A 144179-nucleotide genomic window follows, 5' to 3' on the forward strand; every position below is an offset into this window, starting at 1 on the left:
ATCCTTGTGCACTTTTTGCACTTGGGTGCAGAAACTCACAGCACATTGAATTTGCCTTTCATTTCCCTGTCTATAGGATACCAGTTCCATGTAGAAAAGCCATTATGCTCCGTGAAATGAATCAGAGAAACAGTTTTTTTTTGTGAAACTGTCCATGCTTTCTAAAGGATCAGAAAAAGGAGTTGGATCTCAAAGCTACTGCCTATGACTCTGCTCATCTGGGCATTACCATCATGCCAATGAGGCTTCGAATGACAATGACCGACATGTGTATAAATAATAAAAGACCCAAAACACAAATGGTATTCCCCATTCATGAGGGAGAAAAGCTCACAAGAGCAAAGTTCAGCAAAAAAATAAGTCAGAGGTAGAACGAAGCCACGTCAGCAAGTAGGAAATTATCCAAGGTTACCAAAGTTTGCAGCTTTGATTCTGTCAGCTCTAATGTCCCGAGAGTATTTTGTAAATACACATTAAAGACTTTATGTATAGATTATAATGGAAGAGTTTGAGAGAGACTGTACCTCAACCCTGCTGTGTCTGGATAAGCATGTTCTAAAGGTTTTTGACCACAACAAGAACAGCACAGCAACTAAAAGTACTGTACTTAATCTGAACTGACCTAGATAGTTACAGGTGCATCTCACAAAATTAGAATATCAAAAAGTTAATTTCAGTTCTTCAAAACAGAAAGCCAGACCATGGACCATGTAGGTCTGAAACATGTGGCCTGGGAGCGCAGTGGATATTTGTTTTCTGCCTTTTTCCATTTTTCTGCTGTTGTGTTCAACCATTTTTTGTGCCTTTTACACTATTGGATCAATAAAGTAATTATTTTAAATAGATGCGAGTGTCAGCTATTGTTCGGATTTTTGATTTTGAATCGGTGTTTGCCTTATTTCACCGATTACAGGGGAGCTGAAACGTTTGGATTCTGACTAATAAAAATATAAAGATTTGTGATAACAGAGCACTGAGAATTTTTCAGTGAAATAAAGCTGCTACAGTAAAATTCAGTCTTACCCCGTAGCAGATGTCCATGCAAAATGGTCCTACCAATGCATGAACTGGCTGTTGGTCTCCTGACCTTAGGTCGGGAGTCTGGCGGCCAGTCCATGCATTGCAGTCTGTGCTCGGCCTATGTTGCACGGGTGTCTGCATGAGCCTTTCTACTCAATGCTGCTTAGATACAGTCAGTCTAACACTTTAAAAAGAACCATCCTAAAAATCTGATATTTTGTTAGCGTCCAGGTACACATAAAATTAATGATCCATCATAGGACCAAAGAATCTTCCAGTGGAGACAGGTTAAACACAATGAGGCCAAAGGTCCAGAAGAGAACAGGCTAACTATCAATTACTGGTCTGTCCTAAGAGTCTGATGTACGAAGTGCCATACCCGGCTATAGATCAATAATATGTAAAAGATCAGATTTGACAATTCTCCTGGATCATCGAGGAGGCTCCTAGACCTCGCAAACTCTCGAAAGAGATGTCAAAGTCCTAGAGTTCCAAAAAGCACCTAAAACCTCAGGTAAAGCAGCACTTTAAGATTGTTTCTTGTGCATGACACCATGATATTCCGGAGCTGGAAACCTAACAGGACATCCAGCAGGTGGGAATCTGGGCAAGGAGGGTCTGCAGGCACGTAAAAGGTGTTTGAGCGTTAAAAGTTCCACCGGCCTTGTGCAAATATTCACGTCCCGGAAGACAGTTTTTCAAAGTTAGCCATCATGGTAAAGAAACACACACACACTGTTAGGCGGTTTTAATTTTTTTTTTAACAAAGTAAATACATTTTTTTTCCTTTTTACTTAAATGAATAAATTACAAAAAAAAGTGAAGTGCGTATTTTTCTTAAGAAAAAGTAACATATCCCCTGAAATAAAATATACATGTAACTATCAGCTCTATCCATGTCCTTAAAATAGGAAGTTAGCGCTTATAATTAAATTAAAATAAGTTTGTAATTTTATTAAAAAAAAAATGAAAAAAAAAAAAAAAAAAGCTCCCATTCTGGAGATCCTGACCTTAATTCACAAGTAAAGTCTGCACATGTCATCCAGTGTTGGTTACACAAAACAACATCGACCAGAGAATCCATTTTCTGCCCAGAAACATATAAAACGCCTTTGCGAGCGCTGTCTGTCCTTTGCTTGTCTTCTCAGATCTTGTGATCGTTTGGCTTCCGTCTTAATGCACTTAGTGGGTCCTCGGTGTACAGTCAGCTCGAAGCGGCTCTGTGCTATGCGGCACGTTGCCTTCATCCTCATCTCCCCGAATGCTCTGCAGCACGGATATTATTGTACTCTGTCACCTTTTTGTTTGGCAATCAGAAGCTGCTGAAGGTGTCACTCCAAAAATCAGATTACACCGGAATATTACTGAATATGCAAAAAAGGTAACAAGTCCTGGAGGCAGTATATGTAGAAAAAAAAATAGGGGTGGTTATCCATAGAGCTGGCTCATGTATTACGGGAGTGACTTCCTGAGGTTCGGGGAGGTGGGCTGGAATGTATCAAGGCTGTGGTTAAGTCTTCGCTTAAGGCCATTTCTTTGGAATCGAGGAGGTGAAATTCTGCACAGAAGAGAAGAAGGTGCAGGTACAGGGTGTTAAGATGAGGTTGAAGTTCAAGATTCACCACCGTTCTGAAATGACAGGTGTAGATGTGGCCCAAGAGGTGGAAAAGGAGTCGGAAAGTCTTCTGGATCGCTGGTCTGAAGGTCTTTGGAAATTCTTTGCCTGAAGTAAAATAAGAAATGACCATTTAATCAAAAACAAATACAAAAATATATCAAAGCAGCTAAAGAGAAAAAAAAAGTATCAACGAGAGCAGAGGGGTTATGGATGCAGTATAGTCCCTCGCGAATGGGGCAAATTGAATTAGGCTCCCAGAAACTAATTTTTGAACCTGATGAGTGGAATCAGCTGATGACTTACATAGTCGGTGAAAACCGATTAGCGGGATCTGGTCCATTGGTCATTACTGTAATCTGTGGCCGTCGGATGGAAACCCCAAGAACTGCCTCTTTCTTGAAGGCATCTGTGGCTTTTTTGATTAGCTTCACCGACATGACATCATATGTGTGTGACGCCGCAATGTTGATGTTGCGCCAGGTCAGCTAATCAATCGAACAGCCAGTTATCAAGGTTCCCATCCAGCAACCACATATTACAAATGTGGCCAATGGACCGGGATTCATGTATCAATTGGCATCAACTCCACTGCCAACAGCTTCAAAGCTTGGCAGCCCAAGCCTTGGAACCAACACGCAAAAAGTGAAAAATGTTTAAAAACTCCATGAAAAAGTAGGAATTTTGTCGTCTTTCCAAAGAGGGTAGCGCATTAGATGGTTAGTAGACAATTGCAATCAGGAGAAAGAGTGATCTGCCATGTTGAATATCAACATGGCCAATTCTTTGTTCTCTGGCAGAACTTCTCACCCAGGGGAGTATAAGACTTGTACTCAGACTGGTTGAGTATGTGTGGCTTATTTCGGTAAGGATATGGATACATGTTTATGGGAAGATGGCCATCAGCTGAATGCCCATTTGGCCAACACCATCAAGGAATATGTTCAGAAGGCAAAAAATCCGGCCACATTTTAGCGTCAGTATCTCGATTGCAAATCACGCAAAGTTCAAGCAAACCAGACTCGGATCAGCATAAAATTCCAACTGTCTGGAGCGGTGACAGAAGGGAATATATTGCAGATTGGTCACAAATTTTGCAATTGCAGAAGGTGAAAATCCTACAAAAATGGTCATGCGATTACCAAAATCGCATTGAAGATAAATTTACATGAAGTTTTTATTTATTTTTTAATCTCAGCTGCCAAGCTTTAGTCTTACTATGCGGAAAAATCATAGAAGACATTTTACGGATTTGATTCATTATTGCATTTGCATCTTTATCTAATTTTCGCCTTATTCTTTTAGTTTACACTTCCTTTAAATTTTATATGTACTTTCATTTTTTTCTCCCAGGTCCATCATTGTTGTTGAAGTTTGGCGTTTCCGAATGTTTTTGGCCGATTCAACAGATCGGGACTTTTTTTTTTTTTTTAAAAGAAAGTCGAGAAATTTTTGCGCAAAGGAACTTCCGTTCCCTCCCAGAATGACTTTATTCATGTCGGCATTTTTTGTGCAAATTCTGCGACATTTTAGCACATTTGCACTAAAAAAAAGTTGCAAAATAGGTTAAAGACAAAAATAAAGAGCTTTTTTTGAAAATGTGGAGCAAAAAAACTTCAATGAAAACCACAAGGCAAAAAAAAAAAAAAAAAGCAACTGATGAACTGGGGCTTACATTTACACGTTATAAATAAGGTAAAAAGTATTTTTGGCTCTGGAGGTCTGCAAATATCCATGGAGTTCTGTGTAATACTTTGTCCCTCCTGTGGTGGTGCTGTTGGGAAGCTTTTCTCCAGCTGCTATGCTCCTCTTAGAATCCAGTTAGAGGACCACCTTATGGTAAACCGATTTTGGGGGAACTGTCACAGAAGGATTGTCAGACACCAACAACCCCTTTAATGTAAAACCTTCCTATTTTATACCACATGCTAGGCATATTATATTCAGCATGACTGCCAGTAAGTGAATCAGGGGAATTCATTATAGTCACTAGAAAAAATGTGCCCGAGGCTGCTTTTATGTAGTATTACCCCTATAATCAGTTCTTCAAGGATGCACTCTGTATTCGACATGACATTAAACAGAATAGTCTTGTGCTTGCAGCAGAGCGAAAGAAACCCTGAAGCGGAAGACGCATTACTCACTGTGCTTAGTAGGAACCAAGTCTTCATCTGTCAGGATTTTCTGAATGATGCTGGCAGCATAGTCTGCATATTGCGGGCCCGAGCATTTTCTCTTGCGCCCCTTCTCATCCGTCCACTGGATCTGCCTGGAGACACAACCATGGAAAACATAAAAACTCTTGGCCAAGACACTAAAATTTAACACTAATCATGCCAGCAAAATATTGTGTCTGTTTAAAGGGGTTATACCCATATTTGAAGATGGATATGGTCGGATAGGGCTTGTAAGAACAAGCACTTTTGCAATTTATTGCTTATTAAAATTTTCAGCTGTTCTTGAGATATTAACACTTTTGGTTACAGTTCGTGCTTACAAAATAGCAGCGGTGGTTGGTTTCCTAGGCAACGTGCTTAAAAGTGTTAATATCTCAAGAACGAATGAAAATTTTCTCAAGCAGTAAATTGCAAACGGGCTTGTTTTTACAAGTACTATCTGACCATATCCATCTTCAAAGATGAGGAAAAAATCCTTTAAGTGTCACTTGCTATAAATATACATATTTTTTTCATCTGGTGTAAATGCCACTGTTCTCTTGAATCCAAAGTTTTGGATTTGCTCCTGCGCTTCTCCATTCCTGTGATTTTTCCCATTCTTGTTAGACAAGGGGGTGGGGTTTTCTAGAAGACGCCAACAAAAAAGTAGGCTTCTTCTTGAGGGCCTTGCCTACCTGGGTAAAGAGATTAGATTTATATACAGGGAAGAGGTGGCCATATCTCAGGAATGGAGAGGTGCAGGAACAAAAGAAAAATGTCGTCAGATTCAGGAGAACGGCGGCATTTACACCAGGTTAAAAAAAAAAAAAAAATAGTAAGTGGAGAATTTTTTTAGTTTTCATTATAACGTGAATTCTAAAACAGGTATTTAAAGTGTAACTGCACGCTCTAAAAAGGTTTCACAATCTTCAAGAGACATTTCCAATGTTTTGATCGGCGGAGGTCCAAATGCTGAGACTACTGAACGCAAAAAAAAAAAAAAAAAAAAGTGGCAGAAGTGTTCTTTAAAGGGCTGCTCCGCTCCAAGATCCAGAACTATGAATTGAGCTGCAAAAAAATTATAAAGGGTCTATGCCATTCCATTTAAAGAGATAAGGGAGCCTCATTCTGAAAAGTGATTACCCCATTATTCTAGTAGGTATCACCTATTCTGTGGATGGGGTACAAGAAGATGAGCCGAGACAGTCAGCGGTTCCCGATGTACTTTGGAGCCGGAACTATCGGGATTGTCGCCACTGTTGCTGGGGGAAGGTTCTTCTGGGAGGGGAGGACCTTGGCACTGGACAGCAGGGGGCGTGGGGGGGGAGAGAAAAAAGGACTGAGCGAGGGAACTCGACAGGAGAACAAGGAGAAGGTTGACTCCCTCCCCACTGCTCCGACTGCTAACTCCGCGTCATCCATCCCCCAGCATCCTGACTTGCAAACTGACTGTGTCCCTATTGAGCTATCTTCGGACCCTTCCTTTCTGGATGGCTCAGTCCCACACACACTGGCAGATAAGCTGACTTGCTCCGTTCCTAGAGACTACTTCAGAGGATCACACGCTGCCGCGGCCTGCGAGCGTGCACATGGTTCGTGTTTAGCGCCATTCCAGAGGAATCTACATAAAGGACTGTTTCTACGTTCCAGTGCACCCAAGCCAAGCGGGAGCGGATACATCGGCACAGTCGGGAGACCGTGCTTTTCTTTCCTCCGTAACAGAGCCAGAGACATTGTCCACGATCTGCGACGTCGGCGGGAGATATATTTCAGCCTTTCCCCAACAAGAACTGTGAGCGATAAGTTACCTTTTTCCATACACCTTTTTCTCAAGTATTGTGTTTGTGTGCAAACTCCGTTGTTACCGTTACTGATCTTGTCCCCCTGCGTGGAGTATTCCCTGTCTAACAACCTGTTCTAGTAAATCCTATTAACCCCTTTCTCTGCCTCCAGCTCTTCACTGCATCCAACGAATCTTATCCTCTTACATTGGGGAGAGCAGTGCCAATGACCACACATTCTGGAGCCACCAGAAGGAAAATTTAAGCATTAAATCATAGCATTTGAACTAAATGTGCCATTTGTGCAGTCCTGGGTACTCCAATGAGGGCAGCACTCTTTTTCTAACTAATTGCTGGAAATCTCAAATAAGGGACTTCTACTGAGCATTTAGGAATTTGTAAGCCAGACAACCCCTTTAAATTCTCTCACATCCCCCCCCCAGGTGGTATGTAGCACTTTATTATGTAGTAAAACTTTTCTGATCCATGTGAGTTTCAAAGCAGCTTGGAGATTTTTGTTGGGGTGTAAATGTTTAGTGTTTTATAAGTATACAGTCGACAGAGCCAATGGATGAAAACCATAAACAGAAGCTGGAATTTTGCCTTCTTTCATCACATCCGTGAAGATTCCTGAGAAAACAAATCCTTATACGGCCCAAGAAGCACGTTCACCCTGGCAAGTGATCAATCGTCTATTGTAACTTATTATGCTCTACAATGAACTTGGAGCAGAAGGGAGCACACAGGGGCGCAAGAGGTAAGGGGGCCACTACCATGAAGGCCATCCAGAGAAGCCCAAAGAATCACTCTATACTGCTCGAGACTCCTTCCTTAAAAAAAAAAAAACACAACAAAAAAAACCAAAAAACAAAAACTGATGACCCCCCCACCTTCTATAAATGTCCAACCATAGACCATATGGGCGACTTCTTGTTGGTCGTTCGCCATAAGGATACAACTGTGATCAGTGCCTCCAACTTATATGCTGATCTAATGGGAGCCTAAAAATCTTTAAGAGCCAGCGGTTGTTCTGCCCTTTCCCATTGCGTTATACTGCAGCCTATAAGAACAACGAATCAGGCATGTTAAAAATCTAACGCGCCTGATGTCCAGTGACTGCTGACATTAAACCACTGCTGATCGGCTACTGGCACTTAAATCATCATTTTATGAGCAAAGGTCATCATTATCGGCAGCACATCACCTATTAGGCCATCTAAACAGACCGGAAAAAAGCTTGATTATATTTTTTTTAGCCAGCTTGAAAAAAAAAAAAAAAAATGATGCGCTGCTGAGAACAAAGTTTTCTTTTTCAAGCCGGCTAAAAAAAAAAATAAAGTCAAGCTTTTTACCAGTCAGTTTTGATGGCCTAATAGTCAGGAACAAGCTTTCCTAAGAAAACGAGTGTTCTCCAATTGTCGTCCCGTCTAAAAGTCCTTCTCCCAACATGTGCCACGAGACAGGACATCGCCAAAAACACTTCTCATCTAGAAGAAATTGGCAGGTTCGGCCTACGCACTTCTATTTAATAGTCGTTCATAAAGAGTAACATAGAAATCTGATTTTAGGGGCTTCATCGCCTCCCCTCAGATTTTGCAGCACCTGCACGTTATAAGTGCAAGTTACCAGTGTCAAAATGGAGGCTTCTAATACTACCCTTCTGAAGACATGGAAAAGACACCACAAGGATAGCCTTGTCAGCTTCCTCGGCTGTAGAAAGATTTTTACAAGCCACGTGACAGATTGAATTTCTTTGGCATTAAATGAGCATTTTTGCCTTCCGCCCTTGTGGTCAACTACAGGCGGCAGCGCCTGACATTTTTAGAAACAATAATCTTACATCCAAGCTGGTAATAAGATGGATATTTATAGGAACAGACGAGAAAGCAGCAGTTTCCTGCTCGGAGTCTCTTCAACTAAGACAGAGGTTTTGAGAAGGGATATGGTTTTCCGGGGTCCAAAAATTATCCCTTTTAGCAGTAGTGGGATGAGGTATGAAGAAAAGTGTTCCGAAAGGGTCAAGGAAAACCATTCCAAAATGGGAGTTTAAAAGATCATTTTTTTGCTTTAGATATATTATATTCCATTTTTTTGGTAAACTGGCAGCCATGTTAGATTGTGGTCAATAAAAAGTGTCTAAAAACAGTACTGCATCTCCTCGTTATTAGACATTTGTGTGAGCAATAATGTTGAGCGAATGTGCTCAGATAAAGTGTTATCTGAGCATGCCAATGTGCTGACCGAGTGTCTTCGCCATGCTCAAAAAATATGTTCGAGTCCCCGCAACTGCATGTTTCACGGCTGTTCGACAACTGCAACACATGCAGGGATTACCAATTTGTTAGGCAATAACAAAGAGGCCTCATATAGAGATTTAAAAAAAAAAAAAAGCGTCGGGTTCTTTTTAGGGCTTGTTCAGACAAGCACATATTCCGTCCATTTGCACCACGGAAAACACATGGATCCATTATAGCCAGCGCATATGGCCGATTTTCCATATGGATAGGCTTCTGCCGCCATAGGCAATATGGACCAGCACACAGCCAGTCACATCTGCAATTTGCGGGTATTACTAGCCCGATTTTCCACCTAGTCGGACTAGGTAAACTCATTCTATGATGTTGGGACTGGAATCCAGACATTGTTTACCCCGTCAGGTCAGGTTAATTGCCTCTCGCTGTCACCGGTAGACCACCCGTGCGGCACAAAGTATAATTGTCAAATTAATTGTGCTCATTTAGCTGCGGTTGTATCAGGCACAGATAAAAGCTGAAACAAGAAGCTGGTGCGTGCCAGAGACCACTTCAACTCCTGGTGTAGAGGGAAGCAGGTGCATGGGGAGCTAATTATATGTCCCTCAGGACCATGTCAGCTGCTTCTGTGTGTACACGCTACATGGCAACTTCATATCAACAAGGCGGTGTTTGCATGCCTCGTACACAGACAAGTGCAATATTGGATCTCCGAAACGTAAACCCCTTGGGAAAACAAGTGTGAGATCTGCTGAAAAAATTGTTGCAATGGCCTACGGTCATGTAGTCTAGTCTTATGCAAGATTGTGTGGGGCCAAGTCCCAATCACCTCCGGTCATCCCAATTTGACACTAGGTTTTTTTTTTGTTTTTTTTTTAAAGGGGGGGTGTTTACTATTCAACCCAAAATCCTATTTAAAAAAAAAAATCCAGGAAAACTACATTTCTCTGAAAAATCCACATTACTTTTTTATGAGGATTATTTTATCTTATTTTTGGCCGCTGGAAGAGGTTTTATAAGTTAATCATTGAGGGGGGGGGGGGAGGGGGGAAGGGAATGTAAGTCTGACTTTTCGCAAATGGATCACTATTGTATCTCATCCGCACTGTCAAATGAAAAGTCTGATTAAAAAAAAAAAAACACACACAACACTATTGGAAAAGAAAAACAAAAACTAAAAAAAGAAAAATAAAAAAAATAAGTGATTTCCACTTGACAAACTACAGTAGTTATTTCAGAACTCGAAAAAAGCATCATGTGAGCATAGCCTAAGGCTATGTGCACACGTAGTTTGGAGAGCTGCGGATTTGTCCCCGCGGATTTGTAAAAATGAGCAGGTAAATCCGTAGGTCAAAAGTCCTGCGGTTTACCCATGCGGTTTCACACCTGATAATGGAGAAGGTGTGAAACCGCAGCGGATTCCGCACATAAGAATTGACATGCTGTGAATTGTAACCCGCAGCAAATCCGCAGCATGTGCACTGTGTTTTTGGTTTTACCATTGGAAACAATGGTACTGTACAACGGAGCAGAAACTGCTGCGGACGCGCAGGGCCAGAAACGCTGCGGATACGCAACAGAATCCGCAGCGTGTGCACATGGCCTAAAGGTTCTCTACCTAATTTTTTTTCTGACAAAAAATGCTTATGCTTTATTCCCAATTGAATATAATGTTACCACTTCAGTTGAAGATTTTGACAAATCTGAAATAGGTCGACTCTTGAGCCCACCATACACATGATATGGCTGTCAGCCGAACAATGCTTAAGCCGATCATTCATCTGACATCCAGCTTTTTCCTTCCAAGGACCAGGAGCATTCATTACTTGTGGAGGAAAGGAGATACCAGCAACTATATATGAAAGGATTCTTTACAGTTAGAGCAGTCAGACTGCGAAACGTCCGACCGCAAGCGATACTAATGGCAGGTACTATGTCCACGTTAAAAAAAAAAAAAAAAGTGCTGAATGCTTTTCCTAAAAGAAATTACATTGTATTATAGCAATGGAGAACTGGTAAGGAAGGGTGAACTTGCTGGACAGGCGGCTTTTTTCAACATAACAACATGGACTGGATGCAGTCATGACCGATGAACCTACTACTTCATATATTTTATAGCAAATATAGGATTCCATGACTTGACTACTCCCCTCAGTTATCTGAGAAAATTCATCCAATTAGGCTCATCAAGTTTTCTCAGATGTGCAGATAAATAAAAAAAATAAAATTAAAAAAAGATAATAGGTAAGCTGCAATACTAGACAAAAGTGGTATCCAGGGTTGCCAATTTACGGACACATTGTAAAACCATGATACAATAGTCATGATTGTAAGTGTTCCACGTCTACTGCCTGTAATCCCGATTATGGAGCCATCAGCTGCATTCACAGGAGGATAAGTGCAGTCCTGAAAAGGTTTCAGCAACTTTTTTTTTTTTCTTTTTTTCACACACACACACACACACACACACACACACACACACACACACACACGTGGGTGAAAGCCGACTGTCCAAGACTACCTGGATGGGTGGCATCTCTGGCGGCAAGGTTGGTGCGCCAGTGTTGTCCCTCCACATCAGAAGTGCACAAAACCACCAGTACTGTATAATAACATGTGATAGGTAAAAATGGAGAAGAAAAACAAGTCAAAACTACAAAAACAAAGAAGTAAAAATTAAAGAGGACAAGAACCCAGTGTAAAAATCGGTGTAGGAAACGACTTGTGCACTTCTCTTGGAGAATGGAAAGTTAGATCTAGGTCTTTTCTCGTAAACGCCCTCATCAGTCCACCTTTACCTTTCATTTCACAGCGTCTGAGTTATGTTTGCTTCTCAGCGCACTGAATTCCATTAGCGGGCTTGTCCTCATTACAAAACTTCCTGTTACGAACACGTCGCCATGACCAATGTTTGATCAGACAAAAAAAAAAAAAAAACCGGAGTCATTAAACCTACCGCCATCTGATCGGCCTCGCGAATGTTTGCGAGCTCTTATGGCCAGGACCCTAGTCCTTAGGTGTTGTTTTTGCACTTGTGGAGTGCTCCTACATTATGGGGTGGTGCACTTTAAAACATAAAAAAAAAGAAAAAGTTTTGACAGACAAGATAGTTTGTCGCCATCACGAGGGCGAGGAAGCCAACGTACTGACAAGTATAAGAATGCAGCCCAGCAGGATACACAACCCTCCTGACAACCAGGACCTCTCAAGCAGAAGCAGACTTTGTAAATTAGGAGTCGGGGTTCATTTCTAGGTGGGGATTTTAGTCCCTTTAAAAAGGTTTTCATCCCGGGTCTTCCAAACAGAAAGATCAGAAACGTAATAAAAGTAGCAGCAAAGTGAAGGAGATATGAACCGACCTTATCCACAGGCTGCAAAACTTTTCCACTCAGAATATGCGAAAGGGAGCAGAGCCAGATTATTATTTTGCATCAATACGAGTGATATTTTTCGGATTCCAAAACCTCTGAATAGAGAGAGTAGGTGGACACAACTGTTTCCTCTGCATCCAAGAAAAACGTCTTGATGACACAGACATCAGTTCTTCTTGAAGGGGAACAAAAAAAAAAAAAAAAAAAAAGTTTCTCCACCTTCTCCATTCTGTGAAAAATCATACTGCACTCTGATGTCATCCGAGTGCAGTCACGCTGTTTTTCACAGACCGAAAAACCTGCACTGTAGATTTTGATCCGACACCCAGATCAAATTCAAGGCCATCTAGGATTTTATCTACTCAACCCAAGAAAAAAAAAAAAAATATATATATTATATATATATATATATATATATATACACACATATACATACATATATATACATATATATATATATATATATATATATATATATATATATATATATATATATATATATACACACATATATATACACACACATATATATATATAAATATACATACACACATGCATACATACACACAAATACGAGTGCATCTCACAAAATTAGAACTCATTAAAAAGTTAATTTCAGTTTTTCACTACAAAAAGTGAAACTCATACAGTGGAGTCATTAAAAACAAAAGTGATCTATTTCAAGTGTTTATTTCTGCTAATGTTGATGATTATGGCTTACAGCCAATGAAAATCCAAAAGTCATTATCTCAGTAAATTAGAAAACTTCTTAACACCAGCTTGAAAAATGATCGTAAAATCCGAAATGTTGGCCTACTGAAATGTATGTTCAGCAAATGCTCTCAAGACTTGGTCGGGGCTCCTTTTGCATCAGTTAGGCTATGTGCCCACGTAGCATTTTAAAACGCTCACTAAAAACCGGACTCCTTCCCAGAAATCGTGCGTTTTTTCCGCGCGATTTCACCGCGATTATGATCGCGATTTTGCCGCGATTTTCGTGTGCGATATTCAAGCACTTTCCAAGCGATGCTTCAAAAGTGATTGACAGGTTGGTCACACTCGTCAAACATAGTATTTGACAAGTGTGACCAGCTTTTTACTATTGAGGCTGCCTATGCGGCATCAATAGTAAAAGATAGAATGTTAAAATGCTAAAAAAAAAAAAAAAAAATAAAATAAAAATTGGGGTATATTTACCTTCCGGCGTCCCGCGCTGCATTCCCGGCCTCAGCGTTCCCAGTAATGCCTTGCGAGACCTGTGATGACGTAGTCTCGCGTTGCTATAGCGATCTCGCGAGACCGCTAGAGTCACGCGAGACCAACGTCATCACAGGACCTTGCCGCAAGGCATTACTGGGAACGCTGAGGCCGGGAATGCAGCGCGGGACGCCGGAAGGTAAATATACCCCGATTTTTTATTTTTTATTCTTTTTTATACAGGGGTATGGTACCCAGGGCCTGGAGGACAGTCTCCTCTCCTCCACACCGTGGGTACCAACCGCACATAAGACGCTTAACTTCGCTCATGGTGGGCATAGCCACATGCGGGAAGTAAGCGATTCTCATGCATTCCTATGGGTGCGGAATCGTGGTAATTCTTTGCGATTCTGCACAAAAGAATGAGCATGCTGCGATTTTTTCCGTGATGCGATTCTGCCGCGGAAAAAAGCGCAGCATTAGCACAGCATGTGCGGAATGCCATAGGAATGCATGGGGGGCGTTCTGTACACGATTTTTAAACGTTTTCGCGCCAAAAACGCTTAAAAATCGCTACATGGGCACACAGCCTTAATGCATCAATGTGGCATGGCATGGCGGCGATCAGCCTGTGGCTCTGTTGAGGTGCTATGGAAGCCCAGGATGCTCAGTGATTGTTTCAGAAGCCATGTCATTTGCTGGTGTAGGTCCACTGTGTTTTATCAAGACCAAAGTCAGTGCAGCCGTCTACCAGGAAATTTTAGAGCACTACATGCTTCCCTCTGCTGACAAGCTTATTGGAGATGGAAATTTCAATCTCTAGCACTGGCAGTAAGCCATAATAATCAACATTAACAGAAATAAACACGTGAAATAGATCACTCTGTTTGAAATGACTCTGTAGAATCAAGGTCTAAGGGGCACAACCTTTAGCCAAAATAACTGCGACCAACCGCTTCCGGTAACCATCAATGAGTTTCTTACAATGCTCTGCTGGAATTTTAGACCATTCTTCTTTGGCAAACTGCTCCAGGTCCCTGATATCTGAAGGGTGCCTTCTCCAAACTGCCATTTTTAGATCTCTCCACAGGTGTTCTATGGGATTCAGGTCTGGACTCATTGATGGCCACCTTAGAAGTCTCCAGTGCTTTCTCTCAAACCATTTTTTAGTGCTTTTTGAAGTGTGTTTTGGGTCATTGTCCTGCTGGAAGACCCAGCTTTCTCACACTGGGCCCTACATTATGCTGCAAAATTTGTTGGTAGTCTTCAGACTTCATAATGCCATGCACACGGTCAAGCAGTTCAGTGGGAGAGGCAGCAAAGCAACCCCAAAACATCAGGGAACCTCCGCCATGTTTGACTGTAGGGACCGTGTTCTTTTCTTTGAATGCCTTTTTTTTTTCTCCTGTAAACTATGTTGATGCCTTTGCCCAAAAAGCTCTACTTTTGTCTCATCTGACCAGAGAACATTCTTCCAAAACATTTTAGGCTTTTTCAGGTAAGTTTTGGAAAACTCCAGCCTGGCTTTTTTATGTCTCGGGGTAAGAAGTGGGGTCTTCCTGGGTCTCCTACCTTACAGTCCCTTTTCATTCAGATGCCGACGGATAGTACGGGTTGACACTGTTGTACCCTCGGACTGCAGGGCAGCTTGAACTTGTTTGGATGTTAGTCGAGGTTCTTTATCCAACATCCGCACAATCTTGCGTTGAAATCTCTTGTCAATTTTTCTTTTCCGTCCACATCTAGGGAGGTTAGCCACAGTGCCATGGGCTTTAAACTTCTTGATGACACTGCGCACGGTAGACACAGGAACATTCAGGTCTTTGGAGATGGACTTGTAGCCTTGAGATTGCTCATGCTTCCTCACAATTTGGTTTCTCAAGTCCTCAGACAGTTCTTTGGTCTTCTTTCTTTTCTCCATGCTCAATGTGGTACACACAAGGACACATGACAGAGGTTGAGTCAACTTTAATCCATGTCAACTGGCTGCAAGTGTGATTTAGTTATTGCCAACACCTGTTAGGTGCCACAGGTAAGTTACAGGTGCTGTTAATTACACAAATTAGAGAAGCATCACATGATTTTTTGAACAGTGCCAGTACTTTTGTCCACCCTCTTTTTTATGTTTGCTGTGGAATTATATCCAATTTGGCTTTAGGACAATTCTTTGTGTGTTTTTTCATTTAAGACAAATTAAATGAAGATAATAATACCAAAGAATTTGTGTTTGGAATCATTTTCAGGAAGAAACTGAGCATTATCTGACAGAATTGCAGGGGTGTCAATACTTTTGGCCACAACTGTAAAATATATATATATATATATATATATATATATATATATATATATATATATATATATATATATATATATATACACACACACACACACATATTATTAATACTAAAATACGACATAAGACATGTGCATAGCCACATAAAATATCATGGCCAAGAGCGTCATTGGTAAAAACTAATGCAATTTTTCAACTCATCTGAGTCCTAAGGATTTTTCATTTCAGCAACGCATCGTCCAAGTTGGTCATCCCTGAAAACCAGACATGGCACTTGTCTGATATAAATCGGTCGTGTGCCCTTAATGGAAATATATAAGCAGGATTTTGATATGTAATCTAAGAGCAGCATGATGTAGGGGCAGAGACCCTGATTCCAGTGAGTTCTAGTCCTCTAGTGAATCTCCTGCTGAGAAAACACTGATTGTATTGAAACTACAGCACATAGTCCAGTGAGAAATCCCTGGAATCAGGATCCCTGCCCCTACATTATTCTGTTCTCAGATTAAAATGGAAAAAAAACCTTCTGAGATTCCCTTTAAGCAGTAGTTTGGCAGCAACTAGTGATGGCCCTTTAGAGCTTAGTGAACACAACACATGCAATAAGCCATTGGTCATTACAGACAGCATTAGTTTTAGCTTTTAAGCTTACATAGGGGATTTTGAGCTTCAGTTTTATACTTCGCCCGATGGAGGAACGTTCCGCACCGAAGGACAAGACTGGACTCCAATCAAGCACAATGAATAAATTGGTGGTGCTAGTTGGAATCCACTTCAGTTCGGAAACGGACCATCAGCGACACAAGTTTAGCAAGCAGTTTTTGTTAATGTGCGCGCTCTGCTACATGGACATTCCAGCACTCGCTTATAGTTCGTCAGGTCTTATTATTTGTAAATGTGATTTACTGGGTTCAAATGAGATATAAATTCACGGTAAATGTGAATGCGTCGACGGTTTCATGACCTGCCATTTGGCTATGATGTTTATATTGGTCCAATAAACAGTAGAACTGTCCAGAGAGAATCCAGTTAAATTTAGCACACAGACATTTTATGATGTTTTCACTCCCCCCATTAAACCGGGCTCCAGGCCAAGAGGAGAAGGAATTTTCATCCTTGAAAAGGTGCAGCCGGATTCCTCGTGTGCAGAAGAGGCTATGCAGGCCTATACTTGTACATATTTGGGCTCAGAATGCTTTATGTCTTCTGCAGAATTTTGCTCTTTTAGGGGAGGAGGGAAATGGTAGGGGCCATTACTAGAGAATTTTACGAGGATTCTGCATCTCTTTCATGGCATTTATGTAGAAAGGACATCGGTATGGTTCTCAACACTGCAGGACAAAAAAAATTCTTCAATAACAGTCATGACCGAAGACCCAAAGAGTCAAATTGTGGAAAAGACTGTGTGGCTAAAAGGGTTGTGTTCATTCTCTTCTTTAGAGGGACATCAAAACTAGACCACTCATGTGCCCAAAATTCAGGACAAACCTGGATTGAGCTGGAACTTCTGTAAAACCTAGAGATCATCTTGTAGAACCTTCAGATCAGGTCTACAAGTGACCGTTCATCTTACAAAGCCATCTGTACACATTCATACAAAGTAGATGGACAGCCAAAATCGGCAAGTTTGACTGGCATTAATCTATTATATATGGCCAACTTAAAGGGAGTGTCTTCATAAAATGACTGCTGAAACTATCTAAAGATGCTTGGTGCAACATGGCGTGGCTAAACAGTTCAGTGCACCTTGTCATCTGGTTTTTCCATCCTTCTCCATCCTCAAATGGCTACTGAAAAGCCAAGGCTGTCAATCATGGAAAAGGATGACAGACGGATGGATGGAAAACTAGTAGATGGGAAGGTTCACTCAACTATGTGGAGACTGCAAGGGTGCGCCGAGCATGTTGACTCCGTTTGAATAGTGGTTTTGTGCTAACCTCCAAGTTTTATCTGGTTAAGGTGCCAAGTAATAAAATACTTGAGGTTCATTTGGACCAAAACATAGACTTATGACTAGTGCATGGTATGTGGAGGTGAAGTACGACCAGAATTTTTTTTTTTTTCTAAGTCAGGCACCGCCTCTCAGACTCTTCACTATATTAGCACATTAGATCCCCATTGAAGGGCTCCCTTAAGGGTAGAACGCGAAAAAGTGCCTTTTCTTATACAACGGAATATAGGTTTGATGAGACTGTCCAAAAATAGAAATGAAAAACATGATTGCTTTCTTGCAATAACAGTACCAACCTACCCTCTGGACAGGACAGGGTGACCTCTGGAAGAAAGTGACCATGCTTTTTTAATCTTGTACAACTCCACGTTGGCTATAGATGCAAATTTTAAACATGGCTAATGTCACACTGGTAATTGTAAGCTACCCCCCCCCACAATTAATACTCCCCTTGTAAACACAGAATACTTTTCTTTTGGAGCAACAGATGAAGTGTTCATGCAACCTTGGGCACAAGTTAATAATTTACCGATCATGAGGCCAATAGTGTGCCAACTAGCAGGAGAAAGGCTACTGGAAAAATACTCACAGCCTCGGGAGGTCCATTGTGTGACTACAGTAGACCTCATTTCAGACACCATTGTTTTAGACCGTTACATACGACCATTAATTTATCTACTGCAGGTCAAGGATGTTTCCATGGGCACGCAATCACTGCATAAAGATTTTCCAACTCTTGCATCGAGGAGGTCTATCATAAATCTACATTCAAAAAAAGGATTCTTTTTATACAAAGCTAATAAACATGGAGTACTTACGTTGACCAAGCCTTCATTGTTGGACAAGATGATACGGTGCAGAATTCTGATAAAGACCCGTATATGAGACTGACATGGTTGTAGAAGGCAGAGGCTGAGGAATAAGAAAATGTCAGAATAAATAAACTAGCATAAATTATGAGTTACTACACTATTTCTATTAACGTGTTTTATAACCTTGTAACTTACGGCTAATAGGTCTCATTTTTGTCATTCGTCGCTATAATTTAGAGATTCAAAATGGATCCGATTTCCCCAACCAGATAGGTCATATAACATAATAGAACATCCTACGGGGTGGGGGGGGCACTATTTGGGACCCCTTAGATGGCAAATAGTGGTTCCTTTTTTGGCAGACTTTAAGCCTTCTCTTTACACAGCCTCCCATTTATTTAAACAATCCTTTGAGTATCTAGACTTGAATTCAGACGTCCGGGAAATAAGGTTCGAGTATGGACTGTCCGCAGGTGTCCAGACTCATACTCAACAGCCTCATCATTGGCATAAATGAGGAGACCTGTCCTCAGTCCTGAAGTCATAGTCTGTACTTGGACCATGATAGATTGCTAAAACCCAAATGCCAAACTGAAGTATCAATCAAAAATTGGGATTTTAGTTGGGAACATACATCCATTCCCCATGAAATTCCAAAGAATCTGGATCATGTGCAGCTTTCAGCAACAAAAAACATTGAATTTAGTCTCCCAATTTCTGGTAGAAAAAGTCCCCCCAAGCACATCCAAGGAGTTAATGTTGTGTTCCAGGCAGGCGCCATCTATATTTAACAGGGAAGTCTCATATATACCATAACTCTTTATTATGTCTAACCTCCGAGACATACAAATAGAAATGAAAACAGAGCCAGTGCTCCCAGCAGCGAAAGAAAAACTCCAAGGAGCTGGGAGAAGAGAGTTTGTGGTCAAGGATCTGGATGAGAAATTGGAAGTCAGACTCCATAATCCTACTTCAAACTTCACCATCAAATGAGCAACAGATGGGAATTAGCAGCCCTCATCCATGAAACAACTTTGATGCGGAGAAGCCCTGACAAGAGTGGCTGAATTCATAGGATGCAGTTCAATGCAGTTTGTTTAAATAAAAGGTGGCCAATTAGGGCAATGTCATCTCAGTTTGTGCTCCCTTTCCACTGGCAGAAGGCATAGGGATGGTTCTGTCAAGATTTAGATCATGTTCACAGCCTAAACCTTAATAGATCTGACCAGACCAATATAGAGTTCTTGCCTGATCCTTCTGGTGGGTCTACTTTACTTGCCTTTTCATGAACCTCCTATACTGAAGCCAGTGTCTACCCAGGAAATTATAATAAAATTTGAAGCAGAACTGATGATTTCTACAGAAGAAGTGGGGACATCCATTGGCAGAGGGCGATGAATGCCATAAACCCATAGCGTTAACTCATTGAAGTTTCAGAAGACTAAATTAAACCAGTCCAGCCTCAAATTCAATTCATATGGTAAAAACTGTGCTGGTTTGAGAAGCCACATATCCGAATCATTTGGAAAGATGAGCTGGTCCAACTGCAATGGTCATCTAGTCTTCATTGTTGGCTGCTCAGATCTGTGACCTTAATGATGCATGAAGCACTGTCCTGATCCAGAAGACGGTGGAAAGTGGGACACGAATTATAGATATTCTGCAGATGCCAAATGGTTGGAAAACAAGCCTTTGGAGCCTACTAGTCACTGAAGATTGGAAATAGGCTATTGATGCATTGGTATGTTTGTTCCATTGATGTCTGTTTTCAAAGTAAATTAAGTACACAGTATTGTGTCCACCTTGATTTATTGAGAAAATCTGACAAGATAGTGATTGGATCCTTCAACTTGTTAAAAATTGGTCAGTCTGAGGTTACGGAAAGAGAAGAGACAGTAGACCAAACTGTTCATGGGAATTATGGAAAATGAATCCACATAAGGCTGGATTCGCACATCTGTGTGTTGAAGTTTTATCATAGACCGGCCCTAGGTCTCCTGACCAAAACTACGTGTATATGAGGCTTTTAAGTTCGGTACAGAAGACCTGCGGCTTGTCTGATGTAGAAATCTAAAGAACTAGTATAATGTGTGGTGAATAAAGTAACCAATATTGACAGGTTCAGTCAAAAGTCTAATCTGAGAGTTAAGGATCTCCTATTACGGACCACCGATCCTCTTTGTTCACCTGGAGATAAGCTGCCACCAGACATGTCTGGCAGCCACTCTCTCATAGGAAAAACAAGACCTCAGCCGAACGAGTGCTGCTGTGTAAGGGAGAGCAGGCCGGCCCAACCAGCTTTTATCCAACAGCCATCCAATGTGTAATTCCCATGAACTAGTAACAACAGAAGCATTTATTCTACTACTCTTCTACCATCACCGCCCACACTGGATTTTGAAATGGTGGACACAGGGCATCAGACAGGACATTATACACTTCAGCTGGCCATATACAATTGCTCAAGGACAACTGCTCTTTCAGCCGTCATCCATCTCTCCCAACTTCACCATAAACATAAATATTAGTCTTTGGCTTGAGGAGCACAGAGAAAGCTGCTGCCAAATGACCCTGGCGGTGGCTTATCTACTAAAGAACCAAAACGGTCAGGGGTTGAAATATAAAGTGCCCAAGTCAGACCCTTAAGACATATGACATCGGTTTGGGGAGTCCTCATGTACTTGACTGTTAAACGATTCTTCGGCCAACGCTAGTCTAATGTGAACGGGGGCCTTCACCCTGGTGCCCGATGCAGCTAACAGAGACTGGATATTAGAAAAGATAAGCCGTTGCTAGAGGTGCTGGCAAGCTGATTATTTCCCCATCCCCTTTTACAGTACATGTACAGTAAAATTAATGTATGGAGGATTAGAGGAATCACAGTTTGATTGACAGCTATTGAATGGGTATGGTCACCCTAATAATTAACTAAGTCGGTGGTCCAGCATTATCTCGTAGCAACAGTCAGACAGCTGGTAATAGTTCCACTACAGAACATGGCCGCTGTTACATACTTGCTCTATTACTGAGCGATTATTATGTAAATTGTAATAGTCATCCACATACCACAATGAGGAAAACACAGATGTTTCACCCCGCATGATAAACACGACGTGCTCATCACCCAAGCCAAATACGGAAAGGCAAAACACAATGTAAGGTACATGCGGGACAGGTATGGGAGACATGTTGTCACAATTTGCTTCAAATCATGGCCAAAGGATTTTTACAGCCACAAATCAGTAAACAGGTATGAATTGCAAGACAAGTATGTAACAAAAGATCATGGTCATGGATGTTATAAGTTTTACTAGACTATCATTGTGGCCACCACAGTTTAGAAACAAGAAGGCAGGTTTTTGATATACTACTAGGCCTCACTGATAAACCAGCCACCCTTGTTAATAGCAACCAATCACTGAGCAGCTTTCATCTAGCCAGAGCACTTTGAGAAATGTAAGCTGAGCTCTGATTGGTTACTATGGATAGTGTGTCTTTAAACGGTTCTTTTATTAACTCTGCCATTTTGCGGTTCAATTTTTTTTTGTGATTTTCATTTGCAGTGAGTGACTATATATTAATATAGTATACATCAGCTGCTATATAAATTAGACTAAAATATAAAATGTACAGTAATGATCCGCTACAGTATATGTGCACAATGTTAATGCACCCACTGGGTTTCATAACCTGCCTATGTAAGGGTGGGTGAAAGTCGGAAGGCCGGCTGCCCCATACACATTAGATGGTCACCCTATCGCACCGAAATTGGTGGATTTGGAAGATTTCTCTCATGTCTATAAGGCATTAAAAACACTAAAATAACATTACTTTGACTTGTATAGAATGACAAACGTAGCACTGCTACATCAACACTTTTTTTTTTTTTTTTAATCCAGGTAGACTACAGGGATATCTTACCATTACTGGCCAGCCATTCGTCGACATTGAGTCCTTTCGGTAAAGCCACAAGCATTAAGATATCAGCGTCTAGTATTCGAGCCCCTGTATATCGTGGCTCCAGGTAGAGCTTCTCGTTTTCTGCTGCAGCCTTCTTTTTTATTTTATTGCTGGTGAAAAAAAAAAAAAGAGAAAAATGGATTTTATGCAACTTCCCACAAACATCAACTATTGTCAAAAGACATGAAAACTTTAAGACACCGACATAAGCATACTAGACTAACGTTGACCGGACCCGCCAATATCGACAGGTTCAGCTGTCAGTCTAAAATGTATGGGAACCCCGTGACATTGTTGGGTGACATGTCAGATTTTGGACTACAGATCCTTTTGTTCTCTAAAGATAAGCCACCACCGTAGATGTCGGTTAGCGACTCTCTCCTAGAGATCACAGGGGTGCAGGCCAACCTGCGCAGGCCAACTCCTCCCCTGTGTATGGAAGCCTCAGAGTAGATAACTGCCAGCCGAACCATAGCTCGTCCAACAGCCGAAGGAAGCGTACAAGAGGGCTTCACATCTGTTGGACATGCTCAGGTTATCAACATAGAAACAGACAAGGCCTTATCAAGTTAAGAACAAAGAATCAGGCTGATATCCAACGTGGCCAATCCTTCATTAACCCATATCATCTGTCATGGGGGTCACACGGCCACCATACACATAAGATAGTTGGCTGATCCTGCCAAGATCTCCGTTTAAGGGCACCTTTACTATCAAGATGGCCAACAACGCTCTAACACTCAGAGATGTTCTTGTCCATAACAGGTGCAGAGCCACAATACTAAGCGCTATCCACGGACGTGTTGGTTCCGTTTCTATCCGCAGTTAATTTTAAGCAGGTCTAATTACCCCACTAACATCACACTTTGTAGAGTTGTTAAAAAAAAAAAAAAAAAAGTCAGCTATTTGGTACCCTCGGTCTATGGAAAGATCCAAGTGACAAACTAGTCTGTTATTTGGCCATATTGGATCTGGTTGCACTTTTTAAAATCCTGAAGATTTTTTTGGGGGGAGAAGTGGGGGAAGGGGTAATCCTCTGATAAAAACAAGCCTATGATACATATTAAATTAATCAATGCAATATCTGAACATCTTCGACACGATTCAGAAGGAAGTCACCTGTCTTTTGCCTGGTGTGAACACCGGGCCGGCTCCGCTTCATTTTTATGATAATGGCGGGAAATGACGCGATACAGCTATAACTAGGACAAGAAAGTCAGGCAGCATTTTGGGAGTGCAGCTATTCCAAGCCTCACCCTAATTTACCACCGTACTTCTCAAGCTATACAGCCTTACTTGCACTTCTCTCCCTCTAATTAGGCAGAAAGCTCTCATAAGGACTGGGTGGACCTTCCAGGAAAATCTCCTAATAAATAAAACATTATGTGAGGTTTGTTGTGATTAAAGAGGCTCTGAAACGTTTAAAGAGCATTTCCCCTTGAAAGCATCACACCACTTTGCCTCCAGTCAAATACACTCTTTATTGACAATCATGTGGCCACTACGAAAAGCCAATATAAGTGGTACAGAGGCCATTGTTACTTGATTCTAGTGATCAGTGAGTTTCCCCAATGTCGGTTAAGTCCTGTTAACGTTGGCTCAACCCACTGACCGACAAGTTCAGCAGAAAGTCTCATGTGTATGGGACCCCCCAACAAATGATTGTTGGCAAATATTAGGATCCGGCATATTCGATTTCGGACAGTCAATCCTTTTGTTCTCTAGAGATAAGCCCCCGGCAGAAGTGTCTGGAAGCGGCTCTCAGAACACAAGAGCGCTCAGCTGAATGAGCAATTTTCTGCATGGAAGAGTGGGGCAAAATAGCGGCCATCTGAACAACCATCTAAAGGGTACGGGGAATCTTTAGACTATAGAAAAACAAAAAAGAGAATTTTATAAAAGAATCTTTGGCAAAAATCATCAGATGTTTGATGTTCCACAGCCCTGAATGAGAATTGGCTCTACCATGAAAAACGGTCAGTGGCTAAACTGCAAATTGCCTTGTTTAGCAAAATAGAATATTCTGAAAAATACAGCAGTTTGCAGTAAAATTGCACCCAAATAACTGCTGGGTAAGTCTATCCATCTATCCCAAAACTGCCATAAATAATTTTTAATATGGTGCAAACCACCATGGTTACTTACCGGTAGCCGGTTTTTCCGGAACCCATGACAGCACCACATGAGAGAGAGGGATCCGCCCCGCCAGGACAGGAACCTACTGAGACATAAGGGGCGGCACCTCTCCCCCGCTTCAGTTGGGTTACAGAGCATTGAGAGGACTTCCCGGTTAGTTACATGTTTATCCAACACCACAACACTCAAAACACCCTACTAATTGTGCACACCATACAGTGAAAAAGGGGGGGAATGTACGGGTGCTGTCATGGGTTCCGGAAAAACCGGCTACCGGTAAGTAACCATGGTGGTTTTCCCTTCACCCATGACAGCACCACATGAGAGATTTTTGGAGACTTCGAAACACCTTAGGGAGGGACCACCGCTTGCAGCACCCTTCTACCAAAGGTTAAGTCAGCAGAGGAGGATAGATTTAATCTATAGTGCTTAAAGAAGGTTGAAGGTGAGGCCCAGGTAGCGGCCTTACAAATTTGTTCGATTGATACCTCTGCCTTTTCAGCCCAGGAGGTCGCCACGGCTCTGGTGGAATGAGCCTTGATGCCGTCAGGAATCGGGATACCACTAGCTGAATAGGCTACACTAATGGCTTCCCTGATCCATCTAGCAATAGTCCCTTTTGAAACCCCATAGCCTTTCCTGGCACCCTGAAAAGCTACGAATAGGGACTGTGACCTCCTCCACTGGCTAGTGGCAGATATATATTCTACAAGAGCTCTTTTAACATCCAGACTATGGAATTTTTCCTCCCCCAGATTTTTTGGATTTTCGCAAAAGGATGGAAGAACAATTTCCTGACCCCGATGGAAATCTGACACTACCTTGGGCAGATAACTGGGGTCTGTTCTTAACACTACCCTATCCTGAAAGACTTGCGTATAAGGAGGATTTACTGAGAGAGCCTGTAAGTCGCTTATCCTGCGGGCTGATGTGAGGGCTACTAACAGGATCGTTTTTAGGGTCAAAAACTTTAGGGGTAGCTGATGTAATGGCTCATACGGTTCTTTTGTAAGGGCTTCTAACACCAGGTTTAAATCCCAGGGGGCTATTCTAGGTATTGGAATAGGTCTAGCTCTATGGCAGGATTTAATAAATCTGGCTATCCACCTATCTGATGCCAGTTTGCAATTGTAGAGCGCCCCTAGTGCCGACACCTGAACCTTAAGTGTGTTTACTGCTAACCCCATCTGCAACCCAGATTGTAAGAACTCTAGGATGTCACTAATCGGAGGTTCTTTCCCTAACGGCTTACCCAAGAACTGTAGGAACTTATCCCATGTTCTGCCGTAGATGTTAGTAGTCACCGGTTTCCTGCTTTTTTGCAGAGTGGCCACCAGCCCAGGGGAGAACCCCCTATCTATTAAAAGCGACCTTTCAAATTCCACGCCGTCAGATGGAATCCTTTGACCTGAGCGTGTAATATTGGACCCTGAACTAGTAGGTCCGGGATTTCTGGCAGAACCCAAGGATCGGAGAGGGACATCTTCCGTAGCAGCGCGAACCAGGGCCTTTTTGGCCAAAATGGAGCTATTAGAATCACCCTGGCTTGATCGTTTCTGATTTTTCTTACCACAGTCGGGATCAGAGCTACTGGGGGGAACGCGCAAGCCAGTCTGAAGTTCCACTGGATGTGCAATGAGTCCACTGCCCATGGGTTTTCCCTTGGGTTTAGAGAGCAGAACCTTTCTGTTTGCCTGTTGTGCTTGTTTGCAAAGAGGTCTATCACCGGTTCCCCCCAAAGCTGAATTAACTTTTGAAAAATGGATCGGTTTAGTGCCCATTCTCCTTGCCTCAGGGTATTGCGACTCAGGAAATCTGCCTCTATGTTTTCTGCCCCTTTTATGTGTAGGGCTGTCACGGAGTGTAGGTGATCCTCTGCCCTGCTCAGAATGTTTGCTGCTGCTTCCATTAAGGAGTGTGATCTTGTCCCTCCTTGGTGGTTGATGTATGCCACTGCTACCTTGTTGTCTGACATGATGCGTACATCTTGACCCTGGAGTAGCGGAATGAAGTGGTTTAGGGCCTTGCCCACTGCCCACAGTTCTCTCAGGTTGGAGGATGCCTTCCTTTCTTGAGGTGTCCAGGAACCCTGACCTATGAGGCCCCTTAGGTGTGCCCCCCACCCCGAGGAGCTTGCATCTGTTAAAATTATATCTGTCGCCTGTCTGTCCCATGGTATTCCTAAGGTCAGATTTGTCTCGTTCAACCACCAGTTGAGAGAGTCTCTGGTTTTTAAGGAAAGCTCCAGCTTTCCTTCCAAACGCCCTCTTAGCGATCTTTGTGCTCTTAGTATCTCGCTCTGGAGTTGCCGGGTGTGAAACTGAGCCCACCTGACCGCCGGAATACAGGATGTTAGGGTACCTAGCAGGGACATTGCTTTTCTTAATGTCATACATGGTTGGTTTCGGCCCGCCAAGGCCAGATTTTGCACCTTCTCTATCTTGGACTCTGGGAGCAGACACTCTTGCCTTTCTGAGTCCAGTATAAATCCTAGGAAGGTCTGTTTCTTTAGGGGTTGTAATTTTGACTTTTTGAAATTGACTATCCACCCTAACTCTTGCAAGGTGTTGATCACCTGAGTCAGCTGTGCTGTACAGTGGTCCTCTGAACTGCCCACTATAAGAAAATCGTCCAGGTATGGTATTATGACCGTATCGTGAATCCGGAGAAAGGCTGTCACTTCCGCTATGACCTTGGTGAAGACCCTCGGGGCTATGGATATGCCAAACGGAAGAGCCCTGAACTGAAAGTGCCTTAGTGTGCCCTGAATATAAAGCGCTACCCTCAGGTATTTCTGGTAATCTGGATGGATAGGGATGTGGTAATACGCATCCTTTAAATCGACTACGGCCATGAAGCAATCTTGATGTAGCAGCTTCACTGCCGTAGTTACTGATTCCATCTTGAAGGTCGGGTTCTTTATCCATAGATTGAGGCGTCTGAGATTTATGATTGTCCTGAATGACTGATCCGGTTTTTTTATTAGGAAAAGGGGCGAATAAAACCCCTTTCCTTCCTGTAAGCGTGGCACCTCGGACAGTACCCGCTTGTCTATCAGGCTCAGGATTTCTGTTTCTAAGGCCAGTTGTTCTTCGGTCATCTTCCTGATAGGTGTGATGACGACCACGGATTTTGGCTGACGAATAAAGGGGATTTTCAGGCCTTCTTTTAGGATGCTCAGAATCCAGGTGTTGGAGGAGATCTTTTCCCAGGCCTGGAAAAAGAGTGCCAATCTCGCTCCTACTGGAATACTGGCGTCACTGTGGTGACTTTTTGGAGGTGGAGGTGCCTCCACCAAACATAAACCCTGATTCTTTCTTCTTTTTATCCTCCCATCTTCTCCTGTCAGCGGGAGGACGTCCTCTATTGAATCTTCCCCTCCGAAAGGGCTGTCTCCTCTGATCCATAGGGAATCTGGGGAAGCCTTTTTTCTTATCGCCTGCTTTCTCCAGAATATCGTCCAAGTTTTTGCCGAACAGGAATCGGCCATCGCAGGGGAGAGAGCACAATTTGGCCTTGGACTGAAGGTCACCCGGACAGCCTTTAAGCCATAACGCGCGTCTAGCAGCATTTGATAGTGACGCTGCTCTGGCTGTTAATCGCATAGAGTCCGCCGAGGTATCTGCCAGAAAAGCCGCTGCCCCGTGCAAGAGATACATGTCTGATAAGATCTTCTCTCTTGGGACCCTTGACGCCAGCTTCTCTTCTAACTGCTGCAGCCAGATCATGAGGGAGCGTGCCGTGCAGGTGCCCGCTATCGCCGGCTTAAGACCTCCTGCTGTTGCTTCCCATGCGTGCCTCAAATATGAGTCCGCTTTTTTGTCTAGCGGGTCTCTAAGAACCCCTGCGTCTTCCAAGGGCAGGGCCGACCTTTTGGAAGACCTGGACACCGCTGCATCTATTTTTGGGACTTTGTCCCATATTTCCGTATCCTTGTATTCAAAGGGGTATCGCCTCTTAGAAGCGGATGGAAGGGCCCCCGATTTTTCAGGCTTTTTCCACTCCTTCTCAATAAGCGCCTGGATTTTCGCGTTTACTGGAAAGGTTCGTTTTTTCCTCTCCTGAAGCCCCCCAAACATGACGTCCTCTAGGGTTTTGGCCGCCCTTTCTTCCTGTAGGCCCATTGTGGTTCTAATGGCCTTTAGGAGGGCATCTGTATCTTCTACAGGGAAACATGGCTTACCCCCTGTGTCACTATCTGAGGAGTCTGAGGAGGATGATTTTTCCGCCTGAGATGATACTGATGCGGAATCTGAGGGGGAACTAGGGAAATCCTTCCTGCTTTTTTTCCCTTTTTTCAATAAGGACTTAATTGAGCCTTCCATTTCTGACCTGAGGGCAGATATTAGATTGGCTGCGAAACTAGGCGCTTCCTCCGCCATAGTTCGCTGAATGCACGAAGCACAGAGATCTTTTTGCCAGTCTCTTGCTAGGGGAGATTTACATATAGCACAATCCCTATTGTTCTTCTTGCTTCCTGCTTTTCTGGGCCTTTCCTACAGGGTGAAGCATACAATAGAAAAACCCCCTATTAATATACTGCTGACATTCACGAAGATCACTCACCACCCGTAATCAAGGGTACCGGATTTGGAGGCTGCGTCGGAGCACCTGACCCGCGCTCTTTGGACCTTGAGGAGTGCCCCGACCTGCGGCTGGGGCGACTGCTGCTTGAATGGCTTCCATGCTTTCTGCCAGAGGGCTGTGAGGGAGGCAGGGACGCTGAACGTTCCTGCTCGGACTCCATCTTGCACCGCCGATCTACCGCTGTCTTCCCCTTTTAATTTGCATGCCTCCGCCTGGTGAGCGTCTTCCTCCCCTCCCCCCTGCGACCGCCGGCCCAGCGCTTCAGAAAGCCGGCCGGCGTTGCACCCGGCGCCATTACACCGTCGCCTTCTGCTGACGTCAGCCGGCGCACCCAGCATTCCAAGCGCCGCTGACGTCAGCGGCCGGAAGACGCCAGCGTCTCTCCCCTGCCACGGGGATCGAGATGCGGCGTGCGCGAGGGGAGGGCGGCGCGGTGGGGGCTTCCCGGAGCCACCGGGATCCCATCCACGCCCGCACGAACCCGGAGCCCCAGGGACCCCGGGGACTGCGCTTCCAGGACCCGACGGCCGGCGCTACAGGTACGCTACCTGTTCTTCCCGCGCCGGGACGGGCCTGGGTCTTCTTTCTCTTCGCCCATGACAGGCACCGCCACAGTGGGATTCCTTCCAGGACAGGAACCCAACTGAAGCGGGGGAGAGGTGCCGCCCCTTATGTCTCAGTAGGTTCCTGTCCTGGCGGGGCGGATCCCTCTCTCTCATGTGGTGCTGTCATGGGTGAAGGGAAAATAAAGGTGTCTGGGTGGGAGAAGCTCATCTTTCTTAAAAACAAAAATTGGATATGCAAATTCCAACTGGTGGAGTCACCATCCGTCAGGGGATAGTGGTCAGGACAGATACGCATCACATGGTCGTCTGGTCCCACAAACTCTCATTTAATACTTATAGGTGCCTTAAATGTATGAGCAACGACAAAGATCGAACAGGATGTTCACCAGTATGACCTCGATTATTTTACAGATAAGCGTAACAAGATCAGCCTGACAGTCACTCATCCCTTTTCAGATTTAGCTGAGTGGAACTGGAATGTTAATGGACGGGATAGGGGTCCGAGCTGCAAATCCAAACAAACCTAATGTCTATAGCCAGCCTTACACCCTACAATGTTTATACAAGAGTTATGTAAACCCCTTCTGCCACTCTCGTTTAGCTCAGCATTCCCTGTCTCAGCATTGTCCTAAGGACAGCGTCGACAAATAAACCCATCCTGCTTATATAAGGACTAGTGATCATATCTGCAGCCGGCAGTCATAGGTATGAAGCCATGACACATGACGGAGCTATTGCCATCTATTCTAACATCACAACATTGTTTTCAATGCTGAAATTTAATATATATTATTGTGGCGCCCCTGAGGCTCAGTCGCCACAGAGGTACTGCACCTCCTCCTGAGGTGTGGTGCCTCACCATCCAGGTAAGTTGGAGGCTCCTGACCATGCTCCAACACCTGCATTCCACACAACACGGTAGTTCAGCAAAGTCACATTGCGGCTCCCTGCTTGGAGTGTAGCAGAGCACCTTTGGTGGCTCGCTGCTTGGAACACGAAATGTGCTGGGAGGCGGGTGGAGTTAGAATACATAAAAGAGCGGGAAGGGTTAGGATTTTAGAGTCAGAGTCAGTCGGGGAGCCACTCAGAAAGAAGATCCCTGGGAGAGGGATGGAGGAAGGAGGTGCTGCACCAGATCTCAGTGACCTGGGTCTGCTGGCACGGGAAAGGAAAGAAGGAGAAAGACATTGAACTGAAACCTGATCTTCCATGAGAAGGAGAGAGATTAGTATGGAACGAAGGAGTAAAAGGGAACAGAGGACGTGGGTTAGAAGAGAACCCTGCCTAGAAGTTCTAAGCGCAAGGCCGAGGCCCGGTCCCCGAGGTTGTATGGATGCTAATGGTCCTGCAGCAGACACCGGTGGAGTAGTGGGCTGTAAATGCACTACTCCCATCTAAGACTTGGGGGCACAACAGCAACCTTGATAGTGAGCCGGGACTCAGGAGTAAGGAGTCCCCGAAGCAGGCTACAGCTGTCTGCCGTACAAGTAGAGTTCTTGGGAACATCTGTCAGGAGGCACTCCAGTGTAACTCAGTACTGGGAATACTTCACACTTAAAGGCGCTATAAGAGGAGACGTTCAGAAAGGTACATGTTGGCGGAGCGTTGGAAGGGAGCATTCCATCTGGCCTGGAGGTTGATTGAGTCTCTGACCCGGAGGACACAGCACGGAGGCGGGCACCTGTGTGTACTACAGACTGAGTAAAGCTTTGGAACCACAAGCCCTGGTGTCCTCCATTGATTCTTGCGGCAACACACCCAGCACCGCTACATCTGGGTACCAGCTTCTACACCGCTTGTGCCTCTCCTCTACCCATACATCTACACTGCCCTGGGGCTACAGCTTCACCTGTGGGGAGCTTCACCATCTTGGCTGCAACACACCACCAGCCCCAGAGGATCTGCACGCAGCGTCGGCTCAACATCTCACTTGCCCAACACCACAGGTGGCATCATGGACTATTCCATTAACTACATTCCACCATTCAAACTTCCCCTGTTAATTGGGTGCCCAGGGCCACGGACCAGGTCACCGCTGCTGTGACACATCCTGCCGACACCAGCCCGGTACCCCACAGCCCTGGGAGGGCGACCCATTATCATAAAAATCATTTCTGAATTTCTTTAATAGAAAACCAAAAGACAGTGCTCAAATGTGTTTCACAAGAAATGGTGAAGCAAAAACAAATATTCAACTCCAGCACCGGTGCCGCATCTCCCAGGGCACACGTGACCTTGTTACGCCACATTAGACCTGCAACAGATCAGCAGCAGATATTGGGATGCTGCGATCTTGCTTGTTCAAATGAAGCAAGTGCACAGAAGCTCAATAGTGGCTCCAGGTCTCATGTGGCATAACAAGGTCATGTGTGCCCTGGGAGACGAGTATATGTTTTTATTTCACAAATTGGGCTACTTCACTTAAAAAAAGGAGTTGTCTGGAAAGTGGACAACCCCTTTAAGGGGCTATAAGAATACTGGATCTTCTTCTCCACAGTAAATTAAACTATTTTTTATGCACATACCAGTATAATACATCGAAGGACTGTTTTGATCCCCATGCTCTGTAACTAGTCACACTCTTTTTTAGTGCGTGATTTGTCTTCATCAGAATTCTGCCAGCAATAAAAAGGTGCTGGAATTGCCCTTCCCTAATTTTCATCATATGCTGCACCTGGCATTGTCCCATGGCTTGCTTGTCATTAACAGAAAGCTTGTCTCTCAATTATGAATGTATTCAGTTTGACAGACAGGAGAGCGGGAGCCCAGGGGCAGACAGGAGAGCGGGAGCCCAGGGGCAGACAGGAGAGCGGGAGCCCAGGGGCAGACAGGAGAGCGGGAGCCCAGGGGCAGACAGGAGAGCGGGAGCCCAGGGGCAGACAGGAGAGCGGGAGCCCAGGGGCAGACAGGAGAGCGGGAGCCCAGGGGCAGACAGGAGAGCGGGAGCCCAGGGGCAGACAGGAGAGCGGGAGCCCAGGGGCAGACAGGAGAGCGGGAGCCCAGGGGCAGACAGGAGAGCGGGAGCCCAGGGGCAGACAGGAGAGCGGGAGCCCAGGGGCAATGGCCAGCCCCCTCTTCTTGTAGGAGTTTCTGCTGCTAGAAATGGATTACTCTTTACAAAAAGCAGCAAACAGAGTTAGGCTAGATGAAGGCAACTAGTAGCTAGACATTTTTGGGGGAAGAATCCATTTTCAGTAAGGAAAGTACATTGCAATTTTGTTAGCCACCTCAATGGCCACCAGGTGAATCATGGTTAAAGGGATTTTCTTGCGCCTCTACTTCTACATCAGAGGGCGAGAGGCGATGATGATGTGCTGATAGGTACTTGTCAGGATTCATGCACAGCCAACAAGAATCAGCAAATATTGCGCAAACATCATGGCAGGCACCAGTTAATGCAAAGGTCATCAGTATCTCTTACCTTCCAAGGCAAATAATTAGCAGTGCCAGAGGATCCCTTTAACACAGAAATCATTCTAAGGGAGCATTTGTCTGACTAATTGGAGGATGTAATGGAATTTTGCAGGAGGAAGCTGCGGCCATACACGGTATTATATGACCCAAATCATAAGGCTGGACGATCATGCGCAATGTCATAGCGAGGGTTTTTTTTTTTTTTTTTTTTAGAACAGGAGATGTACTTTGCAATGGCTTTAGGAAACAGATGATCCTGAGTTTATCTGCATGTTGTAATTAGTGAACCCAAAGCAGAAGTTTTGAACCCCCCTTTCCACTTTGCAAAATTAACATAGACATATCGTCAAACCCAACATGGCATTTGGCCATCACGATCGCAAAAAAAAAAAATAAAATAAATTTTTGTAATGGCGTTATCATACATAGCCCGTTTTGTAGTTTTGACAAAACGTCCTCAGAAAAATACTTACTGCTTCCCCAGTAGTTTTCCAACTGCTTGAAATACCATTGTGCCGGTAAGTTTCAGTGTAGACAGAGCACAGCTGCTTCCCACCTTCAGTCTCAAGACCTGGGGATAAATACGAAAAACTGTCAAAAGGTTAAATATATGGGATGTAAAAATGTGCACACGAGACAAAAGAGCAGTGTAATGCAAATGACCTGCCTGAAACCGCACTCCCCCAAAACTTCCAGGGCTGCAATTAATGTGCAGATCAACCAGAAAACAATAGTGTAGCTCATTAACGTCAGAGAGACACCAGGTGGCTGCGAGGGATCGGCATTACCAGGATTTGTTTACAAAAAAAAAAATATAATAATAATAATAATAATATTCAAAAGAAAATGTAAATAAAAGAAAAAAAATTTATAACAAAATCTACAAATCCTTAAAACCAAAAATTAGGCAAAAACAGCATTTTGCTACACCTTTGGTATGAAAATATGAAAATACAAAATGGAGTTGTACTTTGTGAATAATGAAGAGGATGCGATGCACGTTCAGTCCGCTGATAAGTAGGGGGATGGGGGCGGTGGAGGTCAGATTTCCATCGACCTTAAAGGGTTATTCCCACCACTCCCAATAAGATGTGGAATACCTGGCTGATTGTTGAACAGGAGCGACCTCCACGCCATTCACTGTCTATAGGACTGATGGAAATAGCAGTATGCCGTCACATAGACAATGTTTAGAGTGGGGGTTGCGGATGTGCACCTCCGCACCCTTCAGGCTGGAGAAGCAGAGCCCAGTTCTCAGGGATCAGCAAGTTATCCCCTATCCTACCTTTTATAGACTAAGTTGCTGATCCCTTCGAATTGATCTCTGCAGCTCCAGCCTGAAGGGTGCGGAGGTGCACAAGCGCAAGCTCGCTCCATACATTGTCTACGTGACAGCCATGCAAAGCATTTGGCTATTTCCGTCAGTCTTATAGACAATGAATGCAGATTTCCCAAGCGCACCTCCGCACCCTTCAAGATAGAGATGCAGAGAAAATGATGTTTTCAGGTACGCATTTGTCCAGCCCACAGAGATCAGCAAGTTATCCCCTATCCTACAGATATCCCTTTATAGGCTAATCCCCCTCCCCCCCCAAAAAAAAAAAAAGATAAGCTTGGATACATTATGGTTCAAAAAAATCCAAACTAAAAACAATTTAATAATCCCACTTTAGCTTCCATGCCCATTGCATTATATCATATTCCAGCCCTAATAAGGCAAAACTTTTATTTCCATCGCTTGGATAAAAATAAAAAAAAAAATCCTATTCCAAATAAATATTATATAAATAGAGACTTGGTGGAGAGACTCGTCCCAGACAGAAAAAAATCCCCGGCATTAATTCTCATCCGGACTGCCGACAGCTCCCGCGGCCCAGTAATGTATTCTATAGTCATCATCACTGTACAAATACATGAATTATCCATATTTTCCACCATATCACAGCCGCCTGTCAGGCCGGCGAGGCTCACACGTTTCCTGGGTCTATATTTAGCTGAACATTGACCACTAACATGCAAAGCATTGCTGCTGTACAAATAGACGCTGCATTCATATAAAAGGAATGTAAAAAAACCTCCCTCATTATTGACAATCGGCAATATCAGAAGTGTTTCTTTCCTTGAGAGATGGGTGCGGCGCGCAACAGACGGTACATTAAAAAAATCCTTTAGGGGACTGGATAAGTGACAAACGATCAGATTCTCTGGATAAGGCCACGTTCACACGGTCAGTATTTTACATAAGTATTTGTAAGCCAAAATCAGGAGAAGACAATCAGAGGAGAAGTATAATAGAAACACGTCACCACTTCTGGATTTATCACCCGCTCCTGGTTTTGGCTTACAAATACTGATGTAAAATACTGAGCGTGTGAACGTGGCCTTACTGGAATTCTCACTGCTATGATTAGCTGGTAAAATTACAAATTAAAAAAAAAAAAAGTGTTGGACAATCAATTTATGGATTAAGATCAGTTTTTAGATATATTTTGGAAAACATCGGCCATTAGACTGGGCTTCAGTGTCTCCAATTGCACATTAAGGCCCTGTGCAGACCTGACATGCAACTAACTGAAGTGAAATAATGAGCTGTAGCCCGGACATATGGCAATACGTATATGTGAAATCAAACCTCAGCACATGAGGCTCCAGGCCTGGCTTCGGCACTAAGGCATGAGGCTAGCGTCAGCCCAGAGGCCTAAGCCATCAACACAACATTTCACCCACACCCGCTAAAGAACAGGGGGAGCTGGTAATGCCGAGAACCCACCATGGAGGGAAACTGCGTCACACCAGGAACGCTGCATGACTGCCGATGATGCACAGGTTGGCTGTGGGACCCCTCTCAGAGAGGTTTCGACCACAGACCACTTGACAGGGGGAAAGGAAGACCGAGACCCCCCCAATCCCTCTAAGTCCATACTGGTACAGCGACTACTGGCTGAGGGACCACCATTCAGAGAGGTGTCATCCACCATGGAATTCTTGATCCCCCTGAGTCCGCAAAACGTCCATAGGCTATCTTCACTCTAGGAGCAACCTCTCACACAACCATCCCCCGTATGCACAGGAAAAAAGTGGGAGGGGCCTTTAACCTCTCTGCGATCCTGTCTCGCTATAGATCAAGGACGGACTACCTCCTCCATGGTGCTGTCCGGAGGGACGGACTGGAAAAGAAGGCGTGAACACCTTGTATAGGGGCATAGTCTGTAGAAAAAGGGGGCTGGTTTGGGGAAAAATTATTAGCAGCAAGTTTCAAGTGCTGATAACACCTCTCTGAAAGGATTGGGTAAAAATATATTTAAAATACTCCAATTTAAAATAAATAAAAAGTAGTAACATGAAATTCTTTTACAATTTTGGGGATACAGCTCCTATGCAGATTTATGCATCTCCATGGTTATAGACTACAGAGAAACACTGTGCAGTCCCGACCACGCATTCTTCTTAAATGCTTATCCAATAAAAAAATATAAGACCCCCCCCCCAAACACATAAATCTAATGTTACTCATACCCGCCAATAGTCTAATGTGTACGGGAGCTCTGGAGAAAGGCTTGTCGGTGAAGTTAAGGATCCGACATGTTTGAGTTTGGACTGCTGATTCTTTTGTTCTCCCTGAGATAAGTTTTTGCCAGAGGTATGGAAGCGATGAGACCGCTGCCGGCTGAACTGTCAAATGTGTACATGAAAAAGAATCAGGCAAATTAAAAAAGAAAAAGAAAATTGATATTTTTAATCAAGACTATTGGCTAAGGAGTTTCATTATGTGTTATAGATGAAAGAAAATTAATCGCTTAGTCCAAGTTAGATCTTATGCATATAGTCCAAAGTTAAAGGCCACCAAGTAAATGGTGGACTTAGGCTATGTGCACACGATTTGTGTTTGACGCAGCGTTTTTCCTGCCAAGAGATGCAGAAACCTTGCAGAAATTTCTGCAAGCAAATGATTGACATCTGGCATGTAAGGAGACAAACTACGGCAAAAAACTAGGAGCATCCTGGAACCGATGGCTCACGTCCTGGTTAGGACGACTGAACTCCGCACAGTGGGTGGTCTCCTCCTTAGCCATGTTTCTATGGTTGTTACTTGGACAGACCAAACAACTTCTAGTTCTGTTTAAACCATGACCAGTTCAAAGTCTGAATTATAAAAACCACAGACTGATTTTACAAGAGGTTCTGCAGCAGCAGCACTTTCTCCTTCATCTCATCCCCCTTTTAAGTCATAAGCTGGCAGTCACCAACTACACATTACCATCCCACAGAATCAAGACAAGGAGACTTCCAAGATCCGTGTAATGGAAAATGAGGATATAAGGTTTCCTGTTCTTTTATTACCGGCGGCTTAAAAATAGTCCGGCAGCAGCGTAGCCCAGAATGGAGGAGTGTGCATTTACATTCGTGTCAATTATTAATAAAGAGCAATCAAAGACATGATTGCACAAGTGAAGCGTCGGCAGAACGTAGAGGTAGGCGAGAAATCAATAGACGCTAAGAGGGTGGTTATTGGTCATCAAAAAAAAAAAAATCATTGGAATAAGAGGCTTGGTCAAGAAAAGAATGAAAATAATTATCAATGGAAAAAGAAAGAATTCTGGTTTCATTGATCTTTGTTTTCCATGATACATACGGATCCTGGTACACTGATGACCTCATTGGCCAAAGCACCACCAGGGTTAAAGATATATATTCATTCTATCATTAACCGTGGTGGTGCTTTGGCCAATGAGGTCATCAATGTGCCAGGATCCGTATGTATCATGGAATACAAAGATCAATGAAACCAGAATTCTTACATTCTATTGATCTTAAAGGAAATCTTGAATAGTGTGAACATTATCCTGAGAAATGGCCTGCTGCTGGTGTAGTAACCTTCCAAGGACAGTCTCCCTCCCCCACAGCATCCTGTTCACACCTCTCACCCATTACCTTCACCTTCAGCAAAGCTGATCTCCCATGATAAGCACGGCACCTTTTTTACCTTGATACACAAATATTCTATTGTTATTCTTCAGATTTACTTTCCATAAATGGTTTATATGTTAATATTCTGAGTGAGAGTAGCCTTTTAAGAAATGCAAATTATAAGGAAGCAAGTCACGAGAGTCTGACCATTTAGTTTTGGTTAGGTCTACTTAAAGAGGGTGCCTTGCATACACTTCAAGGTAGGTGAGGACATCGTTGGTTATACCTCTTGGTAGAGTCCCCAAACCTTGTGAACTAGAGGGTAAAAAGTGAAGTTTAACCTGGAAACTACTTTTCCCTTGTGACCATTGCATGTGTTGGAGAGTGGTGTTGGTGGAGGAGTCCTGGGGTAATATGTGCATTTTCAATTTTTGTATTTTTTTTCCTTTGGGGTGGGGGGGAGGGGTGAGTACTATGGAGGACTAGCCCAGACGAAATGGACGGGTTGACTCTCAGGATCTGCACTGCTCAACCTCATGATAGCCGGTAATATGTTCATATGAAGGTGAGAGGGGGATGGTCTACTGAGCCTGAACTAACGACAGAACCACAACCAAATTGGTGGGTTCCTCAAGACCGATCACTTATTGATGGCTTATAGAGAAGCTTAATTTCTTTATTCTGCCCAACGGAACCACCATTGGAGTCCTTTGATAGGTCAAAATATGACTCAGATTCATATAGACAGTACAAGATGAAGACGCCACATCCTGACCCTGATTGTGACAGAGCTTGAGTTCTGGTCACACAACTATTAGCAGGTTTCCATGACAAGCTGTAATGATGACATCCATATTGGGTCTCTGCTTCCTTTTCTCCAGGCACGCAACAATCAAATTGATGCTCATTACAAATCGAGACCATTGAAGGAGATACTTCCTATCAATTTGTAGCACAGTAGTACTAACTTGTTTTGTTATTTTTTAGAATATCTAAGTAATAGGTCAGATATCAAGAAGCTAGACCCAGCAATTTTGCTGGCATATTCATATCCATTAGCTATCTTCCCCAACTGCAAAATGCTTAAGCTCTCTGAAAGCCACTTTGCTGAGGAGCAAATTTGAGATTTTTTTTTTTTTAATTAAGTACAGATTTACATAAACCCCAGGACACTTTAAATGACACATAAGATTTTACATCCTGAAGCTCCTACCACCAAAGGCTACTGCATTTCTTGGCATTTTTTTCCTATTCTCCTTGGCTGCCAACCACAAGTTTAGACTTCAGACATCTTAATGTCACAAAAGGTGGAAAAAAACCCAGTCGGAACACAAATGGAAAGTATCCAGTCTCCTGGAGATGAAGGTCTGTGATACCTTATCTCAGAAGCCTCAGTAGACCGGTGTAGGGTAGCCAACGGAACATTGTTTCCCAGATCTAATGTCCATCCTACAATTTCAAGTTCAAGTCAAGAAATAACCTTCAAATGTAAAAAGTACATGGGAGTGGAGAAAAAACATGTCACTGAGGAAAAGAGTGAAGGAGAAGAGTTCATCGGAAAGTAGGAAAAATTGCAAACGACCCAGAAACAACGGGGCTTCCTTTGAGCTGCTGCGTAAATTATCTGTATAATCAGAAGAAACTAAATATCTGCAAAGTGATTTATGTCAAGATGTCCAACCATGGGATATTGGAATTATCTTCAGCCCTAAAATCTGCATGGCTAGAGTTGCTGTTTAAATACAGCAGTGGATAAGTGGCGCTCAGATACATAGGGTACCACTCATCTCCAGGATTAACGTTGGTTAGTCTCCATTCTCTCAGGCTATTGATAGTAGACAATGAGGCAGACCCCACAGAAACCAAATTTATTCGAGTAATTCCACCAGAAACAGTGCAGTGATTATGAGTTGCACCAATAGTGCATGCTGGGACTTGTAGTGTTGGAAAAAGCTAGAGAACGGCAGACTCAAACCACGTTTGCTCAAAAAAAGCCCAAGAAAAATAGCACCAAACATATGATCCTGAATCCTGATGTCATGGGACATCCATGCATCACATGAATAGGGCTCCAAAGCGTGCCATCTAAATCCGCTGTCTAGGGAACTGCCAGAGAACTAAGAGCTTGACTTTAAGGCCAAATACTCACATCCATATTCAGATCAGAAGGAAACTGTCTCATATATGCCAATAAGGCTGCTGAGTTTGGATCTGGAGGCCGGTCCGTGCATTGTAATCCGTACTCAGACCAGTGTAATGGAGAGAGGGGAGAGAAAAAAAAAAGAAAAAAAAAAAAAAGGGATTGGGCATGTTAAAGCGCACGATGCCCTATCCTTCTTTGCTCCAATATCTTCCGTTGATAGAGAGAGTGAAGGCAAAAATCAGAAACATTAAAAGGTTGGCCAGTCTCATAGAAGTCAGGTTTGGCCAACATTTATATAATGTGTATGGTCACCGATCGGCGATAAATGAGGCAATGTATTGTATTTACAGACACACCCAATGAGAAGTACAGGTATACCTCTATCCACGGGCGTAGCTTGAAGCTCAAGGACCTCAATGCAAAAGCTCCAATTGGGCGCCCGATTATTGCAAGTATTAAAAAGTATTGGACATTTCATAGAGACCAAGGGGAGTTTTTGGACCCTTAGGGTACGTTTCCACGTACCGTAATCGCAGCGCTTTGGACGGAGCGGAAAACCCGCTCCGCCCAAAGCCCCGCCCCCTTCTGTCCACGCGATGATTTCAAATGTGGTCATTGAAAACATCCGGAATCGCCGCAGGTTAGCCATAGAGTAGGCTGTTTACCTTGCGGAGACTGAGCGTCTCCACAAGGTAAACAGACATGCTGTGGTCTGGAAAGACGCGCCACATATCCGGTTTAGCAGGCGTGTCACTCGCGTAATCAGACGCATAGTGAAGACGGGATTTCATAAAATCCCCTCCACTATGCTGTAACATCTGGCCGGATTAAACGCTGCGGCTGTACGCAGCGTTCAATCCGCAGCTAATCCGCCACGTGGAAACTCACCCTAAGGCTCCAGAACCCCGATGCGATGGCAACACCTGCACCTAATGTAGTTACGCCCCTGCCACTATCCTTACAGGCAAAGTTTATGATAATATCCAACCAGCATGATGACGTAAGAGCCGAACTATACAGGCCATTTCTGATCAAGTATATCGATAATGTACAGAGCTGATGTGCTCCACCATGTACATTGCTTAGTTCCAGTAATTTTCAGCGGAGGGGGATGCTAGGTGCCGGACCCCAACTGATCCTGGACACCCCCTTAAAACAGTAGCACTATAGTAATATTACATAGGCTGCAAATATGAAAAGTTGAGAGAAATTTCCTCTAATGTTTTGACGTGAAAGTAATGGGAAAGTCAAATTACCTGTGAGCGAGCCATTTACCGTTTTATGACTTTACCTTACACGGAAACCACAGATAACATTCTCCATTCCAACGTAATTTCGTTCCTGCTGGTATCTAACCATTGAGGAAGCGTCCGCAATTAAAATTACATAATTTAGTCTACATCACGCCAAACAATAGGCCCATTCTCAAGGCTAAAAAGGTGGCAATATACCTTTGATAGTTGACGTTCAAACAATAATTTACCGTAGTTCCCTAAGCCTAGTTTCACATTTGCGTCTTTGTGCGCAGTGCATCGTGCGCAAGTAGAAACGCATGCAAAAACGCGCATGCGTTTTAGCAAGCGTTAGCATTTATGCGCATGCGTTCTCTAGGTGTCACATTTCACAGGAGGAAAATCCTTGAAAAATCCTTGAAACAGACTCCACCAAACAATGTTTCTTTGTGTAGGGGGGTGGTTTAAACTAGTGTCTAGACATGTTTACTCTTAAAACGTATGCGTACGCAAACGCAGGCGTACGCATGTCCATGCGCATGCCTGCGTTCCCATAGACTGTAATGCGTTATTTTGACGCATTCCGTGAGCGGTTTTTTTACGCCTTTGGGCGGACCCAAAGATACAACATGTTCCGTCCGGCGCGGCTAGACGCACACCTGGAAAAACGCATGGGCCCGAAAACGCGAATGCATGCAAACGCAAGACCATGCGTACGCCATGTTAAACATAGGGACACATGCGCATGGATGCGCTGCGCACAAAAACGCTAATGTGAAACCAGCCTAACCCACTTTTTACATGTACATTCAATTTGGCCAAGTGCCACACAAATCTAATAGTGGTCTCTCTTTAGAATACAAAGGATCAGTTATGTTGACTTAACATGCCTCATCCTTTTGCTTTCCGACATCTGCTGACCATCATACTACCCTGTTTCCCCGAAAGTAGGACCCCCCCGAAAGTAAGACAGGGTGGGGGTTACGGGGGGGTCCTTCAATGTAAGGCCTCCCCCGAATGTAAGGCAGGGTTGGGGGCCGCTGTGAAGTGTAAGGCCCTTACCTTTGGGCCGCCGCTGTCCCCCATTGGGTCCCCAGGCTCCAGAGGTGTCCTCAGGTGCAGCTGGGCGGGTCCAGCGCTCATGGGGTTAACTCGCCGTGTTAACCCCGCAATCCGCCCAGCTCAACAGCTCATTGGCCTCCCCTGTTCCCCACGTCACCGCCGGCCCCCGGCTCGAGCACTGATTTGTCCAGCAGCTTGGGCTGTAATTGGCCGCCCCAGCCCCACGTCACCGCTGTTTCCCTGCTGATTGGCACAGCGTTCCCTGCAGCACAGGCCTTCCGCACCCACAGCCGCACCGCAGAGGAAAACGTCCAGCATTTAAAAACCAAGTAGGGAAACATGTACTGTATAGGGTATGGGGCTGTGTGCAGTGGGATACGGCACTGTTATGGGGTGTGGGGCTGTGTGCAGTGGGATACGGCACTGTTATGGGGTGTGGGGCTGTGTGCAGTGGGATACGGCACTGTTATGGGGTATAACAGCATGTTAATAAATGTTAATTTATTGGTTAAAAAGAAATTGTCATTTGTTTTCGGCTAATGTAAGACCTCCCCCGAAAGTAAGACAGGGTGGGACTTTTTGGGGTAAAATTAATGTAAGACAGGGTCTTACTTTCGGGGAAACACGGTAGTTAAATGGCAACATTAGATCGCGACATAACCGACACAGGATCACAAAAGCTGGGTGCTAAAACCATATCACAGACGGGAAAGCGGCCATCGTGCAGCTTTCTAAGGCTGGCCTAATGCTAAATTCTCAAAATGGTCAATCTTTGGCAACAATGAATCCTTCATTTTGCAGATTTGGAAATCTTAGACAGGGATGAGCGAAACCGTGGAAGTTCGGGTTAGAGATAAGTTTAGTCCAGAGTTCGGTTTGGGTACCAAAACCCTATAGACATCAATGGGGACCCGAAGCTCTCTCTCAAAACAGACATTCGGGAGAAGTCCGTGTTCGGAGTTCAGCACCAAACACTAACTGTCCGGTACGAACCTCGAACTGTAGAAGCTCATCTCTAATCCTAGACTGATGCTGGGGAAAAAAAAATGGGAAAACATGGGTTTTCTTTTCATACCCGCCTATGAAAGATGGATCCGTTTTTCTGGATTATGAAACAAGCACCTTATTTAATTACACTATATTACTGTAGAAAGAAAACTACGGTACTTCTGTAGGATCACTGACTAAATAGAGCATGTATCCAACTACGCACAGCCTATCCCCTTTATTATTGCAGTCCATATGGCGGATAGGCTCGAGTCCAAATCTTTTAACTGGGAACATAATGTCCACTACGTGGCGGTCCTAGGGTATAAAATTATAACCTTATGAACAATTATTAACAAGGCCATACTCCATGCTGCAGCCCATCGAACACAACGTATGCTACGTCTTTGCGTTTAATGTGCCATATGGTATTATGGCTTTCAAAGGCTTCAGCATTATAAACAGATTTACAAACACCATTCCAAATACTTTACACACTGGCATCATATTGGACGCACATGGATGGCCCGAAACCCGTAGAGCAGCCACGTGATACAAATATGGCTTTCATGATAAGGCCGTATTTTTTTCGGATTAATAAAAGGTTTAATTGCAGGAGACTCCCAGCATATGAGCGAGGTGGCAGATGTTCTCCGCGTGCACAAACCTGCGGAGGGCTGGATGGAATGTCAATCAGGAAGCAGGACCTCCTGTTCCAACCTGCCTCAAAGCCACCAGGTGAGACGGGGCCAGCTGATGGGCAAACGATCCGACCACGTACACAAATACGTTCATCCTAGAATCCCGCTTGTAAGACCTATACGGTGAAGGTCATCACTTGTATTTGTTTATCGTTTTTAGAATGTTGCAACATTTGAAACTTTTTCAAAAATAAAAACAGTTGGAACTTTTCAAATAAGTAAATAAAACTGTTACAATTTTTTCACAAACTTTTTCCTCGACTACAGGAGGGTCCGCACACAATAAATACATAATTCGACTCATCAATACAGGTAACGTACTTTTGCCTGATACTAATAGTACAGACTTTAACATGCTGTAGAAGCTATGGAAAAATTCACTTTTTTTAATAATACAATGTTACAGATTGGGTTTACGCTATACAATAAAGAGTATCACCTCCCATCATTCATATAGATAAAACGTATCAGCAGGGCCCAGAAGTCTTGGCTACAGTGTAGGGATTGCTCCAAGTAACTACTCACCCTTGTTCTCCTGCGGTTCCTGGGGAGTCCAGGTGCCCAGAGCTCCTGCTGAGGAAGTAGTCCTTCTATGTCCAGTCCCAGCTAGTAAGGCACTGCCTCAGTCAACAACTTCTAAAGCTTTTTGAAAACACAGTGGCAGACAAAAGAGGGAGAACCTGCCTAACCAGAGTCTGTTCCAGCCCAGTCTCCACATGCTCTCCTCCCCCTTCCCATGCACAGAGCCCTGCCCCAACCTGCCTGCTCATTCTGGGCTTCTTCACTGCAGCCAGCCTATTGCAGCCCCATAGGGCGGTACTATTCTATGGCAACCAGGGAAGCATTATGTCACCTTCCAGCGACTACTAGGCTTGTGCAGATGTCCCTATAACTGGTTTCGACGGATAGGATTTGTGCCCATGTTATTCTGATTTTTTTTAACTCCTATTAAAAAAAAAAAAATCGCAGCATGCACGATTTGCCTCTAAGGCCGGAGTCACACTAGCGATTAAATCGGACGAATGCAATGCGATAAAAAATCGCATTGCATTCGTCCCAATGTTATTCTATGGTGCTGCTCCCATCATGCGTTTTTTTATCGCATCCGTTCCTCGGAACGAGACAATCACAGCATGCTGCGATTGTCACCGATTTTCGGATCGGATTCGCCAATGCAAGTCTATGGATGCGAGAGACAGAGAGAGAGAGATTTTTCCTCCGCCAGAAAGGATTTCAGGGTTAATTTTGTCCCTGACTTCCTTTCTTCGGGCATGCGCACTGGAAAATGCGGATCCAACAACCAAAAAAACGTTGCAAGGTCCGTCCAGGCATGCCGGCGGACGCAAAATATGTGGCGGATCCTCACAAAAACGGATCCAACGGATGGCCATCCGTGAAGATCCACCAGTAATGCAACTCAATGGGGATAAAAACGGATCCGCCCAAAAAAATGGCGGATCCGTTTTTTTCAAAACCTGGTGGATTTTGACTGATGGTCAAAAACGGAAGTGTGAAAGAGGCCTTAGATGCGAATAAAATCGGTTCATCGCTGGAAAATGGGATGACAGACGGATCCCTGGACAAGAAATCTTTGTGCGATTTCGTACCGTTAAAATCGGACCGATATTTTAATCGTTGTGTGTGACTCCAGTCTGAGAATCGGATTCGGATCCAACTCCGCTGGTCCGTGGAAAAAAATTGGACTACGCTCGGATAACATCCGAAGTGGAGAAACTTTTTTTTCTCTCCACCGCCGAGAAAATTGGATCAAACTCTGATTAACGTAATCAGACCAATTTTCTCGGATGGCGAGAAAACAGTCGTCTGCACCGACCTAACCTGATACTGAGAAATAATCAATAGAATACACTATATAGGATATAACAGTTATTCTTGCAGTGTCCCTATAGGGCAGATATATCATTAGGGGGTCCACTTCTGCCTTCGAAGCAGGTGGAATTGTGCACTATGATTCTTGCACAGGGGCTATCTCCGCCACTGATCCATATTACTCTTTTTTTTTATTCACAAATTTTCAGTAATAAATATTTCTTTTCAGAAAGAAAGTGTGTATCACTAGAATATACCAGGCCTTTACGCTTTCAGACCCCCACCAATAAGAATAAAATGGAATCTCTGCATCCCCTTGTAATTTCTTACAACAGAGCCCCCGGCCAACCTGCCATGCAGGAAATTGCAGCCGTCCCAAAGGGCTACCAAACTGTTAGCGTATGTGCACACGTTGCGGATTTTTCCGTGGATTTTTCCGCCCAGATTTTGCTAAATCCGCAGGTAAAGCAACCCACGTTTTACCTGCGGATTTTCTGCGGATTTCCCCTGCGTTTTTACACCGGCGGATTCCTATAATGGTAGAAGTGTAAAAATGCTGCGGATTCCGCACAAAGAATTGACATGCTGCGGAAAATAAACCACAAATCTGCGCAGAATTTTCCGCAGAATGTGCACAGTGGATTTGGTTTTCCATAGGGTTACATTGTACCGTACACAGCATGGAAAACTGCTGCGGATCCACAGGGCCAAATCCGCAATGTGTGCACATACCCTAACATAACGGGCAATGCAAGTACTACGTGTTTGGGAAGGATGAGGCTCCACGGAAATATGTGCAACAGTGCAAAGAAGTAACAAAAGACTGAACATGTGCACAGCAGTGTCATTTTTCCATTGCTGCGCGTTGGTAATTTTGTTTGGCGGATTTCTGCATGAAAAAAATAGACACGATTTCAAAGATGAAAATCGGACACATCGAGGGCATCTAAGTGCTGTTCAATTTTTTTTTTGTTATGGACCCATAGGCTTTCTTTGGTGAGTTTGATCCATGGCTCAGATCAAAATTAGATATACTCTATGAAGATCTCTGTTGCCTCATCCTTTTTTAACTAACACATCCCCAAAAGTAATTTTTAAACCAAAAAATCCCTTTACTATAACTACCCTATCTAGTAGTGCGAGTTCCCCAATGGCCGACGTCTTGGCATCACAATACATGTACATCACCATTAGGCCGGGATCACACACAGCGAGATACAGCAGAGTCTCGCAGGTTAAAACCAAGCTCTGGCGCCGGCACTCAGGAGCGGAGCGTGCAGCCGCACGGCAATACATGGAGCTGCACGCTCCGCTCCGGAGTGCCGGTGCCAGAGCTTGGTTTTAACCTGCGAGACTCGGCCGTATCTCGCTGTAGTGTGACTCCGGCCTTACTGTATGAACAGGAATTATATACAGTAAATGTTTTTTATAGGAAAGTCTCTGGTTATTTCTCCGTCGCACACATGTTGTAGTTTCTATGAACACGTTGTGGGTGGATTCGCCGTTGTAGCATCACAGTGGGTTTGTTGTCCTCTGGGACTTCGTTATCATCTGCCTGATTGCAAACAATCTCCCCTGTGTTTACATAGAAACATTTTCTATTTACAAATAAGAATTATTTGAATTTTATTCTGATTTTCATGCCTTTGTTTCCTCAATGCTCTGCGGTTCCTTGATAGTCTGTAGATACTACTAGGCTATGTTCACACCTTGCGTTTTTGTTTTTTTTTTGGTACGGATTTTATGTCTCATTTATCTATAATACATGTTTACTAAAGTAAATTTTTATTCACCAAATAGTCAGCAAAGACGTGGTTGCATTTTTGCACTTTCCCATTGCTTTCTATGGATGAAGAAAAGGTGTCAAAAGCGGTGAAAGGATTGGCATGCTCAGATTCAGTCATGAAAGAAAGCTTTGTGTGCATGAGATTTCTGAAGTCTGATAGCTTTGGTTTGTACTGTAAAAAGCAGCTTTTAATTTGCATGAAAAAGCTGGGAAGAAAACCCCGCTGCAAAAACGCAAAGTGTGAACATAGCCCAAGAGAAGCCATTACCAGTGCAGTTTTCTACAAAACACATGGAGACATGACTGTTCTTTTCTGGCCACATGGATGAAAAGGGCCAATGCAAGTCCATAGATCCGTGAAAAACATGTACAGCCATGCACTGTCCATGTTTAACATTGCAAAGTATAGAAGAAGCTTCTTTCTTTTTCGTTCATTCTTTCTTTCTTTATCTGTGAAAAACACTGATGACATACTGATGGTCAAAACAGATACACGGATGGTAAAAAGGACTAATAGCGGCAGGCCACACAGCCTCTATGGGGCCCTTGAGTCAGGGGGACCCTGTGTTTGCACCCCCCCATCCATATCGCGCATTCAGCTATATCAGCATCATAGATGCCCATACAGTTGAAAGCAATGATGGAGGAGAGAGCATAACGTGACGCTCCCTGTCACTTCATCGCGCACCACGCTGTGCTGAGCAGTGGAGCTGTTGAGGCGAGGAGATGTGCTGCAGTGGGGAACGAGGAGAGGTGAGCATTGTACTTATCTGGGGGCTGCATTACATTTTATGGGGCTGCATTATATTGTAAGAGGTCAGCATTATACTATATAGGGCTGCATTGTATTCCTATGTGGCTGCATTATATTCTATGGGGGGCTGCATTATACTCCTATGAGGCTGCATTACATTCTATGGGGGCTGCATTACATTCTAGGGGGCTTCATTATACTTCTATTCTGCATTATACTTCCATGGGGCTGCGTTATACTTTATGGGGCTGCATTATATTGTATGGGGTTAGCATTATGCTATATGGCACTGCATTATACTCTATGGGGGCTGCATTATATTTTATGGGGCTGTATTATACTCCTATGGGCTGCATTATATTCTAAAGGTGTTGCATTATACTCTATGGAGCTGCATTGTATTCTATGGGGCTGCATTATATTCGATGGAGGCTGCATTATACTATATGGGGATGCATTATACTCCTATGGGGCTGCATTTATCTGTTGGGGGCTGCATTATACTCCCATGGGGCTGCATTATATGCCTATGAAGCTGCATTATACACCTATGAGGCTGCATTATCCTCCTGTGGGGGCTGCATTGTACTATATGAAGGACTATGGTGTGTGTATTGTATTATATGGAGGACTACGGTGTGCATGATACAATACGGAGCGCTATGGGGTGAGTATCATACTATGTGGAAGACTATGAGATGTGATTATACTATGTGGAGGACTATGGGTGTGTATTATTCTATGTGGAGGACTATGGGGTGTGTATTATACAATGTGGAGGACTATGGGGCGCATTATACTATGTGGAGTACTACGGGGTGTGTATTATACTATGTTGATGAATATCGGGTGCATTATACTACGTAGAGGACTATGGGGTGCGTATTATACTGTATGGAGCACTATGGGATGTGCATTATACCATGTAGGGGACTATGAGCTACATTATACTATGTGGAGGACTATGGGCTGTATTATACTATGTGGAGGACTATGGGGAGTATTGTACTAAATGAGCAAAATGCTGCCTATTCATCGAGTAATTGTATTGTTTATTCCGGAACTGAAATTGTTGTTCTCAGCAGCACATTGTCCAGTGAAAACTGCAGATACACTGCTGATAACATGATGATACTATATGGGGACAGATTGATCTACTAGTGATTGTTCTGTCCCCATCATTCTTCCTCAGCCGCTGTTACAGGGCTGTTAGAGGCCGAGAAACAAGTGTCGAACGACTTCAATATTGTTGATCATTCTCGTTTAACTGTCTGGACTCAGCCCATGTAAATATAACCGCAATGTTTCTGTGTCATGGTGCAATACGTGCGCATTTGAGGCCGCACTTTAAACTTTTGCCCAGGGCCCCACTTTTTCTAAAACCGGCCCTGCAAGCATGCTACTAATATTGATAGCGGTGGAATTGGCTGATAATTAATGTGCATGATATGACTTTGCTAGTTAGTAGGCGGGTGCCCACCAATTCTATAGCTCCGGGGTTCTTCACTAGGCTGGCTCTTGTCCTGTACATGCTGTTTCCATTGTGATCTCTATTAGTAATGCAGGCAGATCATGTTACAGAAAATAACATGATTTCGGTATTTTATCATGTGCGTTGTCATGCATAACGTGCATGGTAGCTGTACACACTGTACGCAGTCACACACAGTCCTGGCTCTGTGCTCTTACATTCAGACAGACTGACACACAGTTACATTGTCATACTTGTACACATGCCAAGATGTAAACAGTGCGGAGACACAGCGTGACCCGATGGTATCATTCCAAAATGTGCAGTCACCGCAGTTATATCAGATCACTTACATTTTCCTTGTCTCTGCACTAAATGCAGCAGCCAAAACCATTTTTTGGTTTTCAATGGAATGATACAAAATAAATACAAACTGTACACAATAAACAAACATTGTATCCAGAACCAACTTGTGGAGAAACCACTAGCTCTCTGGGACAATGGGATCTTCACAATCAGATTTAATTTCATGCTTCGATGATGTGTACAATTTAGTAATTCCTGGCCGGGAGAATATTTGATGCTGGCGGAGAGATTTGGTCTTTCCTCCAAACTGCAATTAAAATTGTAAACGTAGTCACATCAGAGTATAGAAGTGGGCATCAAGATCTAAGTGGTCGCACTGTGCAAAGACCTCACTCGGTGTGATCTACAAATATACCGTATGTATATGGTAACTGAGAGCCCAGCTGCAGATTGGAAACAGCAATAGTTAAAATACACGATTTATTGGTAGCAGTTAAAACACGTGTGTACAGTGGGTGATAACCAGCACGTTTCAGTCGTAGCAATGTTCTTATTCCCACCAGGGCTAAGAATGCTGAAATGTTCGAAACATGTAGGTTATTGCACAGTTAAGGTAATGTTCCTAGCCCTGCCAGGACTAAGAATGTTGCCACATTCGAAACGCGTTGGTTATCACAAATTTATTCCAAATTATTGCATATTTATGGCAACATATTTAGCCCTACAAGGTCTAGGAACGTTGCCATGTTCAAAACACATTGGTTGTTGCAAATTTAATGCAAACTAATGTCAATGTTCTAAGCCTTACGATGACTGAGAAAATTGCCATTTTCAAAAGGGGTTTGGTTATTGCAAGTTATTGAAAATTTATGGCCATGTTCTTAGCCTCACCAGGACTAAGAATGTTGGCATATTTGAAACGAGTTGGTTATTGCAAATTTACTACCGCTGACATCAGTGAAGTTGCGCAGACTCCCCACCTGACCAGCGGTGAACTCAGCAGCGTGGGAAAATGTTTAGAAACTTTCCCACGCTACTGAGCTCATGTCCGGTCAGGAGGAGAGGCTATACAGGCAGCTTTTCATTCATTACACAGTAGTTTACAGCCAGGGCAGTAGCATTAGCACCGCTCCCGATTGTAAACTATCTAACCACTTGAGATGGATTGCAGCGTGGGACTTAACTGTATAGCGGACAGGTATTGTTGCTTTTTTATTTTTTACAGGAGAATGAGGGCTTTGCTTGGATTGGGAGTTTAATAAAGATGGCAAACCTGTGTGTTTAATTATTTCATTAAAAGACTTTATTCTTAATGTGTGCTTTTTTTACTCTTTCATACTATTGGATTAATAATGGATAGGTGTCTTATTGATACCTCTCCATTATTAACCAGGCTTAATGCCACCTTACAATAGCGGGGTGACATTAACCCCTTATTACCCCATATGCCACCCGCTACAGGGCAAGGGGAAGAGAGAGGCTAAGTGCCGGAATTGGCGCATCTGTAAGATGTGCCTTTTCTGGGGTGACTGGGGGCAGTTGTTTTTAGCCGGTTGGGGGGGGCAATAACCATGGTTCCTCTCTAGGCTATTAATATCTGCCTTCATAGAATCATAGAATCTTAGAGTTGGAAGGGACCTCCTGGGCCATCTGGTCCAACCCCCTGCTCAAAGCAGGATTCGCTAAATCATCCCAGTCAGATGTCTGTCCAGCCTCTGTTTGAAGACTTCCATTGAAGGAGAACTCACCACTTCTCGTGGCAGCCTGTTCCACTCATTGATCACTCTAACTGTCAAAAAGTTTTTTCTAATATTTAATCTGTGTCTCCTCCCATTCAGTTTCATCCCATTGCTTCTAGTCTTTCCTTGTGCAAATGAGAATAAAGATGATCCTTCTACAATGTGACAGCCCTTTAGATATTTGTAGACAGCTATTAAGTCTCCTCTCAGTCTTCTCTTTTGCAAACTAAACATTCCCAAATCCTGCAACCTTTCCTCATAAGACAGGGTTTGCAGACCGGTCACCATTCTGGTCGCTCTTTTCTGAACTTGCTCCAGTTTGTTGATGTCTTTTTTAAAATGTGGTGCCCAAAACTGGACACAATATTCCAGATGAGGTCTGACCAAAGAGGAGTAGAGGGAAATAATGACTTCACGTGATCTAGACTGTATGCTTCTGTTAATACATCCTAGAATTGCATTTGCCTTTTTTGCTGCTGCATCACACTGTTGACTCATATTCAGTCTGTGATCTATTAGTATACCCAAGTCTTTTTCACATGTGCTGTCACTTAGCCCTATTCCTCCCATTCTATATATGCTTTTTTCATTTTTATTGCCCAGATGTAGTACTTTGCATTTCTCCCTGTTAAAAACCATTCTGTTAGTTGCTGCCCACTTCTCCAGTTTATTTAAATCTTTTTGAATCCTCTCTCTCTCTTCTCTAGTATTAGCTATCCCTCCTAGCTTTGTGTCATCAGCAAATTTAATCAGTTTACCCTCAATTCCTTCATCTAAATCGTTGATAAAGATGTTGAACAATACAGGGCCCAGGACAGAGCCCTGTGGTACCCCACTTGAGACATTCTTCCAACTGGATGTGCAGCCATTTACAACCACTCTTTCAGTCACTGGTTTTCCCTCTCTATGGTGGAGAAAATTGCGCGGGAGCCCACGTCAGTTTTTTCTGTGAAAAAATGCTTTTATTAAACACCTACAAAATTTTACACACATACACTATTAACATTATTAGTGAGGGACATATATAAATATAACTGTTCTGCAATGGTTTACTGTATGTAAACCATGTCTTATATCCTGTCGGGTTCTGCGATGATTTATAGAAGCCGACAAATGAATTAACGGTTATTCTGCTATCTAGCTCTGTATGAAATATAAAGACATATATATATACGGTATATATATATATATATATATATATATATATATGTGCCTCAATGACATATATATACTGTATATATGTTTTCACAATTATTTGAGGCCATGGATCCATTATATGTCCATTTTGCAGGACGGCGAGAAAATCTCGCCATACGGATGCCATATGGATGTCACACGCATCCTTAGATGTGAGAAAATCACAACCTTGCATTGCACATGGATGACATACGGATCATTGTTCAGGGAACGTTTCTGTGATTATCGTCCGTGAAAAACGGACCAATTTTTTTATACATTGGGTCTGACTCCAGCCTTATAGGGATTGTATAAGATTCATGACAGCTTTCAGAAAAGGCGCCCCACCTGTCCGCAGGTTGTGGGGAGTATTGCAGCTCAGCACCTGTCACTTTAAAGGAGGATGATCTGCGGTACCAAATACCGCCCATGGACTTGTATCATGCTGCCTGCATCACTGTGGAAGGTCTGGATCACGCTCACCTACCATTCCATTAATGCGGAATGGATCAGCGCCGATGACAATGTCGCTGTGTCCATCATATGGCAGAAGACAGAGACACTCCACTGTTTAGAAGGTGAAGAAGGGAGACCAACCCCAGAGACAGAGTCAGCACCAGAAGAAAGCGCATCCGGTCACTTTATTATTTGACTGCATGTTTACCTGCTTTTCTTATAATATTGACTTATCTCAGGCTGCAGAGAATTAATAACATCTTGACCCTAAATATTACCACCGAGGGCTCACAAAGATCTATTTTGACCCCAGGCAAACGGAAGAAAACAATCAAAGCCGAGCTGCTTCCCATCCTTTGGGGAAGAAGATCTGTCAATCATTTCTTCTTTTTCTTAGATGGGAAAATCAAAATTATTGCTTCATTCCCAAATGTCTTCATAGAGTAATTCCCTTATAAGGTCAGATAGTTTTCTGTAATTAAAAGGAAGATGTCATCAGAAAATGACCTATTGTTTATTAGATATATTTGTAAACAATTATTTGTGATTTATTATTATTATTATTATTATTATTATTAATAATAATTTTATTCATTTTTTAAAGTCAAGAAATCTTACAGTTTTCTTTTTGGCCACTGGGCCCAATATTATGTAGGGATGACTTGTCAGCAGTTCTCATTATCATCACAGACAGGATTACAATGGCAGGTATCAATCACCTAAATTTAGATAACTCAGGGTTCACCATTCACACACAATATGTAATATCCCAGGTCACCTCCTCCCCCTCCCTGTACAATGACATCTGCACAGGTCATAGAGCATTCCTAGAAAATTCTCCTATAGAAATAAATAAAAATGTCCAGTATTTTGATTTCCATGTTCCATGTGCCGGTTATTAAAAGTAATCTGACAGCAACATGATGTAGGGACAGAGACCCTGATTCCAGCAATAGATCGCTTACTATACTGGTTGCAGCAGTTGTGATACAATCACTGTTTTCTCTGCAGAGCTCAGAACGCTGAGCTGTGTATAACCTGACCCACATCACTGATTGGCTGCTTTCTGTGTACACTGTACACAGAATCAGTGCTGGGGGCGTGGTTGGACTACCAGGCACATGACACCTAGTCCTATAGTGATAATCTCCTGCTGATAAAACACGGATTTTATTGAAATAACAAAGCAAACCCTAATAAGTGATACATCGCTGGAATCAGGGTCTCTGCCCCTACATTACACTGCTTTCAGATTACATAGCAAAAATTGGCTGATAGATTCCCTTTAACAAAAGCTCAGACAAGATGGCTGCCCCCATAATCCTATAAAGGAAATATGTGAAAAAAAATTCTACAATCAGACAATACAGTAGATACAGTATCACAAATAAAATCTCAGCAGGAACTATGAGAAAAGTCTAGCTCATAGGTAAATATTGTGGTAGAGCCCTGGAGCATTTGCCCATTTACCCATGCTATAATCTGGCTTTGAAAACATATGTAACAAACATGCACCTTCAGGTCCAATTTAATATCAGCCTTGTCTTACCTCCTGCATCTGAACACAGACAAGTCAAGCCTCAATTGTCTGGTTTTAGCGCATGGTGTAATTGCATTGTGTAGAGCGGTGCGTCCTCTTTTTATTGCAATGGCTTGGGGTAAATAGTGCACAGAAAACACCTCTGTCCAGTGGGCATTTTGGCATCCGAACACCCCTGATTTGATCATGTTTGGACACACTTAATCCTATTTCTTTTTCCCCGACATTAGCGGTGCCTATGTTGTGCAGCAGTCTCCGGTCTTTTCCAGGATGGATAAAGATATAAGGCCGGGGTCACACTAACCGGCGCAAAATACGGTCCGTAGTTTACAGGTGTAATACGGATGAATTACCCCTAAATAGTGATCCGTAGGTCATCCGTAAGCAAGGTGTGGTCGCGTATTTTGCGCATGTCTGCATCCATATGTAATCCGTATGCAATCCGTATGGCGAGATTTTCTCGCAGGCTTGCAAAATGGACATATAATGGAGCCCTATGACAGGGTTTATAACAGAAACAAAATAATAGATATAGACACATAGAATGTATATATATATATATATATATATATATATATATATATATATATACACACCCACAAGTCATTGAGATAAACATATATAAATATATACAGTATATATTTATATTTCACAGAGTTCTTCATAGCAGAATAGCCGCTAATTAAATTGCCGGCTTCTATCAAATAATTCCCCAACCCGACATGAAATGACACATGGTTTACATTCAGTAAACCATTTCAGTTCATGTTTTTTATATGTCCCTGTCTAATAATTAGATGAGGGTTTGTGTGCAAAATTTGGGAGTTGTAGTAGTTATTTAAAGGGGTTAATTCGTTGTTAAAAAATGCGTGGGCTTCCCATTGCCCTATAGTGGTGGCGAGTGGGTTAATCTAACAAAGGGTTAATGTCACCTTACAATCGAATGGTGACATTAACCCTTTGTTAGATTAACCCACTCGCCACCACTATAGGGCAATGGGAAGCCCACGCATTTTTTAACAACGAATTAACCCCTTTAAATAACAACTACAACTCCAAATTTTGCACTCAAACCCACATCTAATTATTAGTCAAGGACATATAAAAAACATGAAATCAAATGGTTTACTGTATGTAAACCATGTGTCATTTCATATCGGGTTGGGGAATGATTTGAGAGAAGCCGGCAATTTAATTAGCGGCTATTCTGCTATGAAGAACTCTGTGAAATATAAATATATATATAGGTTTGTCACAATGACATGTGTGTGTGTGTATATATATATATATATATATATATATATATATATATATATATATATATATATATATATGTATTCCATGTGTCTATATCTATTCTTTCTTTATTAAACCTGTCAGTGTGAGTTTACTGTATAGCGCACTGAATTGCCGGCTTTTCTAAAAGACACCTGGTGCGTATTTCTCGCAAGTCACATGTGTGGTCCGTGTGTAATCCGTATTTTTTGCGCACCCATAGACTTGCATTTGCGTATTACGGGCGTAGTACGCTGACAATCGCAGTACGCTGCAATTGGCACGGAGCGTAGAATACAGATGAGAAATATACGGCTGTTGGGAGCAAACCCATAGAGAATCATTGGTCCGTGTGTAATGCGTGCTTTTAGCGCCTCTCACTCGTCCGTATTCCTCGCTAATGTGACCCCGGCCTCAAAACGAGGTTCACACTTTGTGTATTTGGATTTAATGCACAGATTTCTAAACTGAAATCTGCATCTAAAATCAGGTGCCGATTTTCCGCACATATTTCTGAGTTTTTGATGTGCTTTCTTTGTTCCAGAAATGCATATGAAAAGGAAAAAGACGAAACAAAAATAAAAAACTATTTTAGACCATGGATCAACCTGCGGATTTATGGTCCACTATGTAAGGAGTGCAGTGCTTCCAAGCGCCTTTCAGCAGAACTTGAAAGCGCTGCTCTCAAGCTGGAGCCCCTCCGATGCTGCAGAGGCAAAGCTGCGTCATTGGAGAGTGTGCAGTTTGGGCCAGCGGCTCGACCATACCACTGGTCCGAACTGTCAGTCATTCAAGAGCATAGGTTTAAAACAGAAATCTATCATAAAAGTTAGATGTCACCCTGATGGTCCGTGTGGAATCTGATTTTTTTTTTCTCATCCGAGTCCGTGCAGAATGGAAGAAATCCGCAGGTCAAATGACCTGCATTTTTCCTGCGCATTTCTTCCATTTTTCCTGCGGTTTTATTGCGGTTTTTCACTGCGGTTTTCCCCCTGCGGATTTGGTGACAGGGGAGATGGAAAACCGCACAAAAGAAGTAACATGCTGCGGATTTTGTACCGCAGGAAAACTGCGCTGAAAAATCTGCAGCGTCTGCAAAGTGTTTTTTTTTTTTCATTGATTTTAATGGTACTGTACATCACAATGCGGATATGCAACGTTTCTGCGCGGTAGAATCCGCTGCGGACCCGCTGGATATCTGCATCGTGTGCACACAGCCTTATACACACGAGCTCTTAAAGTGAGAAAAATGCACATTCACGCAGTCAGCATGTATGAATACTGCCCTATGCTAGTATGGGAATCTTCCTAAAATTTTCACAATTCAGTGCTTCCATTTTTTCTTTTCGTGCATATTATTGGATTAAAATAACTGACATTCCTCAAAGCTCCGCGTACAGACTAATATCAGACAGGTGCTGTGAAGCAGCTGTTTCCAGTGCAGGTAATAGGTTTTTGCCCGCAGCTACACCCCTGCCTCCCCTCCCGCAACATTCTTCTTGTTTGCACAGCTTTCCGGTAATAACCAGCTCTGTAGAGCAGCTCCAGCCTTCAAGGCAATAATGTCCAACCAGAACTGACTGCCAACAGCTGGCACCGGCTGGATCCGACACCAACAGCCAAACTGGGCAACGTTGTAAAAGTTTGTGACTGTGGGTGAGAGGGTAACACATAGGCTGGGTGTGCCATTCGGAATCCACCTGATAATCTGCAATAAGTGGAGGAAAAAGGAGGAGAATCAATGTGTACGACTAAGGCTATGTGCACATGTAGTTGAAGGAGCTGCGGATTAGGAAAAATCCGCAGGTCAAAATAGCTGCGGTTTGCCTGCGGTTTAGCCCTGCGGTTTCACACCTCTACAATGGAGAAGGTGTGAAACCGCTGCGGATTCCGCACAAAGAATTGACATGCTGCGGATTTGAACCCGCAGCAAATCCGCAGCATGTGCACAGCGTTTTTCATTATACCATTGAAAACAATGGTACTGTACAACGTAGCTAAATCTGCTGCGGACCCGAAGGGCCAGAAACGCTGCGGATCCGCAGCAGAATCCGCAACATGTGAACAAAGCCTAAAGCCTCATTCAGATATTGTTTTTGTTATTTATTTATTTTACTCATTAATTCCACAGCGCTTTACAGACAATATCATCACTGTCCCCAATGGGGCTCACAATTTAAATTCCCTATCAGTATGTCTTTGGAATGTGGGGGGAAACCGAAGAACCCGGAGGAAACCCACGCAAACACGGGGAGAACATCCTTGCAGATGTTGTTATATGCAATAGTGGACAGTTTGGATCCAATTTTCAGCCATTTTTGGTCTCTCTGTCCATTTTTGCCATCAGGGTGACATGGGGGTTTTCCTTTTATGCCTAAAAAATAAAAAAAAAAGTCACATTTTTCCTTCCTTTTAAATAGTAAAAAATGGACAGATGTTTCCGTTGATAAGTTAGATCCATGATCATCAGTCCGCCATAAAAAAAAACAAAACACGGATATGTGAACAACCCCACGGATTACAAGGGTGAGTGCACACGGTGCAGATTGTGCTGCAGATTTTTCCATGCGGACTTGCAGGTAAAATGACCTGCGGTTTTCCCCTGCGTTTTGACACCTGTACAATGGAACAAGTGTCAAACTGCTGCGGAATCCGCAGAAAGAATTGACATGCTGCGGATTTAAGACCGCAGCAAATCAGTGCGGAAAAATCCGCACCGTGGGCACTGCGGTTTTGAAATCCCATTGGCTAACATGGTACTGTACATTGCTTGCAGATTGTTTCATACCCTTAAGAAACCATCTTTAGCTGCAGTTTTTGGATTTGTTCATATTGTATCTTTTTCTGAAGCGCTGGAAAAAAATCCATTCTAAAAATACTTAAAATAATGAACTTATTCATTTGTACCTAAAAACGACTTGTTCGTGTATTCAGACTTTTTAGCTAATTTTTAAGGCTATCCTCCCATGATGAATTTTTTATGTTGCGTATTTTTGTAAAAAAAAAATGCAAGTAACCTATTTTATGTCTCTGCAACATCAAAACCTCACTATAAATCACTGTAAAAGCTCACTATAAATAAGTCCACAAAAAAAAGAAAAAAGACTAAATATAAAAATGATCACGACGCGGCAGGTTTTCAAAGCAACTTCTGCTATAAAAAGGTCATTTTTGACCAGCGGGAAAAAGACAACCCGGAAGGCTTGATAATCCGACTCTTATCCGGTCCTATTGAGACTGGATTAAAGGAATTGATACCTACAGTATATAATAATAAGAGGAAGAAAGCAGGATTGTTTCAATGACGGACAGATAAACTCCGGGATCCATCAGATTAGTTACCGCTGATTTGACAAGCCATATGGCACTGTGCGAGGTACGTGCTGGCGGATGCACAGATGTACAGGAATACGAGATGGATCAGTGAGCACAATGCATCTTTTCATACAGACGAATTCATCAAATATGCACCATTAGCGGATACATAATACAAGGCGCTCTGCAGAGGGATCGCTGCTGATTGATGACTATAGTCAGCTCCCAATGTAAATGTGCACTAAATACGTATATACACATAAAACCAACCGCATGCCGCCATTAAAGAATCTCCAGGAGCCTTTAATTTTATTTTTTCACTTAAAGGGGTATTCCCATCTCCAAAATCCTATCTCAATATGTAGTAGGTGTAATAATAATAATAATAATATTAGCAAATGCCTCCAATTAGAAATGCAGTACAGTTCTTCTGATTAGCTATGTCTCTTTCCTCATGTGCAGGCATTGCAAGACCTTTGCTATCTATGGTTATGACCACTAGCAACTAGCTAACTGTCACTAGATCAGTGGTCATAACCATAGATACTTAAGTTCTTGCAATGCCTGCTCATGAGGAAAGAGACATCAGAAGAACTACATTACATTTGTAATTGGAGGTATTTGCTAAAATTATTATTATTACATCTAATACGTATTGTGATAGAATCTTGGAGATGGGAATACCACTTTAAATGCATTTATTTTGGACTAAAATAATTTTCGTAATTTGGTTTTTCATTAAAAATGTTGCACCGTTTGGCTAGCTCAGAAAAAGCCAGAAAAAGAAGTTAGAAACTCCCCATCAGACCATCATAGGGAGCTCACTGATGGGTTCTCAGTTAATTCGTTCTGCCTCAGTGCTACACAGAGGCTATAGAAGGAAAACGGTGCAAAATTTTTAGAGGAGTCCAAATGCAGAAGTAATTATTTGTCCCAAATGAATGCATTTAGTAAAAAAAAAAATTATATATATATATATATATATATATATATATATATATATATATATATATATATATATATATATATATATAATATACAGCTCTGGCATAAATTAAGAGTTACATCAAAACCGGGTCATGGGCAGCCCATTCTCCAGAGCTGAACCCCATTGAAAACCTCTGGAATGTAATCAAGAGGATGATGGATAGTCACAAGCCATCAAACAAAGAAGAACTGCTTACATTTTTGGGCCAGAAGCAGTGTAAAAGACTGGTGGCAAGCATGCTAAGACGCATGAAATCTGTTTGTAAACATCATGGTTATTCCACAAAATATTGATTTCTGAACTCTTCCTGAGTTAAAACATTAGTATTGTTGTTTCTAAATGATTATGAACTTGGTTTTTTTGCATTATTTGAGGTCTGAAAGCACTGTTTGTTTGTTTTTTATTTTGACCATTTTTCATTGTCAGAAAAAAATACTAAATTTTTTGCTTGGAAATTCGGAGACATTGTCAGAAGTTTGTAGACTTAAAAGAACAATTTATATTTTACTCGAAAATATATTTATAAAGAGAAAAATCAGACAAACTGAACATTTGAAAGTGGTCTCTTAATTTTTGCCAGAGCTGTATATTCATAGTGGGATAACCCCGCCGCATAACCTAGTTTCAAAAACTGGGTGAAAAAACCCTTGTGAGCTCTATTATAGCCATATTATAGGATGTCAGCTTGACAGAAGCAGATTTCCCCATTTTCACGAACAGACAGTCCCTATTTTCAAAGGTCTGCTGCAAAAAACTAAACTAAAAAATAAAAATAAACGAAAAAAATTCTGCTTAATTGCATCAATTGAGTTCTCAAAAGCCTGATAGAAAAGTGTCCTCCAGCGGGGACCTCCATCAATCAGATGTAATCTGATGCACTGTTCAATTTTACTCTAGCACCCCCGCAGGAGAAATGGAGAATTACACCTTCGGATGAATGGGTTGTTTATGTAATGCAAAACAGGACGGGTCCTCCAGAGAGAGAAAGAAAGATTCTTATACTTCCGGCTCCCCGCTCAAGCTAAGAGATGAAGATACTAACACCTTATCCAAGCACGTACGCTCATCACTAGTCCTGGGAGTTCAGCATGATAGCGAACAGACAATTATCCATTTAATTAACCCCGTATTTCCCTTTTATCTCAATTATTAGTGCTGCGGACATCGTCTACCCCTCTCCATTCTCCCTCTGATCGCCAACATTACCCAACGTCCATTGCATTTTTCCACTTTGGGGATAATATCATGTTAATTGCATTAGTAGCTTCCTAATAAAAGAGATAAATAAGAGAAGACGGCCCAGGACGGAGCTGTTACATAATAACGTGGATTTCATAGATTAATCATTCAATTGATGAAGAGCATATATTGTGCCGGAGCCGAGTGAGCTAGATGATAGGAGCATTTTTTCCTTTTTTTTTTTTGCACATAATTTCGTAGAGCCAATGTGCGGCGCAGAGATTTTATTTATTCATGTCATTAACGAGGACACGGAAACGCTGACAGAGGCTTTCATGTAAGCGTTGCAGAGAAAGATGGGAACGTGATGCGTGGGTTATGGAAAGAATCATGTCGACTGTAAATGTGCAAGAAGGAAGACGGAAAACAAGGCAAAAATGCAGCAAACAAACAAAAAAAGGACCAAATTTAATCAATGACTTGGATCAGAGCTTCATCCGAGTTTGATAGAGGATTTGACTATGAGTTTGGGCGTAAGGCCGGGGTCACACTGGCGAGGAATACGGACGAGTGAGAGGCGCTAAAAGCATGCATTACACACGGACAAATTATTCTCTATGGGTTTGCTCCCAACAGCCGTATATTTCTCGTCTGTATTCTACGGTCCGTGCCAATCACAGCATGCTGCGATTGTCAGCGTACTACGCCCGTAGTAAGCCAATGCAAAGTCTATGGGTGCGCTAAAAATACGCATTACACACGGACCACACATGTGACTTGCGAGAAATACGCACCCGGTGTCTTTTAAAAAAGCCGGCAATTAATTCAGTGCGCTATACAGTAAACTCACACTGACAGGTTTAATAAAGAAAGAAAGAATAGATATATACACATAGAATACATATATATATATATATATATATATATATATATATATATATATATATACACACATACATACATGTCATTGTGACAAACGTATATATATGTTCTTCATAGCAGAATAGCCGCTAATTAAATTGCCGGCTTCTATCAAATAATTCCCCAACCCGACATGAAATGACACATGGTTTACATTCAGTAAAGCATTTCATTTCATGTTTTTTATATGTCCCTGACTAATAATTAGATGAGGGATTGTGTGCAAAATTTGGGAGTTGTAGTTGTTATTTTAAGGGGTTAATTCCTTGTTAAAAAATGTGTGGGCTTCCCATTGCCCTATATTGGTGGCGAGTGGGTTAATCTAACAAAGGGTTAATGTCACCATTCGATTGTAAGGTGACATTAACCCTTTGTTAGATTAACCCATTCGCCACCGCTACAGGGCAATGGGAAGCCCACGCATTTTTTAAAAACGAATTAACCCCTTAATATAACAGCTACAACTCCCAAATTTTGTACACAAACCCGCATCTAATTATTAGTCAAGGACATATAAAAAAACATGAAATGAAATGCTTTACTGTATGTAAACCATGTGTCATTTCATGTCGGGTTGGGGAATTATTTGATAGAAGCCGGCAATTTAATTAGCGGCTATTCTGCTATGAAGAACTCTGTGAAATATAAATATATATATATATGTTTATCTCAATGACTTGTGTGTATATATATATATATATATATATATACACACATACACACACACATATATATATATATATATTATGCATTCTATGTGTCTATATATATTATTTCATTTCTGTTAGAAACCCTGTCTTAGGGCTCCATTATATGTGCATCTTGCAAGGCGGCGAGAAAATCTCGCCATACGGATTGCATACGGATGCCATACGGATTACATACGGATGCTGACATGCGCAAAATACGCGACCACACCTTGCTTACGGATGACATACGGAGCACTATTTAGGGGTCATTCATCCGTATTACGCCTGTAAACTACGGGCCGTATTTTGCGTCGGTTAGTGTGACCCCAGCCTTATTGTTGCACCAGAAACGCGTCAGTCTTACACGGTTTTGATGTGAACCTTTTCCACTAAGAAGGTTTTTTATCCATTTTTGTAAAGAACTTCCATTATTTTATTCCACTTTTTTTTTCTCTCCATTCATCAGACTTTGGTTCAAGTTTCATCCGTTCTTCTCAGATGAGAAACAAAAATTAAAGGTTTTTTTTTAGTTTTTTTACCTTCACCTATCTAGGAGTCCTGATTTCATTCAAGTGCTGTCAGATTTTTTTTTTCACCGATTCATAGGCTTGCGTTGCTGGATCAATATTGGATAAATATCGGACACGTCGTCACGATTTTTCACCTATCAATTGGTCTGCAAAACAAAATCGGACACGTGAACAACCCCATAGATTGTGCCAGGTACGTGATCTATCCACGAAAAACATGGAAAGAACTCGTACGTGAAAAACGGACATTTGTGTGATCCCTAAGGGTATGTGCACACAATGTCTTACGTATGTGCATCATTTTGGAAGCAGAAGACACTGTTTTCCCAAAGCGCCTTTTCTGGCGTCTTCTTGGACATCTTTTGCAGCATTATTTTTTTTAGCTTTTTATATATCACCATTTTTTCCTTCTCCTTTTCAAAGGATCCATATTTTTTGTTGTTGTTGTTTTGAATGAGACCATTTAATGTAACCGGAATTGTAAAAAGAAAAAGCTCCAAGTGTGGTGGAATTATGAAAAAATGAAATTCTGCCATTGTTTTTTGAATTTTTGTTTTTACGGCATTCATTCCTTGGCAAAATTAATTCTGAATCATACTTCTCCAGGTAGGCATGATTACGGAAACATTTTTTTTTACATTTAGGTGGAAAAAAAATGCAGAAGTTTGCTAAAAAAAACCCCCAAAAAACGTGTGTCACCATTTTCCAATTTCTTGTGATATTTTTCCATGGATGGGCTTGTTTTTTGTGTGGCTAGCTGACAGTTTTATTACTAGCAATTTGGGGTATATAGCATGTATTGATCACTTTATATTGCATTTTTTTAAGGAAAAAGTGGTGACTGAAAAACGACAGTTCTGACATTTTGATTTTATTTCCCGTTACCGTATTTTTCCCACACAGATTAATTTAAAATTTGACAGATTGGACTTTTATGCACATGGCAATGCCAAACATGATTTTTTTTATGGACTTTATTTTTAATGGGCATTCCATTTAAATGATTGATAGCAGCATGTAAGTGGTTAACAGCAGCAATTGGAGCTCAGCACCTGAGCCCTGACCACCCATGGGTAATCCTGCAATTGCGTACATGCATGGGATTTTCTTTTAAAGGGTTAAATGGTTGGTCTGCACACTTTTATCATTATCTCTTATACATGTTAATTTTCAGTTCTCCTTTCACATTTGTCTGTTCTATTTAGAAACCCTGGACACAGCTCTGGCCGGCACTCAAGCTGAATGCATAGATCTGCCCGCTGTCTTACAGCCAAATACAAGAACCTGAAAACTGCTGGAGCCAAGCTTTATTGTGACTGTGCAACAGCGCCACCTACACTCTCAGAATCAAAAAATGCACTGTTTTGTTCTTTGTAAACTTTTTTATTTTTACAGGAATTAAATTTTTTTAGCTCATCATTTATTTCCTAGTATTCAGAAATGTTTCTGTTATTTTCTCTGGCAAAAGAGGTTGCGGCTTCTTGTTAGACTGAGTGAGAATGCTTATTTGCATTTTTTTCCCAGTGGCTCACAGCTCTCCCTGTGCTACTGCAGGTGAAGACGTTTTGCTGAAAGGCTGCTAATAAGGATTGTGAACCATGAAGACTAAAGGGCATGAGTAAAGGCCCCGTCGCACACAGCGATCTCGCTAGCGAGATCGCTGATTTTGTGACGCCACAGAGATCTCGCCAGCGAGATCGCTGTGTGATGGGGATCAGCGACCGGCCCGGCCCCCCTGACGGGTATCGCTGATTGTGCACTATCGTCCTGGGCCATTTTTTGATCGCTGGTCTCCCGCATCGCTGCATGTGGCAGCGGGAGACAACGATCAGCGAGGCTCCCGGCGCTCTAAGCAGGCGCTGGGAGCTGGTCTCTAAGGTAAATATCGGGTTACTAAGCGGCGCGCGTCACTTAGTTACCCGATGTGTACCTTAGAAACCTGCGTGCTGGCAGCTCCCGGCGCCAGCACGCAGGTTTCTAAGGTACACATCGGGTAACTAAGTGACGCGCCGCTTAGTAACCCGATATTTACCTTAGCGACCAGTGTCCTCGCTGGTGCTGATCGCTGGTGAAGCTGCCTATTTAGCAGCTCACAAACGATCATGTAGCGATGCACCAGCGATCCTGACAAGATCGTATCGTTGTCGGGATCGCTGGTGCATCCTTAAGTGTAACGGTACGCTAAGGCCCACTAAAGGTGTTGTACAAAACATTTTTATAACAATGTACCTAAGAACTAACAAACAAGTAGTTGCCTGTTTTGCCCGGCGCCGATCAGTGCCAACACAAAATGGTCACAGACCGCTCTTGCTGGCATTTAAGTGGTTTCCACTGACTTCACATCGACAGAGCAGCAGCTTCTTGTCCACACTATTCTGTTAACGCGGCTTCACTGCACACGACATGCTGATTGACAACCCACTGTCTAACTGCAAGGAGCTGGCTGTCAATCAACATGACATCACTGGTGTACTGTCAGGACGATTTTATTAAAGAAAATAATAATATAGGAATATAGGTAGTGGTGGAACAGTTAAAAAAAAAAAATGGAAATATGTAAGGGGAGATTTAAAGAGGATTTTTTTGGGGTGAAAAAAGGTTAAAGGGAATCTGTCACCTCATTTTCGGCTTATCAGATAAAAATATCATTGTATTGAGTGTTTTCTATACATTACCCACCTAGTTTTGAATTCCCCTGACTCCCCATGTATCACCCAAAAATACTTTTTTTTTTTTTTTTTTACCTGCGCTGTATGTTGATTAGTTGGGTCCAGTCCGATGGGCACTGTTTTGGCTCTTTCCCTCCACCCCTCCTTGGCCGCTGTATGCAATATTTCAGGTAATTTCCATAGTTCTCGTCCATATTTCGCACGTGCGCATTGCAATCTCCACTCGCGCGTGCGCATTATGCTTTGCCCAAATGTGGGCAAAGCTGGAAAAAAGTAGTTTGCATGCGCCGGAAGTACTATGTCCTGGAAGCATTTAGCTGCCATTTCTGTGTTCCGGAACATAGTTCACGGGAGCATGCGCACTAATGCTTTTCGGCTTTGGCTGCAGTTGGGCAAAGCATACTGTGCATGCGTGAGTGGAGATTGCAATGCGCACGCGCGAAATATGGACGAGAACTATGGAAATTACCTGAAATGCTGCGTAGAGAGGCCAAGGAGGGGTGGAGGAAAGGAGCAAAAACACCGCCCATCGGACCGGACCCGACTAATTTACATACAGTGCGGGTGAAAGAAAAAAGGTATTTTTGGGTGATATGTGGGGAGTCAGAGGAATTCAAAACTATCAGAAATGTATAGAAAGCATTCAATACAATATTTTCATCTGATAAGCCGAAAATGAGGGGACAGATTCCCTTTAAAAGCCTGGACTTTGAGTGTTAGTTTCTTTCCAACAGGAGCATCCTCTGTTCTGCAGTTATCGATGAGGCTGTGACCAGACGCTGTGTGCATTCTCCTCCATCCCTTTTCCTCCCAGGAGCACCCTTATTTGTAGGCACAGTCACGCTACAAGGACCCTAATTTAAATAAAGAGAGAAGAGCATGGGTGCTGCACCCTGGACTTCGGATCTGGTGGGCTGGAGGAGGACTAGATTTAGCTGGGCTTCCCTAACGTTAGGACCTTTAGTACAAGCCTTCGTTCTGATCATAGCAGCATGGCGCCATGCAAGAAGGAGCAAGCATCTAAAATAGTATTCTTATCAGCTATTCATTATAACAGGGGCATTAAAGTCCTACCTCAAAGACAGCCACAAACTGAGTAGAAACACATACTTTTGGGCAAGGTTGCCATTTGCTCTCTAAAAACTCATCATAGAACATCTCCAGTGTCTCCCTAACAATCTCTGATATTTGTATACTAGGAAATATATTCGCTCAAGTCCCATACCTGCAATTAGTAGACTGTACAAAGCTGCATTTCACGTGCCATTGGCCCCCGTAATCTACTGGGCCCCTTTGCGGCTGCACAGGCTGCACACACATACTGTATATATCTAACAGTTTTCATAAGAATCTTCCTCTGGCCACATGGTTAAAGTAACGCCTTTCATAGGCCATTAATAAAGCAGACTATACCCATCAGACTTTGGATAACCAATCCCACAGTTTATATCGGAACCAGCAAATAGTCTACAAGTTGTTACTCACCTGTCTCGACTCTAGGGCCGTGCCCTGCTCCCTTCCCCAATGGCCACCGCCCTTATTTTGTTGCTTCATGCCAGGTTTCTCAAGTACCCTGGCTATCTCATGTGACATCATCACCCTAGGCCTTTTTAATGCCGACTCCATTAGGTGTATGTGCCTGAATATTCGACTGTTCTTTGGAGTTTTTTTCACCATTCAGTTCTGCCAGCTGGCTACTCATCTCTTCAGCAAAATTCTGCTTGTTTCTCTACTATGTGCAATTACTTTCTGGCTAAGACCTGCTAATCAACGCTTCATCTGCTGTAAGCATAGCCAACTCTTCACTGTTGTTGTTCACACTACAAACCCTGGAGCTACAGAGTGTTTCTTTACAAGCAAATATTTTTCTTGCCTGTTCATCAATGCTGCCCAAGGACCATCTGTCTTTAACTATTTATTTGCTGCAAGCACTGAACTGACTGTACATTAACAAATACAGTGTGAGCGCACATTCTTGCATCTGTCTTCTGGTGTTTTCTACTCTGCTTGTCTTCCTGCTGTCTTGATCCTCATTGCCCACTATGCCATTGCCTTTGGCCTACAGCTTAGAGAATTCACCCCATCAGGTGAGTCCTATAACACAAGCAGTGGTTGGACTTTTGTCAAACCTCTGCTGTAGTGTTGGTGTGCAAAAACTGCTTCCCCCATAGAGATAAAAGAAGAGTTTATTGTATTTCTTATAAGGGTTACCTCATCATGAAAACCCTATTTTATACACGGCACTCCGGAATCTAATTGATATTGCAAATAGAAACTTCAGCTGCCATATTGCACTTGTAATAGTACAAGGCAAATAGGTAAAAGCGGCTAGTAGCAGCTTCGTTTTAGCTTATAGGTGGGGTTCCAAGCTGGTCTAAAGGCGACCATACTCTTTACATAACTTGCTATTTCGCCCAAGTCCTCCATACATATGCCATTTGGATGAGCTAAGCCTACATGTGTTCTTAAAGAAGGGGTAGAATAAAGCATGAACAGAAGGTTCAGGCAAGCTGAAATCCAACATGTCCAATGATCTTCCCCCCCGAAAGCACTGCAAAGTCAGCACAAACCCTATACAAGGCAGATGGTTGTCCAGTCCTGCCAAAACTTACAGTACGCAATGCACAAATGTAGGACAGAATGTATGTTCACCTTAAGAGGAAACTATTTTTCTACTTATCAAGCATCGTGCTGTTTATTATTGCAAAAATTCCTTCTAAATGTGGTAATAGCCTCTGATCCTAATAACATTTTGTTCTGTTTTTTTCAGTTTTACAGGCCAGATGATCTCATGTCTTTCTTCAGGCAGGTGGTTTATTTTGCAGATCTTTGCTACATTACAAGGTCTCGTAGCGTCAACTCATCCACTTCGGGTATATACATTAATTTGGCACCTGGTAAGATAACACTCATAAAGGGAAGGAGCTGCCTCTACTATTTTTCCTTTTTTTTAACCTAAAAAAAATGCCATTTTTTTAGATCTCCCCAGCCCCCCTACTAAAAGCTCACATTCCTAAGGGGGATAGAAACACAGAAACCTGATCAAATAAAAGTTAGAACAATCGGGGAGGAGGGCGGAATGCATATGCAATGTACCTGGAATGTAGCAAGTCTAGCACTGCAAGCAGAAACTTGGTACACATTAACTAGCGTTTGGCAGTGATCGAACTTGTAATAGGGCTCTTACTTCAGGGAGACCATTCAATGCACAGAGAAAAACTTTAAAAGAGCCCTATAAGTATGTAATTGTTTTCTCTTAAAGGGACAGCTCACAAAATGTGTTTCGACACAGATTTTTTTTTTCTGCAAGTAAAGGATCAATCGTAATACAAAGCCATTTGTTACTATTTATTCAGAAAATTATCTGTTGTTTAAATAAAGTTTTTTGTGTAATTTATTTTTTAGGATCTTTTTTTTTTTTAAAAAAAACCTTTTTTTTTCTTTTTTTTATATCATGATATTTATTAAAAAAAATAAATTAGTTATCCTGCAATTTTCAAACTGGACACTAAGGGTACCGTTACACTAAGCGACGCACCAGCGATCCCTACAACGATACAACCTAGTAAGGATCGCTGGTACGTTGCTACATGGTCGCTAGTAAGCTGTCAAACAGACAGATCTACTCAACGACGTAGCATTGACAAGGCCGGCCTGAACGTATAGGCGAACTAGGCGGCCGCCTAGGGCGCCGACCCAAAGGGGGCGCCAGAGAAAAAATAGAAAAAATTAGGGATGGAAAGAAAAATGTACATATTTAAGGGCAAATATGATGCAAGAGAGGTTGGTTGGGTTGGCAACAATTTCGATAGAATCTGAAGTTGCTAAACAAATTAATCTCGGTGACTTAGTGTCATCCTTTTAAAAAAAAAAGGCAAGGAAACAAAAATTTTAATTACCTATGGTCGTTTTTGTTATGTGTTATTGATTACTTTGTATATATTTGTCCTATACAACTTCTCAGAAGATTAAAGAGTTAGGAGAGAGTTAATTAATCATTGTTGTTGTGGTTTATTTTGCTCCTAAATATATATCCCAAGTTTTCATCTACTGCCAAGAATAGTATGGGCGCAACAAAATAGTTTCGCCTAGGGCGCCGTAATCTCTCAGGCCGGCCCTGAGCAACGATCCGTATAACGACCTCGGCTGTCGTTGTTACCTTGTCACACAGCAGCTATTCTGACGTTGGTGTCAAACACAGCAATGCATGCTGGCCAGCGGGACACCAGTAATCAAAAAATGGCCTAGGACATTCGAGCACGATCAGCGATATCGCAGCGGGGGCAGGTCGCCGCTATGTGTCACATGCAGCGAGATCGCTTGCGAGGTCGCTGTTGCGTCACAAAATCGGTGACGTTTCAGCGATCTCGCTAACGATCTCTCTATGTGAGAAGGGGCCTCCCTTCACAATGACCTTTGTACATACTCATTAGATGCTTCAATATAAAATAAAATATATTGTTGGGGTTTACTGTTTGACTATTGTGACTTCGTACATGTGTTGTTTCCTGAAACAACAGGAAGTTAGAGGCTAAAAAAGCCTCGGTGGCCAGTGTGAGAACTGTAAGATTTTTCTATTTTATGTTTAGCACAAGCTGTCAGGGGTGGGACTACCATGGTCCCAGCGGTACGGGGCCCGGAGTCCTTAGGGGCCTGATCGCTGAGCTGCAGCCGCTCATTGGCTGTGCAGCTCCGTTCTTTAATTGGCTGCCAGGCTGCAATTGGCCTGATAGGATGGCTGCTCTGTGCGATGAGGTCACAGGAGGAGAGGAGACAGGGGTCACATGATCAGGAGCCCCCGTGTCTGCAGGACTCTGCCGTGCTGGTTGTCATGGTGCACTGCTGGATGAGGCTAAGTTTATGTGTGGTGTCAGGAGGAGTTTACAGGGTGCATGTAGCAGAGCCGTGTGTGTACATGGTGTAAGGAGCGGAGATGTATGCATACGAGTTGTACGAAGCGCAGCTGTATGTGTACAGAGCACAGCCGTGTGTGTATGAGGTGTACGGAGCAGAGCGTGTGTGTACAAGGTGTACGGAGCAGAGCAATGTGTATGAAGTGATAGGAGCACAGCTGTATGTGTACAAGGTGTACGGAGCAGAGCCGTGTGTACGAAGTGTATGGAGCGCAGTCGTGTGTGTACGAGGTGAGTGGAGCCGTGAGTGTACGCAGTGTACAGAGAGAAGCCGTATGCGTACGAAGTGTACGGAGCGCAGCCGTGTGTGTACGAGATGTACAGAGAGAAGCCACGTGCGTTCGAAGTGTACAGAGCTGAGCCGCATGTGTACGAAGTGTACGGAGTGGAGCTGTGTGTGTACAAAGTGTACGGAGCGGAGCCGCATGTATAAGAGGTGGAGGGAGAGGAGCCGTGTGTGTACGGAGCGGAGCCGCGAGTGTACGAGGTGAAAGGAGCGGAGCGTGTACGAAGTGTATGGAGTGGAGCGTGTACGAGGTGTACGGAGTGGAGCGTGTACGAGGTGTATGGAGCCGCGATTGTACGAGATGCATGGAGCGGAGCCGCGCGTGTACAAGGTGTGCGGAGTGGAGCCGCGGAGATGTGTATGTGTATTTTGGCATTGGGGGGGGGGCCCATTTGAAAGTTGACACCGGGGCCCATAACTTTGTAGTTACGCCACTGCAAGCTGTGATATATATATATATATATATATATATATATATGTGTGTGTGTATATATATATATATATAGGATACATTTTACATTAAAAAACCTGGTTTAAATAATTTCTAATTAGAGCTTCTCGTTAAACTAAATCGATATTCAGGTTTTTGTTATGTAATATAAGGGCATCATGATGTAGGTGCAGAAAGCTTTATTCCAGGAATTTGTCACTTTCTCGGCAGTTTGCGGTAGTTTTAAAACAATCAGTGATTTATCAGCAGGAGATTAAAACTGCCAGACTAGGTGTCACGTGCCAGGCAGTCCAGCTAATCTATATACCGTAACCCTGCCCACACCACTGATTGGCATCTGTGCACAGTGTACACAGAAAGCTGTCAATCAGTGGTGTGGGTGGGGGGTTATACAGGGCTCAGTATTCTGAGCACTGCTACATGTAAATGAAAAAAACAAGGATTCTATCAAAACTGCACCAAGCAGCCCAGTAAGTGACACATTGCCGGATTCAGGGTCTTTGCCCCTACATCATGCTGCTCTCAGATTACAGAGCAAAAACCTTCTGACAGATTCCCTTTAATTTAGGTCTGGCATTGGAGTCAATTATTTGTCAATAGCATTTATTTCTTATGGGTTGATTCACAAATCACATGTTAGATCTTTAATGCAAACACATTAGAAAAAAGATGTATTGTCAGATTATGTGTTTTGAATGGAAACCTCCTGACTCTCCCTACAAATAATGTTGTTAGAGAAAAGGAAAGGAATTTTAAGAGCCGATACAGAGGTAAGCTGCTGCCCGATTATTCTGCCGGTGACTTTCTCAAAGAGAAAACAAAAACACTTAGTACGTTAACAAAACCATCACAACCTTAAAAAGGGTAGTCTCATTATAGGCTATTCCTTTAAGATTTCAGGCGCTGTAGGGTGTTTGCGAAAGTGGGAGATGCTCCTATGAAGTGAAGGAGAACTAGTCTGCTCACCTCAATGACCTGGTGAAGGTATGAACCATAGGGGCCTTATATCCAATTATTATGGTCATTGTGCCCCCATGATATTTGCAGTGGCCCATGACAGTCACATATATATGACGTCTAGTCACCATAATGATGACAGCCATAATCCCACTGTGACAATAAACCAGTAAAAACAGTGCCACAGATCCCGCTACCAGTGCCCCTGAAGCTGTGACAGACAACGTTTTTCATGGCAATGACAACAACCGGGTCTTGATGACAACTTTAGTTATGTGATCTCCGGTGTCATAATGTCATACAATAATGTGGTGCCTTTGCTGTAGGACTTTTTTTTTTTACTTTCCTGAATTACAAAAACTCCCATCATTCTGTCCCATGACATAAATAATGCACATGATACATGAGTCTGTCTCACATTACAGTCAACTGCAACTTACATGAACAAGAGAATACATACCAACAAAGAAGATCATGCAGAGACTATGGGGCACCTGGAGAAAAGGGGCTTTGCCTCCATTCAACCTCTGTGGAGAATCTGCATGGTTATTTATAGCATAACTCCCAACCATCCCAGATCCAGTGGGATAGTCCCGCATTTCAGGAGCTGTCCCACTGTGCGGAGAAATAAGGAGTATGCCCTGACTTCAAATGTATCTGGGCTGTCAGGACACATATGCAGCTGAGTACGATGGTGGAACAGGGACTTGTCAGATCCCTGTTCCACAATTCCATCTATTTAGAATCTGGACGGACCTTTAAGTCCCGAGACTGGTCAGCCAGAGCAGCTCAGAAGCCTAGCAGGGGTGTGATTCACTGGATAGTTGGGTGCTCTGTATGTGGGGGGCATTATATGGTGGAGTATCATATTGTGTAGTGGAAATATGAGGGCATTATTCTGTGTGTATCTGTCAGGGGCATAATATGGTGTAATGGAAATGTAGACATCATGTTTGTGTGGGAGGAATATGGGGGCATCATACTGTGTATGGGGAGCTGTATGGGCATCATACTGTGTGGGGACAATATGGGGCATCATGTTGTGTGGGGGCAGTGAGCATAATATATGTGAAGGAATTTACTGTGGGTACATCAATGCATGTATGGGATATTTACTATGGAAGCATCTTACTGTGAGTGGGGTCATCAGACAGTGTTGGCAGGGACTTTGGGGACATCATACTGTATGTGAGATGGAATGTACTGAGTCTGGGGGCATCATACTGTGTGGGAGGAACTGAGTGGGCATCATACTGTATGTCAGGTGGAATGTACTGGGTGTGGGGGCATCATTCCAGGTGAGGTAGCATCATACTGTGTGTGGGGGAATCATACTGTATGTGAGATGGAATGTACTGAGTGTGTGGGCATCATACTGGGTGTGGGGGCATCATACTGTGTGGACATCATACTGTATGTCATATACTTGCCCTTTCATATGCCCATTTTCAATATGGCTATTGTAGTCTTATAGGTTCTTTCAGTAATCATGCCATGTGCTGCGCACGAGGTTGGTGCTTCCGGGCAGCCCCCGCCCCAGAAGGTGTAGAAACGGGGGGATGCATTCCACTGACGTCACTGGAACATTTGTTCCTGGAAAGCATCGCAACCACGACACCGGAAGTGACGGATTGGCGCCGGAGGTCTCGCCCCCCTGCGCTTTATGCACGTCATGCAGTGGTTGGCTGAGATCCTGCCACCGTGGGATATTTAAACATCAAAGACACCCTGGAATACACTGCCCCTTGAGGAAGCGAGGTGCGAAACGCGCGTCGGGGCTTCAGGGCAGCACGTGTGCATGTCCATTATGGGTAAGGAGATTTTGTGATCACTTTGCCAGTCTGATTTTTTGGATACATTCAGAGATTATTATGGTTTGGGGGTCATCTACATATGGGATTTTTGCGCATTGTAGCTAAAATATATTATCAGATTACCACCATTACGTTGGTGGCTTTCTTATGTACCATTTTGTATGTTTTTGGTTCACCCCTTTAACTTTGCCATAATCTGCTATTTACAGACTGGCTATTTTCTTTATGAAAGTCATCTGTTCCGGTTATTAACATAAATGTTACAAAGCAGGCAGTGATACAACCGTGTAGCAGCACAGTGAGCATGTCATAAATTTATGACATGCTCACTGTGCTGCTACACGGTTGTATCACTGCCCGCTTTGTTTTATATACTTTTGCTATTTATCTTTTGAAATTTGTGGTACTTTTTACCTCATTATGTCCTATCTGTTTAAGGCTATGTACCCACGTATGCAGAAAATTCCTGACTAAAAACCAGACTCCTACCCAGAAAACACGCATTTTTTGCGCGATTTTTGTGCGTTTTTTTCCGGAGTATCCCCAGTCTCATAGAAAATAGTTAGAAATGCGGATTTTCCCCCGAAATTAATGAGCATGCTGCGTTTTTTACCGCGATGCGTTTTTTTTGCGGAAGAAAAATGCATCAATATGCGCAAAAAGGGCAGAATTCATTATAATGAATGGGATGCTTCTTGTAAGCGTTTTTTAAGTGTTTTTGCAGGTAAAAACGCGGAAAAAAAGCTTACGTGTGCACAAGCCCTAATGGTTAATAAAGACATTTGTATTTTGACTATAATTGGACTTTTACATATTTTGTTACCACAATTTTACTTATTTATAGAGATTTACGCTCCCAAAATAATTTTCCTTTCATGTTGATTAGATTGTATGAAGAGTTTCTCAAACCATAAATTATGGTATTTTCATTAATCCATGCTTCTAGCTATGTATCTGGAATGTACTGGGTGTAGAGGCATCATACTGTGTGTGAGATGGAATGCACTGAGTGTGGGGGATCATACTGAGTGTGTGGCCATTATATACTGAGTGGCGGAGCTTCATACTATGTGGAAGGGACTCTTTCGGGGTCATTAAAGTTGAAGAACACTAATGGGCTTCAACACAAAGAGTATTTCATTGTGGCACATAAAAAGGGTTGGGCAAAGTCATGGGAGTGGCTTGTTGTAAATTAAAAATTCTTGCAATGTCCAATTAGTATGTGTCCTACTTTCATGACCTTCAGAGAAATGAATTTGGGTAAATGATAATCAGCCCAGGATTCCGGAAAGAATGTGGGGCAGGAAACAAATACCAGGCCCTTCAGTCCTGGGGACAAAACTTGTCACCACAATGTGAATACATCATAACACACTGCGGGACGGGATCTGGGGCCTCCGCAACACGCAGGCGCAATAGCCTGATGTTGGTTCTCAGGCAGCGCGTACTGCGCATGGCCAAGAACTCGTCACAGCGGAGGCGCCGGCATTCAAAACAGGAGGAGGCAGCGACGCACAGGGGCATCATGATGGACGGATGGTGGGCAGTGCCCAAACACAAGACAAGAACATGATGGACAGATGGTAGGCTGCGCCCAGACAAAGGACAGAGGCATGATGGACAGATGGTAGGCGGCTGATACAGGGGGACGCACCATACCTATGGGACACATTACAGGTATGAGGAATTATTTATAAAAGTTGATATTTCAGCGTTACTAGGGGTCAGAAACAGAAAAGCCACCTTCACAGAATGCAGCCTTCGTGCTGCTGAAGGTGGCTCTTTAGCTGAAAAACACCCTGGGGGGGGGGGGGGGGTGACAGGTTCCCTTTAAAGGGGATCTGTCTCTTCCCATAATTTTTGCTACTAGGCAAAAATGCTGCTGTTCTCCTGAATCCGGCATTATTTTTCCTTTGTTCCTGCGCCTCTCTGATCCAGAGGTATGACCGTCTCTTCTCCGTTTTATAAATATGTATTTTTTTTTATCAAATTGGGCGTGGTCCTCAATATTCTATTAGGGAACCCTGCCCACTTGGCTAAAAACGCTAGATTTACATACAGTGAATGAAGGAATGAAGAGGAGTAGAGACAAAAGAAAAGCATCGCCAGATTCAGGAGAACAGCGGCATTTACACCAGGTAACAAAAATTATTAGAAACAAAAATGGTAAGAAGCCACAGCCAGCTCACCGACCAGTTGCACAGGTGCACGGAACTCCGCCTTCACAGGACGTGGAAGATATAGTGAAAAAAGGGAAAACAGTTCCAGCTCCTTAAAAATATATCCAAACTTTATTGCTCCATATTAGGAAAATAGCGATTAAAAACTCCATTGCTAGTATAGAAACAGGTGTGCTTTAACCCCAGTTTCTATACTAGCAATGCAGTTTTTATCGCTATTTTCCTAATATGGAGCAATAAAGTTTGTATATATTTTTAAGGAGCGGGAACGTTTTCCCCTTTTTTCGCAACAAAAACTATATATTTTCATAAGTGACAGATCCTCTTTAATGCACCCAAATGGACTCATCTGAATTTGCCACTGCTGACCCCAAAGGGGTTATCATGATTCGAGCTGAGAAGTCTATCTCCTTGTGATTTTACTAATGAACGTGCCAGAGTCTGTTGGAAAAAGAACGCAATGTTCAGAAATGGAGATTACAATACTCTGTTGAAAATAAAAGCACGTCCGCCGCTTGAGGAGCACAATCAGCTTTATTTCAGGCGCGATAACATCATTTTAAGAAAACCAGCTGTGAAATTCAATCAAATATTTGTGTTGTGGGAAGCAGCAATTACTCAGTACCCATCTTAGTAACATAATGGGGGGATTGTTGTATTGTTCCATGTAACTGTGCATGAAAAACCGATGAGCCGCCAATGGCTCTGCTGATGAATCCCGAGTCATATCAGGAGGGAAGGAATCGATTTAGGGAAGTGAGATTAATCCGCACGTCACTGCACTGGTTTATGTATTAAATCTTCATATTAATGGGACATTGAACTTTTTTCAGTGATGGCATTATCATAAGTAGAGGATTGATCAAAGGAAACAGAACAATGAAGATCAAATGCTTATATAGATATTTTGGGAATTTTCTCATTTTATTTGCATTTTCGTTGACTGAGATGGTGGATAATATAGAGCATTTGAAATCTATGATGTATGGAACAATTCATTTTCCATTGGAGCCATTCATTTTGCATTATACAACCCCTGGCAAAAATTATGTAATCACCGGCCTTGGAGGATGTTCATTCAGTTGTTTAATTTTGTAGAAAAAAAGCTGATCACAGATATGGCACAAAACTAAAGTCATTTCAAATGGCAACTTTCTGGCTTTAAGAAACACTAAAATAAATCAAGAACAAAAATGTGGTAGTCAGTAATGGTTACTTCTTTTTACTTTTTTTAACCAAGCATAGGGGAAAAATTATCGAGTCACTCAATTCTGAGGGAAAAAATTATGGAATCACCCTGTAAATTTTCATTCCCAAAACGAACACCTGCATCAAATTAGATATGCTCGTTAGTCTGCATCTAAAAAGGAGTGATCACACCTTGGAGAGCTGTTGCACCAAGTGGACAGACATGAATCATGGCCCCAACATGAGAGATGTCAATTGAAACAAAGGGAGGATTATCAAACTCTTAAAAGAGGGTAAATCATCACGCAATGTGGCAAAAGATGTTGGTTGTTCACAGTCTGCTGTGTCTAAAATCTGGACCAAATACAAACAACATGGGAAGGTTGTTAAAGGCAAACATACTGGTAGACCAAGGAAGACATCAAAGCGTCAAGACCGGAAACTTAAAGCAATATGTCTCCAAAACTGGAAATGCACAACAAAACAAATGAGGAACGAATTGCAGGAAACTGGAGTAAACGTCTGTGACCGAACTGTAAGAAACTGCCTAAAGGAAATGGGATTTACATACAGAAAAGCTAAACTAAAGCCATCATTAACACCTAAACAGAAAAAAACAAGGTTACAATGGGCTAAGGAAAAGCAATCGTGGATTGTGGATGACTGGATCAAAGTCATATTCAGTGATGAATCGCAAATCTGCATTGGGCAAGGTGATGATGCTGGAACTTTCGTTTGGTGCCGTTCCAATGAGATTTATAAAGATGACTGCCTGAAGAAAACATGCAAATTTCCACAGTCATTGATGATATGGGGCTGCATGTTAGGTAATGGCACTGGGGAGATGGCTGTCATTGCATCTTCAATAAATGCACAAGTTTATGTTGATATTTTGGACACTTTTCTTATCCCATCAATGGAAAGGATGTTTGGGGATGATGAAATCATTTTTCAAGATGATAATGTATCCTGCCATAACGCAAAAACTGTGCAAACATTTCTTGAAAAAAGACACATAAGGTCAATGTCACGGCCTGCAAATAGTCAGGATCTCAATCCAATTGAAAATCTTTGGTGGAAGTTGAAGAAAATGGTCCATGACAAGGCTCCAACCTGCAAAGCTGATCTGGCAACAGCAATCAGAGAAAGTTGTAGCCAGATTGATGAAGAGTACTGTTTGACACTCATTAAGCCCATGCCTCAGAGACTACAAGCTGTTATAAAAGCCAGAGGAGGTGCAACAAAATACTAGTGATGTGTTGGAGTGTTTTTTTGTTTGTTTGTCTTTCATGATTCCATAAATTTTTCCTCAGAATTGAGTGACTCCATAATTTTTCCCCTATGCTTGGTTTAAAAAAGTAACCATTACTGACTACCACATTTTTTGTTCTTGATTTCTTTTAGTGTTTCTTAAAGCCAGAAAGTTGCCATTTGAATTGACTTTAGCTTTGTGCCATGTCGGTAATCTGCTTTTTTTCTACAAAATCAAACAACTGAATGAACATCCTCCAAGGCCGGTGATTCCATAATTTTTGCCAGGGGTTGTACATTTTTTATTCAATGCAGCTTACCTAAACAAAAATGAAAAAATTCTTCAACTTATCTTGATTAAAAATGTGCTACCAGTTTGTGTCTACAGCTTCCTTGCCGTCCTATGTTTCCACCATGTTAACAGACTACAAATAGATCTTGTGTAGTCTGATGCCGGAGTTGTACTTCCTTCCATCTGTCTTCTTCTTCTTGTTAGCCACTTAAAAAAAATCTATTAAATTTCAGCAATATCAGCCAGTCCTGTTAGGGTAAAGCAAAATTGTCATGTCCTTGAGGGTTTGCTGGGGAAGCAGATGTTCCCCTGACAAAATCAAAGAATGAGTTATTGGGCAATTTGAAAACCCTAGCGACACCTGTTTTCTTAGGTTCTTGGCCAGTGATGGCCTTATGCTAAGAAAACATCAGAGATTGTGACATCAGGTGCACTGGAGAGTCAACATCAAGACCACCCTCAAGAATAGAATGGTTTTGCAGGTGAAGACCATGGACAATTCCTCTCTCTTTATGAGAGTTACCTACAGCCCATTCAGGTTGCAGGGACTCACCCGCACTTTAGGGGGGCCTGGGGTCAGGTACAGCCGGAAAGTACAGATACACAGGACCAGTGGACGCTGAAGTTTAGCAAGCAGTGAAGGACCTACGGTCATGTGACTGCAAGGGGGCGGGGCTTAGTGTCCTGCTTTCAGAGATGACAGGACACTATACAGAAATACTCAGAGTCAGGCAAAACGGAGGTCATACACAGAGATAGCAGTAAAGTACCAGGGATGAGACAGAACGGATAGTCGGGGACAGGCAGGGGTCAAAACCACACAGACATAGAAGGTACCAAGCAGAATCCAACAAGCAATATCCAGAGAACAGACCAAGTCGTACACAGAGTATCAAGAAACCAGAACACAGCACAAACACACTCAGGGGTCACCACACAATGCCAAGGATGAAAGTATAACTTACGGGGGATGGGAGCTTCCTGGGGCAGTAAGAAGCTTTCCCAGAACCAATGAGAGGCCACCATAATAAGTCCCAGGTGTGCAGGTAAGAGTCTGCACTGAGATCAAACCATTAACCCCAGAAGTGCCGGTCCACCAGCACTGGTATCATGACATATATTTTGCAAAACTCACTGCCCTTAACATTTCCAGGACTAAGGCTACCATCCAAGAGCTGCCAGATGAATACTTATCCAACCCTTATGCCTAAAAAAAACCTCCCATACACATTAATGTAAGATTTGGCCTAGTGTGAAACTAGAACAATGTGGGAAGGGAAACAAAAGGCCAGAAAAAGCCATACACCTGACAAATGCTATTGAGAACTCTGCTATTAGAAGTGGAAAGGAAGAACAAAGACAAAAGAATCTAAATAATAAAAATATTGCAGAAAGAGAAACCAATCACAAACTAAAATGTTTCTATACTAATGCACAAAGCATGGACAACAAACAAGGAGAATTGGAACTACTAACACAGGAAAAGAAATATGATGTCACTGGAATCACTGAGACTTGGTGGGACGATACACATGATTGGAATACAAGACTAGAAGGATACAACTTATTTGCTAGAAACAGACTTGATAAACGAGGAGGAGGTGTCGTATTGTATGTTAGAAACGCGTATATCTGCACAGAGATCAAAGCTTCAGAGACTGGGAGTTCTGTGGAAACTGTTTGGGTAAGAATACAAGGACAGAACAATGGAAAGGACACCATTTTAGGCATTTACTACAGGCCACCTGTGCAAGCTGAAGATATGGATGAACTCTTTATGCATCAAATGGCGAAGTTCTCAAAAAAATATGACATAGTTGTCATGGGAGATTTCAACTATCCTGACATTTGTTGGGAATCTCTCTCAGGGAAAACTAACAGGTCAAGGAAATTCTTATCCTCTCTTGCTGGCAACTTTATCTTCCAAAAGGTAGGGGAGAAAACAAGGGGAACTGCTACCTTGGATCTAATCCTTATAAACAGGGAGGAAATGGTTGAGGAGGTAAAAGTGGCTGGGACCCTAGGAGGTAGCGACCATGCTATTTTAGTATTTTGGATAACTAGAGGAGGAAGACCTGTGAAGACTCAGACATCAAGGTTAGATTTCAGAAAGGCAGATTTTAAGGGATTCAGACAGAGAATTGGAGGGATCCAATGGCTGGATATCCTTGTCCAGGAAGGATGGGAAATCTTGAAAAATGAAATTCTCAAAGCACAATTGTTAACAATTCAGAAAAGAGGGAAGAATAGGAAGCTTTTAAGGAAACCAGGATGGATGAACACATAACTTAAGCACATGCTAAAAAGGAAGAAAAAAATGTTTATAAAATGGAAAGAGGGAGGCATATCTAAAGAAGAATATAATGCTGTCTGCAGAACTTGCAGGGCACAAATCAGATTACTAAAGCTGACAATGAATTGAGGCTTGCAAGAGACATCAAAAGCAATAATAAAGGATTTTGGAGATATGTCAAAAGTAAAAGAAAAGTCAAAGATGCTATAGGATTTTTACTGGATGAAAATGATGAAATGGTAAGACAGGATGTTGAGAAGGCCAAACTTTTAAATTACTGTTTTGCATCTGTTTTCTCTCAGAAAGGAAATGTAACATCAACTGTTCTTCACTGTCCTATTAAGGGAATAGAAGAATCCAGGATATATATAAACAGAAAGATAGTGAGGAAACACTTAGCTAACCTAAATGAATTCAAGTCTCCAGGTCCAGATGAATTACACCCCAGAGTACTGAAGGAGATAGCAGAAGAAATTTTTGAACCCCTCTCCATAATCTTTGAAAATTCTTGGAGAACAGGAGAAGTCCCAGAAGACTGGAGAAGAGCAAATGTTGTTCCTATCTTCAAAAAGGGGAAGAAGGTGTACCCAGGCAACTATAGGTCAGTGAGTCTGACTTCTATACCAGGAAAGATTTTTGAACAAATTATTAAACAACATGTATGTAAGTACCTGGATAAGAATGAAGTGATTAAACAGAGTGAGCATGGGTTTGTAACTAATAAGTCATGTCAGACTAACTTAATTTCCTTCTGTGACAGAATCACTGATTGGGTGGATCAGGGAAATGCTGTAGGTATAGTATATCTTGACTTCAGCAAAGCATTTGACAAAGTATCACACAATCCTTATTGAAAAAATGGCTAAGCATGGAATGGACAAGGCAACTGCTAGGTGGATTCATAACTGGCTTGGTGATCGGACCCAAAGAGTAGTCATAAATGGCTGCACATCCAGTTGGAAGAATGTCTCAAGAGGGGTACCACAGGGCTCTGCCCTGGCCCCTGTATTGTTCAACATCTTTATCAACGATTTAGATGAAGGAATTGAGGGTAAACTGATTATATTTGCTGATGACACAAAGCTTGGAGGGATAGCTAATACTAGAGAAGAGAGAGAGGATTCAAAAAGATATAAATAAACTGGAGCAGTGGGCAGCAACTAACAGAATGGTTTTTAACAGGGAAAAATGCAAAGTACTACATCTGGGCAATAAAAATGAAAAAAGCATATACAGAATGGGAGGAATAGGGCTAAGCAACAGCACATGTGAAAAAGACTTGGGTATACTAATAGATCACAGACTGAATATGAGTCAACAGTGTGATGCAGCCGCAAAAAAAGGTAAATGCAATTCTAGGGTGTATTTACAGAAGCATACAGTCTAGATCATGTGAAGTCATTATTGCCCTCTGCTCCTCTTTGGTCAGACCTCATCTGGAATACTGTGTCCAGTTTTGGGCACCACATTTTAAAAAAGACATCAACAAACTGGAGCAAGTTCAGAAAAGAGCGACCAGAATGGTGACCGTTCTGCAAACCCTGTCTTATGAGGAAAGGTTGCAGGATTTGGGAATGTTTAGCTTGCAGAAAAGAAGACTGAGAGGAGACTTAATAGCTGTCTACATATATCTCAAGGGCTCTCACATTGTAGAAGGATCATCTCTATTCTCATTTGCACAAGGAAAGACTAGAAGCAATGGGATGAAACTGAATGGGAGGAGACACAGATTAGATATTAGAAAAAACTTTTTGACAGTTGGAGTGATCAATGAATGGAACAGGCTGCCACGAGTGGTGGTGAGTTTTCCTTCAATAGAAGTCTTCAAACAGAGGCTGGACAGACATCTGTCTGGGATGATTTCGCGAATCCTGCTTTGAGCAGGGGGTTGGACCAGATGGCCCAGGAGGTCCCTTCCAACTCTACGATTCTATGATTCTATGTTTTCAATTGAAAGAGGGAAGAAGCCTGCTGCCACCTCTCTCTTGGGTATGTTGAAATTCAATATCCCTGATCCCTTTATCCTCCGAGATAGGCCAAAAGAATATGAGGCAAACGTTTCAATCCAATGTGTATGGCTGTAATAAGCAAGGGTACAAGGGAGGCGCAACTCATGGCACAGTGATAGAGGATTGAGGACCCAGATGTGATGGCAGGGCACACTATACCTCTGTTTCTGTATGTCTTATGAAGGTATGAAGATGCAGATCGAAACGTCACATACAAACTTTGGATTGCCTAAACATTAAAAAATCGTTGTGAACCATGTATAAAAGATGGCATCTCCATGTGTAAACACATATGTAAGAGGGTGTACTGTAATTACACCAGGAGAGCACTAGAACCCTGTGGTGTTTGCCTGCTGCAGCTAAGAGCAGGTGCTGCGAGTGCCCAGGAGTCTGTGTGTGCTGGGGGGTGGGGCCCAGTGTCGACTGTCTAGAGCTGTAAGGGAAGCTTCCAGAAGAGAAGAGAGACTGCCCTGAGAGACACTGTGTGAAAGAGAGTGTTGAGAATGTGGTGGATCCTGCTGAGGAGAGAGCATCAAGTTAGCTGCTTGCTCCTGACACTGTGTCACAGGACGCTGTGCTGCAGGAGGAGACAACCTCACTCGCACCCTCTGGCAACTCAATGGAAGAGGCTTTCGCTCCCTCTGGGGCTGCGCCTGTTGGAGTAGGCCTCAGGAGAACTATCCAATCTACAGCAGGAATACCGCCCCAGCGATATGCTCAGGACAACTTTGAGGGGGAGTTATGTCGGGGACGCTAACCTCTAGTGGGGTAGCATGTAAGAGGGTGAACTGTGATTACACCAGGAGAGCACTAGGACCCTGTGGTGTTTGCCTGATGCAGCTAAGAGCAGTTGCTGTGAGTGCCCGGGAATCTGTGTGTGCTGGGGGGTCAGTGTCGGTTGTCTAGAGCTGTAAAGGAAGCTTCCAGAAGAGTAAAGAGACTGCCCAGAGAGACTGTGTGTGTGGAGCAGCTTGTGAGAAGCAAAGAGATTGAGCGCTGTAAGAGACTGTGTACTGCAACCCTTCATCTTGGGAGCCTGAGACCTTGCTGTGGAACAAAGACTGAGCATTCCTGAGAGCTGTGTGACTGTGGAGCTCTGTGGAGTCCCTGTTATGAAGAGCTGAGAAGCAATATTGGACAGACAGAAACAGGCATATTGCTTCATTCATATGGACTACAGGAGGAGAGACGGCATCTTGAGGCTACAGAACTATAAGTCCCCGGCGTTTGAGTTCGGCATCAGCTGACAAGACGAGGAACCTTGTGTTGTTGCAACTGATTGGTGCCAAAGATTTGGGACTGGCTGCAACCTATGCAATCTATATGCCCGAGAGGAGACTCACCTCAGGTTGAAGGTACCATAGTCGTAGATACCCGGGTATGCCTAGTTGAAGCGCTTAAGGACCTTTGTATTATATTTATATGTATTGTTATTGTAGGTTTTTGTAGGTTATACTAGTGTGCCATTCCAGGGGGTCCCTTGATATCACTACATTCGATTTACACCTGTTCTCTGAGTTCCTGAATTTCTGATAGGTAAATTTATTTCAAATCCCTGTGCAATACACTCTTCAGGGTACCTTGGATTGGCATAGTGATTTGAGCTCCGGCTGAGTGAGTGTACTGGATAAGGTTATTCAATCTGTTTCTTCCATATACTAAGTTCTACTTTATCTGCTGCTTGAGTAAAGACACTTTTGGGATTTCTGCCTCAGTCTCAGTTTGTGACCCACTGGATCTTATTCGGACCTCCGGTCATTACACATATGCCCCCGAACTGTCCCGGATCTAGCTGACTCATCCGAATTTGGGGAAGTTTCCCAAATAGTCATGGGTATGTCCTGCTGGTGGAGCAGAGAGCCAACAGGTCCTCCCTCCACTATTCAGTCTATGTAAAGACTGAAGGTCCTACCAAGACATCTGGGCAAGATGACATTCTCAGGTTACATGACTACGTAGCAGAAGAAGAAAAGGATACAGGCAAGAAGTGTGTGTTATATACTGATGTGTGTATATGTGTGCTATATACACTTGCAAAGCAGAAAACCGCGCAAGTTGTTTTTGTTCATATTTTATGCAATAATATTTCATTCATTGTATATATATGTTACGAATCTTGAAGTGGACCCACCGGATCGCGGTACCAACCGACCCTGGGCGAGCTGGCCAGGTGAAACCGACCCCCTATACAGGGAGCGTTAGGGGCAGACCCAGGGGGAAGGTATAACGCAATAGCTAGTACCAGAGTGGCGGCTCGTAGGAGACAGAGAGGACCAGAGTAACACAACCGGAACAGGACAGGGCAGAGCGCACAAAAGGGAGTGCACTAGGACAGGGCAGAGCGCACACAGGGGAGTACGAGGGTCCAGGACAGGGCAGAGTGCAAACAGGGAAGCGCACTGAGACCAGGACAGGGCAGAGCGCACACAGGGAAGCACAATAGGACAGGGCAGGGTGCACACAGGGAAATACGAGGATCCAAGACAAGGGAAAGTGCAAACATGGAAGTGCACTGAGATCAGGAGAGGACAGAGCGCACACAGGGAAGCACGGGGTATGAGACAAGGCAGAGAGCAAACAGAGAAGCGCACTGAGACTTGAGTAAACACCAGCACAGAACAAGTAATAGAAAAATAATCAGGCGTCACCTCAAGGACGAAGCCGCCTGATATACCTGACCACGGACACAGAGGATGACGATACTTCCGGGTCGGGCAGCATAAAGCATCAGGCAAGCGTGCTGCCGTGATCTAAGGTGTATAGGGCGCAAGCGCGGTCAGCGGGAATGCTGGGGAGGCCGTGAGACTGGAAGCACAGAGGAGCCGCGGCGCAACCCCATCCCACCAGCCCATTTGGACATAGGAGCACAGAGCGCCGGGAGGGACCGGGCGGCCACGGCGGTGGTAACAAAATATATATATATATATATATATATATATATTGTGAGAATCATGTGGGAATAGTGGATGAGGGCAGGTATATCTCGCCCAGATTCCTTTCCTATGTGGCCTAGTCTGGTCAGTATCGCACCTGCTTGCTAATGAATAATGGCAGGTGGATATAAAAGGATGCCAGGTGGTTGTGTGAGTGTCTCAGCCTGGGAACACAGAGAGCCTGTCTGTGTGAGAGACACACGTGAGTGAGAGCAGTGCCCACTGCAACTGTGGTTTGGCTGGACGGGAGAAGCCCGCCAGTTGGTAGTTAGGTTGTACTTTGTTTAGTTAGTGCCGGACAGGCAAGGATTTGTTTTATGTTTTATTTCTTTATGCATTGCTTTCACCATTAATAAACCTGACCCAGTGTCAGTTATACCCGAATCCCAGCTCTGCGCCTGAGTTTCATGCTGAACGCACGTGACCTTTGACCCCAGCAAAGGCGATCCCGGAGTGTTTTATCACATTGTGGTGGAGAATGCGGGCATCACGTTGCAAGCATGAGCATGGAGGACGTGGTGAAAGCGCTGGTACAGTCCACCGCCGTCCAGCAAGAAGCTAATCGGGTGATGATGGCCCAGCTGAAGGAGTTGGTGGACATGACAGCTACCGATCGTTCGCTTCTCCAGCAGGTGGCGCAGCGCCTGGCAAGCCTACATGAGGTTAACCTGGAAGCTGAGTCGAGAGTGATTCACGTGAGTCGGTACTGGCAGAAGATGACGACCGAAGATGACGTCGAGGCATACCTGACCACGTTTGAACGGACGACGGTAAGAGAAAAATGGCCGAAGGCACGATGGGCCGGCCTGATTGCCCCGTTTCTTTCCGGTGAGGCCCAAAAGGCTTATTATGACTTAGAGCCTGAAGCTGCGCAGGACTTTGACAAAACTGAAAGCCGAGATCTTGGCCCGGCTGGGAGTGACGACCGCTGTCCGTGCACAGAGAGTGCATCAATGGACTTATCAGCTGGATAAACCACCGCGGTCACAGATGTTCGACCTGATCCACGTGACGAAGAAGTGGCTACAACCCGAGGTGCTGACAGCGCCAGAGATAATCCAGAGAGTCGTCATGGACAAGTACCTGAGAGCTCTACCGCCAGCCCTGAGGAAGTGGGTAAGCCATGGAAATCCTACGACGGCAGATCAACTGGTGGATCTGGTTGAACGTTACTCCGTGGCGGAAGGACTCCGAGACGACGTTACCCCACCTCGTTCTTCATCATCTCCACGTGGAACCGGTAAGACTATTCCAGGGAGTAGGGGAGATGGAAAAATCCCTAAGACAGTGGGGGAGGAAAATGGGACTGCCCGCACTGCGAGGCCGAGAGTAACGAACTATGGTCTAAGGAAGGGGCCCGTTAGGTGTTTCCGCTGCCAAGAGATGGGATATATTGCTGCGAACTGTCCGGTCACTACTGAACCCATGCAGTGCGACGTCACAGACTCTAAAAACCGCATGTCTATGGTTGCACGGGTAGTGAGTGTGAATGCCGGTCAAAAGGATGCGGAAAAACACTTGTGTGATTTAACTGTTGATGGCAAAAATGTGGTGGCATTGTTTGACTCGGGAAGTGTGGTGACTCTGGTGAAGGCCAGTCTGGTGTCAGCCCCGACTGGACCATCAGACAAATTTTCTGTAACGTGTGTGCATGGAGACACCTGTTCGTACCTCACCACGGTCATATGCATTACTACTTCCTATGGGTCTGTGCAACATAAAGTGGGACTCGTCCTGGCGTTATTGCATGATGTTATCCTGGGCCGGGATTTTCCCCACTTCTGGCAATTGTGGGAGAATCAGTTGATGCCCTTGGGTAATCGTGTACATGATTCTTCTCCCAGGGCGCGTGGGGGTCCCGAACCCCTGGAAGAGGTCTCCCCGGAAGACTCGGGGGAAGAGTCTGCGGGAAATGACCTGCAGTTCCCGTTTTCAGTCATGGCGGGTGATACGGAGGAGACCGGGGAAGAGGAGGAGGCCGACAGCCGTCCACCTCCCCGTTTGCCGGATTTAGAAGTTCAGAAAGATGACTTCCAAAGCGAGCAAATAAAGGATCCTACCCTTTCTCAGGCTAGGACAAATGTAAAAGTGATAAACGGGGTACCCGTAGAACCTGGCTCTAGGCTGGCATATCCTTACATGGTTCTGGAGAATGATTTACTCTATCAGATAGAGAAAAAGGGGGAAGGTACGGTGCAACTATTAGTCATGCCAAAACCCTACCGGCGGCAGGTGCTGGACCTGGCCCACGGACATGTGATGGGAGGTCACCTGGGAGTCCAGAAAACCACCGAAAGGATATTACACTGTTTTGTTTGGCCAGGCATGCATCACGATATTCGTGTATATTGTGAGTCTTGTCCTGACTGCCAAGCCTCTGCACCTAAGCCCCGGTTCTGTAGCCCTTTGGTACCCCTACCTATTATTGAAGTCCCGTTTGAGAGGATTGGGATGGATTTAGTTGGGCCCCTTCCACGGTCTGCACGTGGACACCAACATATCCTGGTCATCTTGGATTATGCCACTCGTTACCCGGAGGCCATCCCTTTGCGTAACACGGCCACCAAGACGATTGCCAAGGAACTGGTACATGTGTTTAGTCGGGTCGGTATACCAAAACAGATACTCACCGACCAGGGGACCCCCTTTATGTCCAGGGTAATGAAGGAGCTCTGCCGATTGTTACAAATTGAACCGTTACGCACATCCGTGTATCATCCTCAAACAGACGGGTTGGTCGAACGGTTCAATAAAACTCTGAAGCAGATGCTGAGAAAGGTGATAGACAAGGATGGGAAGAACTGGGACTATTTACTTCCGTATTTGCTTTTTGCCATCAGGGAAGTACCCCAGTCTTCCACGGGATTCTCGCCTTTCGAGTTATTGTACGCCCGACGTCCTCGCGGACTGTTAGACGTTGCAAAAGAAACCTGGGAGGGTCAGGTCACTCCGTTTAAAACGGTGATAGATCACGTCACACAAATGCAGGACCGTATTGCGGCTGTTATGCCTATAGTCAAAGAACACATGATGCAGGCTCAAGGAGCCCAAAAAAGAATCTATGATAGGGGCGCCAAGATCCGTACGTTTGCACCCAGAGATAGGGTGTTGATCCTGGTCCCCACGGTGGACAGTAAGTTCATGGCAAAGTGGCAGTGCCCCTTTGAGATTAAGGAAAGAGTTGGTGAAGTAAACTACAAAGTATACCAGGCAGGTAAGCGGAAACCTGAACAGATTTATCATGTAAATCTGATAAAACCCTGGAAAGATCGGTCTGCCTTGTCAGCGGAGCTGGCCCGTCCCGTCTGCTCGCATACCGTACCGGAGGTACGGGTTGCAGAGACTCTCTCGGAGCGGCAAAAGACTGAGGTCAGGCAGTTTCTACTTCACAACCAAAAGTTTTTCTCAGAAAAACCCGGGCAGACTACGCTAATGAAACATGACATCGTAACAGAACCTGGTGTCACAGTTCACGTAAAGCCCTACCGAATCCCGGAAACGCGCCGTGAAGCCGTTTCCCGAGAAGTGAAGGCCATGTTAGAGTTAGGTGTCATTGAGGAATCGCACAGTGCTTGGTCCAGCCCGACTGTGCTAATTCCTAAACCGGACGGCACCATCCGGTTCTGCAATGACTTCAGGAAACTGAATGCGGTCTCAAAATTTGATGCCTACCCTATGCCCCGGGTCGACGAGTTAATAGATCGGTTAGGAAAAGCCCGGTATATTACGACCCTAGACCTAACAAAGGGGTATTGGCAGATCCCTCTGGCGGAGGCTGCCAGAGAAAAGACGGCATTTTCTACCCCAGAAGGTCTATTTCAGTATGTGTATATGCCGTTTGAACTGCACGGAGCACCGGCGACCTTCCAGAGACTGATGGATCGAGTCCTGAGGCCACATAGGCAGTACGCTTCGGCCTATTTGGACGACATTGTCATTTACAGCTTGGACTGGGAGACTCATCTCCAGAAAGTACAAGCTGTGATTGATGACCTGTGGGAGGCAGGTCTAACCGCGAACCCCAAGAAATGTCACATTGGGCTAGAAGAAGCCCGGTATTTGGGGTATGTAATTGGGAGGGGTGTTGTTAAACCCCAGGTTGATAAGATTCAGGCGGTTCAGGACTGGCCACAACCTGTCAACAAGAAGCAGGTGCAAGCCTTCCTGGGGATCGCCGACTATTATCGCCGGTTCATACCCAATTAGGCAGCCATCGCTACCCCCCTGACAGATCTTACAAAAGGGAAAGACTCCGTCATGATTAAATGGAGTTTAGCGGCTGAAGAAGCCTTCCATAGCCTAAAACGGGCACTTTGCTCTCAGCCCGTACTGGTGACTCCGGACTTCCGCAGTGAGTTTGTGGTACAAACGGATGCCTCTGATACCGGTATCGGGGCCGTACTCTCACAAGTGAGGGACGGAGTGGAACACCCAGTCCTCTATCTCAGCAGGAAGCTGAATAAACACGAGCAAAGGTATGCAGTCGTAGAAAAAGAGTGCCTCGCCATTAAGTGGGCTCTAGAGGCCCTCAAATATTACCTGGTGGGCCGAAAGTTCAGGCTGATCACGGACCATGCCCCTCTCAAGTGGATGCACTTGAACAAGGAACGGAATAGCCGGGTGACCCGGTGGTTCCTTGCCCTGCAGGCCTACACTTTTACGGTGGAGCACCGCCCAGGGGTACAGAAGGGAAATGCAGATGCCCTGTCCCGAGTGCACTGTTTGGCGGGTGTCATTGCTCGACCGGAGAGGTCTGTGCAGAGGGGGGGGATATGTGAGAATCATGTGGGAATAGTGGATGAGGGCAGGTATATCTCGCCCAGATTCCTTTCCTATGTGGCCTAGTCTGGTCAGTATCGCACCTGCTTGCTAATGAATAATGGGAGGTGGATATAAAAGGATGCCAGGTGGTTGTGTGAATGTCTCAGCCTGGGAACACAGAGAGCCTGTCTGTGTGAGAGACACACGTGAGTGAGAGCAGTGCCCACTGCAACTGTGGTTTGGCTGGACGGGAGAAGCCCGCCAGTTGGTAGTTAGGTTGTACTTTGTTTAGTTAGTGCCGGACAGGCAAGGATTTGTTTTATGTTTTATTTCTTTATGCATTGCTTTCACCATTAATAAACCTGACCCAGTGTCAGTTATACCCGAATCCCAGCTCTGCGCCTGAGTTTCATGCTGAACGCACGTGACCTTTGACCCCAGCAAAGGCGATCCCGGAGTGTTTTATCACATTATATATATATATATATATATATATATATATATATATATATACAAATAATGGAAGGAACTTTGTAATGTATTCACCACTGTGAACAAATCATCCAGACTGCGGTACAGTCTTGGACAAACTTCCAACTTACAGACAGATCCTGGGTGTGGGTGATTCCTGCGCTGACATGCGATTCCATAGATTGAGCAGGAGGGCAGAGACACTGACCAATGTTTCGGGGGACCTATTTTGGTGTTGCAGAGCTGTGTATGTTTTCATGTAGCAGAGCTGTGTGTTAATGTAGCAAATCTGTGTGTGTTTTGATGTTGCAGAACTGTGTACGTTTTCATGTAGCAGAGCTGTGTTTTAATGTAGCACAGCTATGTGTATTTTGATGTTGCAGAGTTGTGTACATTTTCATGTAGCATAGCTGTGTGTATTTTGATGTTGTAGAGCTGTGTAACGTTTTCATGTAGTAGAGCTGTTTGTATTTTAGTATTGCAGAACTATATATGTTTTCATGTAGCAGAGCTGTGTGTTAATGTAGCAGAGGTGTGTATATTTTGGTATTGCAAAGCTATATATATGTTTTAATGCAGCAGAGCTGTGTGTATTTTAATGTTGTAGAACTGTGTGTTAATGTAGCAGAGCGGTGTGTATTTTGATGTTGCAGTGTTGTGTATGTTTTCATGTAGCAGAGATGTATGTTAATGTAGCAGAGCTGTGTGAATTTTGATGTTGCAGAGCTGTGTACGTTTTCATGTAGTAGACCTGCGTGTTAATGTTGCAGAACTGTGTGTGTTGCCATAACAGAGCTGTATGTACATATAGCAGAGAGTATGTCTTATAATAGGGGGGCTCTTATAATGTTGAGGAGGAAATGAGGATTCTGTATCCTTTACATAGAAGTCATAAAAGATAACTGTCCTGTAAATAACAGGAATGAAGGAATAAATCCAATGATGGTTTAGATTTATCTTTTCTTTTTGCATCAGCTACAATATTTTATTTAGAAACCATGGAAACATTGAGTGTGTGGTTAATAGTAATGCATAACATAGCTTAAAACCGAGGGGTTAACTCATTAGTCAGGTTTACAGCAGCCGAGTCTAACGTGACCCATCACAATTTTAGAGAAATGCCAGCCTCACATGACTCTTCTCACATCATCATCTGACAAAATAGCATCAGATCAAATAAAGTGCACAAAGCACAAAAAATCGAAACAACTAAAAAGTAAATATGTGCTTCATTTGTATCACCAGGGTCCACAGAAAAACGCTGCAAATAATACTACTACACCACAAGGGGGCGCTTTTTAAATCCATATTATATTCAAATTGTTACAGTCTGCAAAACTCTCTGGCTTTGGGTTCACAAATTAAATTTTACATCGGATCCGATATATGGAGAGCAACATATACGGTATATAGTAAAGAGGTCATTGATAGCTCCCGTAATTATGCTACAATGTTTGAGAAGACATTTTACATTTAAGCGCTACGTGGCGAAATAAATCTACAAATGAGATAGGTGAAATGACGTTTTATGGGAGGAAAGAATTTTCTGATGACCGTTATGGGCACATCCCCACCTAGCAAAAAAGTAACAGACGTAGAAGTGGAGCACACGATCCCATAGAGTTTAATGAACTGTTCACACATGCAGGGTTTTTTTTTTAAGGTCTGTGTGTCTGTTGCTTTTAACCCAATGTATGACCTATTCTCAACTGTTTTTAATGAACAAAATTTGCCATCCAAGTTCACGGACATATGTTAAAAAATTGGGGGAAAAAAAGGAAGTCCTACATTGGAAAATAATTTCTGCTTATCTCCTTCAATTTTTAAATATGGATGAGAGAAAAATGCTGGCTAGAAGTAAAGCGACTGGAAGACGGGAGAAAAATGGTCCGTTCTTTTTGTGGACGGAAGAATGGAAGCTGATGTGTGAGTTAGCCCTTACAGTAGCAGCACCGTGCATGAAAGATTAAAGGGAACCTGTCACCAGGTTTTCCCATTATAAACTAGGGCCACCACCTTGTACCGACTCTGTTACGGCAGCTTAGTAATCTGTGTTTAACCCCCCATCCACCTCTGCAAGTCCCAAAAAATACCTTTTATAATCTCCTCATAAGGCACCATCCAGTTCGATGGGCATCGCTGGTCTTGCTTCGTCACCACCTCAAGCTCCATAATCATCGTCCTCCTGCTCTGCTTCGTTTGGATGACATGTCCTTTGTCATCCAAACAGTGCCCCAATCTAGCTCCTGTACAGGCGTACTTCGCTCTGCTGAGTACTGTAGTGCACATATGCAGGCTTTACTTCGGGTTCATTTCGGGGAATTTTTTTCTATATTAAATTCTGTAAGCAAAAGAAAAAATGGATATTTTTCAGTTCTGGCTTTGGTCACTTTTTTTTCATGAAATAGCTCATGCCCATTAGCCACAATGTTCGGACTCCGCTCCTACTCAAGCATCTAAAGAGCATATGTATAAGGAGGTGCCCCCCGACTTGGAAACTATGTGACCTCCTTTTTGATAAAACTTGTAATATAATGTTGTATATGTGTAGTAATGCATTCCTGTTTTACCCCTATGTTGTGGTGTGTAAAGTATGTGATGTACTCTGTACCTGCTATGCTTGTGCTTATGTTAGAGACAGGGATAGCAATGGGTTAAAATGTGGGCTGGGCCAGCAGCCTCAAGGGAAGAGGAAACTGCTGATTCCCAGTCAGAGAAAGCTCAGGCAGGTTGGCTAGCGCAGATGTGTGTTACAGAAGGGGCATTGCCAGACTCCCGGATGGGAGAGATCTGCTTCCCCAGATCAAGGATTTATACGGATTGAGGGATTACAACACAATCCCCCAGGACTTGGGAAGGGCCTTTGCTGATCGGCTCTCAGGTGCCCAGATGCCAGCAATTGGACTACTGTGAATCTTGGCCACTGTGGATGTTGTGGGTACGGCCACAGCAAGAGTCAGGAATAGAGCAGGAAACCAGTGTTGAAATTGTCTTTTTATCCATCCTTCATCGTTATTCAATAAAAGTTGCTTTTTGCTGTTGGAGTACAGCTGCATTCCGGACCCTTAATTGCCTGGACTGCTGTGACCAGAGGAAGAGAAGTTAACCTGTGGGGAAAAGCTGCGTTGGTACTGTCTATGTACAAGGGCCCGGATGGGGGGAGATGCTCACTGACTGTTTGCTCAGCAGACTCTGTCTATGTACTGTGTCTTTAAATAACTCAGCCATAACTACCCCCCCAGGTCACCCTTGTTACACTTGGCATAGTCGTCAGGATGGACCCCCGCAGCCTAAAGACTGATGGATGGAATATGTGAGACTTGTCATTTTCGAATGCTGTCTGCCGTGAGAGAATTAAAGATGGTGGCCGACCATAATTTTGAAGTGTCCGCAATAGAAGGATTAGAGGCGGTAACTGACCGGGACTGTGAATCTGAAGTATGTGATGTGCGGTTCGAACTAGAAGAGATGGAGCTGTTGGCTGACTACAATCCTGAGATTTTTGTCTTTGAAGTTGTGACTTGTGATGTGTTGCCCGACATGACAGGATTGCAGATGGTGGATGTTGTGAACTCAGAGATGACGCTAACCGCTGCTGAAAAAATGAAGGCTGTTGGCGCGAAAAGTAAAGACAAGGCTGCTTGTCGTGGGCATCACCCAGGAAAGTTGGCGCCACAAGAAAGAAGGTTGCACCCCGTTGTGACAGACGCCTGCCCGAAATGGGTGTGGGCGAAGAAAGAGCTCCTGCCCCTGCAACCAAACCTAGAGAAATGGGTGGAGCCGCAGGAAGTGACCCCACCCATGAATGGGTGGAACCCAAAAAAGATGGACTGTCTGTCAGAGGATGAGACACCATTATCGGCTGGCATGGAGAGGCGCAGCATGTCCTACCGTGGCGGCATCGGCTGCCAGGATTAGAGGCGCTCCAAGGCTCGAGTGGACGCAGGCCTGAGGTTCGAGGCCTGGTAGTCAGAAGAGCTGGAGGAGCGATCCCCATGGCGGCGGCCATGTCAGCAACCAGCGGAGGACGAGGTCCTGATGACACCCCGGCGGGAACCCCGAGGAGTGCGGTAGATCCTGGAGCCGGCCTTGCAGGGGATCATGACTGCCGCAATCACCGATACGGGCGGCCGCACAAGAGGACTACCGACGGCTGCGGCAGTGAGTAAGGGACCTCTGCCCGGCCACCCCGCTGCTTTGCCCTCTGCCTACTCACCGCCGGTAGTTCCGCCATCCTCCCCAGAGGCATCCCGGCTGCTGACCGCGCTATCATCCCTGGAGGTCCCTCGGCTACTGGCTCCGCCATCTTCCCTGGCCACGCCAGCACCCGCGCTTCCCCAGGCCTCACCTGCTCCAGCTGACATCGGTGGCCTGTGCATAGGGGAGCAGGAAGCATCCATCGCTACAGAAGCCTAGTGGATTCACGGGATAGTCCGGGAGAAGGCGCGGCTGGAGCGCCGCATCCTCGAGGAGCTGCAACGCCCCAGTGGATGAGCCGCAGCAGGCCGGATGACCCGTGGCATTGTCCGGTATCTTAATCGTAACAGGGGCTATGGCTTTGTGCAAGAGCTGGAGATCGGGGCCAAAGTGTATATCAACACTGGGTCCCTGATGTTCCGCGTTCCTATTTGAGAGGAGGACTGCGTAGAATTTATAAAGGAGCAAGGACCCCGAGGGCCCTATGCAGTGGCCATAAGAATAGCCTCCGATCGGGAGATCAACCCATCACAGAAGGCCCTGCATATGGAACGCCGGCTACTACGGCCGCAGTCACCACAGCCGCACAGGAAACAGCGGTGCTTCAGGGCAGTGAGGTGGCCACAGATGTGTCAACAGAGCCAGAGGCTCAAGGAGCTACAGGACCACCACTGGAGGGAGTACGGAGCCGGAAGAACCTTGGGGACACCTCCTCCTCCAGTGGATCCATGTCTAATGTCTATGAAGTAGTGCAGGGGCCAAATGAGGCCCACTATGCAACTCAGCGGCCATGTACAAGCTGAGCGGCCCCTTTAAGACGTAATGTTGGTTCTGGTTGCACCACAGAGTAAGGGACTGTTTCGCATCCCTAAGAGGACAGTAAGTCCTAGAGGGCGCTTGAGGACAATGGCGCATGATGTGGCCACTCGTTATCGGCCATGCTTAATGGGTTTCCCCTCCACCAATTTTGTTTTGCACCCATTGGTGCCTTCCTTACTGAATCACTGGACCAACCCCTAGTAGCGGTGGACTCTGGATGTGGCTGCTGGACTGTGTGCTCCTGAACTTTGCCCCTACTTCAACCTTTGTACTGGCCCCATGTTTAACATGCAGTCCACCATCACTGAAAGGGCCCGTGGTGCGCTGAAAGGAGGGATGGGAAGACTGTCCCCAGAAGGACTATGGCCACAACATGGACTGTTGGGTCTGAATGAGGCCCACTTCAGTGGCTTCAGCCACCAGTGTTAAAGGGCCAACCGGCTCTTGTGGACTATGAACTGTGTTTCTGTCTTTCTTTTTTTTTCTCTATGGACCTAACTGCAGAGAGACTGGGACGCTCTTGTTATGTGTTTTTGTCAAGGTTGCCATGGCAAAGGACGTCCATGTTTAAGGAGAGGAGAAGTGTAAGGAGGTGGTAGGACCCCTCATCTGCCCCTCCCCCACGTGGAACCTATGTGACGTCCTTTTTTATAAAACTTGTAATGTAATGTTGTATATGTGTAGTAATGCCTTCCTATTTTACCCCTATGTTGTGGTGTGTAATGTATGCAATGTTGTTAAGGGCTAGCGGAACGCACCAAATAATAAAGATGGTAAATGGTATATGGTGCGTTCGCAGCCCAGAGTCCACCGTGCAGAGGTGTAAACTGCAGCTAGACAATGACGAATGAGATATGACCGGAGGTAGCTGGACACCGGCGGGAAACCTCTGACCCGGTGCGTGCAAGTGTAGGGTCTAGCAGGTTCGCAGGATGCAGTGACGAGACACTAGACGGATGGTGGTTTGTGAAATAACTTTTAACAAACTGTAGCCGCTGGGCTCGGCTGAACAAACATAAATTAATGACAAAACAAACAGTCCACGCAGGGACTCAACAATCTTAACAAGACTATATTGCAACTTAGCCTTCCAGGGGGCTGCCGGTTTCGTGAGCGTGGCCGCGTAGAGGTCGCTGAGGCGGCTGTCCTGACGCCTCGCTACTCCGGAAAGGAATGGGGCTCCACAGGCCCTATGGTAAGTGATGTCGGTGGGGCGCAACAGGCCCTGAAGAAAGTGATGCCGATGGGGCGCAACAGGCCCTGAAGAAAGCGATGCCGGTGGGGCGCAACAGGCCCTGAAGAAAGCGATGCCGGTGGGGCGCAACAGGCCCTGAAGAAAACGAATACGGTGGCGCGCGGTGATGACGCAGTTCCCCAGATAACCTGTAGCCGTCCTTTATCAAGGAGTCTCTCCCAAAGCCGGGGTAGCGGGCCTTTTAACCTCGCCTATGACGAGGTGGCGTATCTTCAGGCCGGTGATGGCAAGGTCGCCGTAGTGGGAGAAGGCTGGGAGGAAGTGTACAAGCCTCTGTGGCCTGGTTACGTGTACTCACGGCCACAACCTGAGGTAAAGATCCTCCCCCACAAAGGCGGGGGGCAGCGGGGATGATGCTCTGAGACCGGGGGCGGGGAGCAGTCTCCGGTAACAGTCTCTCTCGTCTCTCTTGTCGGTAAATGCGCAGTTTTCTCCTCACAGGCTCCTGTCGGTGTCCCTGCCAGTCACCCTGCTTCCTGCCTTCACTCTGGCTCTCTTCCAACTGCCACCTGAGCGCGCCCCCTGCTCTTTTTTCCTAGCCCCGCCCCCTGTTGCCCTGACAACTTCAGTCGCTTGTCTCTCTTTGTAATCCCCCTGATGTAGTTCCTTCAATAACCCTGATGGCGGTCCCCTTGATTCCGGCCCAGTCATTATATGGGGGTCCTCCTCCCCACACAAGGACAGACTCTGTTAGGCCTGTTTCACATTTCCGTTTGTTACCATCAGTCAAAATCCGCCATTTTGCAAAAAAACGGATCCGCCATTTTTTGGGCAGATCCGTTTTTTTCCCATTGACTTGCATTAGCAGCGGATTTTGACGGATGGTCATCCGTTGGATCCGTTTTTTGACGGATCCGCCATAATTTTGGCGTCCGCTGACTTGAGTTGACGGACAATGAAACGTTTTTGGCTGCGTCAAAATAGCGGATAGCAACGGATCCGCAACTATCTGCCATTCAGGATCCGTTGCCAACCGTTTTTGATGGAATCCGGTAGCGGATCAGCTTTCTGACACTGAGCATGCCCAGAAGAATTTTCTTGCCAGAAATTTAAACTCAAACTCTGTTCTGGCGGCGGAAAATCTCTCTCTCTCCTCCAAAAACGGATCCGTCAAAAACCGGATCCTGTGACATCCGTTTCTGGCAAAACGGAAATGGATCCATTTTTTCACACTCTGACGGATTTTGACTGACGTAAAAAAACTGAAGTGTGAAACAGGCCTAATCTCACAGAGTCCGTACTAGCCGGCGTATAAGCGTGACCTATTAGGCGTCACAGGTCACGACTCAGTGTAAATTACCGCTCAGAGCGGGTACTATGTCTACCCTGGCGGTCGCCACTAACCAGCATTAGCACAGTGCTGGAAAGCGCACCTATCTACGCACAGCGCCGCTCAGGCAGAGGCTGCGGTATCAGAGGTATGTGATGCCTGTACTGACTGACGCCCACAGGCGCTACAGGAAGGAGAACTGAGTACACTGCGGCGCTAAGCAGTGCAAGTGCTAGGTACTGACTCTTAGGCTAAGTGCACACGTTGCAGAAAATTTCTGCTCAAAAACCTGAATCCCTTCCCAGAAACCGCACCTATTTTTCCGCGGCGGTTTTTGCACGGTTTTGATGCGTTTTTTTCCGCAGCGGTTTCAAACCGCATGGAAGAAGCCAAAACCGCGGAAAAATCCGCAAAATTAATTAGCATGCTGCGGTTTTTACCGCGATGCGGTTTTTTCGCGGTAAAAAGCGCATCAATGTGCACAAAAAGTGCAAAATGCATAGAAATGACTGGGAAGCTTATTTTAGCGGTTTTATAGAGAAAACTGCGGTAAAACCGCTAAAAAAATGCTGTGTGTGAACACAGCCTAACTATAAGGCCGGGGTCACACTGGCGAGGAATACGGGCACGTGAGAGGCGCAAAAAGCACGCATTAGACACGGACAAATGATTTTCAATGGGGTCACTCGCACCAGGTGTATATTTCTCATCCGTATCCTACGCTCCGTGCCAATCGCAGCATGCTGCGATTGTCAGCGTACTACGCCCGTAGTACGCCAATGCAAGTCAATGGGTGCGCAAAAAATACGGATTACACACGGAACACACGTGTGACCTGCGAGCAATACGCAGGTCTTTTGGCTGGTGACAGGAAATGGGCCAAACCATCATCAGGAAGCCTAGACATGCAAATGAGCTCAAAAAGCGCTCCAGACATCCAGGAAGTACGCCTCCACGGAGTACAGCAGCAGCATGGCGTCCACATATATTAATGTTGAGATGCTCATTGTGCTGGTGCAGGAGCGTCCCGAAATATGGGACCCACGCGATGCAAATTATGCGAACCGGACAAGAAAGGAGGCGTCATGGAGGCGCATCTGTCGCCAGATGTACCATGACTTTGGTGACAGACCACGTGATGAGCAGCATAAAATTTGTAAGTGCAACCATAAAAACATCATTAACCTTAAAAATGATTCTACAATCAGCACCCCCCTTCCTGGGCATGTAATTTTATTAGCCTCATGAGGCCGTTACATTTGGATGTGACACGTGGCTTCACACAGCCATAATTAGGGGTTAGGCCACAAGCTCCTCATCCTCCTAGCTAATAAAATAGTTTAAGTGTAGCTAATGAGACCCTGTGTATCGGCCCAATTACATATGCCATCATGGGTAGAAAGCACACCCCATAAGGCCCCATGCCTAGACTACTGTTAGAAAATGTGACCTCTCAAATATGTGATTTTGACAATCTTTCCTGTCACATTGCAGTGGAAGATGTGATGAAACGCTGGCGAAGCATCCGGGACCAGTTCCGCCAGGAACGCCAGCAGCGGTCCAGGAGTGGGGATGCTGGGCATGTCAAAAGAAAATATATATACTATGACCGGCTGAACTTCCTCGCCCCAATTCTGGATCTGAGACCGTAAGTACATACCTCACACCACATTACACAAATACATTACACAAATACTTTACAGGGACAAAAATATTGATGTATTTTTGCCTCTGTTCTATTTCATAACAGAACTCAATCCAACCTTACGGATCGAGGAACGGCCTCAGAGGCAGAGCCCGTTATAGATCCTGTAGGGGATGAGGTGGCTGGCCCATCTTCTCCCCCTATAATAAGGATGGCTGAAGATGAGGCATCACAAGACCACACAATGGCTGCCCTACACACCACACCACCAGGACGGTCTGCTGCTGCCACCTCACCCATCCTGGAAGAGCCGGGCAACTTGAGCAGCAGCCCAACTGCCCAGATCAGGTCCTCCCCACAGGCTGCTCTAGCATCACGGCGAACAAGAAGAAGGCGCCAGGTCACTCTTCAAGAGAGCAGGACCAATGTGGACACAGGGGTGCTCAATTATTTGTCCAGAGTAACTACAGATGATGGGGAGGAGGCCTATGCACGTAGCCTCACCCGTTATCTCCGTGCCCTTACCCACCCGTGAGGTCAGGCTCCGTATTAGGGGATGTATTCAGATCCTGCTTGATGCAAGCACCCCCCCCAATACCCCATATGAGGTTTTTGAATTTCTGGAGAGGTGGCAGCTCTCACCACGAAATTTAATGCGCATGAGACCATCTACACAGATGCTTGCTCAAGCAGGGTCTGAACAGCCCCTAATACGTGGGCCAACACCTCAACCCCTTCCTCCCCCTACCCAACCGTCTATACCGCAGCCCCAAATGTCTTCCTCAAGCCAACCCCACCAATATGGCCTCTTGTACCCACCCAGTGTTGGAGGCTGGTCCCAACCTGGTTGGGGACGATCTGGCTATCTTGGTGGGTATGAGCCACGGGCCTACCAGAGCCAACAAGAAGCCCCTCACCATCATCATTACTCTGGCCAGTATCCCCAACAGTCTCAGGAGGCTGGACAATTCCAGCATCATGGGCAACAGTATGGCCCCACACAGGGCGATGTTGGCCACAATGTCCAGCAGCACCCACAGGCTGTTCTTCCACGTTCCCCTTCCCCAACATATGAGGATTTATGATTCTGATGGTTGGAGATGTCCAGTGAGATGTAACTGGTGCTCCTAATATAAATGAAAAAACAGGTGTTCTCCTTCACCAACATTTAGAACATAATTTAACATTCACATTTTTAAACAATGTTTTCCAAACATATGAAACAATCCATCATGACAGGCAACGCTACCTCCCGCCTTTCAGACAGATATTACATGTGTGTAGAAAAGAGAATCTTTAAATGCGCTATGCTGTAAAATGAAAGGATGAAAATACACTACTCACTTGCTAACGCCTAGTTAAGTAGTCACATTTTTTGTTAGAAATCTCTAGTACAAAATTTCTAGGCGCCAAGCATTCAGAATAACCCGCTCTCTCTATGTCTTAACAAGTGAGTTTTGTATTTTCATCCTTTCCGGTATAGCATGCTTAAATATGTCTGTTCTACAGACAGGTAATATCTGTGTGAAAGCTCTCCAAGAATCGATCAAATGTGGAAATGCTCATGCGACAGTACTGGTAAAATTTCTCCGGATGCTCCCGCAGAGAAGAATAGAGGCGGTGAAAATGCCCTCTTGTGAGTCGTTGCCTCAAAAGTGGATGGACCCACATGCATCTCCTCCTCCGCGGATCCACTATCACAGGATATGGTTGCCCAAAGCGCCGTGACAAAAGCCAGGTAAAGAGAACCTGCTCGGTTGTATTGAATCGCAGACCCTCTGCCATGCTGCACAAAGAACACCAACACACCTCGTGAAAGCAAGGTGACAAATGTACAGAATGTAGGCATCCACCTGTTTCTGAGTGTCTAAATAGGGTGCAGGCTAATGATTTAAATTGTTTGCAGGCCTGAAAACCGTTAAATGTCTATTTTGCAAGGCTGCGAGAAAATCTCGCCGTACAGATTGCATATGGATGCCACACGGATTACATACGGATGCACACATGCGCAAAATACGCGACCTCACCTTGCTTACGGATGACCTACGGAGCACTATTTAGTGGTCATTCATCCGTATTATGCAAGTAAACTACGGACCGTATTTTGCGCAGGTTAGTGTGACTCCAGCCTAAGACCCAAACTCATGCGTATCAAAGGGAGGGAGTCTTAATGAGTCAGTCACCAGTCTCATACATCCATCATCACTCATATCTGTAAACAATATAGAATCAATGTCTATCATAGCGCATGGCGGGGCGGCCATGCGAACCTTTTAGAGCAGCGTCCTTCCGGGACCTTCCTGATGATCCAATCCGAGCTGGAGAAGGACCTGAACATGTGACCTCCGATCTCCAATGAGAGATCGTCCCACTTGCATGCTCAGTGGACCAAAAGGAGGACTTAGTCCCTGGAGTAGTTTGCAGCTGTCCAGCATGCGTTGCTATAGCTGGACCAGAGGTGGCAGCAGCAACCAAGCCCACAAAGCTGGTGTGAGCAGAGCACTGGGATTGACAAGTCTGCTGAGCAGGCTCCTCTGTGGCTGGAGAGGAATGGGAGACCACCAAGGGCAAGGCTCGGAATTCCTGCTGTGCAGCGACAGGAACCTGACGCCTAACAGATGTAATCTGTACCTGCTATGCTTGTGCTGATCTCAGCACAAGCAGGGGAGAATGGTGAGAACGATCTTCAGCGCTCTGTGCTGGGGCACAGCACTAATTGTACCGCTGCTTTGTGGTACTCATGCAGCACATGTGTGCTGTAAATATTACACACATGGACACTGATATCTCCTGTACTGTTTTTTCTGGTAACGGAAATATCAGGATGTGTGAAACCAGCTTACAAGACAATAGAATGTAGGTGTTGGACTGTTTCCTTATTTTTGGTAAGGAGCGCAACAATGTTGTGTTGTGCCATATTCATGTACTTATCTTGAACACACTGACCCTTTAATTTACGTTGCATCTGCATGCTGTCCCATGTATGGAGAATGACCTGACAATAAGAGGGAAGAAAAGCATGTCCCATGGTTGTGTGGCTAAAGAAGAAGCCAAAGAACTCTGCCTTCGAGGACTGAGAGGAGTCTTTTGCTGCAGTCATCTGCATGCGAAGATGGAAGTGGCAAAATAAGCAAAGTGTGAAACTGCCAATTAGGGCTTGTGCACACGACTGATTTTCTCGTACGAGGACTATCTATGGTTCTCACAGATAGCCCTCGTACCCATGATATTTAATGGGGCCTTGCATGTCTGATTTTTATCTCAGACTGAGTGGTCCATGGAAAACATCAAAGATATGTCTGATATTTTAATCTATAGGCCCCGTCACACATAAAGATGCACCAGCGATCCCGACAACGATACGACCTTGTCAGGATCGCTGGTGCATCGCTACATGATCGCTGGTGAGCTGCCAAATAGGCAGCTTCACCAGTGATCAGCATCAGCGAGGACGCTGGTCTCTAAGGTAAATATCTGGTTACTAAGCGGCGCGCGTCACTTAGTTACCCAATGTGTACCTTAGAAACCAGCATGATCGCGCCGGGAGCTGCCAGCACGCAGGTTTCTAAGGTACACATCGGGTAACTAAGTGACGTGCGCCGCTTAGTAACCCGGTATTTACCGTAGAGACCAGCTCCCAGTGCCTGCTTAGAGCGCTGGGAGCCTCGCTGATCGTTGGCTCCCGCTGCCACACGCAGCGATGCGCGCTGGCCAGCGGGAGACCAGCGATCAAAAAATGGCCCAGGCCGATCGAGCACGATCAGCGATACCCTGCGGGGGGGCCGGTCGGCAGTCGCTGATCCCCGTCACACACAGCGATCTCGCTGGAGAGATCGCTGTGGCGTCACAAAATCAGTGATCTCGCTAGCGAGATCGCTGTGTGTGACGGGGCCTTAAGTGTTGTCTCAAAATTGGCAATGCAAGTCTATGTGTTCATGAAAAAAATCAGACCAAACTCGGATTACAGCCAAATGTTGCCCAATTTTCAGACAATGTACAAGGTGCAGAACCTTTTTTTTTCTTTCCTTGTCTGAATAAAACTTATGCATATCTAATCAAACTCTGATTAAAGTCTAATCCGAATAATATGACAGATTTTTGGGGGTGGGGAAAAGATGGTCGTGTGACCCTACCTTACACGTGAAAGGTAAGGAAGTGAAATTCAAAAGAAGTGAGAGGCATCATTTTTTGTCTGAAAGTTATTATTAATGCAGATAACGGGAACCTTGGGTTCTGGGTGGTCCACATTTCATTCTTCAGTGTTATTGTAAAGCAGCATTGCAGATGAAGCAGCTTGCAGGAGATCATGCTGCTGTGAGGCAGGCAGATGTCTGTCAGAGACAGCCAGACTCCACATAGACAAGGTAGATATGGATTATTATGTTTACCTTCTTGATCGCTGTCTATGGGTCGCCCTCCCAGGGCTGTGGGGTACTCGGTACCGGGCCCTATGAGCTTCAATGGGAGTTGTCACGGCAGCTGGGACCCGGCCCTTGGCCCTGGGCGCCCATTGTAATGAAGGGGGAAAGTTCAGTGTGCTTATGATCATTAGAGTTTATGAATGAATGAGTCGTGACGCCACCTGTGGTGTTCGGCAATGAAGATGTTAAGCCGATGCTGCAGACAGATCCTCTGGGACAGATGGTGGGGTGCAGCAATGATGTTATAGCCCTCCACAGGCAGGGCTGTAGTCCCAGGGCAGTGAGATGAAGTGACACGTAGATGGTGTAGTGTCGGGCGCAGGGGATGTAGCAGTGCCGGGCAGGTTGACGCTGGAATAAGTGGAGGACACCAGGGCATGTAGTTCCAAAGCTTTACTCACAGTCTGTTGTGGCACAAGAGCCCACATCCGTGCCGTGTCCTCCGGGTCAGGAGCTCAGCCAACTTCCAGGCAAGATAAAGTACTCCTTTCCAACACTCCGCCAACTTATGTGCCTTTTCTGAACGTCTCCCTCTTAGCGCCTTTAGTAAAGTACTCACAGTACTGAGTTACACTGGAGTTCCTCCTGTCAGATGTTCCTATGAACTCTACTTGTACGGCAGACAGCTGTAGCCTGCTTCGGGGACTCCTTACTACCTAGTCCTGGCTCTCTCACGATGCTGTTGTGCCCCCAAGTCTTGTGTGGGAATAAAGTGGTGACAACTTCTATTCCTCCGGTGTCTGCTGCAGGACCATTAGTATCCATACAACCTCAGGGACCAGAACCCGGCCTTGCGCTTAGAACTTGGGAGGGGTTCTCCTCTAACCCTAATCCATAGTTCTCTTCTCCTCACGTTCCATACTAATCCTTTCCTTCTTATGGAGAGTCAGGCTTTCTATCAATGTTCCTCTCCTGTGCCAGCGGACCCAGGTCACTGAGGTCGGCTGCAGCACTTCCTTCATCCATCCCTCTCCGGGGATCTTCACTCCTCCTCTGACTCTGTCAGACTGACTAAATCCTAAACTCTTCCCGCTCTTTTGATGCAACCTAAACTCCACCCACCTCCCAGCACGCTTAATGTTCCAAGCAGGGAGCCACCAAAGGGTGCTTTGCTACACTACTATGTTGTGTGGGATGCAAGTGTTGGAGTGTGGTCAGGTGTCTCCACCTTACCTGAATGGTGGGGTACCACACCTCAGGAGGAGGTGCAGTACCTCTGTGGCGACTGAACCCTCACGGGTACCACATACTCCCCCGTTAAACACAGCACGTCCGCGGGCTGAAAAAGAAGCAAAGATGGACAAAATACAGGAACATACAAAATTTTTGTAATGCTAAACTTCCCAATATGGGAGGCACTCATTCTTGAACGTTACAAACAATTTTAACTAACTATCTATGTTCTAATACAGTATCTAATTCAAAAGTGCCATTGGTAGTAACTCCCCACCACTTCAAGTATTCTTCATCAACACATTTCTTCATCTTCTCTTCTTTCACATTTTCTACTTCCTATTATTAACCTTAAGTGACAGCCGTTGGTGCCTGGCTCGCCACCTGTCAATTTTAAATCTTTATTCAAATATTAAGGCATTAGTCTAAAGTCTAAAAAGCATTCACTATTTACTTTTTCTATCAAAAATGCTAGACATCATTAACAAGTGCAATATAGACATTGATCCAGCCAAGATGTCTTGAAATGTCCCCATTCTTAATGAGGTAGTCCTTATTCTTAAAAGACTTATGCAAAACCAAGAAAGGGCACCCCAAGAGGTGCAACCACCTACATTACAGTTTTGGATCACTCAGTGTCCATGATCTCCACAGTTCAGTAAGAAAAATCGCTGCCAATAAAGCTGGGCAACAAAACTGGAATCAACACGGAAACATCATGATAACCAAAATAGAAAAATAGAAAAACAGGTGGGTCGCCCTCCCAGGCCTGTGGGGTACTCGGTACCGGGCCGGTGTCAGTGGGATGTGTCACAGCGGCGGTGACCCGGTCCGTGGCCCTGGGCGCCCAAATCAATGGTGGTTTGTGATATAGTTTATGTGATAGTTTGTGACGCCACCTGTGGTGTTTGGCAAGCAAGATGTTAAGCCAATGCTGCGTGCAGATCCTCTGGGGCTGATGGTGTGTTGCAGCATAGATGGTGTAGCTACCCACAGGTGAAGCTGTAACCCCAGGGCAGTGTAATGGCAATAGATGAGAATAGGCGCAGGCGGTGTGAGGAATGCTGGTACCCAGATGTAACGGTGCTGATGGTGTTTGCGCACAAATGAATGGAAGACACCAGGGCTTGCAGTTCCAAAGCTTTACTCACAGTCCGTGGTACACACTGGTGCCTGCCTCCGAGCCATGTCCTCCGGGGCAGAGACTCAATCAACCTCCTGGGCAATTCAGGATTCTCTTCTCTAACACTCCGCGAACATGTACCTCTCCTGAACGACTCCTCTATTGCGCCTTAGGTCGGGATCACACACAGCGAGACACGGCCGAGTCTCGCAGGTTAAAACCAAGCTCTGGCGCCGGCACTCCGGAGTGGAGCGTGCAGCCGCACAGCAATACATGGAGCTGCATGCTCCGCTCCAGAGTGCCGGCGCCAGAGCTTGGTTTTAACCTGCGAGACTCGGCTGTATCTCACTGTAGTGTGACTCCGGCCTTAAGGTGTGAAGAGCTCCAGTACCGTAGTACTCTGGAGTTCCTCCTGTCAGATGTTCCTAACACCTCTACTTGTATGGCAGACAGCTGTAGCCTCTCTCGGGGACTCCCTTCTCCGGAGTCCTGGCTATCTATTCAGTTGCTGTTGTGCCCCAAGTCTTAGATGGGAGTAGTGCATTTACAGCCAACTACTCCACCGGTGTCTGCTGCAGAACCATAAGCTTCCATACAACCTCGGGGACCGTGCCCCGGCCTATAGGCAGGGTTCCTCTTCCGACCCACAACTCCTCTCTGTTCTCTCTACTCCTCTTTCCTAGGGAAGCTTAGGTTGCAGTTCTACGTCTTTCTCCTTCTGTTCCTCTCCCGTGCCAGCTGGCTCAGATCACTGAGGCAGCTGCAGCACTCCTTCTTCTCTCCCTCTTCTAGGGCTCTCCTTCCTCTCGGACCCATCCTCAGACTCTCCTGACTGACTGTCCAGACTAAACCTGTAATTCTAAACCTTCCCAACCTTTTATATCGATCTCAACTCCACCCACCTCCCAGCACATCCATGCAGGGAACCACCAAGGCACTCCTAATGTCTAGGAGGAGAGAGACACCTCAATGTGGTTGTGCAGAACTACCCTGTTGTGTGCGAGTGTTGGAGTGTGGAAAGGAGTTCCCAACTTACCTAGGTGGTGGGGCACTACACCTTAGGAGAAGGTGCAGTACCTCTGTGGCGACTGAGCCTCAGGGGTGCCACACAGGCACAATGGTGAAAATACCCTCCTGGGTAACAGAGTTAGTTTGTTATCTTTAGTGCTAGTGGTCCCCTCCTGGGGTACTGGAAGCTGATGACTTGGGCTGCTTCCATAGAAGAACTTGTGAACATCTGCTTCCTGCTTGTGGGTTCACAAATTGCAGATGCTCCTTTTCTCCTGGAGTGAGGTTGGCATCTGCCTGTGAGGGTAACACGTCAACTGCTGCTGGTGGTATCTCTGCTGCCTGTACTCCTGCAGAAGTTGCAGCTGGTACCCATGGATGTGGTTCCTCAATTTCAGGCGGTACTGCAGTTAGCGGCACTACTATCTGTTGCTGCCGGTATAGCGCCATTTGGGTGCTGTCGCTTGATGCCTGAGCAATCACTGGACCGTTTCTGTCCACAGGCGCCATCCCTAACACCAGGATCATGGTCGGGGCAGTGACCGTACCTGGTGCTCCTCGATGAAGCTCTGGTTCCTGTGTGGGTACGGGGTGGCGAACGATGGCAGCCACAACCCCTGAGACTGCCTGGTAGACGGACGGCAGCTGGGTCGGTACTGGTGCAGGGTTGACGTCCGCCAAGACCTCCTTGGTGGACATGCGCGGCCAGGCCAGGTCCGGGTAGGGCCTCAGCCCTTGCTCCACCGCTTGCTCCGGGACTCGCATGTATCTCCTTCTGGCAGGCCGCGTCCAATGGCAGCACCGGTTTGGAGGTGGAGGTGGGCGCTATAGATGGTATCGCAGCGGTCGTATGCCCCGCTGGGGCTGCCTGGGAGCAACTGGCTTTTCTCCATTGTGTTCTCCTGGCCTCCGCTCGTCCTCCATGATGGCGTTCTCTCCTTCTTCTTCCTGTCTGGACTCTTTTCCCTCCACCGGCTCTCGCTCCTCCTTCTGAGGGCGGCGTCTTCTTCCTACTCCTCCATGCTAGGCCAGTATACGAACCCCTCGGGGGTGGGCCATGTTGCAGTTGCATAGAAGTTCAGGCAGGGGAGGCCCAGGACAGTTCGCGGTCTTTTCTTAGGACCACCCATATTGTCACGCCCTTCTTCTCCACGCCAGTGCCATTTTTAGAGTCCATTTTACAGTCTATTAATTTGCTTATTCTGCACATTCTCAGCAATGTTTAAGTCCAATAAATCCTAGGCACACAGAACCCGGTGGCACCAGGCTTCGTCATCCTGTTCGTGACGCCAAGTTGGGTCGCCCTCCCAGGGCTGTGGGGTACTCGGTACCGGGTCCGATGAGCTTCAATGGGAGTTGTCACGGCAGCTGGGACCCGGCCCATGGCCCTGGGCGCCCATTGTAATGAAGGGGGAAAGTTCAGTGTGCTTATGATGATTAGAGTTTATGAATAAATGAGTCGTGACGCCACCTGTGGTGTTCGGCAATGAAGATGTTAAGCCGACGCTGCAGACAGATCCTCTGAGACAGATGGTGGGGTGCAGCAATGATGTTATAGCCCTCCACAGGCAGGGCTGTAGTCCCAGGGCAGTGAGATGAAGTGACACGTAGATGGTGTAGTGTCGGGCGCAGGGGATGCAGCAGTGCCGGGCAGGTTGACGCTGGAATAAGTGGAAGACACCAGGGCATGTAGTGCCAAAGCTTTACTCACAGTCTGTTGTGGCACACGAGCCCGCATCCGTGCCGTGTCCTCCGGGTCAGGAGCTCAGCCAACTTTCAGGCAAGATGAAGTACTCCTTTCCAACACTCCGCCAACTTTTGTGCCTTTTCTGAACGTCTCCCTCTTAGCGCCTTTAGTGAAGTACTCACAGTACTGAGTTACACTGGAGTTCCTCCTGTCAGATGTTCCTATGAACTCTACTTGTACGGCAGACAGCTGTAGCCTGCTTTGGGGACTCCTTACTACCTAGTCCCGGCTCTCTCACGATGCTGTTGTGCCCCCAAGTCTTGTGTGGGAATAAAGTGGTGACAACTTCTATTCCTCCGGTGTCTGCTGCAGGACCATTAGTATCCATACAACCTCGGGGACTGGATCCCGGCCTTGCGCTTAGAACTTGGGAGGGGTTCTCCTCTAACCCTAATCCTTAGTTCTCTTCTTCTCCTCACGTTCCGTACTAATCCTTTCCTTCTTATGGAGAGTCAGACTTTCTATCAATGTTCCTCTCCTGTGCCAGCGGATCCAGGTCACTGAGGTCGGCTGCAGCACTTCCTTCATCCATCCCTCTCCGGGGATCTTCACTCCCTCCTCTGACTCTGTCAGACTGACTAAATCCTAAACTCTTCCCGCTCTTTTGATGCAACCTAAACTCCACCCGCCTCCCAGCACGCTTCGTGTTCCAAGCAGGGAGTCACCAAAGGGTGCTTTGCTACACTACTATGTTGTGTGGGATGCAGGTGTTGGAGTGTGGTCAGGTGTCTCCACCTTACCTGAATGGTGGGGTACCACACCTCAGGAGGAGGTGCAGTACCTCTGTGGCGACTGAACCCTCAGGGGCACCACATCTACTGAATGATGAACCAGCAATGACTACTCTTCCCTTTCATGTGATCACTGTATATAGGGAGTCCTAAAAAACCCAGGTCAGCTCTGCTGTGCACCCGGGAACGTTAATATATTCTGTAACTGGGGCAAGTATACTAGCCCAAATAACAGGGGAAATTGGCAAAAAAATGAATCTGGTAGTTTGTTAAAGCATCCCTTGTAATAGAGAAAACATAAAATCCATAAAGACATCTCCAGAAAAGGGGAAATATCACCTTCATATTGAGCATATGGAATTAATTGTGGCTGGGATAGAGAGGAACTAATTATACCCGGGGAATTGGTAAACTAATTAAAACAGGGGAAGTATGAGAGAGCTGACAATTCTATAACCATTGAAGTGGGGGCCTACTGCAGTGACCAGGTGGTTGCAGTGTAGGTAACAGCAGGTACGCAGGATGCAGTGACGAGACACGAGACTGAATTGAACTTTGGCTAGAGAACTTTTATAAATTTAAGCCGCTAGGGCTATGCTAAGCAACCAAAAACAATAACAGCTATTGTCCTCGCAGGGACTCTGTACAAACAAACACTTTAAAAGAGAACACGACTAATCCGGCAAAAGTCGGTTGCTATAGGGCCGCGATATGGCCGACTATGGGTCCTTATTTCCTATAGTGTCATTTATCCGTCCTGACATTCCTCGGCATCTCTGATCAGGCTGCGTTGGTGTAGCAGCCGCTGGGCCCAGCTTCTGAAGATCTGTCGTAGTCTTCGAGCGCCCCAGCGCCCAGGAGGAGTTGGGGCACAACAGGCCCTGAGGAAGTCCTTTGATGAGGTAACCCCCTGTAGAAACAGCAGGGTTCTGCTCGTAGGCAAGTTCAATGAGACTCCAGTCTCCAAGCAGGGTTGTGTCGCAGTTACCAGGAGTGGCACTTGGCAGGCCACGTGCACGGCCTGGGCCTAGGCAAATATTTTCTCTGTGGGCGAGGAGTAGGCCCAACTGCAGACTGCAGAGGTGTGACATCAACTGCGGCCGATGATGAACAGGCCACAACCGCGGGCTGAAACGGGGTGGCAGCCAGCAGGCCGCAGCCGCGGGTTGGAGTGAAGCGGCTGCGAGGGGCGGCGGACAGGCCGCAACAGGCTGAAACACAGCGGTAACAGCTGCGGACGACCGTGGGCAGGTAGTGACCCCGGATTTGAGTGAAGCGACAGTCTCTTGTTGGTAGGTTCGGCGCTTACTCTCCGCAGGCCACTGTAAGTCTCCCCTCTGCCGATGGTCTCCTCTCTGGTCACCGTCTGTCACTCTGGCTCTATCAAACTCCCACAGTCTCTTACTTCGTGCCTGCCGTTTCGCCGACTGACTCCCCTGCACACTCCCTGACCCATTTATACTCGCCCCTCCCCTTGCTGTCCTGTCACTCCCAGCAGTCCACTCTCCTCCTCTGTTCCCTGGGTACAGTTCCCTTAGGAACCTAGATGGCGGTCCCCTTGGTTCCGGCCCGGACACTCTGTGGAGGCCCTCCTCCCTACAGCAGCATGAGACTTGCTCTGGGGAAAAAAGACAGTAAAGGGCCCGTTACACATAGCGATATCGCTAGCATTATCGCTATAACGTCACTGGTTTTGTGACGTTATAGCGATATTGCTAGCGATATCGCTATGTCTGATACTTACCTCCGACCGGCTCCCCCGCTGCTTATCGCTGGTCGCGCGAGAACGTCCTGGACCATTTCTCGTCGGGCGCTTCCTGCTGGGCTTCCTGTGGCGCCGACGAGCGACGCGTGGACGCGGGCGGGAGGACGTCAGGATCGCCGCGTCTGACAGGTAAGTAGCGACCCCCGACCCCTGCTATGTCGCTGGTGAGATCTGCCTGTGTGGCAGCTCACTAGCGACCACTTAGCGATGCACCAGCGATCCATATCGTTGTCGGGATCGCTGGTGCATCGCTAAGTGTAACGGTACCCTAAGACTGAGATTTGTTTACACATTGATTGCAGACCAGTTGGAGCCAGTGGTTAGTGATGAATATTGGGATTAGCATTGACCCAATATGGGAGATATATTTTCAGCGTCCTAGCAAATGGACAAATATAACACATTCACACACATCACCGTAAGGCCATTCTAACCCCTCCAACATAATATCGTTCAGATGTATGAGACTATCCGGTTCATGTTTCATCTCTACAGACAGGTAAAATCATAATAAGAAACATGATGATCTTCAGGGGCAAAGATATCCTGCAGGTTGGGGATCTCATAAAATTCTGAACAACCCATCACATCCTACAACCAGCACCACATGAAGCCACCAAAGGGGGGGATGTGGGCATAGCCTTGAGCTAACAAAAAGAAGAATTTAGGTGTTTTTCTTTGGTCATTCTGGAAGACGTAGTTCGCGGTGAGCGTGTTCCATTTTCCAAATCGGAGTACTTCCCTCCATAAAGATAAGAGCCTCTCCTGCAACATCAGGTTTAATAAATTATCTTTCACTGATCCTTTTTATTTTATGTAATTGTAATTTGTTCCCATTTTGTGCCAACTTTGTATATTTTTTATAAACACTGCCTATCTTTCTGAACTAAATACACTGCACACAAAAAAATAAAGGGAACACTTCAACAACAGAATATAACTCCATAACTCCAAGTAAATCAAACTACTGTGGAATCAAACTGTCCACTTAGGAAGCAACACTGATTGACAATCAATTTCATATGCTGTTGTGCAAATGGAATAGACAACATATGGAAATTATTGGCAATTATCAAGACACCCTCAATAAAGGAGTGGTTCTACAGGTGGGGACCGCAGACCACATCTCAGTACCAATGCTTTCTGGCTGATGTTTTGGTCACTTTTGAATGTTGGTTGTGCTTTCACACTTGTGGTAGCATGAGACGGTCTCTACAACCCACACAAGTGGCTCAGGTAGTGCAGCTCAGCCAGGATGGCACATCAATGTGAGCTGTGGCAAGAAGGTTTGCTTTGTCTGTCAGCAAAGTGTCCAGAGGCTGGAGGCACTACCAGTAGATAGACCAGTACACCAGGAGATGTGGAGGGGGTCGTAGAAGGGCAACAACCCAGCAGCAGGACCGCTACCTCAGACTTTGTGCAAGGAGGAACAGGAGGAGCACTGCCAGAGCCCTACAAAATGACCTCCAGCAGGCCACAAATGTGCACGTGTCTGCACAAATGTTTAGAAACCGACTCCATGAGGATGGTCTGAGTGCCTGACGTCCACAGATGGGGGTTGCTTCCTAAGTGGACAGTTTGATTTCACAGAAGTTTGACTTACCTGGAGTTACATTCTGTTGTTTAAGTGTTCCCTTTATTTTTTTGAGCAGTATATATGCAATTTAACAGCTCTGTTCCTTTTGCTATCTAAACCGCACCCCTGAAGCCATACGCTACCTGTACCTGCTGTCCAATCAGCGTGTATAAATGATTGGTGGTGGCAGCTAGTAGTTCCTGTTTTTATTGTGGAGTTGACAGTGACCGTACCAGGGTGTGTGTATATATAATGTATATTTATATACAGGGGCAGACATATCATTGGTGCAACCTGTGTGGCCGCACAGGGGTTCAAGAGGTAAGGAGGCCCATTTTTACATCCAAAGCAGGTGCAATTTTGCATTCTTAGGAGCCCTTGGTATACAAAGGGCCCATATATTGTTCTTGCAAAGGGGCCTTTTTCTGTGTGTGTCCACCAGTGGATATATATATATATTTTTTTTTTCATGCATTGTAATCAAAGTATATATATCATACGATCACTGTGAATTCCCCAATTACCGGCCTAGTAGTGGAAGCAGCAGCAGCCTCGTCCATCACTTGTTAGTGAATTGTGTAATTGTCCTGACGATTGGAGGCAGCGGAGTTGTGTTCCCTGACAAACTGGTGGCAGCGGTGGGATCTGCGCAATATCTTCGGTGTTAGCTGTGACAAACTGGTAACAGTGGTGAGATCTGTACAACCCCCCCAGCTGTTATCTTTGACACCCCCCTAAATGTTTTTTTTTAAGAGGGATGCAGTGTGCAAAATAGATGAAAACAAAAATAGGAAGAAAAAAATAAACTGAACAAAATAAAAAAAAATCAAACACAAAAAACAACGACACTACTCCGAATAGCTGGTAAAAAAATATGTTCAATATACACTCACTGGCCACTTTATTAGGTACACCATGCTAGTAACGGGTTGGACCCCCTTTTGCCTTCAGAACTGCCTCAATTCTTCGTGGCAGAGATTCAACAAGGTGCTGGAAGCATTCCTCAGAGATTTTGGACCATATTGACATGATGGCATCACACAGTTGGCGCAGATTTGTCGGCTGCACATCCCTGATGCGAATCTCCCGTTCCACCACATCCCAAAGATGCTCTATTGGATTGAGATCTGGTGACTGAGGAGGCCATTTGAGTACAGTGAACTCATTGTCATGTTCAAGAAACCAATCTGAGATGATTCGAGCTTTATGACATGGCGCATTATCCTGCTGAAAGTAGCCATCAGATGCCTGTTCTTAGCTGAGAGGAGTGGTACCCAGTGTGGTCTTCTGCTGCTGTAGCCCATCTGCCTCAAAGTTCGACGCACTGTGCGTTCAGAGATGCTCTTCTGCCTACCTTGGTTGTAACGGGTGGCAATTTGAGTCACTGTTGCCTTTCTATCAGCTCGAACCAGTATGCCCATTCTCCTCTGACCTCTGGCATCAACAAGGCATTTCCGGCCACAGAACTGCCGCTCACTGGATTTTTTTTCTTTTTCGGACCATTCTCTGTAAACCCTAGAGATGGTTGTGCGTGAAAATCCCAGTAGATCAGCAGTTTCTGAAATACTCAGACCAGCCCTTCTGGCACCAACAATCATGCCACGTTCAAAGGCACTCAAATCACCTTTCTTCCCCATACTGATGCTCGGTTTGAACTGCAGGAGATTGTCTTGACCATGTCTACATGCCTAAATGCACTGAGTTGCCGCCATGTGATTGGCTGATTAGAAATTAAGTCTTAACACACAGTTGGACAGGTGTACCTAATAAAGTGGCCAGTGAGTGTATAAAAATTATGTATATGCAAAGGGGAACACAATGTAAAAAATGTTTTCATATGCAATAAAAAATATACAAATTGTGAAAGATAGACACATATTTCCTTTTTTTTTTTTACATTTTTCCCCAACATGAAAGAGGGACTTAAAATACGACATAAAAATTAAGCCCCATGTAAAGGGAACAAAAGAGATAAAAATTATTTGAATATTCAAAAAAGAAAAAAATTAGAGCGCTCTAAAAGCACAAGTACGATAGTCTGAGGGTAAAATGACCTAGCTATTAGGTATGAGAAGCTTGGAAAGGTTTTATTCTTTTTTTATTTGCATACAATGCCACATGGAGCAAAAATGCATTCGACACTTTAATGAAAAATGGTCCATTTTCTTTTCCCATGCAAACCCCGCCCCCCCCCAAAACAGACGTCTGAATGAGGTCTAAATCACTCCCATAATATACAGTATAGTCTGTATAATTTGGGAGAAGCCTCTAACCTGACCTGTAAACCACAAAAAAAGCAAAATTAAAAAAAAAAAGTGAAAAAGTGATGCCATCCCCTGAATGCTGCAGAATAATGACCCGCGTCAGTGATGTAATCGCCTTATAATGAGGTTAAACTTTGGAAATGAGTTGGGAATTCTGTCTGGAAAGTGAATCCCTGGAGAGGTCGGTTCTGACCTCTAACATGAGGAGCTTGAGATACTTTGTATTCCCAGAACTTTTCAGTATTTTTTAGCTTCTGAAGAAAAATTAGAGAAAATCTGATCACGTTCAGGACCCTGAAAACATAAAAGTATGTGACAACGTCAAGTGCAAGATAAACATTTCATTCCATTCCAGAGAAGAAGGATGGCGCAGATTACAGATCTGTCCATTGAATGCTACACATGTGATCTGATCCTGGGTTCTGTTATTAGAGGATGTATCTACTACAGGGTTCACACCAGACAAACGGTATAGTTTTTCCATGGGAAAATATATTTTCTGGCTTTAAGAAGAAAAGGCCATGTCGCTAATAATTATTTGGAATGTGGTATACAGGATACTTGGAACACTGTTGGATTTGGGCACATACAGAGTTGCAACTTGAAGCTACTTCTGTGCCTGACATGCCTGACATGTGCCCTCCAACACTGGAGCCTGGGTGAGCCTGCAGTCTCTGTACCCCCTATAGCAATAACCTCACAGTAGCATAACTAGAATGGGATGGGCTTTGGTACAAAATTTGCAACTGGGCCCACCCATAATGTAGTAATATCACCCATCCTGTTCTAACGTCACCCATCCTGTGTCCCTTGCTGGTATAATGTCCTTCATCCTGGGCCCTTTTTGATAATAATGTCCAACATCTGGTGCCCCTTCCAGTAAGCTTGTTCTCCATCCTGGGCCCATCTAGTAATAATATCCAACATCATGGGCCTCTTTCTGGTATAATGTCCCCCACCTTGCCCCCCTTCCTGCTAACATTTCCCCCTTCCTGAGCCCCTTCCTGTAATAATGTCCCTATTCTGGAACTGTCTAGATACAATGTCCCCCATTCTGTCCCCCTTCCTGCTAACATGTCCTCCTTCCTTAGCACTTTCCTGTAGTGATGTCTCTATCCTGTCTTGTTCCTAGTATAATGTCCCAGCTCGTATGTCCATCCTGTAATAATGTCCCTATTCTGGCCCTTTCCTGGTATAATATCCCCACCCTGGGCCCCTTCTAATAATAATGCCTCCCATCCTGAGGTCCTCCTTGTTATAATTTCCCCATCCTGGGCCATTTCAGTTATGTCCTCCCCATCCTGGACCACTTCCTATAATAATGTCCCTATCTTGGCCCATTACTGGTATAATGTCTCCGCTCCTTGGCCCATCTTTTAATAATTTCCCCCACACTGGTCTTCTTTCTGCTAACATGTCCCCCTTCCTGAGCACGTTCCTGTAATAATGTCCCTATCCTGTCTAGTTCCTAGTATAATGTCCCAGCTCGCAAGCCCATCCTGTAATAATGTCCCTATTCTGGTCCCTTCTTGCTATATCCCCAAGCCTTGGCCCCCTCTAATAATAATGTCCTCCATCCTGAGCCCCTCCTTGTCATATAGTCCCCATCCTGTGCCCTTCCAGTTATAATGTCCCCCCTATCCCGGGCCCCTTCCTGTAATAATGTCCCTATCCTGGCCTCTTCCTGTCATAATGTCCCACAGCCTAAGCCCTTAATAATGTCCTACATCCTCAGCCCCTTCTAATAATAATGCCCCCCACCCTGAACCCCTCCTTGTTATAATTTCCCCATCCTGGGCCCCCCGTTAATAATGTCCCTAACTTGGCCCCTTACTGGTATAATGTCTCAGCTCCTTGGCCCATCTTTTAATAACTTTCCCCACCCTGGCCCCCTTCCTGCTAACAAAAAAGATACTTTGTACTATGAAATCTGGCAGCAAACAGTTCACTATATATATATATATATATATATATATATACACACACATACACTTCAACCTAATGAGTCGGGCCTGCTTTTAAAATCCATATAGAAATGTCTGTATGATCCTATTATTGAAATGATAATGTTTTATGAATCTAGCTCAAGAGGGAATGTACTCATCATGAGTCCAAGTGTATTCAATCTCTGCCCACACACGTACTGAACAGTAGGAGTATAGAATCTGTGTAAGCTTTACAAAAACCTTACACAACCCTTCTGATATAGATTTTTACAGTAGATACACCAGCCACATCAGGTCTAAGAGAACTATTTAATAATTTGGGCATTTTGTTTTGTGAAATTTGGCAATAGATTAACCATAAAAGGAAGCCAGCATCAGATCATGACCTATTATTTAAATCAGGATTTTATGTTAAATGTATTTTTTAAAACATGTTTTGACATTTCGTTTCTATATTACAATCAGTAATAAAAAATAATAAATCTTGCAATTTTCACTTTTGCCACTTGGGCAATTTTAGACTCTAACTTCATTTTATTTTTCTCTCAGCAAACTACACATGTATATTAGCCATGGCCTGTTCAGAGCTCGACCCTATCTTTTGTATGGAAGCATCTAATGAGCCTGTGCAAAAGTCATTTTTAAGGAAGGAGGAACAGGGGAGCTGTGATATTGCTTATTGTGATTGTTGGATTCTGTTATTAGCTGTGTATGAAGGTCTTGCCTGTCAATGTGAACCTGCCTGTGCGGATAATGAAAACTTCTGAAAAGCAATCCTGCCTCTGCTGGTAATGAGCCTGCTGAAAACTCATCCTGCCTCTGCTGCTAATAAGCCTAATGAAAACTTCTGAAAAGCAATCCTGCCTCTGCTGGTAATGAGCCTGCTGAAAACTCTTTTGAAAAGTAATCCTGCCTCTGCTGGTAATGAGCCTGTTGAATACTCATCCTGCCTCTGCTGCTAATAAGCCTAATGAAAACTTCTGAACAGCATTCCTGCCTCTGCTGGTAATGAGCCTGCTGAAAACATCCTGCCTCTACTAAGCCTGCAGAAAACTTCTGAAAAGCAATCCTGCCTCTGCTGAAAACTATTCAGAGCAATCCTGCCTCTGCTAATGAGCCTTCTGAAAACTCATTCTACCTCTGCTGATAATGAATTTGCTGAAAGCTCTTGAAAAAGCAATCCTGCTTCTGCCTATAATGAGTCTGCTGAAAACTCTTCTAAAAAGCACTTACTGTTGACATACATAAAAAAAAACAAAAAAAAAAAACAAAACAATCCTTGCTTCAGTAGAGGGGGTAAGGCAAAAAACTGGTCTAGACAGAAGTATTTTATTTAAAGATGCCCCAAATTAATTAAACATAGTGCAACATTAATAAATTTGGTGGAAATTACAGCTATGCTGCCAGCATAGTCCAAAAAGTGAAAACGGACATCTGGGAAGTAAATTTCGAAGTGGAGATTTGGAAGCAGCCATACGACTATTGTGGATAGACTTTGCAGAAAAATATAAAAAAGTGCATAAATGCCAGTATGAGTCTATTTTCAGACTCCTCGGACAATCTTACAAAAAATAGATGGATTTTTGGTTCTTACCGTAAAATCTCTTTCTTGGAGCCTTCATTGGGGACACAGAATACCATGGGTGTATGCTGCTGCTGCTAGGAGGCTGACACTATGCAAAACAAGAAAATTAGCTCCTCCCCGGCAGTATACACCCACCGACAGGCACTAGGCACCTCAGTTGGTGAGAAAGCAGTAGGAGAAGCAACGGAACACTCTAAACATATGTACCAACCCAACAAGGGACTCAAAGACCCAACACGGTACAATTTAAACAGGGAGGGTGCTGTGTCCCCCAATGAAGGCTCCAAGAAAGAGATTTTACGGTAAGAACCAAAAATCCATCTTTCTTTATCGCCTTATTGGGGGACGCAGAATACCATGGGACGTTCCAAAGCAGTCCCAAGGGCGGGAACAGCAATAAGGAACGAAAGAACAGGAAAGGCTTAGGTCGGCCGGTGCACTACCGCCGCCTGCAGAACCTTCCTACCAACAACTGCATCAGACGAGGCCTGGGTATGAACCCTGTAGAACCTCTCAAATGTGTGCAAGGACTACCAGGTCGCGGCCCTGCAAAGTTGCAGAGCCGAAGCCTGGTGCCGAACGGCCCACGAAGCTGCCACAGCCCGGGTGGAGTGAGCTCTCACTCCCGGAGGGGGCCGTTTTTCCTGAAGTCGGTATGCTTCCTGAATGGTAGAACGAATCCAGCGAGCGATCGTGGATTTGGATGCCGGAAGCCCTTTCCTGTGACCTTCAGAGATGACCAGCAATGAATCGGATTGACGAAGTGAAGCGGTCCTAGCGAGGTAGACACGCAAGGCTCTAACAATATCCAGCTTGTGGAGTGACTTCTCAAGAGGGTGAGAAGGAGCCGGACAAAACGATGGAAGAACGATATCCTCGTTGATGTGAAAGGAGGAAACCACCTTTGGCAGGAAGGAAGGAACGGGCCTGAGGACGACTTTATCCTGATGGAGCACCAGATAAGGAGAACGGCATGACAAGGCCGCTAACTCAGAAACTCTTCTGATGGATGTAATGGCGATCAAAAAGGTTACCTTCCATGACAGAAGTGACAAAGGAATGTCCTGGATGGGCTCAAACGGCGCCTTTTGGAGAGCGCCAAGAACGAGATTGAGATCCCACGGTTCTATTGGTGAATGATGAGGAGGAGCCACATGAGCGACTCCTTGGAGGAACGTCTTAACCTGCGGTAAGGAAGCGAGCTCTCTTTGAAAGTGAATAGACAAGGCAGAGACCTGGCCCTTCAGGGTACTGAGAGACAGACCCAAATCTAAGCCAGACTGGAGAAAACCCCAGTATGGATGGAATGGAAAAGGCCATTGGAAAAACTTTTTTGTCATCGCACCAACAGAAAAAAGCCTTCCAACACCTGTGGTAAATGCGGGAAGAGGCTGGCTTCCTGGCTTTGGTCATCGTCTGAATCACCTGGCTGGAAAAACCTGATTCTCTTAGGATTGCGGCCTCAACGTCCATGCCGTTAAATTCAGAGACCGAGAATTCTCGTGGTAAAGGGGGCCTTGAGAGAGAAGATCCGGACGGTCTGGAAGTCTCCAGGGAACGTCTGCGAGCATGTTCACCAGTTCCGCATACCAAGGCCATCTCGGCCAGTCTGGAGCCACAAGAATTACTGGAACACCTTCCGATTTTATCTTCTTGACCACTCTTGGGATCAAGGCAAGAGGTGGAAAAAGATAAGGGAGTTGGAACTGGGACCACGGGATTACTAGGGCGTCGCAAGCGATGGCTAGAGGGTCCCTGGACCTGGCTACGAAGCGCAGAACTTTGTGGTTAATCCGAGATGCCATGAGGTCGACGTCCGGAGAACCCCAGCGCTTGCATATCTGATCGAAGACTGAGGGATGGAGAGACCATTCGCCTGACGCTAGGCCTTGACGACTCAAAGTCGGCTGCCCAGTTTTCCACCCCTGGAATGTTAACGGCGGAGATTGCTGGGACGTAACGTTCCACCCAGCGCAGAATCCTGGCCACTGACATGACTTGGTGGCTGCGTGTGCCGCCCTGATGGTTTATGTACGCCACAGCCGTGGCGTTGTCCGACTGAATGCGGATCAGCTTGCCGATGAGAAGGGGTTGCCAGTGAAGAAGGGCCAGAAAGATCGCTCTGATCTCGAGCAGATTGATAGGAAGTAGAGCTTCCTGTGGGTTCCAGTGTCCTTGAGCCGTCCTCTGATGAAAAACCGCTCCCCAACCCAGGAGGCTGGCATCGGTGGTGATGACTTGCCACCGAAGCGGGAGGAAGGACCTCCCTTGGAGGACTGATGTAGACATCGTCCACCAAGTGAGGGATTGCCTCACTTTGAGAGGGAGGAGAATGGGCCGGTCTAAGGACCTCGTCGTCTTGTCCCAGACTGAAAGGAGGGACAGCTGAAGTGGACGAAGGTGAAACTGTGCAAAGGGCACTGCTTCCAAGGAAGCTACCATCTTCCCCAGAACTTTCATGCAGAATCAAAGGGGAATGGGCGTTGGCCGTTTGAGGGCTCGAATCCCTTTGAACAGAGCCGCAAATTTTTCACTCGGAAGAAACACCCGGGCCAGGTTCGTGTCGAACTCCATGCCTAAAAAGGTCAGACGCTGAGTGGGGCCGAGAATGGACTTTTCTTTTTTGACTAACCATCCGAGACGGTCGAGAGTATCCAGGGTTATCTGAAGACTTAGGAGACAGTCTTGACGGGACGAGCCCTTGATTAAGAGATCGTCCAGCTAAGGAATGATGAGAATCCCTCTGGATCGAAGGATGGCCATGACCGTCGCCATCACTTTCGCGAAAACACGGGGGGCGGAGGCTAGGCCGAAGGGAAGAGCCGTGAACTGGTAATGATTTTCCTGAATCGCAAACCTGAGATATTTCTGATGCTGCAAGCAAACAGGGATGTGAAGATAGGCATCCTGTATGTCCACAGAACAGAGAAATTCTCTGGGCTCCATTGAGGCTATCACCGATCGAAGAGACTCCATTTTGAAGTGAAGAATCTTCACGTGGTGATTGAGCAATTTGAGGTCCAGGATTGGCCGCAGGGAGCCGTCTTTCTTCGGGACTACGAAGAGATGAGTAGAACCCTGAAAACCGTTCGTCTGAGGGAACGGGAACAATCACTCCGGCGGAAAGAAGGGAGGAGACAGCCTGAAAGAATCCTGGAATGTGGGACCGTTGTCTTGGAGGTCGGGACAGGAAAAAACGCCTGTCTGGCGGGGAAGAAAATTCGATCTTTTAACCGGATGCGATGATTTCCCTGACCCAAGCGTCGTCAACAACCGACAGCCAAGCGTCCACGAAAAAGGAAAGTCTGCCTCCCACCCTGGAAAAACTTCCAGGTGGGGGTGCCCCATCACTTGGAGGCAAACCTACCGGAACGGGCACCTGAGGACCTGGAGTATTGTCCTCTAGATCTCCAGCAGGGAGCGGGCCTGTAAGAAGGTTTCTTCTGCTCTCGCTCCCTAGATGCGGAAGGACGCTCTTGCTGGACAGATCTCTCTGTGGATGAGAACGGGCGAAAAGGCCTAAAGGGCAGAAAACCCTTTCTATTAAAAAGGCGTCTTGGTCGAGACTGGGGGAGAGAAGTACTTTTACCCCCAGTGGCATCGGAAATTATTTGAGCCAGCTTGGCCCCAAAGAGCCTAGAACCATGGAAGGGCAGATTGGTGAGCGACTTTTTTGAGGTGGTATCCGCGTTCCATGACTTTAACCAAAGAACTCGGCGTACAGCCACTATATTGCTGTTAGCCCTTGCTACGCAACCGGCCGCATCTAAGGAGGCGGCTAAAAGGTATTTACCTGCATGATTAATTTGATCTGCTAGATCTGCCAGCTCGTCCTGGGGAGCCGCCACTTAGATGTCCCTGCGAAGAATTTTTGCCCAAGCCGAAATGACTTTAGCCACCCAGGAGGAGGCGAAAATAGGGCAGAGGGAGGCGCCGGAGGCCTCAAAGATAGACTTTGCCAAAGATTCTAACTGCCTGTCTGTTGGATCCTTAAGCGATGCACTGTCTGGAAGGGACAGAACCGTCTTAGAGGCTATGCGAGAAATGGGAGGGTTCACTTCAGGGGCTTTGGTCCATTTAGAAAGCAAATCAGCCTCAAATGGGTACAGAACATCTAAATACCTGCGGCCCGAAAAGCGTTGCTCAGGGTGCTCCCAATGTTTGGCTAGAGTAGTATCAAACTCGTTGTGGTTTGGAAAAGTTTTGGATGGAGGCCTTGATCGTTTAAATGGAACAGAACATTCCTGAGGAAGGGGCTTGTCCTGCTTAATCTCCAGGGTTTGGAAGATAGCTGAAAGAAGACTATCGACCATATTTCGTGTTTTAGATATGTCATCTGCTTCTGAACTAGATCCTGATTGTGGATCGTCGTCTGACCTAAGGTCGTCCACTGAAGGAGACGGACACCTGGGTGAAGCAGACGGGCCTAGCGAACTGGAAGACGAGCCCGATAGGAGACGCTTCCTGGACATCCTACTCGGCCTGTCCCTCTGAAGGTCGCGGTCAGGAGCGGACGACTCACCTTGAGAGGCGGTCGGAGCAGCGGTGGCTGTAGATAGCTGAGGCAAACGTTCTAGGACCTGGACCAGGGACTGAGAGACTTTGGTCTTGGTGATTCTGGGAGAGGGGAAGTGCCCTCATCACGGGAATCTGTGTGCTCCTGAGAGGCCGACATAGCTGAAGGACTGCAGGACGGGCAGAAAGGAGATGGCTGACCTGAAGCCCACTTCTTTTTACAGCGCGCACAGGCGTAATGAGTAGCGGTGGGCCTGAAACAGAGCTCCCCTGCAGGGTTGGGCATAAGGAAAACTGCACTGAATGGCCACGGGAATTGGGGAAGAACTGCGGAGGAGGGCTAATATTTCTGCATAGAGCAGAGCCTACCTAGTTCCGATGAGCAGCAGGAACGCTGCAGTGTCCCCCAAGCAGCGCAGAAAGGCAGGACCCAAAAAAAAAAAAAGGAAATGCCTGATGAGGTGAGCGGTGGGCGGAGCATAGCGGCTGAGCCGCAATTGGAGCTGACATACAAGAAGAGAAAAAGGAGCCCTGTGATGGGCTAAAAAAGGCGCGAGTAAAGCGAGCTCAGGAGGAGGAGGCGCTCTGAGAGCGGGAGCTGAAAACGAAAGTGAAAGTGAAAGAGTCGGCACCGCAGCCCCGTGATGGAATCGCCCAGGAAGGTGAAGAGAAGGCCTGTAAGGAGGTACTGTGCCCGCAGAAAAGCTTTGGAAAACCCTGCCCAGCTGTGACAACGGGGGGAGAAAACCCTGTATTCAGCCCTTTAATATAAGTGGAGAGGCGCGTGGCTGGTGAGAGCGGCGCCCGTCAGGCAGGGAGAGGGGCGGGAGATTCAAACAGCCTGATGTGTTCGGCTGTCCAGTTTCCCACCGATGTGCCTCTTGGTAATGCTGCGGGCTGGAGGGATCGTACAGGCACTTACCTGATGTCCCTGAAGAGGATGACCACAGGGGCCTCACAAGGGTAGTGACAAGCCGCTGTCTTCTGTACCCGCATCCTGCAGAAGACGGCATTAACCTCTTGATGGCGAGGAAAATCTTGCGATCACCGTCTTCCTCTCAGCCCTGTCTCGAGAGAGGGGTGAGGAGGGGGATTTGGCAAGGACCAGCCACCTGTCCACATCCCATAGCACCAGAAGGTGATATGGAAAAAGTCCTGCCAGCGTACTGAGAGTTGCGATGTGGGATCAGCCACACTGCTCGCTCAGCCGCCTGATATGGGAAAGCAGGGTGAACTTCCATCCTGTTTCCCAACTTGAATCTGCAAAACAAAAGACAAAAAAAAAAAAAAAGTTCCACTAGAACACCTAAAGAAAGGTTAATTGCGGATCTGGGAAGATCCCGGTCCGCCTCCTACAGACACTAAGCACAAACTGGGATGCCTAGTGCCTGTCGGTGGGTGTATACTGCCGGGGAGGAGCTAATTTTCTTGTTTTGCATAGTGTCAGCCTCCTAGCAGCAGCATACACCCATGGTATTCTGTGTCCCCCAATAAGGCGATAAAGAAAAGACATTGTTTAGTTTGCAAAAGAGAAGACTGAGAGGAGACTTAATAGCTGTCTACAAATATCTAAAGGGCTGTCACATTGTAGAAGGATCATCGTTATTCTCATTTGCACAAGGAAAGACTAGAAGCAATGGGATGAAACTGAATGGGAGGAGACACAGATTAGATATTATAAAAAACTTTTTGATAGTTAGAGTGATCAATGAATGGAACAGGCTGCCAAGAGAAGTTGTGAGTTCTCCTTCAATGGAAGTCTTCAAACAGAGGCAGACATCTGACTGGGATGATTTAGCGAATCCTGCTTTGAGCAGGGGGTTGGACCAGATGGCCCAGGAGGTCCCTTCCAACTCTATGATTCTATGATTTTACGACAGATTTCTGGTCTTCAGTTTGCACAGGAGGAGCTGTGAATCACTTTCTATTTTTGGTACAGAAAAATACCACAGGGCCACCACCATCTCGTGTGTAGCGGAACAACTGCCGGTACGGCCAGAAACCAGTACTGGTCATGTAGCGTCGCACTACAATGTAGGGAGGTGCTACTAGACAGCCAGTCACACAATCCACAGATCTGGACTTCATACTGGCTTCATAATTCCAGGCAGTTTATTATCATTTTAATTTTAAGACTAGATGAGGATTGAGAACTGTCCATTACCATCCAAAAATCCACACTTTGTGGTCTGATCAGGAAGACTCACCTTTACTGTATGCACTGATAATTGGCTGTAAAAGTTTAGAAAGTAACGAATAAAGGACATTAAAAAAAAAAAATTAGAAACGGCAAAAGTGATACAGCTGCAGGAGATTATCACTACAGGACTAGGTGTCTCGTGCCTCCTGGTCCATTCACTGATCAGCAGCTTTCTGCCCATGCACATTGTACACAGAAAGCAGCCAGTGATGTGGGCGGGGTTATACACAGCTCAGCATTCATAGCTCTGCAGCAGAGAAAACTGATTCTGTCACAACTGCTGCACCCAGTATACTATGTGGCACAGCACTGGGATCAGGTTCTCTGTCCCTACATCATGATGCTGTCAGATTACATAGCAAAACCTGCTGACAAAGTCCCTTTAAAGTCACCCATACATCTTAAGTAGCTGTTGGCCAAACAGTTTGCCCGATGGCAGCTATCTTGGTGGCTATCCCATACACAGGAGTGCTCGCTCTATGGCTACGGTCACACTATGATGGCATCATGAATGGTGGTCTGATTAATACGGCCGTGTTACTATGTGTAGAGAGAACGGCTACCGGACATCTCAGGTGGCGACTTCTATCTGGGATCTCAAAAGTATTGGCAGTCCGAAATCAGACATGCCAGATCCTTATCTGCCACAACAATCATCCGTCCGGCGCCCACCTATACATTAGAAGAGTCAAGCCTGTCAACAGCAGTAGAGCCTGTTGAGGTTGGCAGTCTCAGCTGAAATGAGTCTACTGTGTACGGCGTTAACCAGGCAAAAATATGTAGAAGCCCTTTTGCCACCAGTTTGTTCTTGTGCTAAGAAAATCTCTGTGTTGTCAATGGGTCCTCTTGGGAATAGTGTCTGTTGTACACCGGGTTACTACACTCAAAAGTTTTTTTCGTCAGGCAGGAGGTGTTGAAGTGTATATTGTGCAATGACTATACTGCGTTAACATGACTGCGTCTTCTCGTTTTCACATATGTATGCCAACTCAAGAAAGTTTCTTCAAATGTGGGTGACCTTCCAAAAGCCCAAAAGAGTTAGTAGTATTTCCAGAAGTTTTGTGAAGGACACCAGAATAATTCTTGGATGGAAACTTGGTGCCCAATTGTGTTTTCAGGGGGTGATGTAGTCAGGAAAATGGGAACATAGAGTTGGGGGGTGCCCCAAGTCCCAAATCTATCTTTTAGTAGGCTGACCAAAATATATGGGACCAAGTTGTGAGGCAGGTGAGGAGTCGATCTCCGGGATCCCATCTGAAGGCCACCGCTGATTCACCTGGCTGATGGACCTAGTCTTACAAATTTTCACCATCTCTAATGGATTTACGTTACATACATCAATGATGCAGACATTTAGGCGGTATATATTTGGGATTGAGATACCTTTAATGATGAAAACTTCTGAAAAATGTGAATTTTTAAAAATATGACCCCATAAAAAAACAAAACTAGAAACAGTGGAACAATGCTACATACAGCTCTGATGAGCACGAAGCCACCAGATCAGCACCCGCTCATCTCCCATCTGCTGATACTTGTTGGTCGGGGCAACGACTTGAAGCCAACAACAGCTGTGACCCAGATTTACTTTCCTCTTGCCAAACATAGCCCCATGTTTATTAGCAACCCAGTAAACACGCAACACAGAAATTAGAAAGATTCACATCTTTATTATGATCATCAACCAGAGAAGCGCTAGGGAGCAATGCACTCAGCTGCGAGAACCTCAGAACCATTGTGAACCTGCACAAGAACAAAAGAAAAATCTTCCCATTCATTCATCCACCCAAGTTCACACTCCGGTACATGGACATCAGTGCTGGTCATTGAGAACAAGACTATGGAATATGGGAATAATAGACCATAGCGGGTCTTCTTATTCCCCAATCCCATAGGAGCAAACCTGCACGTCTGTCCCGTGGACATTAAGTTACAGTGAATTAAAGTTCTTTGGCCATTGCTTTAAATCGAGAGATGGTTAGTCTTAAAGCACAAACCCAATCAAATATAAATATAATAAAAACACAGCGAGACAGGAATAAATGCAAATAATACAAAATACTAAATACATACAGAGCGCTCCCATCCTTCACCCCAAACTGGACTCGCCACCAAGCAATGGCTTTATGGAGTGAGACATTGCAGAGATTCAAGGTCGTTATGACGTCTCCCATTAGCAATGTCCACCAGGACCACCAAACCGTGCCGTCGTAATCACACCAAACACCAAGTGCAATCATATTTGCTAGCAGTTGTCCCTCATGTCCGTCCTTCTTACCCTCGCATGATTTTGGACATCTTGACATTTGGCTTTAGGTTTATTGGAATCGGTGATCCTAATTTTGTTTTAGAACAATTATAATTGCACTAAATGTTAAAGGAACATTCTGGAGCAGGGTTCCCCAACTCCAGTCCTCAAGGCCCACCAACAGGTCATGTTTTCAGGATTTCCCTTGCATTGTACAGGTGATGCAATTATCACCTGGGCAATACTAAGTAAATCCTGAAAACATGACCTTTTGGTGGGCCTTGAGGACTGGAGTTGGGGAACCCTGCTCTGGAGGATTCAGAGCATAACATAGGGTTTTTCTTTGGTGTTTAAATTCCTTTATGCAAATTAGCTCTTCTCCAGAAGGAATAAAAATAATGTCATTAAACAGTTGGTGCTATAAGAAATAAGTTTCTTTCCTTCCAGTGGTGAGCTTACTTGTATACCTTTTGTTCCCCCCCCCCCAGGAAGAACTGTCTGACCTTTAAAACCTCCTACACATGCTGCCATTCTTCACCCCTGAGGCCAACATTAAAGGCGTATCACCTAGCCACTTATTACCCTGCTCTGTACTGATGAGGGGCAAAAAGTGTGAAACAGCTCTATACAGATTATCTAGAATATCTTTGTTACTAGGCTGCTTACTGACTTTCAGTAGGTGGCACAAGACAGTTTTCCTTCCTCCTGGGGAAGAGTCTATTTGTATTTTTTTTCCCCTAGGGTGAGGCAGTGACATTATGAATGCCAGCTGCCAGGTTCCACAAGATGAAAATACTGGCTGTGTCACGCTCCACCACCTGCATTAGCTAGAACACAGTGTTGTTTTTCTAGATATGTTCCTTTAAGAGAGCAGTCAGACGGCTTTATAAATCAGACTGCAGTACTTGGACTGGCCAGTGGCTCTCCCCACCCAAGTGTGACAGCTGCATAGAAACATTTAAAGCAGTCATGCTCTAGACGGGCTAGCCGCCGGCCAGTCTGTGCACTGCAGTCCGATTTATACAGTCCTCTGATTGCACCCTAAGCCACATTGATAAAAAAAAATTCAGATAGCATTTAAGAAAAAAAAATAGCTTTTTAGCTTTTACATAATCCATAAGGCTTCGATCACAAAGGTGGCGGGAGACGTCACTATAGGTAGGCAGGCAACGTGGGCATGACCGATTTTTTTGGGGAGAAATTTATAAAACCCATCAACAGTTTAAAACTCCATGGAGTGACTAAATAACCAAACTTACTATTCCCTGGTCTTAAAAGGGTTCAGAATAAAGAACTATTGTGATTTTTAAACTTTTTTTTTTTTTTTTTAAAGGATAGTGCAAGCCATGGAAAATACCATAAGCATTTTAATATAAATGTGTTTTTTTTTTGGGTGCAGTACTACAAACTGCCTTTAAGAGTGCCCAACTAAATGTGAGCAGATCTAATTTAACAAACGGGCCATATTGAGGATTTATAAATGGTTCCCCGCCCCCCCCCCCCCCCCCAAAAAAAAAAGAGGAGTCAATGCCACATTTTACTTTGCCTGATCTTCCTACATTAACCCATTTTTTTCTTCAGCAGGTCACAAAGTCAAAGGCACAGCCAATAACGAAGACTCACGACTTCAATGATTATTAAACATAAGCAAGAGGGAAAAACAAAACAAAAAAAAACAAAAAAACACGTGTATAAATAAATAATGGAAAAAATAAAATAAGCTTTTCCACCACTACTTTTAATAAAAGGACTGCATTGCCGTCCTTGAATCCTGAGAGGTGGGTCACGTTTTCTGGGGGTTATATGCAGGGGAGCACTCCCCAAACATGCTAGGAGGGGGATACTTAAATAAATTTCACAGCAATAAAAAAAAAATAAAAATAACTGAGGTATTAGGGCAGCAAAGTATTGTCACAGACACTGCTTGGCTTCTAGGGCGTACATCCATGTAAGACCTAGAGGAATAGAAAATATAAATATATATTATAGAACTACCCTTAATACCTCTCTACATTACACCAAGGGTGAAATTGCATGGACCATTCTGTGCAAATGTAATAATCTGGACGGGTAGACCAAGCGGGATTAAAAGAGTTCGTAGCAGGATGGTCACAACACACCACGAAATTACCCCGACAATAGGGTGAAGCACGAGGTATATTGGGTACACAACGCGTTCGACGCCTCTTGGTTTCTTGACGTTTCAGTTCAGAAGACCATCTCCCTACTTATGATAGAAGGTCGTAACGCTGCCTCTGATGGTCAGTATAGAGAATTGCACACAACAGAATAGGAAAAAAAAAAAAAAAAGTGATGGCGGGGCCTTTGGTACATAGTGACTTTCTCTCCATCACCAAAGACTAAAGGTCTACTCTTTGCTCGGAAAAAAAAAAATCAGTCCAAAATTTGCTCATTCAATATGAAGAAACATTTTGAAAACAAGGTAATTTCTCAGCATGCTACTCAGGCCTGTTTGGGGGATCTTAACATGCGGAAAAAAAAAAAAAAAAAAAAAAGTTTTGTGCATTTGATAGATCCCAAATGTTCTTTTGTCACATCATCCTTTGAGATGTTCCTCACAGAGGAACCGGAGATATTGTCCTCACTCTTGATCCAACTTCCAAAGTCTTCTCCTTGAGAAACGTTTGGCCTTTGCAGTTGGGAATGTTGAGAGTGAAAGGACGAGGAGGTCCTTCATCTAGGCTTTTTGCGTTCGCTCGTCTCTTTTTTAAGTTTTCGGGAGCATCTCTTTGATCACAGATTCCCTTTGGTCTGACCTTGTGGTTTAGATTTTGCTGCGCTTCTTCCTCCTCAGAATAGAAGTAGAGGAAATTAAGTCCAAAACCTAAAAAACGATCCCAAAGTCCCATCGGCTTGGAAGAAACAGATCGGGATGATGGGACAAGTTGGGAAGACTGATAAAAGTTTGCGCGCGATTCTGTCGAAGAAGACAAAGGCGTGTAGACAGATTTTATGTCCAGAGAGAAAGAACGCTTCAAGCTACTAATTTCACGACGTTGGTCGGATGAGATCCCCATGGAGGTAAACCTGCCCGCCAGGGTGGACTCAGACTCGTCCTTTGCACAGCTGCTGTCCAGTTTGTTAGCATCGATGGCCACTTCTATTTCGTGGGACATAGAGTTGAGATTGTGATTGCTTTGGCAAATCTGCTCGGTGTTGGGAGGCTTTTCGGTACGTGGCTGCTCGGAGCGCTCTCTTTCTGTAGGGCTGTCAGGATGAACAGCTTGGGCGGGATGCGATTGCCGGGAATTGACGAGACTCATCTCATATTCAAGAAGCTGTCCGAGAAAGTTGAAGTTGGGGGAAATGGTGGGTCTTTTTTCTTTAACAAACCTATCAAAGCAAGAAAAAGATATGGTTATCATTAAAACAAAAAAAGGCATTATCAGTGGTGGCTGGAAGAAGATCGGCCTGTGATCTCCAGCTCTGTTCCTAGTCTACATCCAACCACAGTGGGCTCTCTTACCTGTATGCATCATCCAGAGAAAGCCCCATCGACGTCATGATGTAAGCAATTGCAACGGCTGCTGAACGGGAGATTCCAGCCAGGCAATGGACTAAAACTTTGCCATTTAACAGCTCCACTTTTCCTGGGAATAAAAAAATAGATTGCAAATTAAAATAAAATATTCTATTCTGTAAATTGTTACAGAAATTTTGATTCCTTGGGGACCAAATGCTGAAACTTCCAGAACTCAACGTGCAGACAAACTCCAGTGAGCAGAGATGAGCAACATTCAACGGAATGCTTTTGCTCATTGAATCATTTAGAAATCATAGGAGTTTCAGCATCCAGAACATCACTGATTAAAGGGGTTATTCACATTTTCAGAAATTGGCATTATCGAACAGTGCTTATAGAAACAAGCACTTTTGCAATGTACTGCTTTGAAAAATGTGCAAGTGTATTTGAGATATTAACACTTTTCTTTTAGCAGGGTGGTCGGTCTCCAAGTCGACGGGCAATAAACAAAAGAAAAGTGTTAATATCTCAAGAACGGATGAAAATTTTAACAAGCAGTAAATTGAAAAGTTGCTTGCATTTACAAGCACTATCCAACAATACGCATGTATGAAAATATAAACAACCCTTTAAAAACTTCTGACATTGACTCTGCCTTATATTACATGATTGGCCATTTGATGAGATTTCTAAAGGTGGCAGTAGACTTTTTTGGGGGGGCCGGCAATAAATATATCATCCTGTAAACATAACATTTGCCAACACTGTATGATAGATTGTGGGTAGGGTACAGCTTATGTGATAGATGTATTTACGATATCGGATGTGTAATAGGAATGAGAGAGGAAAAGATACCTATGAACTCGACAGCTGCACCGAGCCAGGGCAGGATCTTCTCACAGTAGCTGTCATTGATGGGGATGCGTAGAAAATGGTTATCAGAGATGAAGACAGGCTTTGGACAGCTGTAGCTGACGTTCAGCACATGCGTGATGCCATTCTGATTAATCACCTCCTATAAAAAGGACATTAAGCAGCACAATGAGATCACTGAACAAGAGAAATCCATTCATAGCAAGAAAAAAAAAAAAAAAAAAAAAATCCCCACGAGTCACAAATGATTGCTTTAACAAAAAATAAATAAAAGATTATATATATATATATATATATATATATATATATATATATATATATATATATATATATATATATATATATATATATATATATATATATATATATAAATAATATAAGACCCTTATTGTCAACGCGCCATGCTGGCCGCTAACTCATGTCACAGATCCTCCTTCAATAGCAAAGACTGACTGTATATACAAGAGTGTAGATTTCCAAATGGTGTGTAAAAGTCATTTTATAATAGGGCATGTGACATTGAGCACTGGCACCCTATACATAAATCAGTTCGGAAAGTGTGGTGGAAAACGTGAAATATTGGAGTGTTCCATGATTTACTGCATCAAATACATGGATAAATTCCCCCTGATGTGCCCTACGGAAATCAGACCAGTATCAAAAGGGTGTGAGCACTTTAAGGTGGACCTCTCACCAGATCAAAGTGGTCATTTTTTGTTCTTATTTTATTCCAGCAATTCCCTTGAGTATCCAGCTTTTTTTTTTCCCCGAAATCTACTGTATTGTTGTAGAGATATGTTTTAATTTGGTGTTTATTTTTATGATCTTTATTGAGGGGGTGTGGCTCCTTTGGAAAAACACGCCCCAGAGAATCATGCAAGCCACGCCCCCTTCAAAAGCCTATAAAAATCAGCACTAAATAAAAAGACTCTTACTGTATCTCTGGAACCGTATGGCGGATTTTAAAAAAAAACAAAAGTTGGAATAATCAGGGGAGCAGTGGGAATAAAATAAGAGCAAAAACTGAACACTAAACTTGGTGACAAGCCCTCTTTAATGAGCGCTAATTTTAGCTACATGATCCCCATTGGTGTTATGGAGGCTTGTAAGATCACCTTTCAACAAACCATTTCCTCTGAACAGCATAAGCCAAAAAGGTGAGACAAGTGATCAGTTTCCAATTGCTCCTTGTAGCCCCCAGGCACATTACGGTAGATAAAAGTTGTCAGAATCCGCCAATTCCGGCAGGATTGGCCAAGCATCGAATGTATATAGGGCCATCCTACGACACAGAAGATGAGGGTCTGACAAGTTTAGTTTCAATGGAAATCCATCAATTCTACCGATATGGCTCCGAAAAGTTAGTGCAGAAGGCACATGAAAGCGTTCATTATAAACAACTTGTAAAAAAGAAAAATATTCTAGAAAAATCTAAGACATAATAACACAGCTGAATGTATGAATATGACTCATCGTAATTGAGCAAATCCCGTAGAGAGCTTTACCGCTGCGGCCTGAACGTTGCTCACGAGATCGTAAATGTTACAGAGAACATTTTACAGTCAATCTCAGGAGAGTTCAGTAAAATGGATGTGCCGTTGCATCATATGCTCATATTAGAAATACCCCAAACCACAAGAAGAACGTCTATTGAATGGTACCATGAGAAATTACATGTCATGAACAAGTAATTAAACCCGAGCCTATTTTGGGGTGTGGATTCCCGTTAAGGAGGACCTGTCACCAGGTGTCCGGTATTTGCTCTTATTTTATTCTCACAGCTCTTTTGGAGTATTCTGCCTTTTGTTTTTATTAAATCTGCCACAAAATCAGAGTTAAATGGCCTTTTTATTTGGTACTAATTTTTATGGTCTTTATAAGGGTGTGCGGCTCACAGGATCCTCTGGGGCGTGTGTTTAGGCTGCTCTGCATTATCACCCTGTGAGCCACGCCCCCTTCATGAAAGTATATAAAAATTAGCCATATCTCTGAAACTGGGTGGTGGATTTAAAAAAAAATATGAATAAGAGCGGAATACTCAGGGGAACAAGGAGAATAAAATGACAGCAAGAACTGACCATTTTGACCTGGGGACAGATCCTCTTTAAAATAGTTTGATTCTGTGGCCTGGTCAGTGTAGTTAGGTCACAAATAACTGCTGATGTGTGCAGGAGCTTTCAGGCAAGCATTTCAAGGGTATTTAGAGAAAGAAATGCCAGGCTGCACTAAATTCTGTCTAGGAATGAAATGTAGACTGGCCAGATCACTAACATGCTGCAGAGTCATTACCTATACATTAAGCTCAGGGCTGTAGGCATGTAATGCTGACGCTGCACTCGGCAAAGGTGAAACTGCTTTCATTCAAGGTTATTATCCTGTACGTGGAAACGTGCGCTTCTATAGTGATTCATACAAATTCTTTGACTACAATGTCTGGTATATGTCCAATAATGAAGAATCCACACAACTATATGCTGCCGAATTATCACAATTAGACTTAAAGGGGTTTTCCTATCTTGTAAAGCAATGTCATATTACTAACATATGCCATCACTTTAGAATTAGTGTGAGCTTAACCTATGGGACCTCCGATAGGGACCGTAGAGCCGATTTAGCGCTGTGCTCCTAAGCTTTCCTTACATTAAGGACTTTCCTAGCATCCTGGTTGTGCACAAAGCTGCAGCTGCCCCATTCACTTGAAAGGAGAAATTCTGCAATTTTCTGCACAGCAGGTGACTGGGAGGGGATGGACGCAGGAGGGGACAATGGAGAAAAATAAATAGTGTAAGGGAGGAGTAGGGAGGTAGCATAGCACCCTTATACTCAGGATCCTTGAGGTTGGGCCCCACAAAGTGATGGCATATCGTAGTGATCCTAGCAGTTTTTTCATCCAGAAAACAGATAAAAAAAGATGAAAAATTATCCTCCTTTTGCTGCAGTCACATTGACTTGCATTGGTCAGTGTGCTGTCCACATGCAATCGATTTTGCATCCCCACCAATTTTTTCCTCGTTTGAGCCCTATAGACTACATGGCCACTATGCATTAGGTTCAGTCTAGCTCATTAGTCATTGTCTGATTTTCCTATTTATAAAAAAAATAAAAATAAATTGCTGCAAAATTAGTCCTCGAGGTTAACAAGCCACTCTATACATGGCATTTCAGTCCAAGTGTGCCACCCATGACCGTACCCAAATTTGTTTAGCTCATCGAAAAGGTCCTTACTGAAGGACCTTTTGTGGAACAGCATATACAAAAGAAGGAAAAAGGAAAAAAAAAAAAAAAAACAACTAATAAAGTATGCCAATCTGCAGGCTACCAGGACAAGAGCACAGGTTAAAGATCAACCTTATCACCTATCGAAAACAAGGGTTAAACTAATTCAGAGAAGGTAGGAAGCAGCTTGTAATATGACCTGTGTAGGTTTATGGCTCATACCTGATCCATGACATCATTCTGGGATCCCAGGTAAAGGTGCGGCAGGATACGGGTAACAGACACCGTGGATGTGGACAGGCAAGGCTGTGATATGCTCGTGTGCAAAATATTCGAGGTGCGGCCTTCACACAGGTTTGGGAATTGGGATGAAAATTCGGCAAACCCCCCTGTAGAAGAAGACGACAACAGGTTGAAAATTTTGAAGAAGCAAAAATGCCAACAACCCCAATATATATCTATATTTTTCAGCTCTGGTTTTATTTTTGTGCCCTACCTCAGATAACTTTATTTAGTGTTGCCTAGAGGTGCACCGAGCTGTATTTTTTTTCTCCTCACTATTTTTGGCAAGTTACCTAATTTGGTGTGGACTGGGTGATGGGATCACGGCATAGGCCATTTAAAGCAGGATGACTGCAATAATACAGCGTTTCTTTCTGGGGTGAGATGATTTGTGAGTGTGAGAAAATTTGATTCTGACCGGCACTCAAGAGTTTGGTCTGATGCCAATTCTTAATGTACGCCTGCAAATCCAAGTTAGGAAGATTGCCAGGGTAAGGCGAGAGGGGTAGTGTTAAACTTTTGAGAAAGGTGTACAAAGTAATAATTGTTACATCTCTATACAATGTGTGCCTAAAAAGATAAATAGAGATATATAGATAGATATATCTATCATAACAGGGATTTGTAGCTATAATCGCACCTCCCCCCGCAATCTGGAAGGGACTTATTGCACTGATATAGTGACCGGTCTGTAGAAAAGAAAGCAGTGTTGATGGATATCATAACTTAAGAAGATCAGGCACTTTAAAAAAAATATATTTTACCTGGTCTAAATGCCGCAGTTGTTCCGACTCAAACAATGTTTTTCTTCCGTTCCTGTGTCTCTCCGTTCCAGAGATATGGCCTCCTCTTCTCGGAATAGAAATCTATTCTTGTTTTCAAGTGGGTGTGGTCCTAAACTCTTGTGGGCATCTACTTGATGATCACACCTCCTTAGATAATAAGACTAGCTTTTTATACAGGAAAGATGGGGCCATATCTCAGGAACAAAGAGGCGCAGGAAAAAAAAAAAAAAAAAAAAAAGAAAATGAAAATCAGTGCCGGATTCAGGAGATCAGAAGCATTTACACCAGATAAAAAAAGACTATTAAAAAAAAAATAAATATATATATATATATATATATATATATATATATATATATATATATATATATATATATATATATGTAACACAAGTCTAATAATTTGGATTTCTGTGAAATTTAGTGTATGTATGGAGTAATTTTCCTAAGTAACAACCACCTCAAGATACAGTAACCAAACCTGCAATCAGCTACTTGATGTGCATTAAGCTCTAGGGACAGAGCCATCAGCTGTTATCAGGAAATATATTTTTACATGCCAGACATTAAATTGCCAAATTATAAAAGAAAAAAAAAAAAACACCACACACACAAATGCATCAGGTTGGCCAAACCAAAAGCCACATTTAGTGGTTCAATGAGTTGGATCCCGAGTGGAAAACCTCATTCTATGATGCCTACACATTAATGAACTAGGGTTATGTGAGAGAAAGTAAAAATGTTAATAGAATATTTCATGACTTCTTACAACAGAAAAAAATAAAAATAATTTTTTTTTTTCGTTCTCTGGCAAGTTAGTAATGCATTCCATCACTGCCTGCTAACTTCCGACTCATTTTGCAGTCCCTCTAGTTTTTGCGCTCTCTTGGGTAATGATCTCACACTGCAAGGCACGGAACATGCAGCACTTTTGAAAGACTCAGCACATGTACTGTATTTCAGAAACATGATATCACTCGGAAAGAGATAAATTAATCGATAGGACAAATTTAGTCTGAATGAAGGGGGGGGGGGGAGAAAAGAAAAATCAATGGCACGATCACATTTTCTAAACGCAGCTTAGGTCATCTTACCGCCATTCAAAAATAATGTAATTTTACCTATTTGACAACACCCGGTGCCTTGAAATGGTGAGTACTAGATTTCCATTGACATGATTCAGGACATGCATTTTTTTTTTTTTTTTTTTTTTATACAAGTCTCTTTGAGAAGAGATATATAAGAAAAATGTTTTCTTTCCCGATCAAGTTTTTATGGGATTAAAATGAAAAAAAAAAAAAAAAGTCTTAAAAAAAAAATCAATCCTTAAGAGGTCAACTGGACCTTCCAACTCTATGAAACAGGGTGAAGACAAGGACTTTGGAAATATTGCTTTACATTAAATTTCGCTTACCTTCTAAGAGAGAGACAGAGCTGTATTTTTTCTCCAGCTTTCCGACAATCAAGGACACAAAATGGCCAGCAGATAACTCCTGATTGCCTTGGTCATATACAACTACTTGCTTCTCAAACGAAGCATCGATCTATTGAACAGAAGAAAAAAAAAAGAAGACAAAATGTTCAGTGGTCGGAAATCCAAGGACAACTGTTAAAATATGGATGTTGTGGTCCAATAAAGCTAAATTCAATGAATGCAGGAGTAGGGTGAACTGCTGCTGATAAACTAGGCAAATTTGTTCTTCTGGAGTCTAGAATAATGCAGGACAACCCATGCGGGAGCAACAATCACCATACTGGTAGCCAGATGTCTCCGAGTAAAACCAGATATAAGCAAAATATCTAAACATACCCTATCCTTCCATCTCCCATCTTCTGCTGCTAGTCAGGAGGCCACCATGATGCATAGATTGGCACCAATGCCACCAAAATCAGTTTACCTTAAACTAACATTTATGGCAGGATGTAGAACTTGGCAGAAGCCAAAAATTAAAGGCCCCCTCTCACAAAGAGAACGCTAGCGAGATTGCTGTAACCTCACCGATTTTGTGATGCAACAGTGATCTCGCTGCGTGTGACACATAGCGGCAACCGGGCCCCCCGCTGCGATGTCACTGATCGTGCTCATGCTGTCCTAAGCCATTTTTTGATCGTTGATGTCCTGCTGGCCAGCGCGCATCGCTGTGCTTGACGCCGATGAGCGACCTCGTTGGCGACTCAGAACTCATGGACGCAGGTGTGAGCCGTCAGAATAGCTGCTGTTACAAGGTCCCAATGACCGCCGAGGTCGTTATACGGATCGCTGCTGCGTCGTTGAGTAGATCTGCCTGTTTGACATCTTACTAGAGATCATGTAGCGACACACCAGCGATCCTTACCAGGTTGTATCGTTGTTGGGATCGCTGGTGCGTTGCTTAGTGTAACGGTACCCTAAGTGTTAATACAGAACTTTTATTCTCCACCATCTCTTTTGTGGTCTACATAAGCCTCAACACAACTGGTCGCGTTAATTGAAGGAGCAAACACGGAACTCAAGATTTTGAAGACATCGAACATTTACAATAGCAAGTTTCTCCATCATCTTCTTGATCTTTTGTTTTACAATATCTGATGGTGATAACTTGACATTCATAAATCTAAAGTGTTTCTCCTAAATGTCGTCATTTTTTAAGAACTTTGCATTTGTCAAGTCAACATAGAAGACTTGTCAATGATCGAGTGCAAGGTTTCCTGTTGCCCGCGTCTGTCTGCTGAAGTATTGACCCTGACTGGCCTATATTTAGGTCTGGATGATTCATATTAATTTTAAAAGTAACATGTAGTCAGTAGGGGGTATCGCGTAACAAGCATCCTGATTATTTTGGAGGAATGTCGATAGTAACAAGATACATGATACATTGAGCTCAGCTCTCTCTAACGGTGAGGCCTTATGTGTCTTGGTCAACAAACCTTAGGGTGCGGCAGCACAAGCAGCTCCTTTAGAAGACGTTTTCGGGCCAGCTTTGACCCACACAGATTCACAGAGCCCACCACATGCAGATTGTTGTAGTCGCTGAATGAGCGGCAGTCGATTACCAGAACCCCTTCGCTGTCCTCCCTCAAGATGCCAGCCAGTTTTTGGGCTTGTATGGCTTGGGGAGGTTTCCTCTCTCCACCCATTTTGATCAGTCTATAATAAAACAAAGATGGAAGATATATGGATGAGATTCCACATGCACAAAATAATAAAATCATACAACTTCATCATCTTGTAAATATCTTAAAGAGTACAAACGCTATTTTCTAAGGTCGCCATATTGGAAAGCAGACCAACATAAAATTGTCCACAATACGACACTATTGGAGGCCAAAGGAACGTGTTGGATATGACAGACATATGGAGTAAGAGTAAGACCAAGTCACTCCCAGTACAGCCTTGACATCATGGACGATCTGCTGCATCATCCAACTCCACCAACTCTTCAAGGTTTCTTTTCAGACTACAGTGGTCTTATTGTAAAGAAAACAAACATTGAAAAAAGGTGTTACTCAGCTATTTTATTAATTTTTAAGGCTCCAGGTGGAAGAAAAAATAAAATAAATAATATTCACCTACAACTCGCCTCTGTCGCCAAGATCATCTCAACAAAGGAAATGCACACAGCCAATCAAGGGAGGAGAGGTTGACACACCTTAGCCAGTGATTGGTCAGCTGCATTTCCTCTTTCAAAAGGAGGACCAAGGGAGTGTGAAGTTGCCCACTTCCTTTAATTTTTTTTTTTTTTTTTTTAATTTTTTTTTTTACTCCAGTCAGAGCCTTAAAGGGTTTATACCAAGATTTGAAGTTATTTCCCATCAATAGAATAGGGGACAACTACCGAATCACTGGGCAATCGCATGGGTCTGACTGATAAAAGGAGCACGATTTGTGCAAGCGCATCTATGCTCTATTCACTCTCAATGGTACTGCCCAAGATAACTGGATCACCATGCTGGTCTTTCTCCAGTAGACCCATTGATGATCTGTGCTCCATTCAGACGATGCTCTTAAGAGCCCTGTTCAAAAGATTAGTTGGGGTTACCAGTGGATAGTGGTCTACTTCAAATCTTCATAAAAAAATTAGTTGGACAACCTTCTTCAAAGCACACCAGCTGCCTATTGTAATATTCAATCCTTAGAAACAGGTCGTGGGCATACTATTAGACATACCAATGATGCAGCCGCACAGGGATCCCGAGAGATAAGGGGGCCACTGTCACCTCCAACACACTTGGAATTGAGCATCATGATTATTTATTGGACTGCAAAGGGCCCATATTGTTCCTGTACAGGGGCCTCATACATCTGTGCCCGCCGCTGGGGCGGGGATACTGGGTCTCGTTTTAAAGATCCATCTGGTCTGTGGAAACTTGCTTAGCAAGTAAAGCTCCATTGGTATGCAAACTAGCTCTCGTCCAGAAGGAAGCAATTAGCCAAACCAAACCTCCATATTATATTGGGGGTCAAAGCTACGTTCTTACAACCTATCAATTACGCAAAACACCAAATTTTGTTTTGTTTTTTTGCACTGCGCCCTTACCAGACCTTCCAGATCAGATATCCTGAAATAAGGATGTACCATGCCCAATTCCAGTGCAAGATATCCAGTAGTGGCTCGGCTAGTTTAGACAGGTAGAAAAATGCTTACGTGAAAAATCTGATGTATATTAACACCTGACTCAAAAAACAAGCGCCGACAATATAACTCAATATATTACGCTCAATGAATAAAGGGCAAAAATTATCACACGTAAAAAGCAAAAACAAAAGATACATTTTACTATGATTTTGTTTTACCAACTAATATTTATAAATATTGTATCTTTTTAGGTTTACATTCCTTAATCAGCACTCAAATTAGTTTTATTCTATCTCCTTGGGGCTTGATAATATTGGGTACTTTTTTTTTTTTTTTTTAAATCCTTTCTAAATCACTACTAAGATCAAGTCAGAACATCAACCACTGGGAAAGTAAAAAATAAAAAAGCCATTCATTACATGTCCTTAAGAACACAGCAGAGTGATGTCATTTGGGAAATTCAAGTGTTGCATGTGGTTTTTCTAGAACACATAATAAAACATTATGTTTTAAGGCTTTGAGTCCTTTTATTTTTTTTCCCCCTCTCTTTCTAAATGACTTTGGTCTGACTCATGGAGACATTTTGGATATATTTAGGATGTTAAACACCAACATTGGTCTGACTTGGGTCTATCTGGTATCATTACAAAAACTTGACGTTTGATCCAGCTATAGGCTTTAAAAGAGCCTCAGTAAAGAATATATATTGTTTTATTTTACCCTTTCAATCATTTTCACTTCCCCCCCCCACAATGATAAAGCTCTTAATAGTGACCTGAAAAGGTTCATCCACATGCCTGTTTATCTACGTACGCGAGAAAGAAAAATTGACCGATTTTCATCCATTTTTTACCATCTATGCAGAAATATATATATTTTAATGTATCTCGCCGTGGATGTGGCCTCCAATGAAAGTAGGAGGATTAGTATT

At 44.3% G+C, this 144179-nt stretch overlaps 2 protein-coding genes and 2 long non-coding RNA genes across 7 annotated transcripts in view; 1 reads left to right on the forward strand and 3 right to left on the reverse strand.

The window, feature by feature from the left end:
- Positions 1-1753: 1753 nt before the first annotated feature.
- Positions 1754-44959, reverse strand: LOC141085516 (MOB kinase activator 2-like). Of its 3 annotated transcripts, none has more exons than XM_073570936.1 (6): positions 44907-44959; positions 33585-33682; positions 22370-22518; positions 18455-18548; positions 4780-4904; positions 1754-2743 (listed from the first exon to the last, which is right to left on the reverse strand). In XM_073570936.1, exons 2-6 carry the CDS (start codon positions 33620-33622, stop codon positions 2466-2468), a joined length of 684 nt encoding a protein of 227 aa, XP_073427037.1. In that variant the 5' UTR covers positions 33623-33682; positions 44907-44959; the 3' UTR covers positions 1754-2465. The 3 variants fall into 3 exon arrangements, with proteins under 3 accessions (XP_073427037.1, XP_073427035.1, XP_073427036.1); XM_073570934.1 differs by lacking the exon at positions 44907-44959 and adding an exon at positions 44670-44900; XM_073570935.1 differs by lacking the exon at positions 44907-44959 and adding an exon at positions 44670-44900 and having other exon boundaries at positions 33585-33702.
- On the forward strand, positions 41230-65522 carry LOC141085517 (uncharacterized). The gene is made up of 4 exons (XR_012231321.1): positions 41230-42785; positions 44060-44181; positions 44412-44456; positions 65305-65522. It is a non-coding gene; the product is annotated as an uncharacterized lncRNA (long non-coding RNA).
- On the reverse strand, positions 53060-68849 carry LOC141085518 (uncharacterized). 2 transcript variants are annotated; one of them, XR_012231322.1, is made up of 3 exons: positions 68254-68849; positions 64109-64245; positions 53060-54134 (listed from the first exon to the last, which is right to left on the reverse strand). It is a non-coding gene; the product is annotated as an uncharacterized lncRNA (long non-coding RNA). The 2 variants fall into 2 exon arrangements; XR_012231323.1 differs by lacking the exon at positions 68254-68849 and adding an exon at positions 67994-68165.
- Positions 68850-129457: 60608 nt separating this feature from the next.
- The window catches only part of LOC141085519 (dual specificity protein phosphatase 8-like), a 17576-nt gene continuing 2854 nt past the window's right edge, over positions 129458-144179 (reverse strand). Inside the window, exons 2-7 of the mRNA XM_073570937.1 lie at positions 141600-141819; positions 140107-140236; positions 137851-138017; positions 134395-134554; positions 133543-133666; positions 129458-133409 (exon numbers count right to left, since the gene is read on the reverse strand). Of these exons, the coding sequence (XP_073427038.1) occupies positions 132632-133409; positions 133543-133666; positions 134395-134554; positions 137851-138017; positions 140107-140236; positions 141600-141809 (1569 nt within the window). The 5' untranslated portion in view covers positions 141810-141819 and the 3' untranslated portion in view covers positions 129458-132631. The remainder of the gene's footprint in view (positions 133410-133542; positions 133667-134394; positions 134555-137850; positions 138018-140106; positions 140237-141599; positions 141820-144179) is intronic.

This window comes from Dendrobates tinctorius, unplaced genomic scaffold (genome assembly GCF_039654945.1).
Source record: "Dendrobates tinctorius isolate UK_male_01 unplaced genomic scaffold, ASM3965494v1 ptg000028l, whole genome shotgun sequence".
Lineage (NCBI taxonomy): Eukaryota > Metazoa > Chordata > Amphibia > Anura > Dendrobatidae > Dendrobates > Dendrobates tinctorius.

Coding starts and splice junctions, on each gene's coding strand:
- LOC141085516 (XM_073570936.1), bottom strand. CDS start 33,622: ATGGTATTTCAAGCAGTTGGAAAACTACTGGGGAAGCA. Junction 22,519..33,584: donor GGAAAACTACTGGGGAAGCA/GTAAGTATTTTT, acceptor TTTTTTCACCAG/CAATAAAATAAAAAAGAAGG. Junction 18,549..22,369: donor CGAATGGCTGGCCAGTAATG/GTAAGATATCCC, acceptor CTTATTCCTCAG/CCTCTGCCTTCTACAACCAT.